This window comes from Cibotium barometz, chromosome 38 (assembly GCF_041138505.1).
Source record: "Cibotium barometz isolate CiBa-2024 chromosome 38, ASM4113850v1, whole genome shotgun sequence".
Lineage (NCBI taxonomy): Eukaryota > Viridiplantae > Streptophyta > Polypodiopsida > Cyatheales > Cibotiaceae > Cibotium > Cibotium barometz.
In genome coordinates this window covers 16,160,855-16,305,033 of record NC_141083.1, presented here as the reverse complement: position 1 = coordinate 16,305,033, position 144,179 = coordinate 16,160,855, and the positions used below count along the sequence as shown (strand labels likewise).

The following is a 144,179-nucleotide window of genomic DNA, read 5'->3' as shown; positions in this document are numbered from 1 at the left end:
AGACCATGCACAAGGGAGTAGGGGAACCTCTATGGGAGTTCTAGAGAAGTGGATATATACTATCAAACAAGTTCACAAAGACCCGGACAACTGGTGGATAGTAGTCTAGATGAACAACATTGGGTCAAAAAGATTGGCTCTAGTCTCACTTTATGCCTTGGGTTCAAGAATCTCTAAGCCAATCCTATGGGCCTCACTACTTCACTTCAATGACCCACTTATTCTACGAGGAGACTTCAACATGGTGGAGTCAATATTAGACCACTATAAGAGCTTGGGGTTAGTAATTAGAGGTCTAGAAAGAGAGAGAACATTGGCTTACATGCAAGGAGGTGCACTCCCTCAAATATATGGCATTCGACCGTGAATTTACTTGGGAGAATGGAAAGATAGGCACACATAAGAAAAGCTAGACTTGACAGGTGCTATGTATCCATAGGCCTTAGTCGTAACTTTTTGAACTCCAAGGTTAAGGTGACAAGGACAATAGCTTTAACTAACCACTTTCCCATTTGGTGTCTCTTGGAAAGATCCACCCAGAGAGTTAAGAGCTAGTGACCCTCAGTTATTCCATCTCCCCACAGTTCAAGAAGAGATAGGTGCAATCTGGAAGGGTTGCTTTAGTGTTGAAGTCTCACTTGCAAGAGCATGGGTGAAGGTAATTAAAAATACTCAAAATTCCTGAAGGGTGTGAAAAGAGAAGTAGGGAGGATAAGACTTGCTAGGAGGGAAAAAAAAGCTAAATTGTAGGAATTTGAGAGAAGGGTAAATAAAGGGAACTAGAGAAGTCTTAGGGAAGAAGAAAGCTGACCTAAAAAGAGAAGAAGAGATAAGTTGCCAACATCTTAAGCTCTTCCTTAGAGGGTGGTGGGCTGGGAGGATAGGCATACCCTCTAACAAAATGTTTAAGCTACTTTAAAAAAAGTTAAAAAAGACCATATCTCTCTTATTAGATAGGACAGGAAATAAGGCAACTTCTATTGCTGCAGACAACCTACATATCATGCATAAACACTTCTCTTGAATATTTAGCTCATCCTCCTCCCTCACTGGGGAGGAAAGAATGGCTACGTGCAAAGTGATTGATAGATGCAAAGCCAAGATGGTGCCTCCCAGACTAGCAGCAGCCCTTGAAGTGGAGTTTATGATGACTGAAGAACTGGGAAAGAGACTAGCTCGGCGGTTCCTCCAGAAACTGAGCCCGGAAAAACTTCCCTTGCCCCCAGAAGGCACGGGCGATTCCACCAGGAAAATCATCTAACGGGAAAATTAATCTAACGAGTCAAAGTCTTAACTATTCAAACTGATCTGACCGAACCCTAAGTCACATGGTCAGATCAAAGAAGAGACTTGCACTTGGTCCATAGAATCACTGCTTTTTTCCTCCTTTACGAGGCACAGCCCGCTGATTCCCTCCCACACTGAACAAGGGTCTTCCTAGGACTTAATCTAACTAACATAACTAATCGTAACTTATTTGTATCATAGGAATCCCCCGATCCAGCCTACGGCCCATGGGTTAGCCAACCGCCCAACCACTGTATTGGTGGGATTCCTTTATAAAAATTTGGTTATGTTTTGAGGAAAAGAGTTCCCAGGCCCCCTAGCCGGCGCTTCAAGCAAAATTTAAAGTAGGCAAACCACTTACACACCCAATATGAAATTGCCATTATAACATATTCGGGTATCTTTAAAACAATCTTTCAGTGAAAATCATAGTATTACTGATCATAATCCTCCAAAATATTGAGTCCATTGTATTACAAAATATATCATCTGGACTCTCCGTTGAAGACCAGTTGGTCAACCAAACAAGATCCAATATCAAAATTCAATTCACAAAAGTTGTTTCTTTCAATTCATCCGAATCTTCCTCGACGTACGCATGGGTATCCTAGCAACCGCGGAGCCCATGCATCACCTGGTCAGAACCCTCTAGGATCCTACTTAGGTGTCCTAGCACTTCACTCAAGGACCGCTTTGTCGGTCCTCGCCCATCGTACCGGAAGCGCACCATTTTAAGCATACGGAGGCTGGTCAAGTCCTTGGCAGGCTTTGTCATAGAGCGACGTCCTTCGACGACTCCCTGCTAGCTGTTGTAAATGAGCCTCTTCTTAGTTAAACACATGCCAAATGCTTCCTCTAGCATTCTGGCGTAAAACAGTCCTTTAAAGAAAATAGAGGTTCTATGCAAGTAAAATTCCTGGTTTGAGATTGGTTCCACAAAACCCTTTTTTGTTAATCCATATTTTCTTAATGAGAATCATTGATCTCTCATCATGAGGGTAATCTACCCATCATTTGATTGAATGTCCAACTAGATTCTTGGTGATTTCGGTCAAGGGAAAACTAGGTTAATTCAACGGTAGTCTATTCTTTGTATTAAGAACTGGAATTGGTCATGAGGTTTTTGTTTGATTCAGATCGAGAGATGGACAAGTAGTTTACTGGCCGTCCCTCTCACAGTTGTGGTCTAGCCAAAATTATCTAACTTTGATTCCAAGGATTTTCTTCAAATAAATATCTACTGAATTTCTAACCATAAGGAAAATTCCACTTTATGAATTTCATTCCTTCCTAACCATAATGGATTAAGAAATGGTTCTATATGAGAATATCTGATTTTTATAAAAATACTCTTCTTCCATTTAGTCTAATTTTGATAATTATCAATTTGGTGATTTATCCACATAAAATATATAAGGATATTCTTTCTACCAATTTAATTTATCATCCCTAATTCTCTAGGTGGAATTATGGTGAAAATTCCTCTTTTGTCACCAAAATTTAATTCAAATCTTTCTCTACTTAAATACCATAAAAATTCTTCTTTTAACTAAATACCAATATCCAATTTTTTTATAAGCTTGAAATTCCTCTTTTTCTCATTTAATGATTGAATTCCAATTGTCATGGTGGAAATTCCTCTTTTATCATTTAAAAATTTCTCATGCATAAAATAAATTTATCTAAAATTCCTCTTAAAATTAAATAAAAATATCCATTATTTCAATTATGCCAAGAATTCCACTTTTACCATTTAAATGATTAAATTCCAAATGTCATGGGAATTCCTCTTTTATCATTTAAAATTTCTATGCATAAAATAAATTTATCTAAAATTCCTCTTAAAATTAAATAAAAATATCTATTATTTTAATATACCAAAATCTCTCTTTTTCCATTTAATTACATGGATCTCCATTATCATGGGAATTTCTCTTTTTGCATAAAATAAAATTACCAAAAAATTATCTTTTCTTTAATTAAGTATTTATGTATAAACACTAAAATTTTGTTTCCCATGAATTTGATGAAAATCATTCTTTTAGCATAGGACGTCCAATCCTAGAATATGGTAGGAAGTCCTCTTTTAGCATTATGGGTAAAAATAAGATATGTATTATTTTCTAAAAATTTTACCATAGCTTCGCTACTATTACTGATAATTTTTAATTTTTTTTAAAAAGAATAAGACTTTGTAATACAATTATGATAGAAGAACTATCCTTAAACTTAAATCCAAATTATGGAATTAAATCATAAATTTAGCCATAATCATAATCTTAGTTATCATTAATCTACTAGATTAGGCTATTTCTACTATTCTTCTTTTCCCAAAATGATAGGAATATCTCTTTTACATTTAGAATCACTTAAAGTAGTTTTTTAACTACTTATAAATAATTGAAAAGAATTTACTATTACTTTGTTATCATAAAAGCATAAAAATGCCATTTGTGGTTTTGAATTAAGAATTTATCAATGACAATCATTATTTCTAAAGAATTAGCCCCATAGGAATGACTATTCTTTTGGGAGAGAGAGATATACATAAAAAGCATTCTAAATAAGCATAAAGATTAACTTTTTTGTGATTAATCATTAAAGTTCTTAGAGAAAGCTTGATTTGCATTAAAAACAACTAAGTAGAAACTTCTCAAGCTTGAGAGGGGTTGAGAAGTGCAATCATTTGAGAATATTAACAAGAACCATGAAATTCCTTTTTACCTCTAGGTTTGGCTTGCTTCTTTATCTATAAGTGAAGCCCCCAACCAATCAATTGGTTTAGTGAATTGAGAAGAAAGCTCCAAGAGTTGGTGAAAAGAGAGAGAAGCTCCAATCTCTCCTAAAGTAGAGGATTTTTAAGGGATAATAGAAAATATGATTATTTTAATGTAATACTAGCATGGTATAGCTCACAGATGAGAATACAAAAGAATGAGGGTCTATTTATAGGTGAGGGAGGCCACTAATTGAGTCCAACTAAGTTCTAGAATTTTCCAGCTTCAGTTTGGCTGAATTTGGACAAGATTTGGACCAGTTTAGCTCCCATTTTGATCCAATTTGATCCAGGAGAGAGGAGAGATAAAAATATCTCAATGTTTTTTAATTAAAAACCTTCCCACACATGTGAAGGAGGCGCCTACCTCAAAGGTCCCCCCTTCCTTACCAAGGTGTCAAAATTTCATCATTCCTCCAAAATATCTCATTTTTTTACTAATACCCCTTAATTTTTAACTAATAAAATTGGTACTCAGTCAACTCTTCATCTTATGTGAGCATTTACTCATTTTTGGATAATTTTTTTTATTCTTTGGATTTATCTCATCCCAACACTTGGATTAATCGTATTGGCCCATAGGAACCTTAATTGGACCATAATCCAGAAATTTTTGAAAATCTGGACCCTTAAGCTAAGGTCCCTCTTATATCATTTTTAATTGATTCCTAATGCACATTAGAGAATTTATTTTGAACTTTTGTTTCAGGGAAATATATTTTAGATATTAAGAGAATTTTTATATCTAAAAATATATCAATATTAAATTATCTCTCTCTAGAATTTTTTTTCTCTCTAGGTAAAAACAAGGAAAAATAATATTTTCTTGTATTCAAAAATAGGGAATGATTAAAGGGGATTGAGGTAAAAGCTTATTCATTATTCAGGTTGAGGAGGAATCTTACATCCTCTCCCACTTGAAAAACGCGAGATGTCCTCATCTCGCAAAGTGGGGGTAATCTTTTTCCAACTCTTCTTCTTTCTCCTAGGTGGTGTCTTCTAGAGGAAAGAACTTCCACTTGACTAAAAACTCTCTCAAGACTTTGCCCCTGAGAACCTTCTCCCGAATGTCAAGGATTTCTTCAGGTTGGAGTACCATCTGGCCTTGAGTTGGAGAAATCAATTGTTCATCACTCAAGCACGTGACTTGGGCTGGGTACATATTTCTTAAGCGAACTGACGTGGAATACATTATGTACCTTGAGATGGGGAGGCAAAAGAAGTTTATAAGCTAGATCGCCCACTTTCTTTATAACAGCATACGGTCCATAGTATCTGGGAGAGAGCTTCTTGTAATTCCCTAAAGATAAGGAACTTCTTTTTGGTCGTACTCGAATGAAGACCATATCTGATTCTTCAAACTCTCTCTCTGATCTCTTTTTATCTGCATGCTACTTTTGCCTATCTTGGGCTGCGTTAATATCTTTACGGATTGATTGTATTTGCTGGTCCATGTCATCAAGCATTTGTCTGGACATTTCGACTCTGATTCAATGGGTCGGACCAAGTCAATGGTGTAAGGCAATCTTATCCATACAAAGCTTTGAAAGGACTCATCCCAATGCTTCGATGTAAGAAGCATTGTAAGCAAATTCAACCAGATGCAAATGGCTTAACCACTTCTTGGGTTCCCTACCGTAGTATGACCGAAGGATATCTTCTATTACCTGATTCACTCTTTCAGTCTGGCCATCTGTTTTGGGGTGATAGGTTGTACTGAGATCCAAGAAAGTTCCTATTGCTTCAAAGAATGCAGTCCAGAATTTCGATGTGAATTTGGGATCTCTGTCACTTACTATCCTCCTGGGTAAGCCATGCAATCTAAAGATCTCTTTAAGGAAAACTCTGGCAACATCCACTGTAGTGTATGTTTCTTTCACTGGAATCAGATGGGCAACTTTGGTTAGTCTATCAACTACCACAAAAATGGAGTTGTAACCTGATTGCACTGAAGGTAATCCAGTGACGAAGTCCATACTGATACATTCCCACTTTATCTATGGAATGTCTAGAGACTGTAGTTTCCCTGGCATCTTGACTCTCTCTGCCTTGACTCTCTAACACATTAAACATTTTCGTACATGATCAAGTACATCCTTTTTGAGTCCTGGCCAAAAGAAGCTTTTCTTTACAGACATATAGGTTTTTATAAACACCCTGGATGTCCAGCTATCAGGCTATCATGGGATTCTCTCAGAATTCTTCCCTTTATTTCCTCGTCATTGGGAATGCGTAGCCGATTATTATAATACATGCATCCTTCATCTAATTTGTACCTAAGAACTCGACTCATTTCCTGAGGAGTCTTGCTTTCCTGCATCGGAAGGGTAGCAATAGGGGCAAAGAATTTGTCCTACATGATTCTCTCCCTTGCTTCACTGATTAATGGATTTGACACCATTGTAATTGCAAGCAAGGAGGCTTTTCTGCTGAGCGCATCTGCCACCACATTTTCTTTCCCCAACTGATACTTAAATTCAAAATCGAATTCGTGCAGGGTCTGCATCCATCTCCTTTGATGCATGTTGAGAGCCCTTTGGGTGAAGATCCACTTCAAACTTTGATGGTATGTCATCAAGGTGAACCTCTGTCCCAAAAGATAATGTCTCCACAACTTCAGAGCATAAACTACAAAGAGTAACTCCAAGTCATGGTGGACGGCATAATTTCTCTCATATGTTCTAAGTTTTCTAGATTCATAGACCATTGCATGACCTTCCTGCATAAGAGCACCGCCTAAGGCAAACCCACTGGCATCAGTAACTACCTCAAAAGGTTTGGTAAAATCTGGCAATTTAAGGACAGGGTTGGTTACTAAGGCTGTCTTCAGTTTATCAAAGGCACTCTGACACATTGCAGTCCACTGAAAAAGGGTACTCTTCTTGAGAAGGTTAGTTAAAGGGGATGCTATCTAAGCATACTTGGGTAGAAAGATCCTATACCATCCGGTTAATCCTAGGATCCTCTGACTTCCTTTACCGTCTTGGGCTCCGGCCAATCTACGACGGCTTGGATCTTTGCAGGGTTAGGAGAAATCCCATCTTTTGACACTATGAATCCCAAGTATTCCACCTGGTCTCAATAGAGAAAGAAGACTTGCTCTTTTTTGCAAAGAGTTAGCGTTTCCTTAGGATTTCTAAGACCTTGCGCACATGATCTTCATGATCTACAGCATTCTTTGAGTACACCAAGATATCATCAAAGAAGACAAGAACAAAATCATCCAAGTATTCTCTGAGAATATCCTACATAAGATGATTAAATATCGTAGGGGCATTAGAGTCAATCCAAAAACGACATGACTGTGAACTCATAATGCCCATAGCAAGTATTGAATGCTGTCTTCGGGATGTCCTATTCCTTGATTCTAATCTCGTAGTACTCGGATTTGAGATCTATCTTTGTGAACATTTGGGTCCCACTTAACCGATCCAACGATTCATCAATCCTAGGGATAGGATACTTATTTTTAATTGTTAATTGAGAAATCCTCTGTAGTCAATACAGAGTCTTAGCATTCCATCTTTCTTTTTTTGAAAGAGAACGGGCGCACCCCAAGGTGAGACACTGGGTCTGACGAATCCCTGCTCTAGCACTTGTCTTAACTGTTCCTTGAGTTCTATGGCTTCAAGAACTGGCATTTTGTATGCACATTGGGCTATTGGTGGCTGAGCTCTGCAGGTTAACTCAGTCTCATGATCTACTTCGCGAGACAGAGACATCTCAGTCAGCTGTTCAGGGAACACATCTACATACTCACTTAACCACTCTGGTTCTTTAGCCTTGCATTTTATGTCTACTAGACTTAATGACATAAACAACTTGCCTCTTTCTAAGCCCTTTTAACTATTTAGAAGCCTTGACTAATTGCAGCACTGGGGATCCAAAAATTCCAGTTCCTTGAACTTTATTCCCATGAAGGTCAAGGAAAGAGATGGTTCCCTTGTGACAGTGAATGTCAGCCTGATTCTTATGGAGCCAATCCATTCCAAGGGTTCCATCATAGATTCCCAAGGGTAAGACCCTAAACTGGCACTCTGTTACATTCCCATCTAGACTAAACTGAATAAGGTCTCTCTCAAGGTGTGTGAAAAGAATCTTTCCACTGGTCAATTCCACTTAGGTTTCCCTGATTTTTTATTTAGGACTAGTTTACGCAGACATCCTGGGGAAATAAAAGAATGAGTACTTCCTGAATCAATCAAAAGCTTGAATTGCTTACCCTGGTACTCTGCTGGAGTCTGGAGAACTGAAAATTGACGGTTATTCCCCTGATGCTCTATTGCGGCATATATCTATCCTTTTTCTTCCTCCACTTCCTCAACTATAGTGACGGCTCTAGCTATTGCAGTCTGAGGTGGAAATATCTCTCTTTGGTTTCCCCAATTATGGGAGGGAGTTCGGAGACTGCTTTGCATGGAGGCTACAGGAGGCTGAGCTGGTACTCTTCTTGGGTTACCCTGATTTTGGCGTAGGGGACCTTGATTGGATTGATACGAAGGAGTCTTTCTCTGAATTTTGGGACCCTTGCTTCCTTGTCCCACAAAAAGAGATGGGAAATCCTTGAGCTAGTGCCCAAATCCCTGACATCCGAAGCACCTGTTCTCACTTCGAAGCTCATCCCTCTGCATTCTTGAAAGAGCCGGAGTTCCTGAGAAAGAACTTCAAGGAATAGGTCTTCCTTCATTCCTGAAACTTCTCGACTCCAGATTCTCGTTGGGACCTTAGTGTCTCTTTGGAGATGGAATGTTGGAAGAACTTCCCGATGTCTGGAATCTTTTGAAGGATAAGGGATCTAGCTTTGGCGCGAGACTTTAACAATGAAATTTTTGGCGAAGTCCTTCGCCATTCTTACAGCTTTTACTATGGACACTGGCTTGGCATTCTTGACCAGGGTGTCTAAAGGTTCATTCATTCCCCGAATGAACCTAGCCATGAGTTACTCTTCATCTAGTGGTGGTGAGTACTTGAGGAGAAGAGCAAATGCCTGGTGATATTCTTCCATGGTTTTGCTCCCCTGGTTTAGCTCTAAGAATTCATTCATTTTGGTTTTTAAAAATCCGGGGGGGACAAAATCTCTTCTTTGAAGGGTCCTGCCTGAGTTCTGTGAAGAGCGTTGCGAACATCGAGATCAAGCTCTTTTTCATCAATGAAAGGTTCTGGCTAACGGCTACGGTTCCCTCGCCTCATGATTCTGCCAAAAATCATACATTTAAATTTTTATTTTGATTTCGTCCACGAGACCCTAAGACTTAAGAGGTTCAGGAAATAATTTCTTAAATAAGATAAACGATCTTATTGGAGATCTATGACATATGTCCGAGTAACAGATTTTGCTTCATCAATTCGTCATATAATAAACAATCACTTATACAACAGGGAATTTTTTTCCACAAAACATTTCTTTATTTATATAAAGGTTACAATATGTACATAGAGCATCTTGGCTCCAGAAGTCAAAATCTCCTCGCATAAGACGACGATACTGGGCTACAAACATGCCCCGATACAAATGTTCCCTTACTACCAAGGGAGCTACTATCTTCTCCTTTTAGGAATAAAGCGACTAAGAAGTCTGTAGATATGGTAGGAAAGTCAAAAATCTTGAGGCGTAGGGTGATCTTAAATAACACCATGTAGCACTTTTAGCCTCATCAGAATCATGGCCAATGAGATATTTTGCCTCAGCATCACGCGTTGGTCGCAAGAGGCATGGACAGACTACCCTGCAAACCACTTGTGTGGCTGTCTCTCTGCTGGGTCTGGGAAATATAAATCCTCGAAATGGCCTGCGAGTCTAGCTCGGCTCGTTCGAGTTGTAGCCGAAGAGATGAGATGTTCAAAGGCGAAAGCAGTCATATCTTGTGACTGGGTGAGATCAGGAATACCAGATAAGTGTGGAACTTCCATCTATAAAACTAAACTCTTTGATTAAAAATCTTCATTAATGAAGCTTAAGGAATGAAAATACGATATGTAAATGCTCTTTCTGAGTTTTTATTATAAATTTCTAATAAGAATTCATTTTTCCTGTTTATTTTAATGTTCCTAAAGATTTTTCAGACTTTGTCAATGGAAAAATGCTCGAATTTATCTCCTAGATATTGTGGTCCATTTTCGAATTATACATCGGATTGGCACGGTTGCGTTTGAACTTAAAACTACCTCCACATGTTAGAGTTCATCTAGTCTTTTATATCAATACATTGAAAGGGAAACTGGGAGGTGAGGATAACGCAGTTACTCCTCAAGAACTCATTGAAGTCGATTATTTATCCTATGTTCCACATGAACCTGATAAGGTTCTTGAATTCAGGGAAAGGAAACTTTCTAGTTGACTAATCCCTGAGGTTAAAATTAGGTGAAAAGATAGGGAAATAGAGGATTCGACTTGTTGGGAGTCGGTTGAGATTGTTCAGTGCAGTTCTCCTTCTTTTCATTGCAAGAGTGCAATGTTTTGAGAGAGGGAAAGTATGTTATATGTACATTATGTGTGCTATGTTATATACACATTATGTGTGCATATACAAGGAGGCTAACCCACATTATGTGTGCATATACTAGGAGGCTAACCCACATTAGGCTTGTGAGCATGGGAGCATGAGAACAAGCTCTAGTGGAGCATGGGTTAGGACTAACCTTAAGGGTTAAGGTTAGGGTCAGGCATCCAAGGGTCACACATGGGGAATGGAAAGTCAAGAGTCACTTGAGGGCTCTCCTATATAATAGGGGCATGGGGCACACTCAAGGGAGCTTGGGAGCTTGGAGGCTTGGAGGCTTATGCTATGGTCTCTTGTGTAGAGGTCCATATCTACTCATCTACCATTTCACACTATAGCTACATGCTATTGGATTGGAGTTATACCTCTTGATGGTATGGGACATCAAGGTAGAGGTATGATGTATTTCATTATTATTCATGTGTGCATCCCTTGGGCTCAGGGGTGGTTGGGTATCCCTGATTTATGCATGTTTATGCATAACAATTATCTAGAGAGATCTTAGGATTTTAACATAAAAGAAACCATGCTTCATGCAAAAAATCATCATAGAAAACTAACCAACTAAAACAGGTACACATTCGACAAGTGTGGGTCCCTAAGGCATTACTTTTAGCCCAACATTATTACAAGGGGATGAGATCCTTGTGGATTCCAAAACCAAAAATGTTGACACCTTGTATAACAAACTTCCTAAACTAAGCCATATCCTAAGTGTTGACAAGGTGGTTTATCCACATCCCCGCACAGCTACCACAACTGCATGCAGGCTATTGCTACTGACCATTCTTCCTTAGTAGAGCAAAGATTGCTTGAAACAACATCACCAGGTGAAAATGACTTATTCAACTTATCCAACTACTCTTGGCCCGATGTCTTTCACACCAAAAGGTAGCAACTTGTTCTTAACGTCATGGTCTTGTACAAGACAGCAGATCCTCCAAGAGTACTTCTATACAGTTAATAAAGTAGTGTGAAGCTCCTTTTATGTCGGCCATAAAATCTCCTTTACTCTGTCTATCCCAACTTATGCAAGCATGCCAACATCTTTGTGGTTGCCTCTTCTACGAGATGGTAGATAAGCAACCAGGTTTCTAACAAAATGACATGTGAAAGGTAAGCTCTCTTCACTTGGTTAGCCTTGAGCTAGTGAGTGTGGTGGGTTCGGGCTTTCAAGCATCCAGTAGGGCCGCCTAGAGAAGGACATAATGGTTTTCCAGTGAGGAAATCGATCTGATGAGACAAGATTTAGAACTGGCTGAATGTATCCAAGCCTGCTCACCCTCAAATAGTACATTAAATAGGTCCTTTGGTGAGAAGTTATGCTTCTTCATACACAAGCATGATGTAATAGAAGATTATCATTTTGCTTTGTAGCTCTCATTAGATAATATAATTTATCACCTTTTCCTTAGTTTTTAATGATTGGTCTTATGAGCCCATGTGTGTAATTTCTCAAACATATTGTGCATGTTTAATTTTTAAAGCTAGGGCCCATTGGCATAGTTTTCAATGTACATGTGTAGTTTAGAATTTATGCTTAGTTTTAAACAATTAATCTTATGAACCCATGTGTGTAATTTCTCAAAAATATCGTGTGTGTTTAATTTTTTAGGCTATGGCCCATTGGCGTAGTTTTCAATGTACATGTGTATATGTGTAGTTTAGAATTTACTTGCCATGTTTATTAGCCGCCTCAAGCACAATGAATCTCTTTTCACTGATAAGGCTTAGTTCAATGATAAGGCCCTACATTTTATCAAAATCCTCAAGGTGTCATCAATGCTAAGACCCACAATTGTTGAAGTGTGAGGATTACTTTTCCTATATTCAAGATTGTATTGTGTATGCTTAGGTTTTATGGATTGGTCTTATGAACCTATGTGTGCAATTTCTCAAAGATGTTGTGTGTGTGTGTGTGTGTGTGTGTGTGTGTGTTTAGGCTATGGCCCACTGGCATAGTTGTCAATGTACATGTGTACATGTGTGTAATTTCTCAAAGAATATTGTGTGTTTAATTTTTTTTAAGGCTTTGGCGCATTGGCATAGTTTTCAATTTACATGTGCAGTTTAGAATTTAATTGCTAATGTTGCCATGCAACCTTATTTAGCCGCCTGGAGCATAGTGAAATATGAATCTCTTTTCCTTGTACGTTTGTATCAGGGCTTGTGTCATCTGCAGTATACAGTCTTGTACGTGCACTCTTACTCAGCTACCTTTCTTCTACAGTCTAATCCTCTGAATTGCTCTCCTTCTTATCTTCTGCTTCACCTTGGTCGCTCTCTCACCTTGCTGCAGGCAAGCTCTCTCTCTCTCTCTCTCACACACACACAGCTCCACTGGACAACTCCATCACCTCCGCCTCTGCACGTTTTGCAGTACTGCGCCGAACTCTACAATGCAAGACACTCTCACTTTCCCAACCCTTGCAGATTCACCCCCTCGATTCGCCTTCCCAGACCCTAGTCACCATGATCGATTCCTGTACAGTCGCATTTCTAGCACCACCTCCACTCCCTTTGTGAGTGCTCCTTCCAGTCCAAGCAGAATAAAAGGCTTCTATTTCAGTGCGCCCACAAGCCCAACTTGGGCTCAAAGGGCACTGCAGATGCAGGATAATGAAGATGGTAGCCCCAAACATTGGGCTCACAAAGGACTGCATATAAACGATGGTGGTAGCCCCAATTCTGCTCAAGTAACACTGCAAATGAGGGATGATAGTAGCACTGACTGGGTTCCACAACCACACCCCATGAAGAATGATGCTACAAGGCATGAAGCTCAGAGAAGGCTAGACATAGAGGATCATGTCAATTTCTATGCATCTGCACCACCTTTTGCAGCTTGGGAGGAGATACCAGGGACTCCTCAAACAAGGGCCAACTGTGAAGCTGAAGAAGACTCAAGCTCCATTTTGCTCTCTGGTAGCTCAGAGTTTGAGTTTAGCGCGCGTTTCTCCGAGATGGAAGAACCTCCCATGTCTCCCACACCCATATCATCCTCATCATCTTCTTTTTTTAAGCATCATGCTTATGATAACCCTGGCCCTAATTATGAGCTCGATTATGCTAATCCTAGGCATCATGAGGCAGTTCATGGAGAGCAACAAACATGGCCCATCCTACCCCCTCCTCACCTCGACAACCCCATGATACCTGTGAGGCAGCTCATCAAAGATGAAGCAGTACAGGTCAAGCATAGCTGCAGATCATTAACCTCTCTCTCGGCACCTCAGTCGCCTTGCTCCCCACGCAAATTCGGCCTCCAACGGGTTCTACGTGGGATCTCTAACCCTGCAGGCACAGCATCTGATCCTTATCTTGCAGCTATGGAGAAGATGGCAAAGAGCAGTGATGATTTTGCTATGGAGGGGATGGCCAAGAATGCCAATAAGAATACTAGAGCCTCTCATGGACATCATAGCAGGACTCAGTCTTCTTCTCCAACATTGAGGATTTTCCACTGGGATGAGCGTTCTTCCAAGTCTAATTCAAGCTCAAATGATTCATTTATGGATGAGATTAAAGATAATCATCATAATCAGAAGGAGATTAAGGCAAGGAATGGTGCAAGTTCATCAAAGGGCTTGAAGAGGTGGAGTCTCAAGGGTTTTTTTCACAGGAAAAGCACCAATGATCTACCTGCAGAACCTAGCAGATCTAGCAACCCAACTAGCCTCAGAAGCTCGGGGCGCTCTAGCTGCAGCAGTTCTATGGAAGAAGCAAATGATGCTAATATGGATGATAGTGCAAAGGTAAGAGGAGTCAATATGGATGATAATGCAAAGTATAGAGGTGTCAACATGGATGATAATGCAAGGATTAGAGGTCTTAATGTAAATGATAATGCAAAGGTAAGAGGTGCTAATTCACCGGCTTCTAGATCTAATGTGCCAACATTAGCAACATTACCATCATCATCATCCTCATCATCCTCATCATCATCATCATCAGGGAACAGCAGCAGGGGGAAGCTCAGTGCCCACAAAGCAACTAAGGGCCCTTATGCTCTCCATTACACTATGCAGAGAGCCCACACAGAAGAGCTCAGAAAGCGGACCTTTCTTCCATACAAACAGGGCTTGCTTGGCTGCTTGGGCTTCTCCTCTAAAAGCTATAGGACTATCACAACCCTGTCTAAGCCATTGCAGTCTGTCTCTTAATTAATCAAATTCCTATCCTATGATTAATAACACCCTTATTAAGCCTATCATGAACTCAGCAGTTTCATACCTATAAATTGCCAGACCTTAATATATTGCAGCCCTTCTCTTCAATGGGTTCTTGGGAGCAGTCCATTCTTAAGAACTTTTAAGTATAGATTAAGCAGCTCTTAAGTAAAAAGAGCTACGGTGATTCGTGTAAACATTTGGCCGTGTACAAAAAGGAAGAAATATTGTCGTTAGTATGGTACCGTCGCAAAAGCAATTTTTTTTCATGCTTTGTTTTTTCAAGGCAAATTTTTTACATGCTTTTTTTTTTCCAAAAAGGTTTTGTTAAGCGATCACTCGGAAAATGGGAAATTTTTATTTTGTTGTGCTTGCTCACTTTGATAAGAGGAGAGGTTCGACACTTTCCCCCTCCCCTTGTGAGTGTGCCAGTTGAGCGGGTACATCATTCATGCACACACTTTTGCTTTACAACTGCATGGCACTTGGTGCATTAAGGTTACTAAGTTATGGGCCTTTATATATATATATACAAACACACACACATATGTATATGTATGTGTGTGTTTGTAATACACATACACATACATATACATATCTGTGTGTTCGTGTATATATATGCATATTTTTTAAATATATGTGTATATATATTTATGTACACCTTACTTACACACTCACACACATATGTGTATGTGTACACACACATGTATATATCAATATGTATGTATATAAACATGTATATATATATATATGTATGTATGTATGTATACACATACATATATACATGTTATATGTGTGTACATAAATATATATGTGTGTGTGTGTGTGTGTGTGTGTGTGTGTGTGTATACATATACACATATACATATACATATATATATATATATGTGTGTGTGTATACATATACATATATATATATATTTACAAATGTGTGTGTGTGTGTGAGTGTGTGTGTATACACACATACACATACATATACACACACACACACACACACATATATATATATGTATGTATGTATGTATATACACACACACACACACACATATATGCATATAAATATGGGTGTGGGTATGTGCATGTATATACATACATACATATGTATGTGTATGTGTATGTGTGTGTGTGCATGTATGCACATAGATACATATATATATTTGTATGTATGTGAGTGAGTGTGTATGTATGTGTACATATATGTGTATGTATGTGTGTATCGTATGTATACATACATACATACATACATATGTATGTATGTATGTATGTACATGTATACATACATACATGCACGTGTGTGTGGGGGGTGGGTGGGTTGGGGGGGAGACACACACACAGAGAGTTAGAGTTATAATCATGTACCTCACATTTACATGAAGCTTGGTAAAACTTAAGCTAGCCTTAGAAGGTTCTTCTTATTTCTTTTTACATGAAGCTTAGTGAAACTTAAGCTAGCATTGGAAGGTTCCTTTTATGTGAATTTTACTCTCCATAAAGTTTAAACATTCAATTACAATGATCATTTCTTATTTACAACACACTAGCCATCAGTAAAAAGTTTTGCAAATGACTAAAATACATTATGTAACTTCAAGGCAGAAAGTCAAAGTTGCTTTTGATCCAAGGAAAGTTTGAACAAATGCTAGCCACTTATGTAAGATAAAATGTATGGAATGAGGTCTTACAAAAAGTGTTGTATGCCAATGAGGTCTGTCTTAAGAGCTCTTTCATTTTGACACCACTTTCATTGCACAAAATGCATGCTAGTGAGCTCTAGCTCTTCCACTTTGACACAACCACTTACATTGCACCACTTTATCTTACTAAGTTGTGAAGGGTCTTCCCCATCTTAAGTTGTGGTAAAAGACAATGAGAGAAAAGTGCACATAGAGACTTAATGTTTTAATGGCTACTTTACATCAATGGAAATATATGAAGCCAAGTCAACACTTCCATATATGCAAGCGTATCTCCCAACACTTCTAGATAAAAACTTGCATATATGAAAGAACAACCCTATCTCCCAAACACTTCTACTTAGCTATAGGCCCAAAGAAATGAAGTTGAAAATGTGTCATCTAATTGTGCCGAGTGTGAACATCCTTCTCTAGTCTTACAAAACGGCATACAACTCTCACAAATGATATATGTAGGTCTCTTTTAGTGAATTTGACATTTTAAACAAAATAATGTGAGTGAAAATTATTCCAATAAATTGCAAGGCAAGCATGGCCATGGCTCCATTTACTCAATGACTAGGCCATTGTACTTTGGAAAGGATTGGAAAGGAAATACACAACTTGAGAGGTGTCCTTATCCATTGAAAAGGGTGATTAGGTCATTTTAGGGGGCATTATAGGATGGGAAAGTTTTTTTGGGTCATTGTAGCAGAGCAAAGGTGATTGGGTCATTGTAGCATGGAAAAGTTAATACGGTGTTGATCCACAACTTAAGGGGGGGCCCTTCCACATGTATAGTTTTCTAACTATAATCATTTTCATATATTTCCATTGATGTAAAGTAGCCATTAAAACATTAAGTCTCTATGTGCACTTTTCTCTCATTGTCTTATAGTTTTCTAACTACAATGGTTATTATGTATTCTTTTCACACACTAATAAGGGTCTTTTATTGTGCTTTTGGTGGAAAGTTAGAAAGAATCTTTGGTTAATTTGTGATGAAAAAATAGTATCTAAATCTTTACATAAATAAGGTAATAAAGTATACCTTGGTTGTGTGTTATAGTCAAGACAAAAAATAATGATACAGTCTTTGTTGTCTCGCCATGCTTAATTATGTTGGCATCCCTCATTTGTTGTTCAAGTTGTGTTTACTTCCTTTGTTATATTTGAGTAAAAAATAAGGTTAGATGTTCACTCACATCGAACTCGGTATAAATTTGTTGGTTCCTCTTATTATCATGAAGAGTTGTGTGTTCGTGCATGTGTGCATGCACTGCATGTGTTTGTAACACATTTAGACACCCCTTTCAAAGAAAAATTTATTGTGGATATGAAAGAAGATTATATAATAAATTCATTAAACATAGATATGATAAATGATAGACTGAATAAAAATAAATAATGATCATTTAGATTAAGGATAGATGGTATAAATGACTTTTACCAACCATATTGAGCATTGAGATGTACTCAAGGAACTATTACTAGACTCACCTTTCAATGTCTCATATTAAAAGGGAGGAGGGAGTTGTTACATGAGATGTACTTAAGGTACTATTACTGGACTCACCTTCTTTCAATGCATCATAAATTAATGAAGGGGAGGAGTTGTTGAAAGAAACCATTAAAAGAAAAAAAATTCGTGAGTTAGTACCATTAATTGGAAAGGCATAAAAAGAAAAAAAAATCATGAGTTAGTACTATGATTTGCTCAATTGGAAAGGCAAGTGTCTTTCACTCACATAACCTAGAATTCTTAAGAACTTTTAAGTATAGATTAAGCAGCTCTTAAGTAAAAAGAGCTACGGTGATTCGTGTAAACATTTGGCCGTGTACAAAAAGGAAGAAATATTGTCGTTAAAGTATGGTACCGTTGCAAAAGCAATTTTCTTACATGCTTTGTTTTTTCAAGACAAATTTTTTACATGCTTTTTTTCCCAAAAAGGTTTCCTGTGAGTGTGCCAGTTGATCGGGTGCTTCCAAAAATCCCATGTACATCATTCATGCACACACTTTTGCTTTACAACTGCATGGCACTTGGTGAATTGAGGTTACTAAGTTATGGGCCTTTATATATATATATATATATATAAACACACACACATATGAATATGTATGTGTGTTTTTGTAATACACATACACATACACATACATATACATATCTGTGTGTTGTGTGTTCGTGTATATATATGCATATTTTTTAAATATATGTGTATATATATTTATGTGTATCCATATATGAATATATGTATATGTGTGTGTGTGTGTATATATATATATATACACACATATATTTATGAGAGAAATATACAAAGAAGTACACTTTACTTACACACTCACACACATATGTGTATGTGTACATACACACACATGTATATATCAATATGTGTGTATATATATATGTATGTATATATATATATATGTATATACATACATATATACATGTTATATGTGTGTGTATATATATATGTGTATATATATATATATGTATATACATACATATATACATGTTATATGTGTGTGTACATAAATATATATCTATGTATGTGTATACATATACACATATTTGTATATGTGTATATGTATACACATATACACATATACACATATACATGTTATATGTGTATATATGTGTACATACATATATACATGTTATATGTGTGTGTACATAAATATATATCTATGTATGTGTATACATATACACATATTTGTATATGTATATAAACAAATATGTATGTGTATACATATACACATATTTGTATATGTATATAAACAAATATGTGTATACATATACACATATTTGTATATGTATAAACAAATGTGTGTGTGTGTGTACACACAGACACATACACATACATATACACACATATACATATATATGTGTGTGTGTGTGTGTGTGTGTGTGTGTGTGTGTGTGTGTGTGTGTGTGTGTGTGTGTGTGTGTGTGTGTATATATGTATGTGTGTATGTATGTATACACACACACACACATATACATACATATAAATATGGGTGTGGGTATGTGCATGTGTATATAGACATATATATGTATGTGTATGTGTGTGTGTGCATGTATATGCATAGATACATATATATATATTTGTATGTATGTGAGTGAGTGTGTATGTATGTGTACATATATGTGTATGTATGTGTGTATCGTGTGTATATATACATACATACAAATGTATGTATGTATGTATATACATGTGTATATACATACATGCACGTGTGTGTGGGGGGGTGGGTGGGTTGGGGGGGGGGGGAGAGACACACACACACACAGTTAGAGTTATAATCATGTACCTCACATATTTACATGAAGCTTGGTAAAACTTAAGCTAGCCTTAGAAGGTTCTTCTTATTTCTTTTTACATGAAGCTTAGTGAAACTTAAGCTAGCATTGAAAGGTTCCTTTTATGTGAATTTTACTCTCCACATAAAGTTTAAACATTCAATTACAACGATCATTTCTTATTTACAACATCAGTAAAAAGTTTTGCAAATGACTAAAATACATTGTGCAACTTCAAGGCAGAAAGTCAAAGTTGCTTTTGATCCAAGGAAAGTTTGAACAAATGCTAGCCACTTATGTAAGATAAAATGTATGGAATGAGGTCTTACAAAAAGTGTTGTGTGGTCTAAGTCTTAAGAGCTCTTTCATTTTGACACCACTTTCATTGCACAAAAAATGCATGCTAGTGAACTCTAGCTCTTCCACTTTGGCACAACCACTTACATTGCACCACTTTATCTTACTAAGTTGTGAAGGGTCTTCCCCATCTTAAGTTGTGGTAAAAGACAATGAGAGAAAAGTGCACATAGAGATTTAATGTTTTAATGGCTACTTTACATCAATGGAAATCTATGAAGCCAAGTCAACACTTCCATATATGCAAGCCTATCTCCCGACACTTCTAGATAAACACTTCCATATATGAAAGAACAACCCTATCTCCCAAACACTTCTACTTAGCTATAGGCCCAAGTCAACACTTCCATATATGCAAGCCTATCTCCCGACACTTCTAGATAAACACTTCCATATATGAAAGAACAACCCTATCTCCCAAACACTTCTACTTAGCTATAGGCCCAAAGAAATGAAGTTGAAAATGTGTCATCTAATTGTGCTGAGTGTGAACATCCTTCTCTAGTCTTACAAAATGTCATACAACTCTCACAATTGATATATGTAGGTCTCTTTTGGTGAATTTGACATTTTAAACAAAATAATGTGAGTGAAAATTATTCCAATAAATTTGAAAATTATTCTACTTAGCTATAGGCCCAAAGAAATGAAGTTGAAAATGTGTCATCTAATTGTGCTGAGTGTGGACATCCTTCTCTAGTCTTACAAAATGGCAAACATCTCTCACAATTGATATATGTAGGTCTCTTTTGGTGAATTTGACATTTTAAACAAAATAATGTGAGTGAAAATTATTCCAATAAATTGCAAGGCAAGCATGGCCATGGCTCCATCTACTCAATGACTAGGCCATTGTACTTTGGAAAGGATTGTGAAGGAAATACACAACTTGAGGTGGAAAGCAAAGGAGAGCCCCACTTAGCAAGAGGAGGAGAGCCCTTCACATAAAGGAGAAATTAGATTTTTTTAATGAGTCATTATTTTCTCATTGAATGAGTCAGGTGTCCTTATCCATTGAAAAAGGTGATTAGGTCATTTTAGGAGGCATTATAGGATGGGAAAGTTTTTTTGGGTCATTGTAGCATAGCAAAGGTGATTGGGTCATTGTAGCATGGAAAAGGTGATACGGTGTTGATCCACAACTTAGGGGGGGGGGGGGGGGGCCTTCCACATGTATAGTTTTCTAACTATAATCATTTTCATATATTTCCATTGATGTAAAGTAGCCATTAAAACATTAAGTCTCTATGTGCACTTTTCTCTCATTGTCTTATAGTTTTCTAACTACAATGGTTATTATGTATTCTTTTCACACACTGATAAGGGTCTTTTATTGGTGGAAAGTTAGAAAGAATCTTTGGTTAATTTGTGATGAAAAAATAGTATCTAAATCTTTACATAAATAAGGTAATAAAGTATACCTTGGTTGTGTGTTATAGTCAAGACAAAAAAATAATGATACAGTCTTTGTTGTCTCGCCATGCTTAATTATGTTGGCATCCCTCATTTGTTGTTCAAGTTGTGTTTACTTCCTTTGTTATATTTGAGTAAAAAATAAGGTTAGATGTTCACTCACATCGAACTAGGTATAAATTTGTTGGTTCCTTTTATTATCATGAAGAGTTGTGTGTTTGTGCATATGTGCATGCACTGCATGTGTTTGTAACACATTTAGACACCCCTTTCAGAGAAAAATTTATTGTGGATATGAAAGAAGATTATATAATAAATTCATTAAACATAGATATAATAAATGATAGACTGAATAAAAATTAACTTGAGGTAAATAATGATCATTTAGATTAAGGATAGATGGTATAAATGACTTTTACCAACCATATTGAACATTGAGATGTACTCAAGGAACTATTACTAGGCTCACCTTTCAATGTCTCATATTAAAAGGGAGGAGGGAGTTGTTACATGAGATGTACTTAAGGTACTATTACTGGACTCACCTTCTTTCAATACATCATAAATTATTGAAGGGGAGGAGTTGTTGAAAGAAACCATTAAAAGAAAAAAAATCGTGAGTTAGTACCATTAATTGGAAAGGGATAAAAAGAAAAAAAATCATGAGTTAGTACCATGATCTGCTCAATTGGAAAGGCAAGTGTCTACCACTCACATAACCTAGAATTCAAAGGAAACCATTTTTAGTAAAATAGAGCTTTAAGATTAACTTTATAGACATAGAAGAGTTGAGAGTTTAATCATGAATCAAAGTGTGACTTTTTAGTTCATCAAGTTGACTTGAGTTATCATAAGCAGTTAACAAGTGCAAAGAATCCCTTTTTCAAAATGGAGGTCACAATCAAATCTCAAATAGTTTTAGATGTGTGCAACAAAATGAGACTTTACTATGGCGGTCTATAGCATGTGTTCCAATTATGGGTCTAATGGCATGAAATTGATATCATTTGAAGAGTTTGTGTGAAGGTGTAGATGTGAATTAGACTAAGAGAGAATCATTTTAGAAACTCAAGCCTTTTTTCAAAATATAAGTTAGACAAAGAGAGAACTATGTCATAATTTTAAACACACTAAGGATGGATTAGTAGCAATGTGAGTCCTGATTATCTATAATAATGTTTTTGATTAACCATGATATTTGTAAATCATGTATTATAAGATATTTATAATATAGTTTAGAGATATTAAAAGACACTTCACATTTAGAGATATTAAAAGGCACTTCACGTTAACTTGTTATGTAACATAGTAAAAAACTAGTAGCTTATGAGGCACAATCAATATAGACTAGTTAAAGCATCAAAAGCAAAATTACATTTTCTAGTGTGAAACTATACGAAGTAGAGATTTTGACTGATATACAAGTGGATAAGATAAGTAATTAAGGGTTCAGAGTTTTGGTTATATACCCACTTGCACCCAATTTACATTAATCATACTCTACAGTGTGTTACAGTAGAAGCCTTCCGTGCAATGATAGAGGAGGTGGCTAAAGCCAACTTTTTACTGGTACACACATAAAACCTTTCAATATTGGCACATACACCAAAAAACTTTCAATATGCGTAATTAGTTTATATTGGAGTATTTCATTGTTTCTCATAGAGACTTATTGAATGGGTAGTTTTTTTTGTACAAAAGCATGTACTTTAGTTTTTTTCTATAAAAAAGCATGTACTTGACAACAATTCACCCAATGCTAAGTAACGAATGGTCGTGATGCAAGTCTTAGATAAAATAGGAGTTTCCAATAATTCAATGATCGATGTATGGAATAAGGTATGTAGACCCTTCCTTCTCTCTCTCTCTCTCTCTCTCTCTCTCTCTCTCTCTCTCTCTCTCTCTCTCTCTCTCATACAAAGAGAGAGAGAGAGAGAGAGAGAGATTAATGTTTATGAGGGTTTACGAGACAAAAAGTAATACATTGTATCATGGATATATTGAGTCATGGTAAATAGAAAGAAAAAGTAAAATCAAGCATCTAACCCTAGTGTATGTACATGTAAAGAGTAGATGATCGTGTGTAGAGTGAGATATGCCACCGTGATTAGCCAATGAGATGATACATGCCTCGACTAGAGCTGATCCGATGGTGGAGGGAATGTTAGGCCTCTATGATGGGAGCATGTCATATCAATGGAGAATCTCTTAGGTCTGCCTCTACATCAATGGGTGGTGGAGGGTGGCCACCGTTGGTTGGAATTAGGGTTAGGGTTGCAACAATGCACACACACAAGATAGAGAAGCTTGACAGCACACAAACTCACTAGATTAGAATGAACAAGTGTGTGCCAGATACAAAAGATAAGTACATGCCCCAAATTGAGTAGATAAGAGGGTGTACATACGCACGGGGGGGAAAACCTCCTAGTGAGGGAAAAAGTGCCCCGACGGTCGTAAGAATGTTCACACACATCACTACCATATAATGCTACAAATCCCCTCTGGAAGAGTGATGATGTGAACATGTAAAGGGTATGGCCGATCAATCCTGAAAAGGTAGTAAGCCCAAAGCTTTACGAAAAGCTTCGAACTTTTCACGAGGAAGAGCATTCGTGAATAAATCTGCCATGTTGTCATGTGTAGGCATCTCTGTTGCAGAGAGTCTTTCCCTGACATAGTGGTAATGCACCTCAATGTGCTTAGTGCAAGCTTGAAACACTGGGTTCCTCACAACTGCTAATGTGCTCTAGCTGTTAGAGTGAAAATCATATTGCTAGACAAGTGTCCAATACCCAAATCAACCATAAGACGTCTGAGCCACACACACTCAATTGTAGCTGTAAAAGTTACCCTGTACTCAACTTCATAGCTGGAAGTGGCCACTGTAGGCTACTTCTTGCTGAGCCATGATATACATGAATCACAAGGAGAAAGCAAAACCCACTAGTGGACACTCGTGTGTCATAACATCCAGCCCAATCTGAATCACTGAAAGCATGCAGCTGTGACTCACCCCCCTTTGGATAAAATAATCCAAAATACTAAGTGCCCTGTAAATAATGGAAAGCCCGCTTAACAGATTGCCAATGCTTTGTACCTGGGCTATGCATAAATCTGCTCAACTGTGAGACCGCATACTGTATATCTGGTCTCGTGTTGCACACATAAAGAAGGGATCCAATAGCCTGCTAATACAAACTAGCATCAAAAGAGTCTCCTACATCTTGAAGACTAAGTCGAGTACCTATCTCCATAGGTGTAGCCACAGGTTTACAGTCTTCAAGATTAAACCTCTTCAATAGCTTCTGTATATATTTATATTGCAGCATAACAATGCCATCATTACGCTGCACAAACTAAATCCCCAAATAGTAATGCAAGGTCCCCAAATCTGACATCTCAAATGATGACTGCAAATCAACCTTAAAAGCTGAAATTTGATCTATGGGTCCCGTGATAAGTAGCACATCATCAACATATATAACGATGACCAAAAATGTTTCCTTACTCCTCTTCACATAGAGGGTACTCTCTGTTGGACTGTTGCAAAAATCATTTGCAACCAAGTATGCATGAATCTTCTCATACCTTGTCATAGCCTGCTTAAGGCCATAAAGAGCCTTTTTCAACCTACATACTTTAGACTCTTCTCCTTTCATAGCAAAACCAAGAGGCTGCGATACATACACCTCCTCATGTAAATCACCATTCAAGAATACAGTCTTAATGTCCAACTGATGTACATTCAGCCCATGATGTGCTACCAAAGCAATGAGACACCTAATGGTAGTCATACAAGATGTGGGTGCAAAGGTCTCATTATAATCAATGCCCTTTTGTTGGGCATAACCCTTTGCAGCAATTCTGGCCTTGTAGAGATCAATGCTACCATCTGCGTTTTAACTTGTAAACCCACTTAGTACCAATGGCCTTCTTGCCATGAGGTAGATCTATCAAATACTAGGTGTCATTCTTGAGTATAGAGTTATACTCATCCTGCATACAGTGATCATCATCCTATGCTTCCTCAAAGAAAACAGGTTCCTCCTCATCATTACATAAAGTAGAAATGATAACATGATCCACATGAGAAGAATCTACATGATGAGAACCTACACAAGTTAGGTAAAGGAGCTGCCAACCTGCTATCCCTCAATGTCTGCACAAGCCATTTTGGCATACGCCTAGATTCTTCTATGGCTGCTCTCTCCTCATCCACTACATCCTCAATAATTGCCTCATCAAAAGATTAATGTGCAGGCTGATTTTGCACTTGCAAAGGCTGAATTTCTGCACTTAGTTGAGCATTCAATTGCTCTACATATGGCTGCCCCCCATTAAACAAAGATAGGAGCAAATCAAACATGTCTTGTGAGCATACATTTTGTTGTTTTTTGCATGAAAGCATGGGCTGAACTGAGTTTTCAAAAAAAAACAACATCTCTACACCAAAATCCGCTTTGAGGCTAGATGGTAGGGTTTATATCCCTTTTGCTTTCTGAACTGTATCCCACAAATATGCATTTAATTGCCTTATCATCAAGCTTACTGCATTGTTGCTCAGGCATAAGAGCATAAGAAAGACAACCAAAAACATGCAAAGGAGCCATAGAAGGCTTCCTACCATGCCAAGCTTAATAAGGAGTTTTAGACTACAAGGCCTTGGTAGGGCATTTGTTCAACACATAGTTTGCGCACATAGTTGCCTCTAACCAAAAACCATGAGGTAAATCTTGGGCTTTCACCATACATCATGCCATCTCCATGAGAAAAAGTTTTCCTCTCAGCCATACCATTTTGCTGAGGTGTGTATGGCATTGTACATTGATGCTTTATGCCTTTTTCAGCCATATATGCATGAAATTCCTTGGACATATACTCCCCCCCTTGATCTGAATGAAGGGTGCTAATAGCACATAAAAACCTCTAACTTCATCTTTAATGGATACACCCAGCTATATTTGGAGAGTAATCATCAAATAAAAGTGATGAAGTAGAGATATCCCCCAATAGATGGTGTCCTCATAGGACCACATACATCACTATGTATAAGCTGTAATTTCTTAACAGCTCTCACAAATCCATCCTTTAGAAATGATGCCCGATGCATTTTACCAAGAATACACCCCTCACATACATGTCTAGCAGGGGTCTCAAGAGTTGGCAACTCAGACACCATATCATGCCTTTGAAGGTGTAACAAACTGCCATAATTCAGATGGCCAAATCGTGCATGCCATAATTTTGCATCACTCATAGCATGAGTCGTAGAGACTGAGCAAGCATCATGCTGCAACTTCTCAAATGCATCCATCTTGTATAGGCCATGAAACAAGGTACCTGAGACAATGATAGAATAACCATCATGCAACTTCTCAAATGCATCCATCTTGTATAGGCCATGAAACAAGGTACCTACCTCATGGACTAAGCTTCCTTGCTTGAGTTCTAGCTTCTTCTTCTTCTTCTTCTTGAGTGTGTCATGCCTTGCCTTCTTACGCCGTTGTTGTGCAGCCTCCAAATTTTGAAGTGCTTGAAGTTGCCTCTCATCCAAGATCTCCAGTTGTACTAGTAGGCGTTGGGCATGTGTTTCTTCTTCATTATTCAAGCGTGCAAAAGATGTGCGAAGGCTTGTGATTTCCAATTCTATTGGCAAAATAGCCTCCATTCCATAAACTAACTAAAAAGGTGTGAAACCAAGAGAGAGTTTGTGAGTTGTCCTATAGGCCCCTAGGACCTCTGGCAAATGCATATCCCACTTTCTCTTCATAGTATCCACTAGCTTAGACAAAGATCCACAAAGCTTAGACAAAGATCCACTAGCTTAGACAAAGATCCACAAAGTAGTCCATTAGTTTTTTCTACTAAACCATTACATTGGGGATAATAGGGACTTGACATAGCATGCTTTATTTTTAATTTCTGCACCAAAGCTTCAATCAAGTCATTCCTGAAAGACCTCCCCCCATTCATAAGGATTTCTAATGGACACCCAAATCGGGCACATATGTATTCCCTGAGAAAGGATGCCACAGCCACTGCTTTATTATTGACCATGGTCTTTGCTTCTACCCACCTTGTTGCATAATCTGTGGCCACCAATATGTAATACTTTCCATGTGAGGAACGTGGAAGTGGGCCCACAAAATCTAATCCCCACCATTCAAATGGACCATATGCTGGGATAGGGTTTAAGGGTCCAGGAACCAATTGCTTATGCCCATATACCTGGCATACTTCACAGCTTTTGCACCACTAATAATAACCTGTGTTAAGGATCCTCCGAGTTGTGCTAGCTGAGGCAAAGTGACCTGAACATTCATGACATAATTCCATAATCCTTTTAGATTCTTCGAGGCTCACTATCCTCCTAAGAATCTTATCCTTACCTTGCTTGTAAAGAACATCCCCTACAATTGTGTAAGGATGAGCTTTCCTTGTAAGCCTTTGCTTCTGTTGAGGATTCAATCCAGGAGGGAAGTATCCTGTATCTAAATAGTGTTGAACATCTTGGAGCTCAGGCCAACCTGTATATCCATTAATGCAAGAATAGCTACTTTGAAAGAAGCCAAAGTTTTAGTAGCCAATTCATTAGCCTTTTAATTATCCTTCCTATTAACATGAATAAATTTACACAACTCAAAAGCTTCTTTTAACTCCATTGCCCTTTTATACGATTCTTAGAGATTAGGACTCCTTGCCTTATATTCTCCTTTCATTTGTCAGATGACCAATTGCGAATCCCCTTTCACCTCTACCTCTTTAAGTCCATGTTTAATGCAATCTTCTAATCCCCAAATTAATGCATTATATTCAGCCACATTATTTGATATAGCCTTTGGAAATTCCCTACCCTTGGCTCATACCTCTTTTCCTTCTGGAATCAAATAAAACTATCTCCCCAGCCCCACATTGCCTAGAAGGGCTAAAGGCTCCATCAAAATGCATAGTGAAAGTAGTTGGTGGTGTCTCCAAATCTTCATATACTTCTTCCTTTGTTCCTGTTCCTTCTTCCTCTTCCTTCCTTTGTAAGCAAATCTGTAAGAGAGGCCCTAGTGGTGTTTTCTGTAATAAAAGTGAAAGAGAATTCTTGAAGCTCGCAAACCCACTTTGCAAACTTCCCTCCTGCAGGATTGGGTTTGCGGACCAAGAATTGTAAAGAAGGTTGAGATGTGAGGAAGAAAAAAGGGCGAGGTAACAAGTATGACCTGAACTTCTTTACTGCAAAAACAAGAGACAAACCACCTTTCTACATTTCACCATACCTCTCCTTGGCATCAGTGAGTTGTTAGCTTGCATAATACACTATTTGCATACGCCCTTGCTCTCCCTTTTGCAAGAGTATGTGATGAGACACTTGGGTTCACAATAAAAGTCCTCCCCCCACCTAGGAGAGGCTGCACAATTGGACTTTGATGCATTCCTTGAGCAAACAAAAAGATTGAATTTGATCGTGCCCCTATTGGAAAGAAACATTCTTCTTTGTCAACAGATTTATAGGATACATCTTCTCAGAGAACATGTTAACAAAGCATTGGTAATACTTTGTTTTACCCAAAATCCTCCTTACCTCCCTTACATTGGTAGGTGGTGGGAGGGCCACAATTGCCTGCACCTTCTCAGGATTCATCTCTATGCCTTCTTCTGGGATAACATGTCCAAAGAGAACCACCTTCCTTTGTGCCAAGCAGCATTTTTCAAGATTAAGACACCCTTTTGTATCATCAATAATTTGCAAGGCCAACCTCAACTTTTCTAAGTGATCCATGCGGCTTGAATAAATGCAAAAATCATCCAAAAAGACCCTTATAAACTTTCCCAAGTAAGGTGCAAATACCTGACTCATGAAGCGTTGAAAAGTTGCTAGTGCATTGGTCAAGCCAAATGGCATCACCCTATAGGCATACACTCCCCAAAGGGGTGATAAATGAGGTTTTCCTTTGATCTTCTTCACAAATCTGGATTTGAAAGTATCCAGAGTATCCATCACACACTGAATACAACTCATGACCTGCAAATTGATCCAAAATCTCATCCTGAAAGGGTAGAGGATAATAATCCCTCTTTGTGCATGCATTCAGAGGGAAAGTCCACACACACACACACACATACGCCATTTTCCACCTTTTTTGGGAGTGACTACAACTGGGGAAATCCACTTTGAATTCTCTACTGGAAAAATAAATCTAGCTTCAAGCAAATTAGTTACCTTATTCTTAAGCACCTCCGCTTGCACTACTCCCAAACACCTTAGCCGCTGTACCACTGGCTTACTTTGGGGCTTGAGATCAATCTTGTGCTCTACTAGGGTAACTTGGCATACTTGTGAGTGAGTAGCTATTTGCAAAAAGGTTAGGAAATCCATCCAACATTTTTAAGTAATTCTTCCTTTCAGTACCTGCTATAGACTCATCAAGAAGAAGTTCATTCTGTTGGTGGACTACTGAGGTCCACATCTCTTTTCTTGAACATGGTTGAAGAAGCTTCCCCTTCCAAGGCTCCATTGTCTTCAGTATCCCCTCGATCCCTTCCCCAGGGAAAGACCAAATGCAACTCCCTCCACCTCCCCTTCTAAGATGGAATCCTTGGAGCTACCACTTGTCTCCTCTTCATTGGATGACTCTGACTTTGAACTTTCGAAAGTTGAAGGTTCACCTCTTACCACTTTCTTGCGGTGACTCTTGATGTTGTAGTGGACCTTCTTATTCTCACCTTGTAGAATAAGATCACGTGTCTCCCACTTTTGAATTTCCTTCACTTGGAAAAGCCATGGCCTACCCAATATCAATGGGTAAGCCCTAGCATCAGGCTTTGTAAGAATGACCTGGAAAGTTGTAGGCACAAAAACACCACATACATCCACTCCCAAATTCCTGACAATTCCTAAGGTTTTCACCCTAGTATTATCAGCAAGTTTGATGCGATAGGGAGAGTTAGTAGAAGACAACTTTAAATTGGCATCTTTCATTGTTTTTTCACTCATGACATTGATTGACGCACCTCCATCAATGTATGTATTAGAAATTTTTTGCTCCTCAATGATGACATCAATCACAGGCACATCATCTCCTACATCAATATCCACCTTTTGAGCCATAAGAGTCCCATTATCCCTCTTCTTCTTTTTCTTAGATTCCCTTGTGCTAGCCAGCTTACCCCATTCCTTTCTGAGCTTTGGAGAGAGTCCCAAATGTGATTTGTGCCGTTTTCTCCCTAAGATCTGTTAAGAGGTCATAACTAAGAGATCCTTGTCCAAGAGGAAAGTCAGATTGTCCAATTTTTCTTCTAGACGATTCTTCTTCTTATTTTTCTCCTCTTCTTCAGATTTATCTTCTTGTTCTTCTTCTTCTTGGCTCCTAGTTTTACGACCCCTTTTTGCCATTAATGGCATCAATGTTTCCTCTTCTTCTTCTGAGCATGCTTCCTCTAAAAGTGCTAAACTTTTATCCTCTCTTTTCCTCAATTTTGGATACTCAGTGTGATAGTGTCTCTTCTCTTGACATTTATAGCATGTGACACTACTTCTATCCCTAGGTTTATCCTCAACTCGTGGAACCCTAGGTGGCCTTGCGTTGACTAAGTGTAACTTCAAATTAGCAAATTCTGCCATAAGTTGTGCAATGTTATGATCCAAGGATGGAGCTTGTACATGAGATGTTGAGGCTATCTTTACTCGTGGTGGGGTCGGCACTCGGAGAAGATTGGAATGTGGACTCAGTATGAAGAGTGGCCTCCTTCTTCAAAGCAATACGAAGAGCCTCTTTAAAATTAGTGGGATCTTTGCTAAGAACTTTTCTATGCAAGCGGGGATCCAAAGCCATGATAAACTTGCTCGTCTTAAGGTGCTCCATTGCTAAAGAACTCTTTGAATCTCCCATAGAGGTGAAAAAGAAGAAGCAACAACATGTAAAGTAGCTTGTTGATATTTGATGATGAACAAGGCTTCTTACCTCACTAAAAAGGTAGAAACTGACTCTCCTTCCTTTTGGAAAATCTGATCCAATGGCAATAGTAAAGCATTTGGTGACCCCACTGTCCCAAATCACTCCTTCATTGCTTTGGTCAGCCTTTCCCAATCATACTTGGACTCCTTTGGCAAAGCGTCATGCCAAGCTAAGGCCACACCCTTCAAGAAATCTGGAAGTATTTCTGTTCTCTCCTTCATAGATCAACCCGTCAAGCGGTATGCTTGGTTAAAATCTTGGAGATAACTCCCCGGGGCTTCTCTTTCCGATCCTTGGAACACCACCTAGATAATAGAGGCGACAATGATGAGTATAACTCAACAATAGTATCATGTGCTGCGCACAATGGTGGAGGAGAGTTTTGAGAAGCGGGCAAGGATAAGGCTAGGAGGGCAAGAAGTTCGCAGGAGCAGGAAACAAGCGTTCAAGGTCACCATGGAAGATTGATGAGGCAAGGGCAACAAGCATGAGGAATAAGAAGGCCCCGCTCTGGGGTCCACCCATAGTAAAAGAGATGCTTGAAGTCCTAGTGTGTAGTAGAGCCTCAAAACTAGTGCCATGTAGCCAGCTTTAAAAAATGCATTGAATATGCTACAGCTAGATGCGGTGCAGGTGATGCCATAACAGATTCGTTTTTTTGTGTTATCAAACGAATTGAAGGATTAAAAAAAAAGAAACAATCTATAACCCTAAGGGTTGATTCACACACCAAATTTATAAACCTTCAAAAGCATGAAAGTTTTCACGTGAAATAGCGAGAAAATATTGGCTATGGTGGCAAAAGCCATGCATGTTGATCATTATTTTTTGTATTTTGTGGGTACCCTACCCTTGCACACGGCATAAAAAGGATTGTATTTGTTTCACCCATGTATATGAGGGCAACCGTGCCTGAGCCTGCATGCTCAAAACGAGATGTGTATTCACCCATGGTATGAGGGTAACCATGCCCGAGCTCACCGAGAAGCTCAAAATGGTTGTTGTGATGTGTGCATGAGCAATGCACATGTGAGGTGCATGCGTATGGGTTGGTTCCCACCCGAACTTCTACATTCAAATTGGACTCAAATGTGAGCGAGTCGGCTCAAAATGGACTTGGTGTCTAAGATGGTAGACACGCACACACATGATTGGTTGATGGACACTCCAATGTATCATTGAGGGGGAGTGTTGAGAGGTAGTGATTGCGTTTGTGCAATGCTACATTGATATGGGTGATGGATGATGGGTGAGTTGTGGAAAACCTCGATTAAGAGGGGGTGTTGAGAGATGTAATCGTGGTGTTGTGTGTATGTGGGAAAGCACCCTAAAGGTGTAAGATATTGTGGCAAGATAAGAATGCCACATGTAATATTGAATGGTGTGTGAGTGTTGGACCAAAAGAAGTGGAAAAGGGAGTGCCACATGGATGATGACATGTAAAGTGGGATAAGGCTAGAAAGCCTATATCATTGTATAGTTCATTTGTAATATGCAATAAAACTTGTGTTGAGTGTGCAATCTCTCTCTCTCTCTCTCTCTCTCTCTCTCTCTCTCTCATGGAGTCCTTAGTGTGGTTTAATCCAGCTTAATCTATGTCTATCACCATGATCAATCCCATTTTAGGATTGTTAACAGGAATCCCCAAATGGAAGCTTGATTTCATGGAAAATGTTGGATAGCCACTTACCAAAGAGTGTTTAGAACCACCATTGATTGATCTTGAATTGCTTGAATGCCTCTATTTTGAAGACTTTGTTCTTTGTTTTTGGAAGTTCACCATAACCCCACGAAATCACCAAGAAGCTCTTGTAAATGGACTCCAACATCTTCTCCACCTTTGTTCCAAGCTTAGAAGAATTTGGCTAAGCCTCTTATACTTAGTAATCATCAAAATGAGCCATGAGGCTGCTCGCAAATGCGGCACTACACAGGAGGGCAGCCTTACGGGTAGAAATCTCCAAAAGAAGGCTCACAATGGCCTAGTTAAGTGCTCCATCTCCCACAAATAGTATGGTAAACGGGTAATGGCCAATGGTTTCCCTTCCTAGGGTTTCATGAGGATGAGAAAGAGGAGAGATAATGTGCAAAAAATTCAAAAATCCTCACATAAAATGGTGCTCATCTTAATAGAGCTTGAGATAATTCTGTCCTCAAGCTCTATCAAAGCCCCACGAAATTGAATCAAAACGGTGCAATATTTAGGAGCAATGGTGATGGAAAGATTGAGGAAGAAGCACAAACTCATAATCATCATTATTAGACTGATTAATAGGTGATTAATTCAAAATTTTCCCAATTTTGGTCTACCCGCTCCAAAATTTGGTCCAAATTGAATAAATCTCCCCAAAATCACTTAAAAATCCATAAAAGCAAGCCTCAACCCCACTATTCCCACAAGATTAATCAAAAATTAATCAAGATTAAGCCCAAAAACCTGAAGAAACCCAAAAATTTCAGAAATCCATCAAGAAATACCAATCTCATACACCAAAAACCTTGAAAGTGGATCAAAATCAAGGCTCTGATACCAAATGGAATGGATCTAGAGTTAAAGATAAAAACCTTGAAAGTGGATCAAAATCAAGGCTCTGATACCAAATGGAATGGATCTAGAGTTAAAGATAAAATCAAACACATGAAAGATCAATTCTAGCATCCATTACACATGAAATTAGCATTTCCAAGCATCATAGCCAAAGATGAACAAGAGAGAGAATCCATATGTGTATGTAGCAAAGAGAAAGATACACAATGGCCTAAATGTGTTAACCTCTCACCAAGAGGATGGCTTGAAAGCTAGCCATGAGCCTTGACCATAGATGGCCATCTCCATAGTAGGAGCCAAAGGTACAATGGAATGTCCAAGATTACTAAAATGACAAAAGGTTCTATCCATGTGCCCAAGGCTCTATTTATAGTGTTTTACCCATGGGCCCATTTACATGTATGCTATAGGTTCATGACAAGCACCGTGACCCTTCACCATTCTTCGATGTAGAGGTAGATCCATGAGATTTTCCATTGACCATACATCGATGTAGAGGTAGATCCATGAGATTTTCCATTGACCATCCATTGATGTAGAGGTAGATCTATGAGATTTCCATTGACCATCCATTGATGTAGAGGTAGATCTATGAGATTTTCCATTGATATGACATGCTCCCATCATAGAGGCCTAGCATTCTCTCCACCATTAAATCAACTCTAATCAGCATTCTCTCCACCATTAAATCAGCTCTAATTGAGACACGTATCAGCATTAGCTGATCACAACGGCATATCTCACTCTACATAGGATCATCTACTCTTTACATGTACATACACTAGTGTTAGATGTTTTACTTTTACATTTTCTTTATGTTTCACGACTCGATATATCCATGCACCATCGGGTTAGCTCTATCCGAGGCATATATTGTCATTAAAGCCGATCGCGGTGGCATATCTCACTCTACATAGGACCATCTACTCTTTACATGTACATACACTAGTGTTATATGTTTTACTTTTACTTTTTCTTTATGTTTTCAATGATGATATATCCAAGCTACCACATATCACTTTTGGTCTCATAAACCCTCATATATGTTAATCTCTCTATCTTTCTCTCTCTCCTAACATATATAAGGGTTTATGAGGATCTATCATGTAGGATAGATGCTCTTGATATCTAGAGCACTGTGACTGTAGCATTATAAGGTAGTGATGTGTGTGAACACACTTAGGACCGTCGGGGCACTTTTTCCTCACTAGGAGGTTTTTTCCCTCGTGCATATGTACACCCTCTTATCTACTTATTTTGGGTCATGTACTTATCTTTTGTATCTGGCACATATTTGTTCGTTCTAATCTAGTGAGTTTGTGTGCTCTCAAGCTTCTTTATCTTGTGTGTGTGTATTGTTGTAACCCTAACCCTAATTCCAACAATTGGTATCAGAGCTAGCTTCCTTGACACTTGATCTTGTAGTCTGCCTCCCTCCTCAACGACCATGTTTTTTTAATCTCTGATTGTGATATCCTCTTAGGAGAAGAAAGTTTATATTGTAGTGTGGTGTATACGAAACTTTTGGGGTCCACGATGCGATTCGGGCGCGTTTTGGGCACTGCAAGGTTTTTGCAGACGTTCTAGAGAGGTGTCATTTTGGATTGGTTTTGCTCGTTTTGGGTGTTTGGGCTTTGCACAGTAGCAAAGATTTGGTGTGCAGCAGCATCTACAGTGTCTTCAACAACATCGACCATTATACTTTCGCCAATAACACTCTATTCTCTACTCTGTGTTATTTTTCATACACTTTGCAGGTGATTCAGACAGTTGGTAGCTATCCGGGGTTGCATTCAGTGAATACTGAGTACTTGCAGTGTGTTGAAATATTTTGCATTTGGTAGATAGTCATGGCTGGTAGTAGTGATGTATTCAACATGTTTTCCGCTGAGGAACAAACTTGATGGGACTAACTACCCATTGTGGTCCTATATGATGAGGCATGTACTAGTTGCTAAAGGCCTTTATAATGTGGTTAATGTGGTAGTGAAACTCGTCCTATTTCACAACTACCAGTGCAGCCAAGTGCTCTAGGTACATCTAAAGTAGAATTTGATACAGATGTGGCTCCTCTACATGCACCACTAGTACCTCCCACTGCTACTCAAACGAGATGGAATGGAAGAGATGCACATGCACATGCATTGCTTGCACTTTTTGTGAAGCATATTCGGTCATGTAAGACTTCAAAATAGGTATGGGATGCACTTGCTACATTATACGAGGTGCGCAATGAAGCACATGTTGCATATGTGTGCAAACAGTTGGAGTCTGAGCACATGAATGAGGGAGGTGGCCGTGTGGAGAAACGGCTAAATAAGAAGCTTCTTCGACGCTAGGAAGGCCCCTTTAGGATAAAGAAAAAGTTCAAAAATAACACCTATCTTCTAGAGGATGCAAGTGGCCAGGAGGTTCCTCGAGCACCATGGCCAGCAGACCCCCAAGAAAAGCATGGAGGATTTGCTGGGGGGGAGGGAAGATGTGACATGAAAAATTGATATCTTTCATTTTCAATTTTATACATATTTTGATGGTTTCTCAATGGTAATAATGTGGAAGCTTGTCCAAGAAGATTACGGCGCCCACAATGGAATAACCGCATGGTGATGCGGCAGCTACCCTGATAACAGCATTCTATCTTCAAATATAATGGTTTTACTTGATTTAGAGGGGGTGCACATAGTGTAAATGCCACAAGTATGCTTGATAAATACTTTGGTATGGTAGATAGGCTAGTGATGTGGAAAATAAAAGTGGACCTTCATGCTCACATGGATTTTAATTGTATTATTAATATAGTATTCACCATAAGGCTACAAGTTGGGGAGTGTGGAAGGCATGTGGAGGAGTGTGTGTAGGTGCATAATTGGGAAAGATTATTCTAGAATTCCTACATGGAAGAGGAGAATTCCGCCATGAGATAATAGCCACTTAGACTTGGCTATTATCTCATCACACTTTCAAAGTCAAAAAGTCTTCAATTTAATAATCAATAGAAGACTTAGCCTAAGAGGAGAATTGATGGTTATATCTACCCTTATGTCACTGAAGGGTTGAAGATTTTTATGTTGTAATTTGTAATGATGGAAGAGAGGGTGATTCTCCACCTATAAAAGGAGCCCTCCTCTCCCTTTCAAAAAAAAGAATGAAGCCTCCTTAATTGAGCATTTTGTGTCATTGCCATTCTCTTATCTTCAAACACTCTCTTTGCATTTGAATGTCTCATTTAGCATTAGCTCCTCGTGCTTAACTTAATTTTGGACCTCTTTAATGATTCATCATAAGTGTGATAAGGAGTTATTATCTTGGTGGGCCTGTGACTTCTCAAGGTAGCCCTTGCCTTATTGCCGCCCTCCTTTAGAGATACCAATGGTTTTAGCGGTAATAATGAGCATGTGGAAAGACTTTGGGGACCATAGATAAATCTTTACGATTGTCCATTGAGCAATGTTAACCCTTACCCTCTAGCTTGAACCATGAAGGAGATGAAAGGCAAGAGGCTATGTGAAAATTGAAGTTTCATGCAAAGAGAGGGAAGTGCAGTTTTTGTGGTCTAATACCCAAATTTCAACTGGTAATTACTCATCACTCGGGTATTGGTTTATAAAATTGATCATATGGCTAGGAAGCTCGTTATATGCTCTTTCCACTCATGTAACTAATTTCTTAATCCTTTACTTCATTGATGATCATAACTTCTCCCAAAGTTGCTAACTTTTCGGTGAATTTTGGTAGTTTTATAGTCTTGTAGTAAAATGCGCTTAACTTTTCGCTCGATTGCCCGTTTTCTAAAGTTTTTATATAGACATGAAGCTCTCTTTAAGCTCTACATACCTATATAATCTTCTTTGTACAGTCTATATGGATGTTAAACTGCAATTCTCTGTGTATCTCTGTTTTTATAGACTTTTGGCCATTATTTCTTCTTAATAATGATTAATTCCTCTTAATCTCTTATCAAAAAGAAAATCCCATGTATCTTATCCTCTTGTAAGTGATTTCTATATTCTTTTACTTTAAGATGTTCCATCTAAATCGCCCAATTCGAATAGATGAACCTTACCAACATTCCCTGTATGTTTCTGTTCACATAATCCTGAGTCGGAAGATTTTCTTCCAACAAAGAATTGCCCTCTTGTTTGGAGCTGCAAAACTGAAAAAATTCTTGCTTCTCCTGAGCCTTTTATCTTTCCTTCCATGAATTATGATCTCTCCTTTGATGTGTTTATCTTTATCTTAACCTAGGGAGAGAAAGGGAGGTGAGGAGGCTATGATGTTTCATACAAGTGTGTTTTGAGTCTAAGAAGTGACCGAAGTCAAAACTATCGAGATATCGAGCTTATCTAGTGAGGCGATGGACACTGATGACCCGCCTCTGGGGGATAGGCCCCACACTTACACCACTGGCATGGTTGGTGAGATCATGGGTAATATGCGAGCCACTAGGATGACAGGCTGTATGACAGCCATTCTAGAGACTGGCATAGTTATAGCGCCAGCTCATTTAGTTGGGTTTACACTATAGAGAACCCTAGTATGTATTTGGTTGAGTACCTTTTCATATTGTGTGTACTCTTATCTTTGTATATGATGTGTTGAGTGTTGTGTGAAGAAGAAGAAGATTTTCAACCTCTCACCTTGTGTGTTCTTTTTTAGGGTTTTGTGAGTGTGTGTGCTTGCAAGAGCTCAAGCTCTCTTCTCCCCTGCATCTTTTCATGGTATCAGAGCCTGGTTCATGCTAAGGGCTGAGCTGCAAGCAAGAGAAGCACAGGAAGCGGTACGAGGATAAGAGCTTCAACTACTCTTCCCTATTTGTGTTGGCGACTACACCCTTGTCTCGGGAGCTCTATGGGAGGCATCGGCAAACAATCTCTGATTGAGGAGCTTTCTTCACGGGAGTAAAGCTATAGGGCCGAAAATGCATTTCGGGCACGTTAGGACCTTCGTTTTTTGAAAAGCAAGCGATTTCGAGCACTGCGGGTAAGTCATCGATTCTATGCAAAACTCTGTTTTTAGAACTGCAGGAAGACAGATTGGTTGTGCAGACATTGTGTGTGCTGCAAGAAGGAGGTTAACAGTTGCCATTGGGTGTATGTATGCACATTGAGGTCACTGGTTGTGACATTTAAGTGTAGTACAGTACCGCTGCAGAAAATACAGCAATTTTTGTGCAGGACAAACCAGAGTGCTATTTTTGGTAAGTTTGTATCTGGCAAGATGTCAAATGATGGCATAAACCAAATTGTTGGTGAGAAGCTTAATAAGAACAGCTTCCATGCTTGGAGGTTCAGATTGACAAATTTCTTGATGGGAAAGGGTTACTAAGACTACATAGAAGGTGAGCATGAAGAGGCACCGTAGATACACTGGAGATCAATTCGACTGCTGTAGATGTGAAAGACTTCAAGGATTGGAACCAAGGAGCCAGGATAGTTATATATTGGCTCTCTATCAGTATACAGGACACCATGATTGGAAACATACAGGATGCCAAGTCCCCCAAGGAGGCGAGGGACACCTTGGTAAAACTCTATGAAACGAATACCAAGGCACGAAAGATACAGTTGAAGAATGAACTTCATACTGTGGAGAAAAAGAGTATGTTTGTGAATGACTATGCATTAAAGATCAAGGGTATTGTGGAATCCCTTGCATCTATTGGCGTTTCAGTAGATGATTATGATAAGATGGAAGTCTGTCTATGTGGTCTTGGGCCACAATACAAGGCATTCAAGACGTCTATTCAGACTCGGGAAAACATTCCCAATTTCACAGATTTGGTGTCTATGTTGATTATAGAAGAGAAGAGCCTAGGTGAAGACCAACAACCTTCACAAAACAAAAATAGTTCAGAGCAACAGGCCTTCTACACAAGTTCAGGAAGAGGACAAGGTAGAGGAGGCCGTGGATGCGGCCAAGGAGGTGGCCGAACAGGTAATCAGAATTATGGCCAGCACAGCAGCAGCAACAATAGTCCCAGAATTCACAAACAACAACACGTAGGTGGAAGAGGCCAATTCAGAGGTAAGGGGAGTCAAAGAGGTCGTGGAAATTGGCAAAAGGCAGTATAATGATACACGTGGATGCTTTTATTGCGGTAAGCCTGGACATGTGCAGGCAAATTGTTTTATAAGAAGCAAACTGACATGCAAAATGGGAAATTGCAGCAAAACAACTATGCATCCTCGAGCAGAAAACAATGAGGATAATGAAAGGTTTTTTGTTATGCAGCATGTCGTTAATGCCATGTCTGAAAATGTTGAAGCAGCACATAAAGATGATGTATGGTACGTTGATTCAGGTGCTTCGAACCACATGACAAGTCATGGGGAGTGGTTCAAGGAGATGAAAAACCTTGAAAGACCAAGTTTTGTGGAAACAGGGGATGACACTGCTCATCCAATTGCCCATGTTGGAGATGTGCCATTGTCTATGCAGGATGGCAAAGTGAAGTACCTTGTAGATGTACTTCATGTTTCGAACATAACAAAGAATCTAGTTTCAGTTGGCCAAATGATTGAGTAGGGTTTGTAGGTTTGGTTTAACCCTGATGGTTGTTATGTTGAAGACTTTAAGACACGTGCAGGTTGTTTGCAAAGGCAACAGAGTGGGCAGAATGTTTACATTGAATGTTAACATGCCTGAAGCGAGTGCTATGATGTTTGCAAATGGTTCAGGAATTGTTACAGACACAGACATTTGGCATAAAATAATTGGACATGTGAATGTGCAGAGAATGAAGTCTATGCAGACTAAAGGAATTGTGACAGGGCTGCCAAAGTTTAAAGTTGAAGGTATGTAGAAAATATGTGAAGCATGCCAATTTGGAAAGCAAACAAAGCATGTATTTCCACGTGACAAAAATGTGAGTATGTGCATGTGCCAGATGAGCTGAGAGAACTAAGCTAGATCCAAAAGAGCTTAAAAATGTGTTTATTGGGTATTCCCTTGAACAAAAGGGATACAGGTGTTATAACCCTGCTACACGTGAGTTGAGGGTAAGCAGGGATGTTGTTTTTGATTAGATGAGCAGCTAGTATGCTGCTGAAAAAGAAGCTATTGTTGGGGCTGATGTGAGTTGAAATGTGGTTGCACAGAATGCAAGTCAGCAACAATCACAGTCTTTGAGTGGATCAGGAGAGTCCTCATCTAATGGTCTAGTTGATAGACCATGGAGTGGCACGCTGCGTCATAATACCAGTCCTGCAAATGTGATTAGTACATCACCTAAAGGCAAAGAGAAAGTGGTTGAGCCCCTTAGTATGCCTGACATTTCTGCAGGGCATTCTCATGTTGATGGAGAGTCTAGTGGCTCAGAGATGAGCCTTGATGAGGATCTTGGGATACCAGCTATGAGAACACCTGATGTAAAGAAGGCTATGGAAGCCATGAATACAAAGCTGCGAAGATCTGGGAGAGTAAAGAATCCTGTGCAGAGGTTTACCTATGATGGTTATGTGGCACATCACTATGCATACATGGCAAAAGTTGTACAGGTTGTAGAGCCCACATCATGCATTGATGAGGCTATTGGAAATGTGTGTTGGGAGAAAGCTATGGATGAGGAGATGGATGCATTATATGGAAATGAGACTTGGGATTTAGTGCAATTGCCTAAAGGCAAGAAAGCCATTGGATGCAAGTGGGTGTACAAAGTAAAACATAACAGTGATGGAAGCATAAGTAGGTACAAGGCTAGACTGGTAGCCAAAGGATATGCGCAGACATATGGCATTGATTATGAGGAAACCTTCAGCCCAGTTGCCAAGATGGCAATAGTGAGAGTTGTGATAGCAGTGGTTGCGTCAAAGCAATGGTCTTTACATCAGATGGATGTAAAGAATGCATTCTTGCATGGGGATTTGCAAGAAGAGGTGTATATGTTGCAGCCACCTGGTTATGAGGATGTGAGTCACCCCGAGCATGTTTGCAGGTTGAAGAAAGCCTTGTATGGCTTAAAACAAGCACCAAGAGCATGGTTTGACAAGATTTCTGAATATCTTGTCACTATTAGCTTTCATGTAGCCAATGCAGATTTCCCGCTGTATGTGAGACACAGTGATAGAGGGGTTGTGCTTGTTGTCATCTATGTAGATGACATGATCATTATGGGGGACCATGATGCAGAGATCTTTGATGTAAAGATCTTGCTTAGAGAGAAGTGTGAGATGAAGGATCTGGGGGAGCTCAGATATTTCTTAGGCATTAAGGTGATTAGGTCACCATATGGTATTGGATTACTGCAGAGACAGTATGGCTTGGACATGTTGTCCAAGTATGGTATGACAGGCTGTAAGCCTATCTCAGTGCCATTGGATCAGAATGGCAAGTTGAGTGCACATTCAGGAGAGATTTTGGAGGATCCTACTATGTATAGGTGCTTAGTAGGAAGCTTGATCTACATGATGATCACCAGGCTAGATTTGAGGGTACACAAAGATATGTGTACATGGGTTGGTGAGTCAGTTTATGCAGGTTCCTCGGAAGCTGCATTTGGATGCATTGAGATGCATACTGAGGTATGTGAGGTCTACTTTGCATTGTGGACTATTTTATGAAACTGGGATAGAGATATGTGTACATGGGTACACAGATGCTGATTGGGCTGGTAGTATCTCAGATAGAAGATCTACTAGTGGCTTCATGTTTTCTTTGGGGAGTGCTGTTGTGACTTGGAGCAGCAAGAAGCAGCCTACAGTTGCTCTATCCAGTACAAAGGCCGAGTAGAGAGGTGCTGCTATGGCAGCAAGTGAGGTAGCTTGGTTGAGAAAGCTACTTGCAGATTTGGGTCTATCAGTGAATAGACAAGTTGTCATTTTTTGTGACAACATTAGCAGTATACAGTTGGCCAGGAACCTAGTTTTTCATGCTCGCACAAAGCATATAGAGGTCCACTACCATTTTGTCAGAGAGAAGGTTTTGGTAGGAGACGTTGACCTTGCTTATGTCAGCACACAGGATCAGGTCACTGACATCTTCACCAAAGCATTGGGTACAAAGAAGCTCCACAAATTTAGGACTTCGCTTGGTGTACATGAGATGGAGTTGAGCTCAAGGGGGAGTGTTGAGATATCGAGCTTATCTAGTGAGGCGGTGGACACTGATGACCCGCCTGGGGGATAGGCCCCACATTTACACCACTGGAATGGTTGGTGAGATCATGGGTGATATGCGGCCACTGGGATGACAAGCTATGTGATAGCCATTCTAGAGACTGGCATAGTTATAGCACCAGCTCATTTAGTTGGGTTCACACTATAGAGAACCCTAGTATATATTTGGTTGAGTACCTCTTTATATTGTGTGTACTCTTATCTTTGTATATGGTGTGTTGAGTGTTGTGTGAAGAAGAAGAAGATTTTCAGCCTCTTACCTTGTGTGTTCTCTTTTAGGGTTTTGTGAGTGTGTGTGTACTTTTGCAAGAGCTCAAGCTCTCTTCTCCCCTGCATCTTTTCAAAAACCCCAACTTTGTGTCACACTACCAGTATCAAGGAGGCTATGAGGTTGCCGGAGCTATATGAGCCGAAGTATAGGAGATGTAAGCCCAATGCAACCACTCATAAGCCATTAAATACTTCTTCTAATGTTGGGAAGAGTATGTCTTCTACCACATCCACTTACACTCACAAACTTCCATCATCTTTTGGAAGTGGGCATACCATGAATGAAGTTCATAATGATGCTAAGAAGAGTAGTGGGTTCATCTCAAGAATTCTCCTCAACCCTTCAAAAAGAAGACTCAAAGGATAGATGATCCTAAGATTGAGGAATTGAGGAGCAAAGGCCTTTGTTTCAAATGCAAAGAGAAGTGGTCACTCGGACATCTTTGCAAGTCAAAGAAAGTGGTGGCTACTATGATTATATGGATGAGGATGATGACTCCAAACCATCTCATGACATGGAAGAGTTTCAAGATTGCATGAAGAGACACATGGGGAGGATTTGGAGGATCATTCTTTTGTTAAAGAAGAGGATTAGTTTCCTTTTGACCCCGGTGGAGGGAATCATGCATGCATTGTGGGTGATGATATGCCCAAAAGTGCAAACTATGCAGAAAATGTCATGTATGTTCCATTTCACAAGAGCTTTTGGCAGGTTGCAAGAGCCCAAATACTTTGAGATTGATGGGTACCATCAATGGGAGAGTTGCACACATTTTGGTGGATTCTAGGAGTACTCATAGCTTCATCAACTCTAAATCCATCAACTCTCTCAAACTATCTCCAAAGGAGCTACCCATAACCTTTCAAGTGCAAAGTGGCAAATGGAGACAATGAGAAAGCTAGTTTGGTTTGCCCTTCAACAAGAGTGATTTTATCCTCTTCATACACTTGGGAAGGTGATTTGGTGGTCTTGGACAAGGGACCCATTGATGTGATTATGAGATGTGATTGGTTAGCTTCTCTTGGTGATTTCCACATGAACCTCCAACAAGGTATTATGAGCTTTTCACATGATGGACAGCAAGTGGTGTTGGCTGGAAATGCACCAAAAGGGCTTTCTTTAATCATTCCAAAGTGGCTTAAGAAGGAACTCAAGGCTCTTGGCACGATCTATGTGTTGCATGTCACTCAAGTGGGGATGGATGGTAATGGACAGCACATAGACAAAGAAACGGCAGCTCTTCTCAAGGATTATGATGACATTTTCCAAGTGCTAAAGAGTTTGCCAGCAAGAGGGAGATTGACCATGCCATTGTGCTTGAACCAAATGCAAGGATTGTGAACAAGTCTCCGTACCGTTTGTCTAAGGTGGAAAGGGAGGAAGTGGCAAAGCAAGTGCAAGAAATGCTCTCTATGGGTCTCATTCAACCCTCACAATCTCCGTTTGCATCTCCTGTTCTATTGGTGAAGAAGAAGGATGGGTCCTTTTGTATGTGCATAGATTACTGTGATTTGAATAAGGTCACCATCAAGAATAGATACCCCATACCTCGCATTGATGATCTTCTTGATGAGCTTAAAGGGGCCAAGTTATTCACCAAGATTGACTTGAGATCGGGATATCATCAAATAAGGATGAAGGAGGGTGATGAAGAGAAGACGACATTTAGGACTCAAAGGAGACTATTTCATTTTATGGTCATGCCTTTTGGTCTTACAAATGCCCCGGCCACTTTCCAAGCACTCATGAATCAGGTGTTGGCTCCTTTCTTGTTTAAATTTGTGCTTATGTTCTTCGATGACATATTGATCTATAGCAAGAGCAAAGAGGAACATTTGGCACATGTTAAGCAAGTATTTGAAGTCATGAGGGAGCATAGATTGTTTACAAAGGAGACTAAATTCACTTTCATGGTGAATGAGGTTAAATACCTTGGACATTTGGTGGGGGAGAATGGAATTAGAGTGGACCCAAAGATTCACTCTATACACTTCCATAATTGATGTCATAGTGCAAGCCCACATTCTAGACAATGCAGCCGCTACTACATTGTTCTTTCCCCCAGATCTCAAAGTCATATCCTTGGAGAGTAGCGAACCGCCTCTTTTGTTTAGGAGAAAGATTGGGTTGGGAGAGGAAAAATTTCAGCACCCTATGATCACTTCTCACCTTGAAATGAGCACCATAAAGATAGTGATGCCATTTCTTGATTGCATGAAGTATAGCCAACATCTCTTTCTCATAAACATGCAATTCCATCTCCTTCTCGGAAAGCTTCCTACTCTCAAATGCAATGACACCATGCTCTTGATATAAAACTTCTCCAAGACCTATTCCACTTGCATCCGCTCTCACATAGAATGTCTTTGTAAAGTCCGAACAAACAGGAATAGGAGCTGATGTAAGCAAGGCTTTGAGCTCATTAAAACTCTTGCTGGCAATGACATCCCAAAAGAAAGCTTCCCTCTTGAGTAGATTGGTAAGAGGTGCCGCAATAGATGCATAATGCTCCATAAATCTTCTATAGAAAGAAGATAGCCTAAAAAATCCTTTCGATTGAGTTGCATTGCTAGGAGTTGGCCATTCTTTGACACACCATAGGAGTATCTTGTCAATGATGAGAATGCTACCCATATTTACAGAAAATTACAGCAAGGAGAGGGTGAAGAATTTTCTCATTATAAGCTTTGGAATCGTCTCTTATGGCACAAGGATAAGGTGTATTTGGTTCCTGCCTCATCTTACATTCCCAATGTGCTTCACGAGATGCATTCTTCACCACTTTCGGGTCATCTTGGTGTACTCAAGACATTTGACAAAGTGAGCAAAAGCTTCTATTGGAAAGGCATGTGGAGAGATGTAAAGAAGTTTGTTTTGGAATGTGTGTGATGCCAAAGGAATAAGGATAGTCACCAATTGCCAAGTGGTTTACTCCATCCTTTGCCTATTCCGGATGGGAAATGGACTCACATTTCTATGGACTTCATCAAACGAGTCTACCAAAGACGAAGCATGGATGGGATCAAGTCTTTGTGGTGGTGGATAGACTCACCAAATCAGCCCATTTCATTGCTTCCAAGACTATATATAGAGCCTCTCACATTGCCAAGCAACTTATGGAGCATGTATTCAAGATACATGGGTTGTCACTCAATATAGTTTGTGATTGAGATACCAAGTTTATGGGCACTTTTTGGAGGACATTGTACGAGAACTTGGGTACTCAAATCACTCCATCTATAGCCTATCACCCTCAAACAGATGGGCAAACAGAGTGCACAAACAAATGGCTTGAAGTGTACTTAAGGCACTATTGTCATGACATGCAAGCATCATGGGATGAATGGCTCTATCTTGCTGAATTTTGCCATAATTCCAATAAGCATTTGAGTATTGGGATGTCACCTTTTGAAGCTCTTTATGGTTATCAAGTGCATGTGCCATCCATTACCTTTCATGAGGATAAAATGGTTAATCCTTTAGCCAAGGATGAGTTGGAAAGGATGAGACAGCTTCGTCCAATGATGCAAGGACAACATGAAGAAGGCTCAAGAAGTCATGAAGGCAAATGCGGATGAGCATAGATGTGAAGTGGAGTTCAAGGAAGGTATGTGTTACTCAAGCTTCCTAAGAGCCATCACAATATCCTCAAAGGGTCTTCCAGTAAGCATTCCAGTAAGCATTTGAGTATTGGGATGTCACCTTTTGAAGCTCTTTATGGTTATCAAGTGCATGTGCCATCCATTACCTTTCATGAGGATAAAATGGTTAATCCTTTAGCCAAGGATGAGACAGCTTCGTCAATTATGCAAGGACAACATGAAGTAGGCTCAAGAAGTCATGAAGGCAAATGCGGATGAGCATAGATGTGAGTGGAGTTCAAGGAAGGTGATTATGTGTTACTCAAGCTTCCTAAGAGCCGTCACAATATCCTCAAAGGGTCTTCCAACCCAAAGTTGGCTCATCGGTATTATGGACCATATTTGATAGTTAAGAGAGTAGGTGAATTGGCTTACAAGCTTGACTTACCTCCTTCCACAAGAATCTATAATGTGTTCCATGTATCTAACTTCAAGAGGTTTGTGGGTTATCTTCCTCAAGAGCTTGAAGAACTACCACCAATGGATGAAGAAGGAGAGATAATATATGAGCCAGAGAGGATTGTAGACAAGAGGACAAGACATTGAGGAACATTAATATTGAAGAATTTGAAGAATCCCTTGTTAAATGGAAGCATTTGCCCATGGATGAGGCTACTTGTGGTAATCAATGGAGTATGTACAACAACATGGTTTTCTTGATGGAAGTATTCCTTGACCAAGTGGCATGTTTAGCATGTGGAGAATGGGCATTACATGACTACATATGCTGTAATCTTTGGACAAATTTGCTGTAATGTTTGGACAGCTTTGGTTGGATCCATTGTTGGGGCCATCATTCTACTCCAACACACTTGGAATATCATCATGATATAAGGCAAATATGTGGGACTCATTTGGTTGAGGTTATGCATCAATTACAACCCATTTTTATGGAGATTTCATGAAGTATTCTCAAGGATCTTCACCGACAACAAGATTGCCATAATAGTCTCACATGATTGCATTAGAGAAAGAGTTTGTGGAATTCATTACATTTGTATTTCTTCTTCCAAATGTACTTTAAGAGCATTTTTGGGGGAACTTCTTTACTTCTCAAAGATTCCAATTGCGGCCACACTTGAAGTGTAAATATCTTGTATGATTTTGAGGACAAAATCTTTGGGGAAGGGATGGTTTGTCATGAACGGTAAAACACTATAAATAGGGCCTTGGGCACATGGATAGGAACTTTTGTCATTTTACTAATCTTGGACGTTCCATTGTACCTTTGGTTCCTACGATGGAGATGGCCATCTATGGTCAAGGCTCATGGCTAGCTTTCAAGCCATCCTCTTGGTGAGAGGTTAACACACTTAGGACATTGTGTATCTTTCTCTTTGCTACATACACATATGGATTCTCTCTCTTGTTCATCTTTGGCTATGATGCTTGGAAATGCTAATTTCATGTGTAATGGATGCTAGAATTCATCTTTCATGTGTTTGATTTCATCTTTAACTCTAGATCCATTCCATTGCTCTAGATATATCGAGACCATCTAATTTACATGATAGATCCAAATAAACCCTCATATATGTTAAGAGATTAACATTTGTGAGGGTTTATGATACCAAAAGTGATACACGGTACCATGGATATATCGAGTCATGCAAAACAGAAAGAAAAAGTAAAAATAAAAAATCTAACACCATTGTGTATGTAACATGTAAAGAGTAGTAATCTTGTGTAAATTGAGATATGCCACCATGATGAACTAATGACAATACATGCTATTATGGCTCACCCTAACCCTCCTTGAAACATATCCAAAAAGAGATTACCTGGTGAACCGCAACTGTCATGAGGATCTTTCCAATGGTGGCCGAGCTCGTAACAATTGAGGTCTCCAAGCTCTACAACTCCTTGAGAAGCAATTCCACTACGTCTCCTATGAGCGTTGTGACACCGCCGCATTGCACTATGGGTCCTCATCCCTCCTCTCACCTCACTTCACTCACACACACTCACTAGCATACATTAGGGAGAGAGATTAGCAAGAGCAAGACTCAATTGCACAATGGAAGAGTATGTTATATTATGAGAGAAATTCACTTATATACATGGCCATAAATGTTCACACTCACTTAAACTATGGCCGGTCATGCACTTTAGGCTCATAAGAGGCCTAATGCTATTATAATGACTACTCTCATAATATATCCACGAAGTACATCACTTAGGAATTCATCCTAATTTGTTACCACACGCTCTTGAAGTGGGAATCACCATAAATATTCTATCACACCATTACGGGAACCCATCCAAGTTGTAGATTTGGACACTATTGCTTCATATCTTGAATGTATGACCCTTTGGTGTATCTACCATGACTCCTTGATGTAAGATAATGGCAGTAGATCTTGTTAATCCTAGAATTAGTTTAACATCCCCCCTTCCTGATGACGATCGCGTCCTCGTGATCGCGTTGAAGACCTTTGGGTGGGGAGAATGAACAAGCTTTGTTGACGATGTTGAATGATGTTCAATGGTCTTCGTTCCTCCAGAAGAAATAAGAAAAGCTAGTTAATGAATGAAGAGGTTAGTGGTGTATTGGGAGTTCCTAATGGGGTGGGGGGTTTTGCGAATGATTGCATTTTTCTATTTGTGTGAGCCCTTTTTTTTCCTTTTTTTTTGCTCACTTTGTTTTTGGGGATCATTGGCAAGGTTACATGTGATTTTTGTTAGTGGGGACACTAACAAAAGAGATGTTAATAATGGGAGAGAAGTTAATAATGGGAGAGAAGAGAGGAAAGGATCTGAAGGAACATAGACTTAATCATCAGAACGAGATGGTGATTCTCAGTTCCTCATTTAATTCGTTGAAGCGACATTCATCATTTGAAGCAATTGGCTTGTGATGATGTCCCTTTGTGTGGCAGGATTCTTATCAAATGTTGTTGAGTAGGATCTGATCCTGTCTTCTTCTATCCATGTGCTTTTTATGTTTTTATGCATATTTAAGTGCTCTTATGAAGCAGATTGTCATATAGACTCTTATTGAACTGCTCTATGTTGAAGTAGCCACTTGTTGGTGAGGATTGAAAGAATTACGTCGACTTGCAAAAAGAGGCTAATATAGAGACCTTCACTAGGGATTGAAAATCATTGAGTTGTGAAGATTATGGCATCATTTTTGGAGAGGTTTGTAATTTGAAGTAAAATTGTAGGCGATGGGTTGTACCGTTGACCAGGCTTTCGCCCACCATGGCCCCTAATCCATAGATGTACTTGGAAGTTGTCTATGGTGAGGCTTTGGTGCAAATGTTCTCTAGTGCATGAGTATGGACATGTACTCATGGAGTAGCTGCTACATTAATTCAGCCAAAAGAATAGTAAGCAATAAGCTTAACAAATATATAGTGGCTATTGCGTGATATGGCTTAATCCATGATGGGGCTTAAATTGTGAAAGTGCAGTTTCGACATGTTGGTTAATCCAATGGCTTACATTGAGGTATCATTTTATTAATATTTATCTATTTTATAAATTTATTTCTTTACTATTATAGATGTCTCAAAGAAGAAAGAATAAAAGTAATATACACACTATGCAGGTTTTTAATCAAAGAGATGAGGAGGAAAAATGGATTCCTAAACAATCCAATAAATTTAATTAGGTCTTAATGCAACCAAACACTCAAGGCTCTTTCAAAGTAAAGCTAAGAGACAAAAGCGATTTATTGAAACATTGGAAAGGTAAAATATTCGAGTTTAGAAAATGAATGGATGGTGCAACTATGATAATAGAAGTCCTTATTTATCTCATGTATTTGCATAAACAAATCTGCTTACATCCAGATAACCAAATTCCGCTTACATCCAGATAACCAAATTCCAAGGCACAAACCAAACAATGAGTATAAGGTGTTTTTTTATTCAATCTAGTTGTTTTTTATTTTTTGAGTTATGAAGCACATGATGTTTTTTAGCTTTGTATCCTTCCACTTTGGAAGAGTGGCAGACTATGGAGTGTTTAAGTGGAAAAATTATTATTCTCCATGATGAGATTGGTACATTGATGCTCGGAAACAAGAAAGCGAGTTGTTTAGCTGCCAAAAAAATATACTTTTATGCATCATTGTAGGTTCTGCCTAACGAGAGAGGCTAATTTTGGCTCTTTGTAGAATATACCACTCCCTTCCTTGTCTAATCTTGAATGGCTATGTCCTAGCTTAGACCAAATTCAAGCTTGCACACTAAAGCTCTTAAATGATGTGCACGGTACAATGAAACCATCCACAGGCTCAAAAGATGTTCACTTAAGCTGGTTTTTTCCTTTATATTGCTTTGTCTATTTTTTGCATCTTGTGAAGAACTGAAGAAAACTAAAATCAATTATAATTGGAAAAGTTAAGATGATGCCTGCATGGCACATTTCTTTGGTGATCAATGGACTACAAAGAGAACTTGTCTCACAATGATACAATTGAGTGCAGAGTCACAAAGTCGGATGTCACCTTTAGGTGAGAGTTGCAATGAATATAACTGGAATGAATTTGACTGTGCTAAAAATATGGTTTTACTAATGTTGTTTGTTTTGATGAATAGGTACTTCATTGCTCGTCGAGACAAACTTTATGTATGAATTTTAGATATAGAAGATGGAAACTCTTAAGTGGTGATTGGCTAAGCTTAGATCAAGATTTACGGGATCCGACACACTCTACTACGATGGCTGTGGCTATTCTTTGGGAGGGCCATGATACAATTTCATCCAACATGGAGAGTAATTGGCCTCTAGCCTTTCTTATATAAGAGATATGGTTGATGTTAAATGATCCTCCTACAAACTTCTATTTCAAGCTAGATGGTAGAAAGGTTAGGAGTAGACATGAAAAGTGAAAGATCCCTGTCCCCACCATGCAACGAATTCAGGGGTGCTAGCAGCGGAAGTAGCACTTCTTGAGCAGGGTAGGGTCTCTCACTCGGGGCCCCACCCACGGATATCCGGACAAGAGACAAATCCATCGGTTCTACCAAACCCGGAAAAACTTCCCTTGCGCCCGGAAAGCACAGGCGATTCCTCCAGGATAATTTTACTCTAACGTAGTCAAAAGCCTTAACTAACTGAACTGATCTGACCGAACCGGTAAGTCCCATAGTCAGATCAAGGAAAAGATTGCACTTGGATCATAGAGACAAACACTTTTTTCCTCATTAAGAGGCACAGTCATTGATTCTTTTCCATAGAATAATTTTTATCTAGGATTTACTTCATCTATCGTACCATAACAGAATTGGGTCTCATTTTAGGGATCCATCAGTCCAGCCTAACCCCATCCAGTCTCGTGGGTTAGCCAACTGCCTGTTGAGATTCAAGCTCGATGTCAGTGTGAGCCAGCTATGCTATGTGCTGGCATGTTAGGTACGAACATGTGTGAGACATAAATGACCGCGTCCAGCAGGTCATAGTGTGTGGACATTAGCTAGGGTTAGATGTGTGTGGACACAACTCATAGAGTGTTGTGTGTATTATGGATTAAGGCTTTATGCATTGTGTGAGAAGGGAGATGGCTTCCCTCTATGGTTAGGGTTTGTAATATACATTAGGGTTTGCTCCTGTGTGTGTGTCTCCTCTCCCTCTACCTATTTTTCAACATGGTATCAGAGCCAAGTGCTGTCTATTAGGGTTTATGAGTGAGTGAGAGAAGAGAGAGAAGAAGCCTTGATATCCCAAGCTCATCTACATCTTCATCTATGGCAGTACATCATGAAATGAGAGGGACTGTTGAGATTCAAGCTCGATGCCAGTGTGAGCCAGCTATGCTATGTGCTGGCATGTTAGGTAGGAACATATGTGAGACATAAATGACTGCGTCCAGCTGGTCATAGTGTGTGGACATTAGCTAGGGTTAGATGTGTGTGGACACAACTCATAGAGTGTTGTGTGTATTATGGATTAAGGCTTTATGCATTGTGTAAGATCAGCAAGATCAACCAACAGATCCATATACAAGAGCCATGGACTCATCCGTTGAAGACCAGCAATGTCAATCAACCAGATCCATGCCCAAATTCAGAAAACAACTCTTACTCCTTGTTCCAATATCTTCCCCGATGCACGTGTGGGTATCTTCGGTGACCCAGAGCCCGAGCACTGTATGGTCAGCACCCTCTAGGATCCTTCACAGGTCACCTAGCGCGTCACTCATAGACCGCTTCCTTGGTCCCTCATCCACCGTATCGAAAGCTCACCATTTAAATCAAACCAAGGCTAGTCAAGACCTCGGCTGACCTTGCTACCCGAGACGTCCTCCATTGACTCTCCGTCAGCTGTTGCAACTTTATCATATTAGGTCCCCATGACCTCATTCACAAGACGGTCAAAATGCTTCCCCAGCATTCTTGACATAAAACAGTCATTTAAAAACAGGTCATAAATACAGTTTCTATAACAAACTCTCGTCTTTCCGCATTGTTCCACATCAATCCACATTATTTAAATCACATCCATTTCATATGTATTCCCATTCTCATCCAATCACATCATTATTTAAATCACATCCATTTCATATGTATTCCCATTCTCATCCAATCACATCATTTTCATCTCATCACATCTTTCCTCATTTATCCTCATCAGATCTCATCCACTCGCATCTACCCATCTCTGCATCTCATCACATCACATTCACTCACATCTCATCCATTCATAACTACCCCGATCCACATCACATCCATTTCACCTCACATCACATTCATTCACATCTATCCTGATCCACATCACATCACATCACATCCATTTCACCTCACATCACATTCATTCACATCTATCCTGATTCACATCACATCCATTTCACTTCACATCTATCCCGATTCACATCACATCCATTTCACTTCACATCTCATCCATTTCACTTCACATCACATCCATTTCACTTCACATCTCATCCATTTCACTTCACATCTCATCCATTCACATCCCAATTCACATCACATTCACTTATATCCATCACATTCATTCTCATCTGTAAGATTCCTCCCCATCTCTCAAGATGTCCAGCATCTTTCCCCTGTAATCAAATCCCTCTTCAGAAATATAAAAGATCTTGTTTCTACCATTTTGTCCTAGAGAGAGAAAATATTCTAGAAAGAGAATATTCAAATTTTGAATATTTTTTGATAAAAACATTCCTCATCTTATTAAAATAAGTTCCCCTGAAACAGAAGTTCAAAAAGAATTTCAGAAGGTGCATTAGAAATTGAGTATAATCTGTTCAAGAGCCATTATCCTGGGGGTGAAGATTTTTTTGAAATTTTAAATTAAGATTCCTATGGACCAATAAGATTCATCCAAATGTGTGGAGGAGATAAATGGAAGAAATAAAGAAAATCCCTCCCAAAAATGAGTAAATACTCACATAAGATGAAGAGTTGACTAAGGACAAGGCTAATAGTTAAAAGGGGGAGATATTTAGATGTAATGATGCATTTTGACACCTCTGCATGGGGATTTTCCCCTCATAAATGAGGCGCCTACTTCACATGTGCAATTGACTTTTAAATCTTCAAAAATTGAGATATTTCATCTCTCCTCTCTCCTAATTCAAGTCTAGTTCCAAAAAGTTAGCTCAACTGACCTAAAAATGGTCAAAAATTGACCAAATTGAGTTGGAAAATTCTAGAATCAGTTTGTTTGGTTAGGAGCTCAATTTTTCCTATAAATAGAAGCCTTTCCCTTTGTTGTAAAACTCAATAGTGTTTTATGCACTGTTACTTTGCTCCTCCCAAGCCAAGAACTGTGAATTTATTAATAATTCACTAGTTTTTGACATTTCCCTCTTCCAAAGATTGGTGGCCACTCTTGTTACAAACAAGAGTTGAACCCTCAAACCATCAAGCCAAAGGAAAGCTCCAAGAAACTATGTAAGTAGAGATTCTTGTAATTTTCTTTATTGATTTTATGTTTTTCTAATGTTTATGATTGTTTGAAGTGATAAATGGAAGCTATGCCTTGATTGAAAGGCTTTTCCCCTCTCTCTTCTTAGAATCAACTCTTCTTTATCCTAGTTAAAGTGATAATTATTGAAATTAAACTTTTTATAATGTTTTCTCTTTTATAAGTGAATTTTGATTAGTCTAGATTACTTTAAATCAATTAAGAGTTAATTTTTAAGACAAATTAAGTAGGAAAATTTTAAAGATGGTCAGCTATACAAAGGAGGTTCTGGCAAATTTTTTTAGAAATAAGTATTATCTTTTATTATGCTAAAAGAGTAATTCCTATCAATTCTACACTCTAAAAGTGTCATTTTCATGCATAGATGATGCATATTGATTATTATTTTTATGCATAAAGGAATAATTTTCTTTTATTATGAAAGTGTTACTTTCATCAAAATAGATTTTATGCATAAAGGAATGATTTTCTTTTATTATGAAAGGGTTACTTTCATCAAAATAGATTTTTATGCAAAAAGGAATAATTTTCTTTTATTATGAAAGTGTTACTTTCATCAAAATAGATTTTATGCATAAAAGAATGTTTTTCTTTTATTATGAAAGTGTTACTTTCATCAAAATAGATTTTTTTGCATAAAAGAATATTTTTCTTTTATTATGAGTGTAACTTTCATCAAAATAGATTTTATGCATAAAGGAATAATTTTCTTTTATTATGAAAGTGTTACTTTCATCAAAATAGATTTTTATGCATAAAGGAATAATTTTCTTTTATATGAAAGTGTTACTTTCATCAAAATAGATTTTTATGCATAAAGGAATATTTTTGTTAACCTATGAGGACGGACATTGAGACGTACTATGTTTTACGTCATTAATTTAAATGTTCTGAGTCATGGGCCGGGCTTGTCGGCACCATATGTTAAGGATAAAGGGATTGGGTGATCGCCGATGCGAGGCGCACCTTGAATATCAGCAGGGTAAGGGTTAGGATCGGCCGGCCATGTATGGACGCCCATGTGTGAACGACCAAGTCACCTATAAGAGTCAAATGTAACCCTAAAACTCTTATTCTCATGTGTTGAATACAAGAGTGCTCTTGCCTTATCCTCTTGGTTTCCTTCTCCTGCGCGTGTGTGTGTGTGTGTCTGAGAGAGAGAGAGAGAGAGCGATCGAGCACTGTGTAGCGGCACGGCGGCGGCGGCGAGGCGGTAGAGCGGCGACGGCGGCTCCTCCTTCACGGCTGCGACGCGGGAATCCTTCACGGCTGCGACACGGGAATCCTTCACGGCGGTGGTTAGAGCGGTGAGTGACACACCCTTGCATTCTGTTTGAGCTTGCTTTCTTGGTTGTATGATTGCAGCCATTCGTGGCTCGCATACGGTGTTCGGCAAGTCCCCAGCTACGACCTATGCGGCAAAAGCGCACATTTTTGGCGCCGCTGCCGGGGAGATGCCCTGCACCAAGCTCCAGTTTGCAGCTCGGGCTGCTGCGTGAAGTGAAATTTACACTATAGGAAAGGCGAGTGTGTGTTTGTTGTTGAGGTGTTTCTGTGTTTTGAAATCAGTTTCTGCAATTTGTCTTCTGCAATTCTGTTTCTTTTGTTATTTTTTCGCACCGCGTGCGTTCTGTTCTCTGGTTTTCTGCGTGTGAGGGGGGGTTTTTGAATTCCCAGGCCTGCGCTATGTGCGAACTGCGCCGCGGCAAAGTCTGAACCCTAGAAAGAAACCCTAGAAAACTTATCCCAAACAAAAAAAAAAGAAAAAAGAAAAAATTAATTTTGGAAAAAAAATAAAAATAAAAATAAAAATAAAAAATTAAATTTTTTTAAAAGAAAAAAACCAAACGTGTGGAGAGGAAAGATTTTTTATTTGGAGAAAAAAATTTTAAAAAGAAAAACCCCTAATTGACCCCGACCCCGACCCCGGCCTCGGTCTTTTGATATATATATATAGGAGAGTGAGCCTCCATAGCTTTCTTTCAAGTGAGAGCTTATGGGAAGTTGTGCCCTATATGTAGCCCACCCCCCAAGGAGTGAAGTAAGCATGTGGGATAAAGCCTTTACCCTTTCCTCCACAAGCCAATAGGCTTGCACCCCTTCCCCCACAAAGAAACAGACTGTTTTAAGGACCACAGGAGCTCTGGATAGGCGAACACAGTGCTGTAAAGCACGCTAGGACCCTTTAAACGATACACTCGTTTCGAGCTATCACACGTCCTAGTTCAGGTTCAACCATAAGTAAGGGGGTTAGAAACAGGTTAAAAATAATACAAAAATAAGTAAAAACGGGGTGCGAAACACCTAAGAAACCACTTGTGTGGGCTTCAAAGGTAGTCACCAACTCCCGTAGGGTACCCACGTCACATGCATCTACGCTCTGGTCGGGTACTAGAGCCTGAGCCATTAGAAAGCGTTTCAGTTTACCCAGGCTCACACCATCCCTCCACGTTGGCATCTTGGCCTTCGGCTAGAACCCAAGGGAGTGCAACCCAAGATCCACGAATAGTGGATAGTGACTCGTCCTCTGACTCAGAAGCCATGGAAGGGCACCCTACCAAGAACCTTGAGGAGACAAGCCAAAACATGCCAGTTTGGGCCCCACAACCCGGATCTAGCATGTTTAGTCGTCTAATAGAGACCTTTAGTAGAGCTACACGCTCTGAACATGCGACAAGCGAAGTAAATGAAGAGGGAGGGGTCGTGGATTCGCCATTCACATCTCATGTAGACCCTACCCTCCCAAAGAGTGTCCATGTGGATATTCTACCCACTTCGTTTAATGAGGGCCCTACTGAGCTACCACCTTCCGATACTCTTCCTAAAGTAGAGGTCCCTAGAAGCCAATCCATAAGAAGTGACATTGCGTCCACTTCAAGAGAACCGTTTGGCACACCAAGTCTGGATGGGATATTTCTCAATGAAAATTGGGAATATGATCTACACACAGAGACTCTAACTGACCTATACACGGGTTACACATACCATTTAGGTTGGTTAGAAGTCCTACGATCTACATCTAGCGCCACTAATCTAGAGGAGCAACAACAAATGATATGTGAGATTATTCATAGAATTATCCAAATTGAGAGGCAAAATAGGGGAGTGAACTTAGGTTCCACTAGCCCTATGAGATTTTTGGATACAGGCAAGGCCAAACAACCAACCCTATCACAATTGGAGACTCCCTCGGTGAGTCCCATAGACCCTTCATATGTTGTTTTGCCTGGAGTCTCAATGCAGGTTGAGCCCACGAGCAGTAACTTTAGCTTTCCAACCTTGGCTCAACTTTCCATTAAGGAATCCACAATGCCTACCCCAATGATGAGCATAACGAAAAGTGCACCTGTTATCACTGTAGTTAGTATGACGCCGCTCCCTAGTGGAACAGTACATACAACAGTGCGTGCCAGTGCCTATCGACCATATGTACCTATCGCTACTCATGCTCATGTAGCTCCTACGCCTCTTAGTATGCCAATGGCGTATGCTCCATGACCGCCTTATCACAACCCTTATCCAAGAGGAGCTAGGCCTAGTCACATATCATATCCTACGTCATTTGCCAACATACCTAGACCAACGCCAACTCCTATCAGCCAGGCTATCCCAGAAGTGCCTCCACCAGCTATGCTTGCTCACCTAGGTGATCTCGCAGCATTTGCTCAGACGATCGGACGATCTATTGCGGAAAACATGCGGAGCATGCCTGAGAGAGAACCTAGAAGCAAGGTAGTACAAGTGGCTAAGCTCACTCAAAACTTCAGTGGTAACGAGGATGTTAGGAAGCACTTTGAACACGTGTGTGATTCCTTGGAAGAGCACAATGAGCTGCATAAGTGTAAAGCCTTAGGCTTAACCTTGAGTGGGAAGGCCGGAGATTGGTATTGAACCTTAAGGGTTGAAGAGCGCACTCACTACCCCACTCTCAAGAGATTGTTCTTGAAAGAATATATACGTGAGGGTATGCTTTGGGGAGTAGCATCTCAACTCCAAAAAGCTGAACGCGAGGAAGGGGAGTCAGTGAGAGACTTTATAAGTCGATTGAAGCATCTAAATTCTCGCTGCACTCCCGATGAGCGCTTCAATAATAACCAACTGCTCGATAGATTCATCCGAGGATTGCGCCACGAGGACATATACAATGGCCTAGTCATTAGAGGTCTTACAACGTGGGAAGCAGTCACTGCCAATGCAATCCAGTTAGAAGACAACTTGATGATTGCAGGTAAAAAGGTGTCTTCGGAGACAAAATCCGTTAGTTCACAAGTATCTGGGCACGAGCCAATACGGTAAAACCTATTGCCAAGGAGCCCAAGATATCCGAAATGTCTGTGACCGACCTTACTAAGGCTCTCCAAGAATACTTTAGGGGTAATCGAGCTCCTCAAAATAGCCATATGTACCCAAGAAGAGAGCAACAATGGTGTTCGGTTTGCTTAGGACCACATAGCACGAGTGAATGTCCCACATTCAGAGTCAAATTCAATGGGAATTGCAATGCATGTGGTAAGTATGGCCATCAATCTAAAGATTGCCTAGTACTTAAGCGAATGTTGGCAAATCAGGCACCACTGGCCTGGTCAAACACACCTCAAGTACCCGCGCTAATGCCTGCACAACTTGTCGAGCAATCGTCACACAGCACATAGTTCCAAGGAATCCGAATGTAGTCCAGTCTGTGCCGTTACCACCGCCAGTGCTAGGACCACAACCTCCACATCCAAGGATTACCCCTGTAAACCAGATGGGTTGTGAGTCACATAGTGCGTGTGGGGATTATGAAGAGGAGATAGACCCCACTGCTCCATACGGGATTGATACGTTTGAAATGACTCCCCATTACTACATGGAGGATCATTTCGGGCAAGTCAATCCTGTATATCAAGCGGCTGCTCTCGCCACAAGAGGGCAAAACCTTAATACCTTGGCGAGGAGACCACCTCTTCAATGCTACGAGTGTGGTGGACCGCATCGTGTAGCGGAGTGCCCTAATAGGCTACAGAAGATCGCTACTCAGATGCAACCAAATCAAGGGAGCACATCGGGAATGCCGGTACTTACATGTAATTGTTGTGGCATAGATCATTTGATTTCTCAATGTCCACATAATCCTAATGCACCCAAGATTACACCATTGAATTTGGTTGAGGTCACCAACCAGGCACGAGGAACCATACCTGTTGTACCCGCGCGAATGTAGTTGCACGATCAATGCTTCAAAATCAAAACTACATTCTCGAAGAGAGGGATACTGCATCAATTGCTCAAGCAAAGAAAAAGAAAACGCGACGGAAGAGATCGCTTAATGCCATGAGCTCCAAGCCTAGTTCAAAGACTAACATAGGGACAGGAGACGACCCCGTGTATATGAATGATCTTGAAGATGATTCCGATTCAATAGAAACCATGGGGACCAAAGCCACTACCTTAAGGGAGGAACCCACTCGGGAGCTCAACGAAGGAGAATCAAGCGAGTACATAAATAAGGAGAAACAAAAGGAAACTTCGTCGGCCCCACAACCAAGTCAGTTAATGCCCTCTCGGCCACCCAAACTGACTGAGACTCCCCAAGACAAGCCACGTGGGCCAAAAACCCTCAAGAAAAAGATTGGAACTTACCCAAACCCAGTTGAGGAGATTGAATAAGTGCAACACTTAAGGGGTTTGGTGGAAGAAACACAAAGAGAACTGGAGCCAAACCTGAGGAAAATCAAAATTCCAGACACAGTGTTTCCTACGCAAGTTCAGCCGCCTCACAGGAACCATAAACCGTTAGCTATACCTAATATCATTCGGGAAGAAAGTGAGGATAGGACATCGGGAAGTGGGCAAACACCTTTTTTGCTTGAAAGAATGTTTAGTGAGGGAATGCCTGACCCCATCGAAGAGGAAGTGATTCCATCTTCACCAGTCCCTAGTCAAGGGGCGATGTCTCGAAAAGTACCGTTGAATGTGTCTAAGCTAATGGATTTCATGTCCTCTGAAATCAGAACCACGAGCATATCCAAATTATACGGACATCCTGAGCTATTCTTAGCTCTTCGGGCATTTCTCAATGGAGAACTAAAGGCGGGGCTACCACAATTTGCAAATATGGATAGACTCGACACGCTTCAAGATGAAGGGGAACATTGGGATCTACAACCCAACCTAGATGAAGACTCGGTTGTTGAAATACCTGTGAACAAGTTGGGACAGTACTTTGAAGGTGACGAATCTAATGCCACCCTCCCCATTACTACCAAGGGATTAACTCTAAAGGGAATCCTTGATGGTGGTGCTGGAGTGAGCATTGTGACTAAAAACTATTGGGAATCTATGGGGAGACCTCACCTCGAAGTCACAAACATAGTGGTTAAGATGGCAAACGGAACTATTGCTAAACCTATTGGAATGTTAAGGGACCTTAAGATCAAGGTTCTGGGGTACAAGATAAGACATACCTTCATTGTAATGGATTTCTCCAAGCATCCTATGTCATATCAAATGATCTTAGGATGTCCTTTCATGAGGGAAGCACAAATGGTGCATGACTGGTCGAAAAACCATGTCTACCTACAATTCCAGGACTCTGTCATTCGAGTTGATCTTGAGAATGGTCGCACGTATCCTTTAGGAAGTAAAGTTATCATCGATAATCGATCGGATACTACTATTCACTCTGCCCCATTAAGGTATTGCTATACATGCAAAAAAGAGACTGATGATGGGAAAGATTCTCCTTATATGGATGTCCTACTGGGTATGACTGAGTCGGATAACGTGGATTGGGTACACCTAGCGGCAACCATAGACACAGGGGGAAATAGAGGCACAAGTTCGGTAACACCTGAGGGGCAAGATATGCCACCGTTAGTGCCAATAAACATGATAGGTGTTATGCACTTAACTCCTGATGGCGAGAAAGCGGCAACCTCCACTGACACTGAAAGTGGCGAAGACTCTGACCAATGCAACTCTGAGTATGAATATCAAGAAGAAACTGACTCTAAGCCTGATGGAGGGGATGAATCAAATATTCACCCAAATGTGGAAACAAGGTGCTCAAGGCCTAGGACAGTGACCTCCTACAGTTCATCCGAAAGTGAGGGGGACGCAAGTGAAGATCGACCAAGTGAGTTCGAATCTGACAAAAACAAAAATCAAAAACTTGGTAAGAAGAAAACGAGACATAAGCGCCAACGCTATCGAGCTAATGTATGCACTGCAATAAACAAGGAGAGATCCACCGCAGAATGGCTTAGTTATGTAGGAGCTATTGAAGCTTATCGAAAGTTAGCGGATAATTGGGGACAATACCTCCAAAGTGTCATGTGGTGTATTACGCAACCTCATGACGTCGCCCAATTAGAAATCGAAGAGAAGCCGAAACTAAGTCGTACTACAAGAAGGCGGCAAAACCAAGAGTTAGCTCAGCAACAAAAAGAGGCGGAATTGAAAGAAAAAAGCCTAGCACAACAAGAACCAGTAGACTTACACCCCGCACCCGAGCATTTCAAATCATTCACCACAGGGGAACGTAAAGTGGTCTACACAAAAGCCCAACGAACGCCTACCAATGGGAGTAGCGGTGTCTACGATGGCCCTGCGGCGGTAGTTAAGGAGATAGACTTAGCAGATCTGGGTGAGGAGTCTAAACCAGTTTTTATTGCTCAAGACCTCACCAAGGTGGAAGAAGCTGCACTTACGAAGCTTCTTAAGGAATTCAAGGACATATTTGCCTGGACATATCATGATATGAAGGGTGTTCCACCCTCTGTGGTGCAACAAACGATTCCAATGATTAGCACTGCTAAACCAGTCCAGCAACGTCCCTACCCAATGAATCCTAAGTACGCAAAGATTGTACAAGAGGAAATTGAAAAGCTTGTAAAATGTGGATTCATATACCCTATTGAGCACTCAGAATGGGTTTCTCCGATAGTCATCGTACCAAAGAAGAATGGGAAACTCAGAGTGTGCGTTGATCTCAAAAAGGTTAATGCAGCCACTAGAAGGGATCATTACCCCTTGCCATATTCTGAACATGTGCTTGAAAGAGTGGCAAGCAAGTAGGTATATAGCTTTTTAGATGGGTACTCGGGTTACAATCGGATCACAATTGCAGTCGAGGACTAAGCTAAAACAGCATTTATCACGAAGTTTGGAGTGTTTGCCTTTCACGTCATGGCTTTTGGCTTGACCAATGCACCTGCAACATTCCAACGATTGATAAACACAGCCTTTAAGGAATATCTAAGGGAATTCTGTGAAGCTTTCTTAGATGATCTTTGTGTTCATTCCTCTTGGGACGAGCACTTGATGTGTTTACGAAAAATATTTGAAAGGTGTAGATTATATCGCATCTCATTGAATCCTTTCAAATGCCAATTCTGGGTTAAACACAGAGTTATCTTAGGGCATATAGTGTCCAAAAATGGGATTTCCACTGATGAGAGTAAAATCAAGGTCATTCTAGAATTACCCCCACCCACCAACTATAAGGGAGTCCAACGCTTTATGGGCCACGTTGGTTATTATCGAAGATTTATTCTATTCTTCACCGAGATAGCTCGACCATTGTATAAGCTTCTCATCGAGTTTATTTGGACCGAAGAATGTGACCGTGCCTATGAGCTATTAAAGAAGGCCTTGGCGAGTGCTCCAATCTTGAGAATGCCTAACTGGGCATATTGATGCATCAAACTTTGCTATTGGGTGTGTGTTAACTCAACCTGGAGAACACAAGCTAGACTACCCCATTAGCTTTGCCAGTCGCCAGTTGAACGATGCTGAGATGAACTACACCACTACGGAGCGAGAAGGGTTGGCAATGATATATGCAGTAAGGAAATTTCGTTATTACCTCCTTGCCACCAAGTTTGTTTTCTATGTGGATCATCAAGCATTGTTGTATCTGGTAAACAAACCATGCTCCACAGGAAGAATCACACGATGGCTATTGATTCTTCTTGAGTTTGATTTCACTGTTGTTGTGAGACCTGGCAAAAAACATGTTATGGCTGATCATTTGTCTCGCATACCTAATGGTGAGGCTCCTACGGGAGTTGATGATGACTTACCTGACACTTCCCTGTTCATGGTGGAGACAATGCCTAAATGGAGTGAGAAGATTGTTAACTTTTTGGTTAATGGCTTTCCACCCAAGGAGCTTCGTAAAGATCCAAAGAATGTAAACCCTATTGCCTGATAGCCGGGACTCTTTATAAAAGAGGAAAGGATGACGTTCTTAGGCATTGTGCCCGAGAGGATGAGTATCTATACATTTTGCAAGAGGCACATATGGGTGTAGCCGGTGGTCACTTCTCAGGAGACTTAACTACGCGAAAGATCTTACAATCGGGGTATTGGTGGCCCACTATGTTCCAAGATGCATCACTCTTTGTGAAGGGTTGCGATGAATGCCAACGATACAAGAAACCCCAGCGGAAAGATCAGATGCCCCTACATCCGATAAAAGTAAACCAACCATTTGAAAAGTGGGGTTTAGACTTTGTAGGTCCAATTAGCCCAGCGGCCCAAAACACACAATCTCGCTATATTATTGTGGCCACTGGCTATATGACCAAATGGGCTGAAGCGAAGGCGATACGTAAGGCAGATGCAAGGACAACAGCCAAGTTCCTCTCTGAAAATATAATCACACGCTTCGGTTGTCCTTTTGAACTTGTGAGCGACAATGGTACGCATTTTATAAATGAAGTGATTAAGGAGCTCACAACAAATTTCATGATATCTCATCATAAATCTACTCCTTACTATCCGCAAGCGAATGGCCAAGCCGAGAGTACCAACAAGACCTTAATCTCTGTTTTAACAAAGACAGTTGAAGCTCATCGCACGGATTGGGATCTAAAGCTTACAAACAGCTTTATGGGCCTATCGTACTACGTACAAAGTGGCTATTAATTGCACACCATTCAAAATGGTATATGGCCAAGAAGCGGTCATGCCGTGGGAATTTGTCATTCCTAGTCTTCGTGTTGCTACTCAAGAGGGTTGGGATGGTAATCCCTTAGTAGAGCGTTTGTATATCCTTGAGCGGCTAAACGAAGAAAGACAATTGGCTGTGTACAATGCCCTTGTGGAGAAGGATAGAAGGAAAAAATGGTTTGATCGCCACCTGAAGGACAAGGACATCAAGGTTGGGGATAAAGTCCTGATGTATGGAGTGCGTAACGAAAAGAAGAAGCTCAAATATGCTGGTAAGGGACCGTATAGAGTATGTGAAATTACCCCGCAAGGTACCATCCGAGTGGAGACGCTTGACGGAGTTGAAACCATTGGATTCCTTAATGGGAGTAAATTCAAAAGGTACTATGACCCCCTGAGCCAAGAGGAGTTACATGCAATCCATCAAAAGAAGGCAGCTAAAGAACAAGCTGAGCTTAAAAAGATACAAGCAAGAATTGAAGCCAAAGAACGTCAACAGCATGCTAGGCACCAACGAGAAGCCAACTTGGGGATTACACAAGCATTTTTCGAGGAGGCAGACGAGGATTCACTGGAATCTGACCCACCTCTAAGATACCCAATTGAGTTACAGAGTCCTTACGGGGAGGTGCTCTATAATGCATTATTGGATACAGGAGCTCAACACAATTTGTTATCATATGGCGTGTGGTGTCAACTTGGAAAACCACCTTTATCCAAGAGTGCTATCCAAGAGTGCTATCCAAGTTCAAGGAATCAACAAGAAGAAAACCCCTGTCTCAGGAATTCTGCACACTCCGATTGCCTATGACAAGGGGACCGTAATTCAAAGTTTTTTGGTTATGCCTGCGGGTACCATGGAAGGGACTGTAAACTTAGGGCACAAATGGATGATGGCCACCAAGTGCAATATCGATTGGGCAACCAGACGAGTCACAACGCAAGAACCAACACTAGGTCTAGCCGCTCAAAATCCCACACCTAAGTCATCTACTCAAATGTTAGATAATGAAAAATCACAAAGTCCAGTGGCAAAACCATCTTTGATTGTTTGCCACCCCTCTAACGCTTCAAAACGCCAAGAGTGGAAACATGCAGGGTGGTCTCTAAAGCTCTGCTTACTATGCCAAAAAATACATACAAATGGGTTCCTAAAGCTTCGTTAACAGCTACTTCCCCAACTCAATCTCGTTCAGACAAGAAGCCTCGTAGGAAGAAAGCAGCTACCCACCCGAGAAAGGGCAATGTAACATCACGATGGATCCCTAAAAAATTATTAGTAGCCCAAGGGTACTACGAGGGGAATGACCAGATTTGGATCCCTAAACATAAGCTGAATCCCTCTACATCACCTGTAAAACCTTGCAAACCAATTGTTGCCACCCCAACGACAATTCAAGACCGTGGTAAGGGAAAGGTAATAGAGTGCTCCGCACCACTTCTTCCAGAGTTAGTTTGGATTCCCAAACGATATCGATCATTACCACCTAGCTCAAGAAGGGGGGAGCCACATGAAGCTTCTAGCTCCTCATGCCAGGCACACGCTGATATAGAAGTTTCTACATGCTCTACACCTACTCTTGTCAACACCCAACAAGAGACCAATGAGTCTATGTCTCCCTTTGTAAAAGTATCATCAGAAACCATTTCCTCCATTCATCAATGGGAGCGTACACTAACATCTCTGCAATTGGATGTGGCCACAAGGGTCATAAAAAGCTATCTGCCCACATCACAACCTATGACCCGCTGGACAAATTGGTTCCAAGAGGCTGCAACATCATTGCAGAAAATATGATCTACCCAAGGAAAGGGGGAGCATGTACTCACGCTCGACATTCTATTGCTTCCTCCCTAACCTTCTCCCCTGACCATGTAATTGCCAAATTCAAGGGGATGTATATATATAGCTTCATACATAGAAAAGAAAAGAGAAAAACAAAAAATAGTAAAAAGAGCAAGAGCACAAAAAGAGGAGAAATATCCGTATATAATCAGGAACTAGATTGACTTGTCATAAACCTACTGATGCTATATCTGTGTTTGCAGATATGGAAAATGCAAGACCATCGCACACTTCATCCACCTTTGGTGAGAGGTATCATCTGTACCTTTCTCAGATATTCCACTTGTGCTATCTTGTAATTGAAACTGAATGGGATCATATAGATGTACTAGCCAAAGAGAAAAATGTTGAGGAATTAGAATAGCTAATTCGCCTATTGACCATGACTGACCCCTACTCCGTAGGACATATCCCCATTAGCCCAATGCTTTCCTTTTCCACAAGATGACTATCCTCGCATGGTTACATTCTTGATGAGTTTATGTGGATGGGAAAATGAAAATGAAATATCTGACAATGATGAATGGACGGATGAAACTTATGGCACTACTGAGGTTGAATTTATTTATTTGGATGATGCGGATAGAGGCTTAGCCTTAGGGCTAGAGCCAGGACTCTACAACATCCTCTTACCGTATCCTTAGTAGTAGTGTGGTTGACTGGTAGGTTAGTGTTTTTAAGTTTTTTCTAGTTTGGATTCCTTAAACGAATCTTTAATTTTTCACACCGATGTGCCTCTCGAGGTATAGTGCTTGTTAGTTGGTTGTACAGGTGGAAAAGTTTGAGGTGGGTTCGCTTTCAAGTCTTGAGATAGCCGCAATGCTCATACATAAATATCTCATCAAATTGCAGGCATTTTTCTCATCGAATCAAGGAGATCTCCAAAATACAGGTGTAATTCTTCCATAGCCACTCTCTTTCATTTTTACTGTTCAATTAATTGCATGAACTATAATGCATGACCACATGGAAATTGTCAATGTACTACTTAGTTTTTGAAGTTGCTTGACGTGCTAGTGTAAAACATTAATGAGCTTAACCTTATTGGATATATTCTTGAGAATGCATGCGGTCTTTAGTTAACCTTGGAATACGATTGTCTTAGGTCTAGGGTCAAACCATCTTAATGTTTGACACCTGGCCGTGTGTGTGTTAACCTCTAGGACATAGCTTTTACCCCTTTGTTGAAAGGATGCAAGACAAATTATAGTTCAGGAGCGAAGATCAAAAGAAATATTTTTTTTTAAAAAAGCCTACAATAAATGGCAATACAAGTCTATGATGTGCTTTAATGTTGGCCTATCGCCTTATTGATACTTGGTAGGCGAGGAGTATTCTACTCCAGACCGATGCCTTGGTTGGTAGGGGGTAGCCTTGCCTAAGGTGAACTAATAGATTCCTGGATAATGCCTTGTGTTAGACATGGTACCAGGATCGATGTTAGTTTTGCCTTAGGAAGGTTGCCATTATGTGTAAAAATTGTCACGTGCATAAAAAAATAAAGGCAACAGGCTCCTGTAACTCTGATGTTTCTTGTGTTCCTAGGCTCGCGGTATTAACTTGTTCTTAGAGGAGACACAGTGTGGTCATCTGTTTATTTATTAAGCTTGGTTATTTTCCTTGACTTAGGCCAGTTATAAACCTTGATTAACCTTTGACACCTTGCTAACTCTTGATTTACTTTCAATAATTTTAAACTCCTGTTAATTTGCTACACTAGCTCATTCATGTGACCCTTAAACTAAGTTCTCATAGCAACATCCATTGTGGTCTAACATGCTTGAATTTATACACTTTATATCTTTTGAATCCCAGCATACTTTCACTCTACTTCCCTGTTTTGCAGACGGTCTACCACAACAACCCTATCGAGCTTACCATACCATAGCTTCCGAGGACGGAATCTACATCAGGAAGGGGGGCATGTTAACCTATGACGGACATTGAGACGTACTATGTTTTACGTCATTAATTTAAATATTCTGAGTCATGGGCTGGGCTTGTCGGCACCATATGTTAAGGATAAAGGTATTGGGTGATTGCCAATGAGAGGCGCACCTTGAATATCAGTAGGATAAGGGTTAGGATCGGTCGGCCATGTATGGACGCCCATGTGTGAACAGCCAAGTCACCTATAAGAGTCAAATGTAACCCTAAAACTCTTATTCTCATGTGTTGAATACAAGAGTGCTCTTGCCTTATCCTCTTGGTTTCCTTCTCTTGCGTGTGTGTGAGAGAGAGAGAGAGAGTGAGAGAGCGATCGAGCACTATGTAGCGGCACGGCAGCGGCGAGGCGGTAGAGCGGTGACGGCGGCTCCTCCTTCACGGACGTGGGAATCCTTCACGGCGGCGGTTAGAGCGGTGAGTGACACACCCTTGCATTCTGTTTGAGCTTGCTTTCTTGGTTGTATGCTTGCAGCCATTCGTGGCTCACATATGGTGTTCGGTAAGTCCCCAGCTACGACCTGTGCGGCAAAAGCGCACAATTTTTAAAAGTGTTACTTTTATCATAATTGATTTTCATGCATAAAAGTATGCACAAAAGATTATTTCTTTACATAAAAGTGTTACTTTTATCATAGATGATTTTTATGCATAAATGGGTGCATAAAAGATATTTTTTATATTAAAAGTGTGATTTTCATCATAAATGAATTTATGCATAAATAGGATGCATAAGAAAAATTCTTTTATTCTAAAAGTGTAATTCCTACTAAATTAGATAAAAATTTATTTTAATCCAATAGTGTTATTCTCATCAATTTTGATTTTATGCATAGAAAGATGCATAAAGAAATCTATTTTTAGTTCAAAAGAGTTATTTTCATCAATTTTGATTTTATGCATAGAAAGATGCATAAAGAAATCTATTTTTAGTTCAAAAGAGTTATTTTCATCAATTTTGATTTTATGCATAAGCAAAAGCATAAAAGATTGAATTTTAATTCAAAAGTGTCATTTTCATTTAAAATAAATTTATGCGTAAGAAGATGCATAAAAGATTGATTTTTATTTCGAAAGTGTTATTCTCCTTAAAATGGAATTTATGCATAAATAGATGCGTAAAGAAATCTTATATCAAAAATAAGAATTCTCTTGTATTCTATAAATAGATACGAGGATGTGAAACGAATCAGATAGATGAAAATGAACGAGGAATAGATGGAGATGTATGTATGTGAAAGAATGGACGTAGTTATATCTATGTGAAAGAAATGATGTAGATGTATGTATGTGAAGGATGTATGTGAAAGGAAATATGTATGTGGATGTGGATGTGGATGTATGAATGAGGATGTGAAAATGGATGTATGCATGTAGATGTGGATGTATGGATGTGAATGTGGATATGGATGTGGATGTATGAAAGTAGCTATGTATGGATGTGAATGTGGATGTATGGATGTGGATGTGTATGTATGAATGTGAATGTGAATGTGGATGTGGATGTGGATGTGGATGTGGATGTGGATGTATGGATGTATGGATGTGGATGTGGATGTGGATGTATGGATGTGGATATGGATGTGTATGTATGAATGCGGAAAGGGGATTGGATGTATGATGTGGATGTATGAACATGGATGTGTATGTAGAATAATGAATGTGAATGTGTATGTGAAATAATGTGTCGTCGATAGGAGTGAATGGATGAGAATGAGTACACATATAAATGATATGTGGAATAAGTATGGACTGAGGAGGGATAATGTGGAAAGATGAGAGTTCGATATAGAAACTGTATTTTGTGACCTGTTTGTAAATGACTGTTTTATGTCAAGAATGCTGGGGAAGCATTTTGACCATCTTGTGATTAAGGTCGTGGAGACCTAACTGATAAAGTTGCAACTGCTGAGACGGAGAGTCAATGGAGGACGTCTCGCGTGTAGCAAGGTCGGCCGAGGTCTTGACCAGCCTCTGTTCGATTTAAATGGTGAGCTTCCGGTACGGTGGATGAGGGACCAAGGAAGCGGCCTATGAGTGAAGCGCTAGGTGACCTGCGAAGGATCCTAGAGGGTGCTGACCATACGGTGCTCGGGCTCTCGGTCGCCGAAGATACCCACACGTGTGTCGTGGAAGATATTGGAACAAGGAGTAAGAGTTGTTTTCTGAAACCGGGCATGGATCTGGTTGATTGACCTTGCTGGTTCTCAAAATGGATGAGTCCATGGCTCTCTTATATGGATCTGTTGATTAATCTTGCTGATCTTCAACAAGGATTCCATCTTGATTTTTATATGTGGAAATATTGCCGGGTACTATGAGTTAGGAACTATTGAAAAGGCCCCTGAGTGAACAGGTGGTGAGCGTTCTAGTTACCAATGATGCCATAAGTACTCCGATGAATGAATGGTTGGAAATATGGATTCAACCAGAGATTTCGAGGGATTTCGAGGATTGTCATCAGTGACATAATGGTTTCATTAAAGGATTGTTTTAAAGTTAGTTGATTGTGAGAAAAAGGCAATTTCATATTGGGTGTGTAAGTGGTGTGACTAGTTTTATGTTTGCATGAACTTCCGACTAGGGGGCTTGGGAACTCTTTTCCCTGGTACCCGGGACAAAACCTAACCAAATTCCTAATTGGATCCCATCACTACAGTGGTTGGGTGGTTGGCTAACCCATGGGACTGGATGGGGTTAGGCTGGACTGATGGATCCGTAAATCAAGACTCAATTTCTGTTATTACGATAGATAAAGTAAATCCCGGATAGTAATTGTTCTATGGATAGGAATCAATGGCTATGCCTCTTGATGGGAAAAAAAGCGTTGATCCCAATGATCCAAGTGCAAGTTTCTTCCTTGATCTGACCGAGTATCTTTATAGGTGCAGTCGGATCAGCTTGATCAGTAATGGTCTTGACTACGTACCACCCATCGGAGTACCTCCATCAATTTAGGGTTAACTGTGGAAGGAAGCAAGGGTGGAGCAAAAATGTTCCACACACTCTCTCTCCCATACCAATGCAACAAATAGCGGCCAATTGTGAGAGATGCTCCATGTCCGCTAGATCATCAGCGATGGACACTGAATGATGGTGCATTGGGCTTCTCAAGTCTAGATCATCCCCCCACATGTCTACATTATCGATGCATGCTCAAACTTAAGTAACACAAGAATGCATTAGAACTCTAATACCTTATGCATGTTCAAACTTAGAACTCTTATACCTTATGCATTATGTGTATACCTTATGCATGCTCAAACTTAAATAACACAAGAATGCATCAGCACTCTTATACTACTCATGTGATATTAGAACTTTATTGAGACCTTCTAGAATACTACTTAGACAAGCAGGGTGGACAGTGCCCCTTTCGGATGATAGCTTCTAAGGACTTTCCACTCGCTTCCCACTATTAAAGCCAAAGGCAACTTCTCTTTTACTAGAGAAGGATAGTGAAAAGATCAAGGGATCCACCTCCACTATAACCACCTACTCACGGATAACCACTACTACTTCCGTTTATAATAGGGAGCGCATTTGTTAAGCCCAAAACGGGGTTAACAGTTAATGTTCAATGAGGTCCATAGAGGGGCCTTAAAGGTGAAGTTGAAATTATTACGGTGGCCAGAGTTGTAGGAGTAGTTGGTACTCTTGCACCATAAAGTCTAGTAAGAAACCCCTTCCCAACCATAAGGTTTCTCTAACCTTTGCTCATGGCTTTACCTTTGAGAATTGCAAAGCATTGTAGCCTAAAATCTGATACTCGGGGGATTCACCTAAAAATTTCAAATGAAGAGATTTTTTAATTTAAAATTTCAAGGTAAATGTATATAAATATATTTACAAAAGGCATTTTTTAAATCGATTTTGAAAAAAAAACTCGTAAGTCCATAAAGCAAAAGAGAGTCATTTTTTTCACAAAAAATTCATAGGTAAGGGGTTTTTTTAATACCCCTTGAACGTATGTGATACATAGGGTTTCTTTAATACCCCTTGAACGTATGTGATACATAGGGTTTCTTAGTAGTGCGCCCCCCAACATCTGATGATGTTTGGACAAGAACAAATTGCATAGTCTTAGTTTGTTGAAAGTGTAGTCATAGCAACATATCCTAATAAGGGAAGCTTAGTAAAAATATTGACTATTAGAGAGCTGCAACATGGTGCCACTACCAATGAAGATAAGCTCAAAACATATGTATCATAATACCATGGCTTGAGGCAAATAGATAGCCTAGACACTAGTCAAGGGGGGTGATATCCTTGTTAGGATAAGTTGGAAGCCTAATCGACATGCCTAGTAAAAATATTTGCCCATGCCATTAGAGAGCTAACAATGGCACCACTGCTAGTGAAGACAAGCTCAGAACATCTTTGTCATTATACCATGGTGTGAGGCAAAACAGAGACATTCTTCAGTCTTAGCTTAAATAGATACAAGCAGTAAAATGGCAAGAGCTCAACTCATCCACTCAGTACTCAACTATCCTCTTATTCCTTATCCTCTAATCCATGTATATCCGAATAATTCCCCCTTTGTTGCTTACATCCATCCGGGTACTACTTGTTTTCAAGAAACCGTTACAAGTTTGGTACAAAACAAGCAGGCGCAACCCATCATGGTTTGTTGCACAACGGGTCAGTTCAGCTCGCGACATGGGTGGCGGCCAAATGCAGGATGGTTATTCGCCAACACCTGGCGATCACAGTGGATGGTACGCCTACACCTGGCGATCACAGTGGATGCTACGCCAACAGGCGAAGCCCACATTTATTGTTTTGGAAAAATTTTGCATCTAGATATTCCTTACTCTAGATCCTACAGTCCAGATGCTTATACGGCCTGTCCCATATGCCTTCTACTTTTGCTTCTATTGCAATGCCCCCCCGAAACAAATTGGATTGGGTGGCCCTAGGCATACCTTGGCTCATAAACCCTTTTCCTACTGCTCACCCATGCATAGCCCAATCTGGTTCTTTTGTCTACCCGTCGGAACTGCATGTCTATGGAACGCACCTCCAGTTACCTTGCCCTGGTCCTTTTCATTGTGTCTATAGCCATGCCTGTTGCAAAGGCGTGGGGATCTATTTGCTCTCGGGTGATGGCATCATCTTCAAAAACTATTTGCTCTTGGGTGATGGCATCATCTTCAAAAACTATTTGCTCTAGCTCTCTTGGCCTTTTTCTCCTAGCTCGACTCCATTTCCAACCATAGGATTGTATGCCTATTGGTTCTGACCTTGGCACTCCCCTTTCTCTTTTTTCTAGGAGAGACTTTGGTGGAGAGAGGGGCACTAGCATTATTTCTCTTTAAGTGAGTTGTTGCCTTCTCACCCAGATCCATGGGTCATAAGAGCCCATTAATTCCCCACATGGCTCTAGATATGGGGGAGGGGCTTCTTCCTTGGTCGAGCTACTATGTTGTTTCTTGGGAGCTGCTCTGGCCCTATCGTGCTACCTTAGGCACTTCCAACTGGTGAGTAGTGGTTAATTGGGACGTTTATGAATATGCAAGCGGTGAGCCGCGTTCAATGCATCATAGCTGCCCACATCTTGGACACATCCACTGCACTACCTACAGCACTATAAATGGACATAATTGGCACAAGGTAAGGCATCTAATGCTTGTGAGCATATATTCCATGTACTCTTAGTATTCCCTCTATCCAAAATCTTTCTAGATCGCCATCTAAGCTCTACAATAGAGCACACGATAGCACCATCATATTGTACCTATCTCTTGTTTGGTATAATCAGAATTTTAAATTTCTCTCCATTCTCTCTATTACATTGTCTAGTGTACTTTCTCTTACTATATTTTCTTCCACTGTGCTATATTCTTACATGGTATTAGAGCTATAGGTGCTCTTAGTAACAATAGTGCACATTGTCTAGTCTTTCTTTACATAGAAGTAGCTTGTAGTGATGTCTACTTCAGGGTCCAATGCTGCTACTTGCTACTATTCTAGTGTTGCACATCCGTCCACCTGCCTTCGCTGAAGGCAAGTTAGATGGGATAAACTACACTCTTTGGAAGCTCAAAATCAATGCCATCCTTGATTATGGAAACCATTGACCCTAGTGATAACAAAAGAACGATTCCACCAGATGCTGCTCTTCTTTGGGCATGGAAGCGATGCAATATGCAGATGCACTTTGCACCATTGTTACTAACGCACAAGTGATTCTGTTCTTACTCTAATTCAACGTAGAAACAAGGTATTCGTGGCTTGGACCATACTGAGAAATCAGTATGAGACCCGGAATCAGACCAAGATTCAAAACCTAGAGAATTAGCTTGCTGCTGAAAAGTTTGCTAAAGGAGAGGCTGTAGAAGCATTTATCTCTTGGATCAAAAACCTGTGAGACCAAATGGCTATTGTGGGAATCATGAAGACCAGCAAAGAGTTGGCTCAGAGATGCATCCGAATTCTACCACTGATGGGTTGGTTATGGCACTAAACACCGAGGTTAGAGTACCACCTCTTTCTTTTGAAGAATTTAGTGTTATGCTATTTGAGGAGGAGATGCGATTCAAGACCCATGATGGTGGTCAAAAGTCAAAGGTGAGACTAATTCTAAAGACAAGAAGAAGAAGTTTTCTAGTACATGCTACTACTGAAGAAGGGTCGTGCCATCAAAGACTACAGAAAGAAGTAGGCTCATGAGAAGAACGGCACCATGAAGACTTCATGGAATGGAAAGGAGTTAGCCAACAATGCCCAAACTGAGTTGGAAATCTGGGGTTACTAATCTTTGTGGTAAGATGTCTACTACTGCATTAGTGGGAACTCTGGGGTCACTAATGTTTGTGGTAAGATGTCTACTACTGCATTGGTATCTTCTTACTTTATGCTATTAGTCGAAAATTATAGTAGGAAGATGTGTGTTTATTTTCTCTGTGAGATAAGGCTGAAGCTTTTGAGAAGTTTAAACAATGGCATAAATTTTTAGAGAATGAGATAGTGAAAGATCCCTACCCCCTCCGCGCAACGAATTCAAGGGTGCTAGCAGCGGAAGTAGCACTTCTTGCGTAGGGCAGAGCCTCTCACTTGGGGCCTCGCCCACGGATATCTGGACAAGAGACTAATCCCTTGGCTTATTCCAAAACTGAACCCGAAAGAACTTCCCTCGCCCAGAAAGTACAGGCGATTCCTCCAGGATATTTTTATTCTAACGTAGTCAAGAGCCTTAACTAACCAACCTGATCCGACCGAACCAGTGAGTCACATGGTCAGATCAAGGAAGAGACTTGCACTTGGATCATAGAGACCAATGCTTTTTTCCTCGTCAAGAGACACAACCCTTGATTCTTTTCCATAGAACAAGGACTATCTGGGATTTACTTCATCTATTGTAACATAACAGAATTGAGTCTCATTTTAGGGATCCATCAGTCCAGCCCATGTGTTAGCCAACCGCTCAACCACTGTAGTGATAGGATCCATTTAGGAATTTGGTTATGTTTTGTCTCGAGTACTAGGGAAAAGAGTTCCCAGGCCCCCTAGCCGGCGCTTCATGCAAACTTCAAGATAGTCACACCACTTACACACCCAATATGAAATTGCCTATTTCATAGATTCAGCTGTCTTTAAAACAATCTTTTAATGAAACCATAGTATCATTGATCCTAATCCTCCAAAATATCCGGTTGAATTGGCAACCAGAACGCTCACCACTTGTCCACTCAGGGGCCTTTTCAATAGTTCCTAGCTCATAGTACCCGGAAATATATTCACTTATAAAAATCCAGATGGACTCTCCGTTGAAGATCAGCTAGATCAACCAACATATCCATATAAAAGAGCCATGGACTCATCCGTTGAGGACCAGCAAGATCAATCAACCAGATCCATGCCCGGGTTCAGAAAATAACTCTAACACCTTGTTCCATTTTCTTCCTCGACGCACGCGTGCGTATCTTCAGCGACCCAGAGCCGAGCACCATATGGTCAACACCCTCTAGGATCCTTTGCAAGTCACCTAGAGCTTCACTCATAGGCCGCTTCCTTGGTCCCTCATCCAACGTACCGGAAGCTCACCTTTAAATCAAACCGAGGCTGGTCAAGACCTCCACCTTGCTACGCGAGATGTCCTCCGTTGACTCTCTGTCAGCTGTTGCAAATTTATCACTTAGATCTCCACGACCTCATTCACAAGATGGTCAAATTCTTCCCTAGCATTCTTGACATAAAACAGTCATTTAAAAACAGTTCATAAATACAGTTTCTAACAAACTCTCAGCTTTCCACATTGTTCCACATCATTTCTCATTATTCCACATTCTTCTACATCAATTCACATTGCTTAATCCACATCCAATCATATGTATTCCCATCTTCCTTCATTTATTCTCATCTAGTCACATCATATTACATCATATTACATCTCATCACATCTAGTCACATCATATTACATCTCATCACATCTAGTCACATCATATTACATTTATTCTCATCTAGTCACATCATATTACATCTCATCACATCTATTCTCATCTTCCTTCATTTATTCTCATCTAGTCACATCATATTACATCTCATCACATCTATCCTCATCACATCTCATCCATTCACATCTACCCATATCCTTATCACATCCATTCACATTGCATCTCATCCATTCACATCTATCCCGATTCACATCACATCACATCTCATCCATTCACATCTATCTCTATTCACATCACATCACATCTCATTCATTCACATCTATCCCGATTCACATCACATCTCATCCATTCACATATATCTCGATTTACATCTCATTCATTCACATCTATCTCGATTCACATCACATCCATTTCACATCACATCACATCATATCTCATTCATTCACATCTATCAATATCCATATCACATCACATCACATCCATTCACATTGCATCTCATCCATTCACATCACATCACATCCATTCACATCACATCACATTCACATTGCATCTCATCCATTCACATCACATCACATCCATTCACATCACATCACATTCACATTGCATCTCATCCATTCACATCACATCACATCCATTCACATCACATCTCATCCTTCACATCTATCCCGATTCACATCACATCATAGCACATCCATTTCACATCACATCACATCCATTCACATCACATCTCACCCATTCACATCTATTTACATCACATCACATTCACATCCATTCACATCTATTTACATCACATCACATGTCATCCATTCACATCTCATCGCATCCATTCACATCCATCTCATTTATTACATCCACATCACATCACACACATCCATCCACATTACATCACGTCCACATCTCATTCTCATCTATTTACATCACATCACTTCCTTTCACATATAATCACATCTCAATCTCATCTCATCACATTCACATCCACATCCATTTACATCTCATCTCATCACATTCACATTCACATCCACATCCATTTACATCACATCACTTCCTTTCGCATATCATCACATCTCAATCTCATCTCATCACATTCACATCCACATCCATTTACATCACATCCCATCCACATCTCTTCACATCCATATCTACATCCATTTACATCACATCACATCCCATCCACATCTCATCACATCCACATCCATTTACATCACATTCACATCTTCTCACATCCACTCATATCCTATAACATTGCATTCACATCTTCTCACATCCACTCATATCCTATAACATTGCATTCACATCTTATCACATCCTATTCTCATCTTATTCACATCGTATTCAAATTTATTCATATTTAGTAACATTTTCTACTTTCGATACCGATGGGACTGTTTCTAAATTTCTGCCAATTGCTAGGCCTAGTTAAAGGTACTTTTACTCAACGGCTATTTTCATATTCTTTCTCAAATTTCTCAAGTAAAATATATTCAATATTCTTCTTTTGAGTAAAAGATTCATGGGATTTACAAAAATCAATTCTACCCAAATTTTCCAATAATGCTCAAAATTTCACTTTTGATAAAAAAATACTCATAATTTGAATTATGCTAAAAAATTCTCTTTTTTCATTTAATTTCTTGGATCTCAAATATCATAGGAATTTCTCTTTTTGCATTTAATTGATTGAATTCCAAATGTCAAGGGAATTCCTCTTTTATCATAAAATCAATTTATCTAAAATTACTCTTTAAATTTAAATAAAAATATCCATTAATTCAAATATGCCAAGAAGTCCACTTTTACCATTTAAATGATTGAATTCCAAATGTCATGGAAATTCCTCTTTTATCATTTAAATTTTCTCATACATTAAAATAAATTTATCTAAAATTTCTCTTTAAATAAAAATATTCATTATCTTAATATACCAAAATTTCTCTTTTTCCATTTAATTACATGGATCTCCATTATCATGGGAATTCCTCTTTTTGCATAAAAATAAAATTACCAAAATTTCTCTTTTCTTTAATTAATTATTTATGCATAAATACTAAAAATTAGTTTTCCAAGAATGTGATGAAAATCATTCTTTTAGCATAGGATGTCCAATCCTAGAATATAGTAGGAAATCCTCTTTTCACATTATGCATAAAAATGAGTTATGTATTAATTTCTAAAAATTTTGCCATAGCTTCGCTGCTATTACTGATAATTTTTAATATTTCTAGAAAGAATAAGACTTTGTAATACAGTTATGATAGAAGAACTACCTTTGAACTTAAATCCAATTTCTGGAATTAAATCATAAATTTACCATAATTTTATTAACATAAAAGCATAAAAAGCCATTTTTTACCCTCTAGCTTAACAAGCTTAGAGATTGATTTTGAATTAAGAATTTATCAATGAGAAGCATTCATTTGCTTAAGAATTAGTCATAGGAATGACTATTCTTTTGGGGAGAGAGAGATATACATAAAAAGCATCCTACTTAAGCATAAAGATTAACTTTTTTATGATTAATCATTAAAACTCTTAGAGAAAGCTTAATTTAAAAACAACTTGAGAGGGGTTGAGAAGTGAAATCATTGAGAATATTAATGAAAACCATGAAATTACTTCTTACCTCTAGATTTGGCTTACTTCTTTATCTTAGAAGGAAGCCCCTAACCAATCAATTGGTTTAGTATGTTGAGAAGAAAGCTCCAAGGATTGTTGACGAGAGAGAAGGTCCAAGTTCTCCAAAAGTAGAGGATTTTTAAGGGATAATAGAAAATATCATTATTTTAATGTAATACTGGCATGGTATAGTTCACAGATAATACAAAAGAATAAGAGTCTATTTATAGGTGAGGGAGGCCACTAACTAAGTCCAACTAAGTTCTAGAATTTTTCAACTTCAGTTTGACTGAATTTGGACAAGATTTGGATCAATTTGGCTCCCTTTTTTATTTGAATCAATTTGGCTTCCTTTTTTATTTGGTTTGATCCAGGAGAGAGGAGAGATAAAAATATCACAATTTTTTTGAATCAAAAACTCATCCACATGTGTGAAATAGATGCCTACCTCAAAGGTCTCCCCCTCCTTATTTACTAATGTGTCAAAAATTCATCATTTCTCCAAAATATCTCATTTTTTAGTAATATCTCTTAATTTTTAAGTATTAAACCTTGTACTTAGTCAACTCTTCATCTTATGTGAGCATTTACTCATTTTTGGGTATTTTCTTTTATTCTTTGGATTTATCTCGTCCCAACACTTGGATTAATCCTATTTGCCCCCAACCACAGGAACCTTAATTGGACCATAATCCAAAAATTTTCAAAAATCTAGACCCTTAGGCTAAGGTCCCTTATATCATTTTTAATTGATTCCTAATGCACATTGGAAAGTTCATTTTGAACTTCTGTTTCAGGAGAAACTATTTTAGACACTAGGAGGATTTTTATATCCAAAGATATCTCAATTTTGGATTACCTCTCTCTAGGCATTTTCTCTCTCTCTCTAGGCCAAAACAGGGTAAAACAAGATCTTTCTCCTATTTCAGAAACTATTAAGTAATATGTGGAAACCTAACTCATAATTGAAACTTTTGTTGCGCTAGATTCACTATATATAACTCATGATACCGGTGCAAGAATCATATAGAAATGGGTGAAAAATCAATTCAACCACTAGAGAAATGCAACCCCCCAACCACCCCTCCCTATTTCTATTACTCTATTCTAAGCACCTATGGAGTCAATCCTCCCGCCTGCAAGCTACATAGTGACTGTGACTAGTTGAGTGTCTAGTTAAGGGTAAGCACCTATGTAGACAATCCTCTTGTGCCCACAGGCTACGCAAGGACTGGGACTAGTTGAGTGTCTATTTGAGGGTAAGCATAGGTTGACTTATTGAGTGGAGAGAATGGTTATCAGTGTTAGGCTTATTTCATGTCTTCTTCTTCAATCCCCCCTTTTGCTATATAACCAATCAAATGTAAGCACGATCAGCGTCTGGGATGGAGTCGTAGATAGTGATGTCGATAACTATGATAGTGGGTAACACGGCGATCGTAGGCGGGGTAGAGAAGTAATGGATCCCCATATCATCCCGCCAAATCTCGAAAGTGTGGAAATGCCCCCAAATGTGCTTAATAATGCCCCACCGTGTGTGGAAAAAGCACCAATATGCTCAAATGGCCAAAAATGTGCGTGTAAATGCCCAAAAAATAAACCAAATAGCCAAAAGTGTGCGTGTGAATGCCCAAAACACACTAAACAAAGGCCAAGATGTGTGTGTGAACGCCCAAAAAATAAACCAAATGGCCAAAAGTGTGCGCGTGAACAAGGGCTAAAATGCACGTAAGAATGATCGGAAAGCTTTAAAAAAAATCCAAATCCAAAGAAGAAACCCGAAAATACTTTGGCACAAGAGCATGACAAAAGCTACGTGGGAACAAGCTACAAAATGGGCAAGATGGGCTAGTGTGAAAAACCCCAAAGAAATGAAGGGACAAGATGTGAAGTAGGTGGAGGGTGGAGATGTGAGTGAGAATAGGGTTAAAGCTTCTCATCAAAAACATTTGTTATTTCTTTAGTTTCAGCTATGGCACATTTACCACAACGTCCCACAATTCAAGAACAGATTGACTCTCTTCGCACGTTCTTATATAAAGAACATGAACTTCGAGAGAAATTCTAGAAGAAATTTCTGAGACGACTAAGCAGGAACAATAAGAGAGAAATAATAAAAGATAACCAGTTCAAGAAAATAAACAACTGTAACTTCATTAATAACAAAAAGTGTAAGAAGTCAATCTTGTTTTTGGGTTCAGCACTTGAGAGTTTGAAATAAACTAGGAAATAACATTATCCTTTCAAATGAGTGACAAGAGTTTAAAAATATTTGTACAGCTGTTTACTAGGCCACAAATTTTAAGGGTGACCCCATTATTATTCTATTTGAAGGCTAAATATTACAAATGGGGTTACGGTTGCCATGCCTCAAATTTGAAGGGTGACCCCATTATTTTATTTGATTTGCAACTCTCTCTTTTTTGGCTTTTATCTAAGAGTGGCATATCAAAAGGACTTTTTAAAGTTAAGAATTTCTTTTGAAGGATAAAATTTCCTCATGTGAAGGATAAAAATGCTTCAAGAAGGGCTCCAAAGGCTCCAATTTTTAAGAGCACGAGGGTAGAGAGATGTCACTCTATTTATTAGGTGGTTCAATTTAAAAAGGAAAAAATTAAAATGTATATGCATGGTTGTAATAAGTTCTTAAAGCATCCATAAGAAAGTATGTCCATTTATGTGCACGCACTTAAATAAGTAGATGTAATAGATAAATGAAACTATTATCTAGTACCTATGGTTCTAAAGAAATATAGTTAACAATGGTTATCTCTATAGTTTGAATTGGAGAGTTACATATTATAAGTAGTTATAAGTACTTATTCATATGCACGCACTTAAATAAGTAGATGTAATAGAGAAATGAAACTATTATCTAGTACCTATGGTAGTTATAAGTACTTATTCATATGCACGCACTTAAATAAGTAGATGTAATAGAGAAATGAAACTATTATCTAGTACCTATGGCTCTAAAGAAATATAGTTAACAATGGTTATCTCTATAGTTTGAATTGGAGAGTTACATATTATAAGTAGTTCTAAGTACTTATTCATATGCACGCACTTAAATAAATAGATGTAATAGAGAAATGAAACTATTATCTAGTACATATTATAAGTAGTTTTATAAGTAGAAAACAGTTCTCATGTATATATTAAAAGTAATTATAAGTAACATTCCTCATGTATATATTAAAAGTAATTATAAGTAACATTCCTCATGTGTATATGTGAGTAGAAAGGTGATGTCAAAAATTGAGTAAAATTAAGATGTAAAAATATGGAGTCTTAACCTTACCCTGATACCACTATTAGCTTGAATGAAAGAAAAGCTACAAACACTCACTCACTCACAATGTCCATAAATAAAAGAGAACACAAGGGAGAGAGAGTGTGTAGAAGGCTAGTTCAACAAGAGCAAGAGCTCAAGGTACAATGAAGTATTAAATAAACAACAACCCTAAACTGGGGGATGAGGCTGGTTATGTAGTAGCTAACCCTAAGGTGACCGTTCACACCTGGATGGCCATGGGAAAACCTCAGAGGGACAAAAGTACCCATGGCATAAGTGCATAACCTCACAGGTAGTACTACCAAATATCTAACATCTACTAAGCTCTCTTTTGGCCTTCCTCATCTTCCTGTGATACCTTAATCTCTGATCCTTCATCCTAGACCTAGTTGGTCATGACGTCAACAAAGCCTACTATGGTAGTGGGGGAAAGGTGTGTGCCTTTTTTTTCCATTGGGACACTAGGGAGCTATAAGCCCCTTACTATCACAAAGCGTTTAATAAGCCCCTTACAGTCACGAAGTTTGCAAGGAGCTTTATAGTCAAGGGTTGGTGCCCTTAAAAGTAATGTGTTAGACACTTGAGATTCTAAAGCATGCTTGCTTTTGTTTTGATGGTAACATTAGGGTGAGTGTGATAAGGGGCTTCATACTAGCTCACAAGAATACTATATATGAGCACAAAAGTAATGTTGTTAGACTAATCTTTTTATTTATTGCAACTCTTTAAGCATAATATCCTGTAACATTTCTCTATTGCATTTGCTTATTTAAGTGCGTACGGACTTGCGTGTGCACATAATTCTTACGGATGCTTTAGGAACTTATCAAATTTTGTCATTTTGAAATGGAACCACCTAACATAATGGAGTGACCTTAAAATTTGAAGCCTTCTTGGGGAGCCCTTCCTGAAGCATTTTATCTTTCACATATAAGGGGATGATCCTTTAAAAGAAATTCTTGATTTTTAAAAGTTCATTTGGTATTCTATGCTTAGATATAAAATGAAAAAAGCAAAATAAAAAAGTGGTAAACATGCAACCCTTCAAATGAAATAATGGGTCACCCTTCAAATATGCCTGTGTGACAGTAACAGTAACCCTAACCCTAACGCCCCCTCATCCTCTTCTTCTTCGTGTATCTAAGAGGACCTTGCTTCACAAAAACTCATGCTACCGCTTTTTTTTTTTTTTTTTTGTGTCACCCTTAAGGATCGTCGTTGCCGGTGGTTAGTGCGTACACATGTATCAAAATCCAAACAAATATGCTTACCCATGCATACTTAAAGCATGCGGATACAGGGGTACCCTTAACGAAGGCAAGCATGCCCATCATCACATCATCCACAGTGGGCTTGACTCTGATGTGATCATTGGCAGCGCCCTCATTGACATGTATGGCAAATGTGGCAGCTTGGAAGAAGCCATCAATGTGTTTGACAGATTGCCCTCCAGAACCATTGTGTCATGGGGGACCATGATGGCAGGGTATGCTCACCATGGTCGTGGCCTCTCTGCACTTGATCTCTTTGAGAAAATGCAGCTACAAGGTATGCAAGCTGACAAAATTATATACACATGTATGTTGAAAGCATGTGGTGGCATCAAAGGCATGATACAGGGCGAGTTTATACATGGTGAAATCATCAGACATGGGCTTGAATCTGATGTGGTGATTGGGAGTGCCCTTGTTGACATGTATGCAAAATGTGGGAGTGTAGAGGCATCGCGTGACGTCTTTGACAGGATGCCAACTCGGAATATTGTATCATGGGGTGCCATGATTTCCAGCTATGTCCAGCATGGGGATGGCTCCTCTGCGCTTGAACTTTATGAGAGGATGCAGTATGAAGGTATAAAGCCAAACAAGTTCATCATGCCAAGCATCTTGAAAGGGTGTGGTATAGTAGGAGATTTCACATTAGGAAAGCAAATACATGAGCAGATTGGCCGGCTTGACCTTGAATCAGATGCCATCGTTGGGAATGCACTCGTTGACATGTATGCCAAATGTGGGAGGCTAGATGAGGCATACAAAGTGTTTGTCAGGTTACCGCACAAAAATGTGGTCACCTGGGGTGCCCTGATTGCAGGATATGTTCAACATGGGCGCAGCGATAGAGCCGTAGAGCTTTTTGAGGAAATGCAACGGAAGCGCATCGAGCCTAATACAGTGACTCTTTCATGCATTCTAAAAGCATGTGGGAGCTTAGGACTCCTGTGTCAAGGCAAGCTTTTACACGATCAAATCATAAGAAATGGAGCTGGATTAGATGATGTCATTGCGTGCACCCTTGTTGACATGTATGCGAAATGTGGGGGCTTGAAGGATGGACGCAAATTGCTTGATGGATTGCCTCGAAATATTGCAGCATGGGGAGCGATGATTTCGGGATATGTTGAGCATGGGGAACCACATGATGCTGTGGAGCTATTCCAAAAATTGCTACAGCAAGATGTAGAACCGAACAAGGTTGTATGCTTGTGTGTTTTAAAAGCCTGTGGCAGCATCAGGGCCTTTGATCAGGGCATGCTAGTGCATAGTCAGATGATGGGTTTTGGACTTGAAATAGATGCTGTTATTGGAAGCTCCCTAGTTGATATGTATGCCAAGTGTGGGAGCCTGGAGGATGCTCATAAGATTTTTGGAGAACTGCTACATCAAGATGTTGTGTCGTGGGGCGCTATGATTATTGGTCATGTTCAGCAAGGGGATGACCTTTATGCTCTTAAACTCTTTGAGGACATGCAACAAGCTGGAACAAGGCCAAATAAAATTATATTTCCTTGTATTCTCAAAGCATGTGGAAATATTGGAGCTTTAGTGCAGGGCAAGCTAATACACGATCTCATCAGTAAAGGCGAGTGTGAATCCGATGCGGCCATAGAAAACAGCCTTATTGAGATGTATAGCAGATGCGGCAGTTTGGGGGATGCACAAAGAGTTTTTGACAAGCTGCCAGTCCAAGATGGGTTGTCGTGGGGTGTTTTGATTGCCCGTTTCGCAGAGCAGGGTGAACACAGGTGGGTTGGACAATGCCTGGAGAAAATGCGAAGGAAAGGCTTGAAGCTGCATGGTATGGTTTCTGTCAATGTTTCAGCGTGCAGTCATGTAGACCAAGTGGACCAAGATCCTTCCTATTTAAATTTGAAGAGTGGTGATCTTACACCAAACACGGAGCACTTCAACTGCATGGTGGACCTTCTAGGCCGTGCAGGGCGTTTAGTGGAGGCAGAACATCTACTACAAACTATGCCATTGCTGCCTGATGCTATTGGATGGACGTCTTTATTAACGGCATGCAGAACTTATGGCAATATGGAATTAGGAAGTCATTGTTTTGATCAAGTTGTCCACTTAGATTCAAATGTGACTCCTGGGCTTGTCCAAACTTGAAAGACGAGGATCATGTCTGTTGCTCTATGTTGACTATGTCTGTTTGGATGCAGGAGACAGTGCCAAGGCTTATTGCTTGGAGTGCATGTATTGTAAGACAATTTATGGAGGCCATCCAATGATGCAAGAGCCTTACATCACAGTGAGAAAAAACTTGACAGTGGTGAGTCCTCTTGACCGTCACATGTACGTGTGATTTATGTTGTGGTATTTTGGAAGGCTTTGAGAGGAGCTCTATTTTATATTACTCACTGTGCTTTTTTTTTTTCATGAGATTGGAGTTACCACGTTTAGTACGTAATGCGGTTTAATTGCTTTTTGATAGCCTTGAAATGGCAGGCCACAAGAGGATCTATGAAGCGGATGGAGGGACCAATAGTTGATGCATGAGCTGGGCTGGATGTAACCTCATTTGACCAGGTATTGTTAGAGTTGCCCTAATCTTTTGTGCTTTGCAAATTTTTATCTTTCAACAACGTCTGACCATGTTAATCTTGTAAACTACTGCTGACTTTTTTTGCTCCATATTGTCTTGTGCTCTGCTCCTCTACCTAGTGTCTCTTGTGTGAAGGATGGTCCTACCCCACCCACCATTCACTATGCGACCATTGAAAAGAAATACGAATTATGCAGAAACTAAGAATTACCAAGCTTATAGACAAAGAAGAATTCAATTACGAAGCTTTAACAATGAAGAATCAGCAAATGACAATTGCATATACATAATGTAAATTGTAAAAGAGACCGTATGTAGGCAAAGCTTAACTGATGTATTAATCCAATGAACAAAATGAGCGTCGGAACAATATCGGGTTGAGAAGGTACTTCAAAATTGTTGCATGTGCAGAAGCCTTGCTGCACTGATCTACAGCCCTAAGCGTGATTAGGAACAAGATGCTAAATTAACATGATTAAGGTAGAGGAGAGAGAGAGTTGGTGTCAGGGTTTTCTTGTATTTATATGGTACAAAAAGGTGACTGAAGGACTGTACATCTTCAAAGGCGGTTGGTCTACCCCCAAGGGTGACATTTGGCCTTCAGGCTTCTACATGCTTTCTTCTAACTTCTACTTCTTCCTACTTCTTCCAAAAGGTGGATTATGCTGAAAATGAATTGTCACGATTGTGACTTAGTTCATTATACACAGTCTCCTTATGATTACAGATACTGAAGTGACATGATTACAGAGGACCCCTACACTTGGATGGTCACGACTATTCGCTCTAGAGACATGCCTCTTCATCAAGAGCCACACTCCTTCGACGACTGGTCACACCCCTTCGCTCTAGGGTTGCAACTCTTCACCCAATGGTTGCAGCTATTCGTCCAAAGGATGTGTCTCTTCGCCTAGAGTCATGACTATTGGTCATGGGATGTGTCTTTTCATTCGTGTCTCTTGGACTCCTATATAAGGAGCCTGTTGTATCACAATTTCAATCAATCAATCATTCAATCAATCAAACATCTGTGTTAAAGTCTACTTTCAATTTCAGTCTTAATACACAGATAGTGGATGAAATACTAAGTAATAACAGTAATCCTCACAGTGGTATCAGAGCAAAATTTTTTCCCGGGCCTACGGTTGTGAGCCTCTCACCCTCTCCGCTCTACTCCCCTACCCGGCGTTGTATGGAAGCAGAAGAAAGATGGAACCTACATCTACGAGTATGAGGTAACCTAAACCTTCTTTCTCAATTCACATATAGACAACAGATGCACAGATGTGTGTGTGGCGTACCCGGTGAGTATGCAGCGATTTCCTGCTGGTAGCCCTTCGTGAGCCTCTTCATCGGGTTGTGCCCTTTCGTGCATGGGTTCGCACCCCTTCACACGAACGATGGCACCAAGAGATGGCACCTCTTCGCATGGCACCCCTTTGCTGCTAAATTTGGAGCCCCCCCCTCTCTTCGCCTTGTTTGCTGCCAGCGTGCCTCTTGATTACTAAGAGTGGTTGCCGGTTGTGAGCCTCCTTAATACTGCCGGTGGCACACTGTTCGAAGAGGCGCACCCTCCAGTCGGCGATGTGATCCAGCCTTCGTAGCGGCGCACCCTTCCAGTCGGCGAAGCGTCAACTTTTCAACAAAAAAAACGAAATGTTAACAAAAAGCCTTATGATTTAAGGCTTATACACTCAAGCCTTTTTTTTTAAACACGTGGCTTCCACCAGCCACGTGAGCAGTCGGGCGCCAGCACCCAACGGCCGTCAGCGCAAGGAAACCCAGCCGCCACTGACCAGCGCACACTAAAAAAAAAAACAAAGAAGAGACGGCCAGCCAGCGACCTGCGCATTAAAGAAAAAAAGAAAAAAAAGACAGAACCCGACGGCCAACCTTCAGTGCATTAAAAAAAAAAAAAAAAAGAGGAAGCGAAAAAAAAACCCATACACTTACGGGTTCCTACGAAATGGCGCCTGCCTTGGTCTTCTGCGCGCCAACTTGCTGCCGCCTCCCTTCCTCGAAAGCAGCCTTCTTCATTGCTAGGCTCCTGGGGTCTATGATGGTGTTTTCCGCGGCTTGCGGACTACGACAAGCTGCATTCCAGTGGTTTGAAGCCATGTTCCATCAACAACCAAAAGCTTGTATCGATGAGCTTCAACATGTTTCTCAACAAAAATTCTCACCCTAAGCATGGTTCTTCAGAGACAACCAGACACAAAGTATCTTCGTGCGAGCAACGCAAGCCTCAGCATGGATATTCTTGGAAATGTTACAATTCTAAGCAACCAACTTCTTATTGGAATCATCAGCAACAGAAGCAGCAACATGAAGCTTCCAAAGGATCACATCTTGGAAAGAAATCAGCCATATCAAGATGGGCTTACTTAGTGGCACGTGTGTCCGACCCTAGTCGAGTACTCGGTCGTGAACGCCGTGACGTTGGACAGGTTTCCCCTCGCGAGCAATGCCCTACATTCAAGTCCTTGCAAGCTCTTGGTGGCAGTGTTGAAGACTTACTCATTCTCACGTTGTGCAAGAGGATCCTTGAGAGGTCTAAGAGACGCAAACAATCTCAACCTCTCCCTTCTACATTGGAAGCCTTAATACTTGCTGAGAAAGCTGAAGATTCAGAAGATTCTTGTACATGTGTGACAAATACAATGTCCACAACTCCTTTTCTTGCCGTGACCCAGGCAGAAGCAATAGCCTCGTCACCGCTCGTGCAAAATGGAGTCTTTGTCTCTGACCAGCTACCTGACGCCATGGTGAATGATGATTCTTCTTCAAAAATGAAGACTCCAGTCCTTACCTTCAGTGGTGCAAATGAATCTTTGGACATAACTTGTCCCGAGAACAACTTTCTAAGCAAAGAAAAGCATATGGAAGATATTTCTTCTTCATCTACGACAACACTTGAAGACTTTTGTGTTCCAGAAAAATCAATGGAATCCCTTTCAGACATCCAACAGGTGGTTGTCGCCTCTCAGCCGGAAAGCGTGGTGACACAATCAGATAATTTACCAATAGTTTCACTTGAAGCAGATAAAGATTCAGTCTTTTCTTGGACAAAGCTCGAAGTTACCAATGATGTTAACAAAAGTTCTACTCAAGTTACAGATATGATTCTCATGCTTTTGGTAAAGATGAGACAAGTTGCAGATACAGTTAATATTCAGTTTGGTATATGCAAGATTGTTATGGTCAACAATAATGCCATGACATGGGATCTAGCAGCTAGAGCTTTGGATGCAGAAGCAATACAAGCATTTCCTTCTTCCAGAGTCACAACAACTACCCCTGGATTTTATTTTAAATGGGAGGGAATGTCACGATTGTGACTTAGTTCATTATACACAGTCTCCTTATGATTACAGATACTGAAGTGACATGATTACAGAGGACCCCTACACTTGGATGGTCACGACTATTCGCTCTAGAGACATGCCTCTTCATCAAGAGCCACACTCCTTCGACGATTGGTCACACCCCTTCGCTCTAGGGTTGCAACTCTTCACCCAGTGGTTGCAGCTATTCGTCCAAAGGATGTGTCTCTTCGCCTAGAGTCATGACTATTGGTCATGGGATGTGTCTTTTCATTCGTGTCTCTTGGACTCCTATATAAGGAGCCTGTTGTATCACAATTTCAATCAATCAATCATTCAATCAATCAAACATCTGTGTTAAAGTCTACTTTCAGTTTCAGTCTTAATACACAGATAGTGGATGAAATACTAAGTAATAACAGTAATCCTCACATGAATGATGCAAATGCTAAATTATGCTTATGTGAGGTGGTTGGTCGGCGTGCTAAGATGCTGTCGACCAGTTCTTGGACAAGATATTCATTAAAATGCTGTATTAAATGTTGCGCTTACTTCAATGCGTGCCCACACTTTTGGCCTTCACATTGGCACCTGGCCGCTTGCTGCCTTGATGCCCTGCTGGCTGCTGTCCACTGCTGTAAGACAGCCTTGTTGGTTGCCAATTGGTCATCCATGCTCTTCTTACCTCCTTGGGACTATGCTTAGTGACTGAGCTTGAATGCTCTGATACCAATGTTGCATGTGCGGAAGCCTTACTGTACTGATCCACAGTTCTAAGCCTGATTAAGAGCAAGATGCTAAATAAACATGATTAAGACAAAGGAGAGAGAAGGAGGGAGAGAGAGTTGCCGTCAGGGTTTTCTTGTACATGCACTTGACAAAAATAGAGCGAATTGTGCTTGTCTAACTCCCTCAATAATCAAAGAGATTACAATTGTTTATATAGCTAAAGCTAAAGTGCCGAATTCTTAAAATTACTATATAATTGTTGCTGATTGTAGCTGCAATATTTCACAAACCACTTGATGATAGTGTAATATGACTACTATGTGGAAGCGTGCTTAATGATGATTATAACGCAAAGCAATAAAGACTAATGCAAAGCGATAAAGATTAATGCTAATCACATGCTCATGACATAGAGAAGTAGAGAGAAGGAGAAGAGAGAGACTCTTTACCTTACCTACTCCTACTATCTATTACTCATTGAATGAGTAATTACAATAATTGTCATAGATCCAATGTAGATCTAGACTAAGGCCTAGCAACATGCATGATTAGTTCCGGTAGGTGACCCAACGCTGTGTCAAGGTTAAGGGAAAGTAGGCATGGGGACAGTAGTGGAGGGCTAGGTCAAGAAGGGGGCGCCTACAAGCAAACAGTCCAGCGCCCGAAACTTTGGCCACCACGTGTATTAAAATAGTCATGCCCTCTGTGTACAGCTTATAATAAACTTGTTCGGTCACTTATAAGTGAGTGTGAACCTGCATCAATAATTATTAGCATAAAGCTGTAAATTGAGTTTTCAAGAGCCCTTACCACTTGTAAAACACATTTAGACCACCTGTTAGACCAAAACAAGTGTGTACACGCACATCCACAGGGTGCCTAGGCATCTCGGCCCTCGGGCCCCATGGACAACACAAGCAGTGATGTCAGGCATTGTCTAGGCAAACAAAACAAATAATCCAAACATAAAAATTAAGGTCATGCATGAGCGCTGCTCTCTAATTGAATTTGTTTGCGCTCTCTGAGCTTCCCCCCGGTTTTGCCTATGTCCTGCGCCCTCCCCCTTCACTTTTGTGTGCGCCGCCTTTCCCCCTCTCTGCGCCGCCTTGCCCAACTTCCCCCTCTTTTCTCTGCACCTGCTCTTGCTGAAACCGGCCTTCAGAAATCTGACGGGTGGTGAAACAAACACTCGCACACAAAACACTTCATCACCCATGGGGACCTGAAAAAGGAAACAAACACGGGGAGCTAGAGCGCTCTTGCACATAGTACACGGACACCGATTGGCCCCAAAACGCAGTGGCGTCCCTTTCGGTATTTCTTTACTTGATCAAATTTGAGTACAAAGTACAACTTGTAGAATCCTCTACCAATAGGATCCCCCAGGGCTTCCAAATAAGAATTCTCGTTATTACAGCAAAGCATTCCATAGAGAAGGCACACCTGCACAACACCTCCTTGCTTGAAAAGGTCTTCTCCATCGCTACCATGGAACCCTCAAACCCTTTCCCAGAAAGCAGTAGGGCTGTACCAAACCACGTCCTTCCCTATAGTCACAGCTTGCATGTAACCTCGAGAAAACTACAACCTGTTCACATGAATCCAAATACATGTTTTCCACATAAAACCAAAGACCTGTATCCGATAAACCAAAGACTTGTATCCCATAAACCCAAGGCCTGTTTCCTTGATACCAAAGTCCTGTTTCCTCTCGAAACCCAATGTCCTGCTTCCATGACAGATAAACCATCCAAGCACGGTTGCCAAAACCCAGAGAGAGAAAGATAGAGGACGTGTCAAGCAATCCCTGAATACACATAAGTCCAAGACGAAGAGCAACAACACATCTCTTCCAAGAACATCATCCTGTGCATCTTAGCTTGATCCTCTGTATCCCAATCTCTTCAACAGAGCTTGCAATCCATGATGAGAGAGAGAACAATATCCACGCACCAGGGCCTACAATCCACTGAGAGAGAGAGAGAGAGAGAGAGAGAGAGAGAGAGAGAGAAAGAGAAACTGATCTCTAGTCTCCACCCCTGCTCCCATCATCGGCCGTGCGCTCCTCTACTCGTGAAGAGAAGATGAAAGAGAAGATTACACTCTGAATTTGGTGCCACGTGCAGTTCCTCTTACTCGCCAAGAGAGAGAGAAAAACCTCTTGGCTGTGCGTTTCCTGCAGCCCATCTGCTCGCGAAGAGAGAGAGAGAGAGCGCTTCAGCTGTGCGCTTCTGTGGCCGCGTGCAAACTGCCCACCTTGCGCTCTCTGCTGACCAGCCCGCCTGGCGCTTGCAGCCCTACGCAGCCCGCCTGGTGCTCGCAGACCGCTTGGCTGTTTCCATACACGCAGCAGCCTGGCGCCCGCACGTGGCCTGCTCCATGGTGATGCGCCCTTGTAAACCAGACGCCACACGATGACCACGATTCGGAATCTGCCACCCTTCCCTTTATAAAGAGGCGTCACCACTTGCTTTTCTCCAAAAACTAAAAGCAAGAAACAATAGCACAAACGCATGCTTAAAAATAATAATATTATTTTAAGCCTTCAAAGGTTTAAAAACCTTATAACCTTGAAAATCCTTTTTGTCCCCTTTCACACTTGGGCTGGCCACACATATGGGTTTCCTTTTCATATCCAAACTGATGCCTGTTCACATTGTCCATCCCGTGCCTGTGCCCACCTGCTTGTTGTCTAGAGAAAAACACAGGGTCGTAACATACCCCCCTCTTGAAAAAAAGCAAGCGTCCTCGATTGCACTCAATAACAGAGTAAGCATCCAATGAAGAAAGAGTCCCCATATGACAAAAGCAATGCCCCTCCAGTGCATCTGGGTGATGAAACAATCATCCTGGACAATAAGGCCACACTGTCACATCGAAGTGACAAAAAACTCTTGCTTGTTCCTTCAGAACTTGCAGCAAAAGTCTAAAACCAAGTGGAAACACGTAACCTGTGTTAGCCAAAAACAAAACCATGCATCATTCTACATATGACAAACATATGCATGACACATATGCATTCGCAAACAATATGCTCTACCCACTCCAAAATAACAGTCTCAGGGTTGCTCGCAAGCCTTACACCCATGGGCATCCTTGGAGGACCCACGACTGAAGGTACAATATGAGCATATTAAAGCACTCAATGCATCTAAACTAAACATCCACTAAGTACTTCCCACATATGTCCCTCTTGATGCTTTACCCACTCTGCACATGGCCATCCCGCAAGAGCCACACTCGGTGATACACCATGAACATAGTAAAGTACCTGATGTATCATACCAACATACATGCATCTCATCCTGACACATCCAGAGTATTACCCATGTATTCCCAAGGGTATCAGGATCCAATGGCAGCAGAATACAATAATACTTCAGGAAGTGTATGAATACATGCACAAATAGAGTTCGATCCATATATCCATGAACCAAACCAACTCTAGGACTGCTCGCAAGACTTATGCCCTCCATAGAGTCTCGAAGTGTTAGCTTAGGTTGCCGCAGACTTTGAGCTCAACCAAACCATGCCATTCCAAAGGAGACCAGCTCCACAAATAGCATCATCTCAATATCCAATTGACCAACACCCTGGTCAAGAATAGCCAGAACCATATGACAAAGATCAACATCCCAATCTTCCTCAGTCATACCTTAGTTCCAAGGCAAAAACCATCCATAGTTGCAGTTATTATTCATGGTGCGGCCGATTGTGAACCATACCCAACTTTACCATCTCACGTGACTAGTACACAAAGTAGATGTACTGTCAGCCTCAGTACCTTCGGGTGAATACAAAGATGTCACCAAGCGACCTCTAGATGAAAACTGAGCCTGTCTATAACAAGGGAGTGGAGGTGCTACCCCCCTCTTGAGCATCAGGCAATGCTCCAGACCCATGCTATGTTGAACCTGAATGAGCCGTAGCAAGAGTCGGCTCCAACTCAAAGGCATCAAGATAAAGCTGCAATACTTGAGGTGAATCTGCTAAGTCACCCTTCTCCATCCGCTTCGCATCCATCAGTGAATAGTTCTTTAAACTTCACTGAATAGCGACAGGAAACTTTACCTCATACCTTTCTTTCCTTATGTGCCAGTATCTGCTCAGGAATAAGAACCTCATCAAGTTCCTCCACTTTAGGCTGAGCCTCATCTGATACATCCTCAAGCATCCAAAACCTGCTTGCACTCCATCCAAGTGGTAAGCACAAGTTCTTGATGAAGCATAGTAGACCACCACTGCTAAACATAGAAAGAAGCTGCCTTCCGAACCCATGAAGCCTCCATGAAGATACCACTAGTGACAAAGTGTCGAAAGCCATAACCTTCAACCCATCTCTTGCACCATAACACTTCAACTGCTTCTTGTTCCTTGCCAACTACTTCTTGTCCTTGGTGTCTTTACTCCTGAGCTTGATCCTTAGCTTTTGCTCTTCACTTCATATAGGCAAAGACACATAATCCTGCACTGTCTTCTGTACTTTCTTTTCACTTTCCTCATGTAGAAGCTTTTGATGTGACAACCACGGGCTCGCCTCCTTGAGAAAGTAGACGATGTCCCGGGGATGGAACCATGAAACCGGCCTTCAGAAATCTGACGGGCGGTGAAACAAACACTCGCACACAAAACACTTCATCACCCATGGGGACCTGAAAAAGGAAACAAACAGGGGGAGCTAGAGCGCTCCTGCAAATAGTACACGGACACCGATTGGCCCCAAAACGTAGTGGCGCCCCTTTTGGTATTTCTTTACTTGATCAAATTTGAGTACAAAGTACAACTTGTAGAATCCTCTACCAATAGGATCCCTTGTAGTTTCACCCAGGACTTCCAACAAATAAGAACTCTCCCTATCACAGCAAAGCATTCCATAGAGAAGGCACACCTGCACAACCCCTCCCTGCTTGAAAAGGTCTTCTCCATCGCTATCATGGAACCCTCAAACCCTTTCCCAGAAAGCAGTAGGGCTGCACCAAACCATATGTCCTTCCCTATAGTCACAGCTTGCATGTAACCTCGAGAAAACTACAACCTGTTCACATGAATCCAAAGACATGTTTTCCACATGAAACCAAAGACCTGTATCCGATAAACCAAAGACCTGTATCCCATAAAACAAAGGCTTGTTTCCTCAATACCAAAATCCTGTTTCCTCTTGAAAACCAATGTCCTGTTTCCATGACAGATAAACCATCCAAGCACGGTTGCCAAAACCCAGAGAGAAAGATAGAGGACGTGTCAAGCAATCCCTGAATATACATAAGTCCAAGACGAAGAGCAACAACACATCTCTTCCAAGAACATCATCCTGTGCATCTTAGCTTGATCCTCTGTATCCCAATCTCTTCAACAGAGCCTGCAATCCATGATGAGAGAGAGAACAATATCCACGCACCAGGGCCTGCAATCCACTGAGAGAGAGAGAGAGAGAGAGAGAGAGAGAGAGAGAGAGAGAGAAACTGATCTCTAGTCTGGTCTTTGCGAGCGTCTTGTGTGCTGTCTTTGCCAGCGACCTACGTGCCTTGTATATACGCACGCATGTGTGTGCATGCATGCGCTGCGCTGATAGGATGTCGCCTGTTCCTGCTGTGGTCGGTGTGGAGGGATTCGGCCGTCACCTGTTACTGCTGCAGATTGGGAAGTTGCCTGGAATTGCTGAGTGCCTGTGCTTGCTGGTTGTTCTCTGTACGTGCTGTTCGTCGTTCTTTTCCTGCTGTTGTCGCTTATTCCTGCTAGTTGTCATCTTCCTCTTCTGCAGCTGATCACTTCCTGTCTGCTGCCTCTGTTTCTGCATAGCCTCTAGGCTTGTGTTCATGTGTGTGCAGGTGCTGAATTAGGGTTTGCAGGTGCTGAATTAGGGTTTTCAGGTGCTGAATTAGGGTTTGAGAGAACGAGTTTTCTTTGCTTTTGTACATGGATTTGGATGACCCGGCTGCTGCTGTTGGTGGCATGGCTGCCAATAGCCTTAACATGGATCTTATTGAGGAGATGATCGAGAAGGATGTGGGTTATGCTTCAGATGCCTTGGAGCAACAAAAATGTCAAAGGCTTGATGTTGATGCAAGCTACACTCCGGTGAATGTTGGAGAGAATGCAGAGGAAAGTTCTCAGGTACCTTCTCCGGAGTTTGCACGTTTGCTGCAGATCACTGGTGAGCTTCTGCAAGAATATGTGAAGGCAAATAGCGTGCAAATGGCTGCAATAGATAATGGTGGTGTGGCTGATGTATGCATGGAGACTCCTTTGTTGCTACAACAGCTAGCAGATTTTCATGATCGTGCTGCTATCTTCTTCTTTACCGGGCGTATTCCGTTGTTGCCTCGTCTTAGAGCATGGTTGGGCCGCTTGGTGTCGCTTGAGGCACTTGAGGAGATTTATGATGGTCCGAGAGGCTTTTATGAAATACTTTTTCGCACTTCGGAAGCCCGTAGGGCAGTCTTGGAGCAGGTGCCACTCTTTTTGGATGGGCAGTTGGTTCATGTGGTTCCGTGGAAGCCTATGGCAGAGTACCAAGATATGTTGCGCCAGACTTGCCCAGTTTGGGTTGAAGTGAAACAATTCCCACCAATGTTTTGGCGTGTTTTACCAGGTCTCATGCGAGGTATCGGTGATGTCTTGGTGGTGCCTCGAATGACATCTAGAAACCGAAATTGTCTATGCATGTTGTGGGATACTGGGAGACCTAAGCAGACACATTTGCATGTCAATATGGCTGGGCTGCAACCTTTAATGTATGAATTGAGGTGGGATACATTTGTTGGCCACTGTTTCAAATGTGGTGAGATGGGCCACTTTGTCTCCGAATGTCCTAAGAAAGAACAAGTTGTTTTGCTACCAAGGATATCGTTGATGGGCAGTTGCCCGTGGAAGATCAGCATGATGCTCCTTTACATGATGCCCAGCACATGGATGTACATGTGGATGTTCAGAATGAGGTTGAGCAGCCATGGGTGGAAGTACGTGGTAAAAAGACACGATTTGTTGCCCCGCGGGGGGATTTCTCAGATGCTGTTTGGCGGGGGCCTTTGCGTACTCATCAGGGGCCCTTACATACATATGCTTGTCGCCCTTTGGGTTCAGGGGCCTAGCAACAGACCAGGATTGAGAGGTCGGGAGGCCAACTTTCTCAGGGTACAGGGGCTCTTGGGGTGGATAGAGTAGAACGCTATCCTATTAGAAGTCGCCTAACAAAAGAAGCACAACAACAATTGCCTCGTGTTTGGTTCGAAGGGTGAGGTCATCTCGCCATGGGATGGTCATTACCCTTCGGCACGTGCTCGGGAACTCCAAGGGCAGTCTGAGATCACAAATACCATGTCTAAAAATGCAATGCTTCAAAAGGTTCGTGATTTGGCAGATTGTCCTGGGCCTAGTACACGGCCTTGTTGATTCCTTTTTTGGGAAGGCTTATGAAAATTGTACAATGGAATGTAAAGGGTGTTTCTTCGCGCCAAAAGCAGTTCAGGCTTTGGCGTACAACTTTTTGTCATGGTTGGGATGTTTTGTGTGCAGTTGAACATAAGCAGCATAAGTTGGCTGGCAAAGCCTATGTATATAAGGGGTTTCATGTTTTCTACAGCGGACATCCTGCTTTGTAGTCAGGTGTTATGTTTGCTGTTCATTCGCAGTTTCAGCCTTCTCTTGTGATTCAAGATGTTCATGGAAGATTTCTAGTGATACAGATTGTTTGGGATGATACACCTTTATGGTTGTTAGGGGTGTATGCTCCAAATAATGCTCGTGCACGCCGTTTGCTGTGGAATGACTTGTGTGCTCTTTCAATCTCTCATCCTGGCTTTGTGATGGGAGACTTTAATATGTGTGTCTCCAGGGAGCAAGCCACGTCACCTCATTCTGTAATGGATGGCCCGGAGAGAATGGCGTGGGAAGCTTTTGCAGCAAGGTCACTAAAACAAGACATGTGGTCTTGGTTGCATCCAGATGAAAGGGGTTACACTTATGCCTCACAACAGTTTCGGGGCACTTATGCTAGATTGGATAGGATGTATATTTTACATCAAGATCTCTTTTTGCCAGAGGTTCTTACTATGATGGTTGATCAGCAACAGGTTTTCTTGGATCATTGGCCGCTTGTGTTTGAAATGGTCTATCATCCTGTGGATGCATATAAAGGCTTGTTGGGACGCTTGCCTTTGCGCTTAAATCACACTTTTTTGGAGCATGAAGTTTTTGATGTTTATATGCGTCAGTTGATACGACATTTCTCCACAAGAGTGTCCATGGTTGATTATCATGCTTGGCCAGTGTTCCTTACCAACACTCGGAAATTAGCGCGGCATTATGGTCTTGCTAATGCCTCTATACAAAAACAGCATGTGGCTCTTCTTGAGTCACTTTTAAAGGGCTTGCAAGCGTTCATGTTTACTGACTCTATGGATGCTGAAGTTGTGGATGCCATAGAATGGCTGAAAAAGGAACTATCTAGGGTGCAGGAAGCACAATATGTTCGCTTTAAACTACTTGCACGTCTTGATGCTTTGCGGGATGCTAACTGTCAATCTCATCGCTTCTATGATAAGTTGCATCAAAAACAGATGCGTGAGAATATTGTTAGGCTGATGGATGCCCAAGGCAACCTTGTTACTCAACCTTCTGAGGTTATTCAGCATTGCATCAGGTTTTATGGATTTGCTTGCCCCTCGAGAGGATGTCTCGCCGGCTGTCCTGGCTGCAAGGGAGTCTTTGTTTGCTGAAGTACGATATCAAGTTGACCCTGATGTGGCGGTTCAGCTTGATGCTCCTGTTACTCAAGGGGAAGTGGAAGCTGTTCTCTCCAAACTTCCCATGGGAAAGAGCCCTGGTTGGGATGGTTTGACAAATGAGTTTTTCTGAAAATATGCTGATCAGCTTGCAGAGCCTTTGACGCTTATTTGTCAAAGGGTTTGGGATGAGGGATATATGCCTGCCGATTGGAAGTTGGGCATACTTCGTTTGTTGCCCAAAGTCCCTTCGCCTACTTCTTTGGCTCAATGGTGCCCGATCTCACTTATGGGTATTATGTATAAAATCTTTACAAAGATTTTTGCCAATCGCTTGCAGAAGGTGCTTCCTACTCTTATTCATCCATATCAATATGGATTTGTGCATGGCAGGAATATTTTGCATAATATTCTTAATGTTCAAATTGGAGTGGATTATGCCAAGGCAAAGAAGCAAGAGATTGTGATGGTGCAGCCGGATCTTGAAAAAGCTTTTGATCATGTCAGCTAGTCTTTCCTTTCTCAGTTAATGACAGCCATGGGCTTTGGTCCCAAAATGGCTAATTTGGTGCATTTACTTGGCTCTGGCTCTATCACGCGGATTATGCTCAATGGAGGACTTTCGGATGGTATTTCTCTCACCCGTTCTCTCCGGCAGGGCTGTCCTCTTAGCCCTCTTTTCTTTGCCATTGCCACTCATCCTGTGTTATCTCGCCTAGATGCTATGGCATCGCATGGTGAAGTGGTTGGTTTGCATCTCCCTCATGGCAAGCAATTGGTTGCTCAAGCCCTTGCGGATGACACTTTTATGTTTCTCAGGGCCGAAAAAGCCAATATAGATCGAGCAATGGAAGCTTGGAATAATTTTGCATTGGCTTCGGGGCTGAAAATAAATTCAACAAAATCAGCCCTCATTGTATGCACGGAATTTGATCTTGAGGCATTAGGGTGGCAAGGCCGTGTGGTGCATACAGGAGACATTGTTCGTCATCTTGGGTATCCGGTGGGTGTGGATGTGGACCCCCAAGCGCTTCTTGCTTGGATTCTGCTCGGATCTCGGATAAATTTGTGTATTGGAAAGCTCAAGGGTGGCCTATGCACGTGAGGGTTAAGGTAGCTCAGGTTATTATGCTTAGCATGATTTCCTATTCTTTGCCTTTGCTACCTTGGACGCACAAATCTCTTCTCCGTTTGGTTGCTCCCATTCGGTTTATGCTGTGGAAGAGGCAAGGAAATATTATGGGCCAAACATGGATAGCTTGGAATCACATTACGACGCCCAAAAGAATGGGTGGGACTGCTTTACTGGATGTCCGCTTGCATATGGTGGCGCGTAGGTGGGCCCTTTTTAAGGATATGTGTTCGCAGGAGCAGCCTTGGGTATTCATGGCTCGTGACTTGATTGAGTTGGAGGGATTGTCACATGGACGGACACGTGTGCAGGCTTCATGGTGGGACGTTGTGAATGCGGCTCATCCTGTCCGTATTCGCTCATCTCACATTTTATCGCATATTCTCCTTTCTTGGCATGAAGTTCTACTATTGGCTCGGTGGGATCCTGGTCATGAAAGACTACTTTTGAACTCTTTGCAGTTCGAAACATTTGTGGAGTCGCGTGTCATTGTTTGGCCAGACAGAGATGCTTCACGCATACGACTCAACCGCATGGTCAGGTTAGGCTTGGTTAGAATCCGAGATGCTGTGATACCTGGTCGTGGGACAGGCTATATTCGTTTCATCGTATTCGGCAGTACTTTAGGGTTCCTTGGACATTTCAGCCACTATGGGTTGACATCATGCATGCAGTTGAGCCTTTTACTCCATTGCCTCGGCCATCTGCAGATTAGCCTTGGCTTGATTGGGCACTATGTAAATCTGGTGACTTGATATCACTTTCAGCTAACCAGGTCTATCATAAGCTCGTATCAAAGAAAGATTGGGTTTCAGCCAAGGCCAATAAGGTGTGGGGATTGCACAAGTCTAAATCATGGTGGCAGAAAACTCTTATGTGTGGTTGGCAGTCTAAACTCCCTTACCAAGGTAAGGTTTTCATTTGGAGGATGTTGGTGGGAGGGTTACCTACACGGGATCAGCTCAGCCGTTGTAAAATTACATTGGCCTCTTGCTTCTTCTGCACGACATGCACTGAAACAATTATGCATGTGTTCATGAGTTGTCCAGTGGCCCGCCAGATTTGGTCTTTTGTCTCTCGCGTTTGGGAGGCAGTAGAGAGGTCTACTGTTTCGGCTCATCAGTGGATATTTGGGATTTGTTCTCAAGTCATTACTTCGGACAGTCACCTTGTGATATTCCATTTCCTTAGATGGACAGGACTTTGGCATATTTGGACTACACGGAATGGGTTCATCTTTGATTCCTTATCTGGAATACATGGGCACATTCTACATATCCGCGGTTTGCTGCTTTGGCAGTTTTCTTCTCTTTTCTCAGCTCAGCTACTGGATGCAGATGTTATTTCGTTATGGTCTACGGCGGCTCGGTCGGCTCATCTTTGATGCTTTTATCTGGGATGCTTATTTGGCTAGGAGGCTTTCTTATTAGTGTACAGGTTTGCATGGTCATGATCCTTTAGAGGATCTTTTGTGGGGGTTTTTTTGGGGCCATAGGTTCTGTGTGAGCCATGTGGCTGATGTACATTTTTACATATAATATAAAACACCATTTCACGAAAAAAAAAAAACTGATCTCTAGTCTCCACCCTTGCTTCCATCATTGGCCGTGCACTCCTCTACTCGTGAACAGAAGATGAAAGAGAAGATTACACTCTGAATTTGGCGCCACCTGCAGTTCCTCTTACTCGCCAAGAGAGAGAGAGAAAAACCTCTCGGCTGTGCGTTTCCTGCAGCCCATCTGCTCGCGAAGAGAGAGAGAGAGAGCGGTTCAGCTGTGCGCTTCTGTGGCCGCCTGCAAATTGCCCACCTTGCGCTCTCTGCTGACCAGCTCGCCTGGCGCTTGCAGCCCTACGCAGTCCGCCTGGCGCTCGCAGACCGCTTGGCTGTTTATATACACGCAGTAGCCTGGTGCCCGCACGTGGCCTGCTCCCTGGTGATGCGCCCTCGTAAACCACACGCCACACATGATGACCACGATTCGTAATCTGCCACCCTTCCCTTTATAAAGAGGCGTCACCACTTGCTTTTCTCCAAAAACTAAAAGCAAGAAACAATAGCAAAAACGCATGCTTAAAAATAATAATATTATTTTAAGCCTTCAAAGGTTTAAAAACCTTATAACCTTTAAAATCCTTTTTGCCCCCTTTCGCACTTGGGCTAGCCACACATATGGGTTTCCTTTTCATATCCAAACTGATGCCTGTTCACATTGTCCATCCCGTGCCCATGCCCACCTGCTTGTTGTCTAGAGAAAAACACAGGGTCGTAACACCTGCCCCACCCCCTCCCCTTTCCGCTTTCTGTTCCTCGTCCCCCCCCCACGTCTTATTTGCGCCGCCCCCCTTCCCTCTTTTCTGCCTCTTTGCACTCCCCCCCCCCCCTTCCCTCCTCCTTCCCGGAACCCCGCCTTCCCTCCTCCGCAGTTTTTTCTCCCCGTTTCTCCTTTATCTCCCTCTTCCCGTAGGTAGATATTTAAGGTTATTCGAGGCGTTTCCATCTCGGCAAGTCTCGGCACTTTCTGGTCTTCACCCTTAGGAGGAATCCATGGCAGTCACTCCGTCAACCCCGACTGAGGCCGCTGTTGCTTGCTTATCTTTTTTTGAAGCGGACCTTCAGATCCTCGCTACGACTGTCATAGCACCATGGTTTGCAAAATTGTTGATAGCCGCCCTGCGCGCGGACAACTCAGAGATCTTTTACAGTCGAGCCTCATTGGTGAGCGTGCAAAGATCAAAGACATTCACCCTCTTGGGCGTGGCTACTACCAGGTGGAGTTCGACTCGCCAGCGACGTTAGACTGAGTCATGCAGTTGAGTCCCCTTGCATTGCGTACTGCGCAAGCCTTCTTTGTGCGGGGTAGCATGGCTTCGACCCTGCATCCGACTCTCTGGCTGGCGTGTCGGGCTTCCCAGTGACAGTTTGCTTCCTAGGCTTAGGAAGGAATAGCTTTCTCTTCTCCGGGTGATTGGTGGTGCCATCGGGAGAATGATGGAATCCCCCCTCCATTGCTGCCTTGGCCCTCGCACGGGTAGCTAGGATTCCATCCCTTCGCATCTGTGTTGCCTCGCCGGATTCAGTGTCTCATGTTAGATTTATTCCATGCCTTTGGGGCGACCCCATTATTCAGCGAGTGGAGTATTCAGGCCTTCTAGGCCAATGCTTCATTTGCAGGCAGATGGGACATCTAGCTGGAGCTTGCTCTCGGCGTCGGTCTAGGAGACTGCCTCCTGTGGTTCCCCCCCCCCCCCCCCCCCCCCCTTTCCCCGGGGCCCCCCTTTCCCGTTTAGATCCTCACCAGGGGATAGAGAGAGGGATAGGTTCTCAGGCAGCAGACCACCAGGTCCCGAATGCGGATGACCTAGCTGCAGCTACTGGAGAGTGGTGGATGGTTGGCCTGCGCCAGAGTTGTCAGCCGACCACCAGAGTTGAGCGCCGCTGCCGTGCATGCCAGGCTGGCAGAGTATAGGAGGATTCGGTTCTTTCAGAGAACCGTTTTGAGCATTTATCACAAAACCCACCCATTGGCGACGAGACCCCTCCAGCACGGAGTGGGCCCCTCTGGTTTGGCGGCCGATTCCCTATTGAGATTCCTCTCCTGGCTCTCAATGCCTAGTGGGGCCGGTAGACCCCACTGAGCCCCTAGCGAGCCTCTCCCAGCAGCGTCCCTCTTCGGCCTCTTCGCCCCCCCTCCCCCCTTCCCTGCCTCCTTCCCCGCATCCTCCCCCTCCTCCTCCCCCTCCTCCATCCTCGTCTCTGACTCTTCCCGTAGTAGTTCCGTCTGCCCCGTCGTCCTCTTCAGAGCCCGCCCTCCCCCCCTCCCTCCGCCTCTCCAGAGCACTCCCATCGACCCCCAACAGCCCTCGACAGGGAGTGGAGACAGCCAGCGAGTTCCGTTCGCCGCTTGATTCACCGTTTCTTTGAGCCCGCTGAGATGACCATTGCCGCTTCCCCGGTTGTTTGTGGATTATAATTTCTTCCAATGTCTTCTGGCGGAAGGGATGTATATGTTTGAGGAGACAGTAGCCCCTATTTGGATATGTGTGGTTTTCCACCACTCTAGACCCTCTACACCAGAGAATGGCGCGACGATTGTCTCTTTCCCTTTGAGTGCAAACCCAGGGACGAAGTGGGACTCAGAGTCGGTGGCTGCCACCATCCAGGGACAAGCAGTTAAGCTCTCCCATCATCTTCTCGATCTTCGCATCACTGGCGTACTCACCCATCTATGGCCATTGACTAGGATGGAGCTTGGAGGCTAAGGCCACAGAGACTAGGACAAGGAGATGGTGGCCTCCAGCTTGGAGGTGTTGCTTTTTATGTTCATGCATATTTTAGTACCTCTCCCCCCTTCTTACAAGTACCTCCATTGTGATCGATGGAGTTCAAATTATGCATTCTCTCGCACTCGGACATAGTGGCGTCACATGGATGATGGAGGACAAGATCCGCACCCACTTGGTGCGCCTTAGTTCGAGGACGGATTGTGATTATTCCCTGTCTAAATCCTTGCCCAAGACTCTTTGAGTGGAGGGCAGTTCCGCTAGTTCTGCCTCATACAGGGATTGATATGCGGATAGTCTCATGGAACATTCAAGGTTTAGGGGGGCCTCAATGCTTTAGGGGGGCCTCAATGCTTTAAAAAATGAGGCATCCTCAGAGGAGAGCTTTAGAGAGCTACAGTGGGGGGACCTATCGACATTATTTTCCTCCAGGAGCATCACCTTTCTGAGGGGCGCACCTGACGATCTGGGAAGATTTTACCAGGCAAGAGCCACACTTTCTGGTCTCCATCCTCTGGCCCTTTAGGGACGTAGGGAGGAGTTTGTATTTCTATCAGTGAGCAGCTTTGCCGACAGTGACAGGCTTAGGAGTCATAGTTCCTGGGTGAGCACAGTGGGTTACCATTTTGATTGGAGAGGATAGCGTTGGCTTCCTCAATGTCTATGCCCCAATCGCCGCTGCAGGTAGAGCCCTCTTCTGGAGCATAGTCCGGAAGGTCCTTCCCCAGGCTGACTTTTGGTGCATTGTGGTGACTTCAACATGATAGAGGTAGCAGAGGACAAATTTGGAGGAGGCACGGCCACAATCTCAGGAGTAGAGTACTCTGCTTGGGAGGAGATGATATTGGCACTTAGGGGAGAGTACCCTTGACATCTTCCAGAGTTTGGGCGCAACCCTAGGAGCCTTAGCTTCTCGCGATCGGATAGGAGCAGCACCGGCCCCAATCTCTCTAGACTTGACAAGTTTTATGTTGATAAGTGGGCTTGCGGCTGTGGGGGAATGACCGGTATCTTGGCAGGCACTACTTTTTCAGATCACACCCCGGTTATTCTGTCCTTAGAGGACCCTTGGAGGCATGACACGCATGCGAGCTTTAGGATTCCGGACAGCCTCATTTAGGATCCTGAGATTTGAGCAGATATGGGTGGGACTAGACTTTATCTCAGGCTTTGCTGCGTGCACATTGGGGAGATCAACGATTTCTTACAGGAGGCAGCCCAGAGCAGATTGGAGAGATTTTGGGAGTATGAGAGGAGTGTGAGGAGGGGTCTGGCTTCTTTACAGTGGCTTGAGGAGAGTTCCTAGGTAGTGCGTGGATTGAGAGTCAGCTTGCTGCCACTCGCACAGAGGTTAGATCCATAGAGGAGAGGAGGTTGGAGTACAGGTACAATGCCAGAGCTTCATTTTGGACCCAAGCCGGCGACAGAGTCACAGGGGATTTCTTTGAGACAGCTGGTCCCCACAGGAGGAGAGACGACATTTGCAAGTTGCGTGGCCAGGATGGAGCTATTGTTTCTGATCCCCCCTATGTGAGAGCCATCGCCAATGATTTTTTCTGATATCTTCTCACTAGTGCCCTATTATCCCCACAGGTGATGGACGCGTGCGAGAGGGTCTGGCGGCACATGAGAGAGGTGGTTTCCCCCTCTCTTTGGTCCTTCTTATTGACTCCATTTACTGTGGAGGTGTCACCATTTGGCCGCCCATTTGGCCCATCTCCATTTTTGGTATCACTTCTATGGGATTGCCACTTCATAGAGTGGCCAGATTTGTGCCATGTTCACATGAGACCAGGCCGGTGTCTCATGTGAAAGGGCCAGTTACTTTGTGTCACATGGACGGGAGTGAGTCTCGTGCCACCCGTGTGTGACCAGGATCGTGTCATATGGACAGGAGCCTGTATCGTGCCACTAGTGTATGGCCAAGACGGTATCTTGTCCATGGGACTGTCACTCCATGGAAGGACCCATGTTTGTATCGTGTCTTGCCTATGGGAATGTTACTCCATAGGAAGGCTAGGGTTTTCACATTCTGTCTTGTACAAGTTTCATGAAAGGGAGATTTCATCCATTACATGTGCACGTGCATCCATCTTTGTATGCTGGACTTGTTTTTGCGTGATTTGTTTTTGTGTGACTGCCTGTTATGTCATGCCAGTGTACTGGACGGGGGCACTCCCCAATGTACCATGGGTGTGCCTGTCTGCTCTGACGTGTTGGTGGTAAGTATTCTTTTTAATCCATTTTCTAAGGTTATATTTATAACTAATACTAACCTTTGTATTTATAAGGCTATGTGTTCACATTCATTAAAATTATTAGCCATGGGCAATAATAAGTGTGGGAGCCCAAAATTCATTTGAAGAAAGTTGTGTACTTGCCATGAAGATCACACACAAAAGTAGGCTGGACGGGGGCCACGTAGAGGAAGACGTGAATGAAAGTTTGAGAGAGCCTTTGCCAACCCAACTCTCTCTCTCACCCGGCGTACATAAGCAAAATGGGACTCTCTCTCTCTCTCTCTCTCTCTCACACCTGGCGTGCTGAAGGGAACCCGATTCGTTTTCTCTCTCGAGGTGGACTGCAACATATCGGACGCTCTCTCTTATCCAGTGGACAAAAGCAATCCCGACTCTCTCTCTTAACAGGTGGACTGAAGCACTCGACTCTTTTCACTCACACAGTGGGTTGTAGTGAAAGCTATCGAATCTCTCTCCATCTCACACTCGGCGGACTGTACTCACACAGTGGAGAGGGAAACTGTTGGTCAAGACATCCTCTCTTTTTGACAAGTTAGGAGCAGTTGCATTGGTATCAGAGTCCGGTCGTCTCTCTTTCTCAAGAGGGGACACTGTGTTTTGAAATCAGAAGCAATCACATAGACACTTGACTCAATGGACAGCCAAGGCAATCCTTTGGAAGTGCCAAATTCAAGGGCTCAATCAAGTGCCTCATGAGATTCTGATGCATTGTAGGGAAGGCACAAGCCCCTTGAGTGATGGGAGAGAGAAGAATTAGGGTTAGGTTAATTCATGTGTGGGAGACATACACAGAGAAGCAAGGGGGAGAGAGAGAGAGTTGTGGGGATAAGTCAACTCATGAGGCATGAGTGTGTGACTCCCCTATCACACATGTATATTGCACTAGTACACATAGTGCACTTAGTACATTAAAAGTACTAAGTGTACTATGTACTATAACTTATGGGCTTGTACACACTATAAGGGTGGGCATAACGCCTTTACCCCAACAACCTCCCACTTAAAGGCAAAGTGCCCTTAAGTAAAGGAAAGGAAAAAATCAGCATGTACATGATAATATACAAGGCCATATCAAGGCTGAAAATGGCCTCATCCAATGCCCATCAAGTGTCTGCAATGAGCAAACCGCTCCGGAGGCAAACTCTTCGTCAACAGATCAGCGGGGTTGTCATCCGTATGAATCTTAACAAGCTGAATTTGCTTGTTCTCTATCACCTCTCTGATGAAGTGATACTTCACATCCACATGCTTCGTCTTTGCATGAAAAACAGGGTTCTTTGCCAACTGGATGGCACTCTGACTGTCACAATGCAACAATGGAATATCCCCTGTATAGCCCAAATCAACCACTAACCGAGATAGCCATAATGCCTCCTCGCAAGCCTCTGTGGCTGCAATATACTCGGCCTCTGTAGTAGATAAGGCTGTGCACTTCTGCATCCTGGATATCCATGACACAGCACCTCCTGTGAATGTAAACACATAACCGGTAGTAGACTTCCGGTTATCTGGATGACCGGCATAATCCGAATCCGTGTAACCATGCACTAATGCATCCTGTTTGCCAAAGCAAATGCACAGATCCTGTGTGCCCTTTAGGTATCTCATGACACCTTTCACTGCTTCCCAATGCTTCTTGCCAGGGTTGGCCATGTATCTAGAAACCACTCCCACTGCAAATGCAATGTCCGGCCTAGTAGCAACCATGGCATACATGAGACTTCCACATGCTGAAGCATACGGAATCTTGGCCATATCAGCCCTGTCTCTATCTGACTGTGGGCTGTCCATAGCACTGAGTTTCACATATGGAGGCAAAGGAGTACTAGTCTTCTTCCCCCCGTCCATATTGAACCTCTGCAAAACTTTGCCAATGTATTCCTTCTGAGACAAATACAACACATGCTGATTTCTGTCCCGAAGTATCCGCATACCCAAGATGTGATTTGCATCACTCAAATCCTTCATATCAAAGGTTTCATGCAGCCTCTTCTTCAAGGCATCCATCTCTTTACGAGATTTCCCGGCAATCAACATATCATCAACATACAAAATGAGAATCAATAGACTGCCATCCAAAGCTTTCTTGGTGTACAAGCAGTGATCTATGTCACTTCTCCTGAATTTTTGAGATTTCATGAATGTATCAAATTTATGATACCATTCTCTTGGTGCCTGTTTGAGCCCATAAAGACTCTTTTTCAGCTTGCATACAAGCTTCTCCTTTCCACTCACTGCATAACCCTCTGGCTGCTGCATATATATCTCCTCATGGAGATCACCGTGAAGAAAAGCAGTCTTCACATCCATCTGAATCAAGTCCAGATCATCATGCGCAACCAAAGCCAACACAGCTCTAAGTGTGGTCATTTTGACCACTGGAGAGAAGATCTCCTCAAAGTCCACACCATATTCCTGCTTGAAGCCCTTAGCCACTAACCTGGCTTTGTATCTTGGCTTTGCATCTGGTGCAACTTTGAGCCTGTATACCCACTTGCATGGCAAAACCTTCTTGCCTGCAGGCAAATGCACCAACTTCCATGTTTCATTTTTATGCAGAGAATCCATCTCTGACTTCATGGCACGCTCCCAAAGAGCCTTGTCTGCCCTCTGTAAAGCCTCCTTGTAACATGAGGGCTCCCCACAGTCAGTGAGCATCAAGTAGTCAACCCCTGGAACAAACCTGTCAGGGGCTCTGGAGGGTCTAGTGGACCTCTGTACCCAATGACCATCATTTGCAGGTTGCTGTCCAGCCTGCATATCACCCATTGGTGGCTCCTGTTCCATGCCATAAGGCTGAAATATCATGCCCGGTATCTCCTCCAACTGTGGTATATCCATAGGGATATCTTCTGCCATCTCTGGCTGTCCATTTGGACCATTTTCAGCACCATTTAAGGGCTGGTTTTCCTGCTGTAATGGCTGATTTACAGCCCTTTGTTGTTGTCCATGATGTCCATCATCATCAAAGATGACTCTGCCAGGCTCCTGTTGCCTTGCAGGCTCCTTATACATGCATGTTTCATCAAAAATGACATCATTGCTGCGTATGATCTTTCTATTCATGGGATCCCAAAGTCTATACCCCATTTCACCTCTGTCACCATATCCTAGGAATATGCATTTGTGAGACTTAGGATCAAGTTTGGTGCGCATTTCCCTGCGTATGTGCACGTACGCAACGCAACCAAACACTCTCAAGTGCTTGTATGACGGAGGCTTCCCTGTCCATACTTCTTCTGGCACTTTCCCACCAAGCCTCGTGTTAGGTGACCTGTTTATAAGGTGAACGGCTGTCATAACAACTTCAGCTCAAAAACCATGAGGTAACGCAGCATGTGACAACATAGAACGGACCTTCTCCTGTATGGTCCTGTTCATTCTCTCTGCTGTCCCGTTTTGTGGAGGATCATAAGGAGTAGAGAGCTCCCTCTTGATGCCTTTAGCATCACAAAAGTCCTGAAACTGTTTGGACATATACTCTCCACCATTGTCGGAACGCAAAGCCTTCAGTGTTTTGCCAGTTTGATTCTCAACAAGAGCAACAAACTTCTCAAACACTGAGAATGTATCACTCTTTAAACGAAGAGGATAAACCCACACCTTGCGTGTGGCATCATCTATAAATGACACAAAATATTTAGCCCCTCCCAAAGAAAGCTGAGGCATCTCACATACATCTGTATGCACAAGCTCTAACTGAGCATCTTTCTGTCCAAGAGCTTTCTTGTGGGGGCACTGTAGTTGCCTACCATATATACAATGCTCACAAAACTGAAAACTTGAAAACTTTAGAGAAGGCAAGTAACCCAAACGAGACAATTGCTCCATTCCTTTGACACTCATGTGTCCCAACCGGCTATGCCACATAGAGATTTCCGGTAGCTCGGTTGCATTTACATTAGCATGGTGACAAACACCTGCATGCATAAAGTAAAGAGTGTCCACCTTAGAGCCTCTGGCAACAACCAGTGAGCCCTTACTAATTTTCCACTTTCCACTACCAAATGTGGTAACATAATCAGCATCATCAAGCTGTCCAGTAGAAAGCAGATTCTTTTTGATCTCAGGCATATGCCTGACATCATGGAGCATAAGCTGTGAGCCATCTGAAAACACAAGCCTCACATCGCCTCTGCCAAATATCTTGCATGTATGGTTATCACCCAAATAAACCACTCCTTCATTGCCAGCAGTATACCTGACAAACAAGTCTCTGCAACCTGTGACATGAAAGGAGGCACCTGAATCAATGATCCATGAGTGCATACCATGACCACCTGTAAGAAGTGAATGGGCATCAAGTGAAGAAGTAAATAGGACCTCATTCTCACTGCCACCTGCATGTGACACATTGATTTCTTCAATCTTGACTCCACTTTTGCCCTTTGGCTTTACATCTTTGGCTTCATCTTTCTCTTTGTCTTTGCCTTTTCCCTTTTCTTTTTGATCATTTTTCCATTTGTAGCATTGCTTTTTAATGTGTCCCTTCTTGCCACAATAATGGCATTCCAAATCCTTTTTGGAGCGAGACTGGCTCCTTCCCCTTTCTTGGCTTTTCCCCCTTTGCTGGGATCTCCCACGTGCATTCATTGCATTGGACTTTCCAACAGAGTTGTTTTTCCTGTTCATCTCTTCTTGAAGAAGAGCACCCTCAACATCTGCATATGACAGCATAGCATTCGAATTGCTAGTGGCTGTCCTAAATGTATCCCAACTCTCTGGCAAAGTGCATAAGAGAAAAGTGGCTTTGAACTCATCGTCCATTGCCAACTTTTGATTTATAACTTGGTTGACAATACCATTAAACTCATTGAGATGGGCTGTCATAGATGCCCCTTCCTTCATCTGAAGACCTATGAGTTTCTTCAACCAATACACTTTGCTTGAGGCACTTTGTTGGGCATACAAGTCCTGCAATCTCTGCCACATTCCCCAAGCTGTCTTCTCTTCACGAATGCTGAAAAGTAATGAGTCTGACACAGACAACATGATAGTAGATCTTGCCAGCTCATCCATATCTTCCCACTCTTTAGCAGTAAGAGAAGCGGGCATTACACCCCTTCTTTGATAGGCTTGTGCTGCTTTTTCTGAAGCAACACATTGTAGCACTGGATTTGCCGAATATCATAATTATGTGAGCCTTCAAGCTTCTTGATGTGAAGCAATGAAGAGCTCTCACCTGTGGTTGCCATAGCAATATGCAACCTGTCAATGCCTGACTCCCTGCAAAATGTGCAAACACTGCACCAAAAGCACACAAAGTGCTCACAGTTATTCTCCCAAGCTTTATCTCCCACTGCGGAAGCACGAATGCAACTTTTCTCCTACTTTATGTGATGAAATCACCAAAATCTGGTTGCTGCAGATTTTGGACAGCACCTTAAATGTGCTCTGTTGCCCTTCCAAAGTATTGTACAGCAGTACCAAGTGCTCACCAATGATGTACCAAACCTGTACCGGCAAGTACAGCAGCTGAAATTGAACCTTTTGGTCACTCAAAACAGTGTACAGCCATGCCAAAACTTGCACAAAGCTGTGCCAAATCTGTACCAACAGGTACAATAGCAATAAATGCTCTCTTGGCTGTCCAAATGAGTGAAAATCAGACTTTTACAGTCCCGTACACTGCATACAACAGTCCCGAACAGAAATTGGGCAAAAGCCCCTTGACTGCAAGCTGATTTTTGAGGATTCAAGGCATAAATGTCTTGCCTGCTGCTTTGCCAAGCTCAACAAGCATACAAACTTGAAAAGCCCCTTGATTTGAGATCAATTTCTGATCATACATGGTACATTGACGCACATGAAGGCATCCAGAGTGTTCACGATGCTTCCCCCTGGCCACATATACATCAAATACATGAAAGCCCCTTGATTTACAGGCACATTGAGTGCTTGTAAGGCATCAACACATTATCCACAGCATCAAATGCGATTGCCTGCATGCAAATCAACCAAATCGGCACAAAAGCCCCCTGATTTGCACTGCAATTTGCTGCAATTTTGCCCAAATGTGCGATTTTTCACATCATACAGCATGTATGAGTGCTTAATTGCACAATTACATCAAAAGCCCCAAATTTCAACATCCAATTTCCTGCAAATTGATCCTGATTGTGACCAATTTCCTGCAAATTGATCCTGATTGTGACCAATGTCACCCAATTTTGCCAATTTTGCCAATTTTGCTCAAAATTGAGCAATTCGACACCTGTATCTGCTCAATTGTTGATTGTACTTGCTCAATTGCAAATCCCAAAAAAAAAATTGAGAAAAATACCTTGTAATTTTTTGATTTTTTCTCTGATTGTACTCACCAGAACAGGGAGCTTCCATCGCCCAAGTGGCGGATGCAAAATTGATCAAAATCCAAGCTTCTGTGAGGTTGAATTGGGCTAAACCGGATCTTTTACGAGCTTGATCTGTGTTGATCTGCAGGGTAAATGAATGGAGGAGATATATCCAGAGGAGCTGCGCACCCCTCCTGTGCCCTTAGTGGCCTTGGTAGGCGTTTCCGGGCTCCATTCCACCATCTCCTCTTACCTACGCATGGAGGTTCTGCCCATCAACACCCTGGCCCTCCCCGACTTCTCCAAAGTGGCCGCCATCGGAGGCAAGGAGCGCAAACCGGTTGACGCCAGATTACCTCCACCTGTTGGTATCCTCAAGATCGACTGGCTACGGAAGCATCGGACCAGAGTGCCTGTTGCCCTTGTTGTCCTGCTCAGCTGAGATGAAGACTATGGTGATATACAGGTTCCGCCCAACGTGTGCTTCGCCGATGATTAACACGCCTTCGCCTATATTTCGCCTAGCGCCAGCCGACGCCCAGCGCTACACGCTTGTAGTCGACAGCTCTCTTCGCTTGTGTTTCCGCCGCCTCCTTCAGTGGCTTGCGCTACACGTACTCGCTCACCAATGGCCAGCGTTTTTGCACGCCTTCGCTTGATTAGCTGCGCCTGACTCCTTGCTAGCTGAGAGCAGTTGTGTGGGGTTACGCCTTGTGGCCACCAACACTTTGCTGCGAGCCGGTGCCTGCTATCAAGGAGAAGAGGGAAGAGGGAGGGATCACTAAGCTCTGATACCAGTTGATGGGAGAAACAAGAATTAGGGTTTAGAGTTCATTCATGTGTGGGAGACATACACAGAGAAGCAAGGGGGAGAGAGAGAGAGTTGTGGGGATAAGTCAACTCATGAGGCATGAGTGTGTGACTCCCCTATCACACATGTATATTGCACTAGTACACATAGTGCACTTAGTACATTAAAAGTACTAAGTGTACTATGTACTATAACTTATGGGCTTGTACACACTATAAGGGTGGGCATAACGCCTTTACCCCAACATTGAGAGGGTTTATGACAGTGCTTTGATGGGACAGCGTCGGCATGCAACCTGAAAAACTTTGCCCATTGAGCTATCTCATGGTGAGATATTGCATCATCCAGGGAGGTCACATGCATCTGGACCACAGGCTCATAGTGCACACGCTACCGTGCCTCGTGAAACATCTTTGGTTGCTCATGAAGCCCATGTAGAGAGGGCTGTCCTGTTGGATAAGGGGAAGAGGAAGAGGGAAGAGCACGAGTCACATGCCAAAAAGCTCAAGGAGTTTAAGGCAGGTGATAAGTCTGTCAAGTTTGATGCCTTTCATCGGGAATATGATGCATCTAAGGTGCTAGCATTTGTGGCACAATTTGACATTACTTCACCGAGAAGTCTAAAGTCCGCCATGCGAGCATGTTCTTGAAGGGGACAACCGCACATTGGTGGATCACTGAAAAGACCACCAAAGATCCCATTTGCACTTGGAAAGAGTTCAAGGACAAGTTTTATGCCCAGTTTTTGCCTCCAAATGCGGAGCAAACTCTCACACAGAAGTGGGATAGAGCAGAAAGACAATGAGTGTGCAACAATATGTGAACAAGTTTTGAAAGTTCTTGCTTGAGGTTACTCCTTTTATGCATCTCTCCGAAGATGAGAAGAAAAGGAAGTTTCGCTTGGGGTTGCAACCAGTCTATTGTTAAAGTAGAAAATACCTCATCTAAGGACAATGGGCCAAAGAATAACAAATTTGGCTTGACTGCTGAGCAAAGGGAGCAATATGCGAAAGAGGGGAAATGCTTTTCATGTGGTAGCAAAGAGCACACGTTTAGGCAATGCCCAAACCGCAAGCAAAAGCACGAGGACAAGCAACCTAAGGTTAATGTGCATGCCATTCCTGATGTGCAAGGTACCACTAAGCATGATGACAAAGAGATCATGAGCACTTCTTGATTGCTCCTTTGAATGGATGTGATGTATTGCTTGGTAAGCCATGGCATCATTGGCTTGAGTCCCGCAAAGAGTACAAAACAAACAGGATCACTTTTATGCATAGAGGCTGCATGCATGTCATTGATGCTAGCAAAGAGGGGGATTCCATCCCAGTTGTATCACACATCCAGATTAATAAGGCAATGAAAAAGAGTCTTTCCGTGTACTTGGTTTTTGTTCGTGATAAGATTGAACAAAGTAATGTAAATGTGGATGTATTGACTCAAGATAGGTTGAATTTTCTCAATACATATAGAGATTGTTTTACTGATTCATTGCAGGAGAGCTACCTCTCCTGAGAGGCCCGAGGATCATCGCATAGAACTTGTGCTAGGTAGTTTCCCTCCTAACAAACCCGCATATCGTGTGAGTGCCACACAACAGGAGGAAATCATGAAGCAGGGTAATGAGCTTTTGGAGAAGGGTTTGGTCCAGCCAAGCTCCTCACCTTTTTGCTCTCCCGTGCTTCTTGTGCAAAAGAAAGATGGATCATTCTGTATGTGCATGGATTACCAAGCTCTAAACAAGCTCGTTGGGTCTTTAGGGTCCCAGTTAGGGACAGATTTTGGTGATGTTCACCTTTTCCAAGAAGGCAGCCTAGGGCTGTAGCAAAGTACCCTTTTTGTACTATAGCAATATACTGAATTTCCAGCACATCTCTCTCTCTCTATATCTGCGTTTTTGCATCAGCATGTTGCCAGTAGTGTTTAGGGCTGAAAGAAGACTCCCAGAGCTTTCGCGCGTTACACATTCGGAATTGGCCAGAGTTATATAATGTGCATGAGGGCTGTAGCTTTCTTTTGCTCCAAAAAAAAAGTGCATGTGAAAGAGGGAAGGATTCGCCTAGAGGTGGAGAGCTAGGACCTAGATGTCTGATACCATGTGAAAGAATGCATAGGCGGAAGTGATCATCGTATAGACAAAGTAGAGAGAGTCAAAGAGAGGGAGAGAGTAGGCAATGATCAAGTGCTATCATTATGGCATGAGATTTACAAGGGGTTGTACAGCAGCCAGCACTTGGGCTTCAGACGCTATGTGCTAGGAATGGAGTGGTTACAACAAGTGGGAGAGCGGAGGCCTTGAAGCTGGCCGACTGCCATGATCTCTGGCCGACAGCAGCCCACGACCTGTAAAATTAGCCACGACTCATAAAAAGGAGATAAAATACATGTTTGCCCAACATAAGGTCTAGATCCCGTCCCACACACAGAGATGCATAGAATTCTAACACAGACAAAGTGTCAAAGTCAGTGGGAGGGATGTCACGTGCACGCCCGTGCCATGGCTAATCTTCAGCATGAACATCATAAATCCCTGTTTAGGACAGCATCATCATCAGCATCAACATCAGGATCATCATCATCATCAGCAGCAACAGCATCACCATCACCATCAGCAACATCATCATCATGGAGGGTCTGGGAACCAGTCGGCAGCCATCAAAGGCAACCAGCCTGCAGTCTCGGTAGCCATCAAGGGGACCTAGGCAACAGGCAGCCATTCACCAGAGTGTAGGCCAAACTGATGGGCAATCAATAAAGGCAGCGCAGCATTAAAACAGCATTTTAATGTTTATTTTTGTCCATGAGCTGGCCGACAGCAGAGATAGAGGCCAACCAGCTCCTCTAAGCATATATATAAGCAAGAAGTCATCATTGCATTCCATATCAAGTACATTCAGTCATTCATCATTTTGCAGAAGCATAGACATCAATAGATGCATGTAGAAGGGGCAAAGGTCACCCATTGGGGTAGACCAAGGGCCTATACCATGTACAATCATTCAGTAACCTTTTTGTACCATATAAATAAAACAAAACCCTGACACCAACTATCTCTCTTCTTCTCTCTCCTCTATCTTAATCATGTTTATTTCAGCATCTTGTTCTTAATCAAGCTTAAGGTTGTGGATCATTACAGAAAGGCTTCCGCGCATGCAACAACCCACTTAAGGGCCCCCACTGCTGCCAGTGTATTTACTTATATTGTTGCAACTGAATGAACTACAAAGATGGGCTGAATCTGCCCTAAACAGTGAGTGACCTGAATTAGGGTGGTTCTCACAGAGAACTCACCTCCTTCCTTGACTTAATGGCTGCCCGGGACTGTGGTAAAGTACCACTGATGTAGGCGACTTCTGGAGAGCCTTGCGTTTTCTTCTACAAGCCTTCTATAATGCATTTTTCCTTGGCTGAACTAGGTGCCGTTTTTCTCCCTTGCTTGCCCTTATGGCTTGGAGAAGCTTGCTCGCTACTTGGGACACTCAATGCCTCTGGACTGATCCTTGCCACCTTTATATAGGTTCTATGCTGGCCAACTAGGGCATGTAGGACTGGCCTAGTAGAAGCCAAGGTTGGCCTTGCTCTAGCCTCGGAAAGGTGTGCCAAAAGTGGTGACCTTTTCATGCGTCGCTTTTTTATTTTTGGTGGACGCTAGACATTCTGGAAGCTTACATCATTCGGAGATGGACAAACCTAGAGTAAAAAAGTGTGGGCTGTCCGCACAAAGTATCCACGGCCCCTTTTTTGGTACCATAAAATGGATTCACACACACAGACTTAAGGACTCTAGACTGCCGACATGGCACCTTAGTACAGCCGTGTGCATATGACAAGGAATACTAATGCCCAAAGAACGTAGACCTTGCCAATACTTCCACAATAATGCCCCAGTAGCCCTATGGTAGAACTTAAACCACAGGAAAAACACTTGTTATGCCTTATAGACACTAGGTTAACAAACTTCAGGCCTTGCAGAGAATAGATTAATAAAATTATAGCACCAAAGCACAATTTGGGATTCAAATCTGAATTAAAATCATGCAAGAGCTGAAAATAGATGGAGGAACATACCTCTCAACAACAACAACAACATTGAGTGTCAAATACTGAGCTCCAATGTAACATCACCATACAATGTAGCATGCCTTGTCAATAGGGCATCCTTAAGTGCAACAATGCACCTTGCAGCACAATGGCATTGTTACAACAAGCTAGTACATCAGAGGCACAAGGTCTCGTTACAACAAGCTATCCATTTAAAGACAACCTTACATAACTTTACAACAAATCTCAACCAAAAAAAATGGATGTTGCTAAGATCGAGTGCTAATTAAGGTTTCTCCTTGAGCTTCAACAAAGACCATTAATGAGATTGAAAAAGATCGTCCTGACACTCTAAGTCATAACGCATTGTGACCATCAAACTAGACTGTTTTGCGTCCTTCTATGGATGAAGCACTCACTTTTACGTTTAAAGCAATCAATTTTTGACCCCAATACCAAACCATCGAAATACTTTGGACATGGCCATGCCCTAAATTTCCTACAGTATTCGCTCATAGGTACTCAATGGCTACCACGAAATTCAGTAATTTCTAAACACTACTTTTTACTTCTTGAAAATAGTATTTCCCAACAAACACTACAAAGTTCATAAATTTGCCGGAATTATCTAGATTATGGTCCCAAATATAGGAAGAATGCTTCAGGAGATTCCGAACAGCCACACACTCTAGGATCAACTGTTAGTTGCTAGAGCTGAAGATCAGCAAGATGTAGACGCTTTGATGAAGGAGCTTGAAGAGCTCCGGCCTTTACAAAGGGACCTGGATGTACAAAGAGTTATTGAGTCCAAGTATCAAGCTAAGGTAGAACAGATGGGGGTTGAGAAACCTCGAGAGTTGGCTGTTGCATATTTCAAAAGCCGTGGCGATGATGTCTCCGATGATGAGGGCAAGTGGGTTTTCACACGGCAACCCCGCAGGCAATCCTGTGAAGGGACTTCTGACGATATTGTGAGAGGGCATGCAGCCCGAGGGGATGATGTACGTTGGCATGCAGCTCGAGCGGATGAAGAAGGGTTTTTAGCCCACATGGAAGATGAGGAAGACCTAAATGCATTGTCAGTGACATCTCTTGTTAGAAGTCATCTCCTGTCTATATTTATACACCAGGGCCTCTGTTGTGGGTGTGCCTGCCCTGTATAAGGTGTTTTATCATTTTTCCTCACTCCCCGTATTTTTCCCTATTTTTTCCATTTTTTCCATGGTGTGGATGGATGCCAGATGGTTGGCAGGAATGCAAGAAGTGCTAGGTCAATAGGCATGAGCCGGGGGGCAAGAAGGTTGATAACAAGCTGTCCAGACAGCATATTTATGAATGTATGAAATGTTTCTTATGTGGCAATAAGGATCGTATGAAGTCTCAGTGTCCTCAGAATGTTAAAAAGTCTAATGTGAAGGATGTAAATGTCATACCCGATGTACAAGGGAATACTGCACATGAACCTAAGAGTAGAATTTTATGCAAGGCTTGGGGTAAATTGACGCCTTGTTTCTCTTTGATAGTGCCTCTACTGATAATTTCATATCTATCTCGATGGCTATTGCTCATGGGTTAAAGCCCGAGGAGTTGGGTATGGATTTTCATGCAGATGTCACCTTTGAGGGCAAAGAGGTTAAAGTCACTCCCATCATAAGGAAGCTTCGTATACAGATTAAGGGCTATTTGGACCATGAAGACTTTTTGGTAGCATTATTTAATGGATGTGATGTAATACTCGGGATGCCCTGGCATTACTGTTTGGATCCCAAGATTTTGCATAAGGAGAAGAAAGTGAATTTTACTCATAGAGGTAGGGAAATTTGCATAGATGTAGGTACCACTGGGAGTACTATACTAGTTGTAAGCCATATTTCCATTTCTAAAGCAATAAAGAAATCAGCTTATTCTTACTTGGTTTTTGTATGCGATAATGTTGAACATGATTCTGTGACTCCCATTGATCAGGACAAGATTAACTTCTTAAGTGACTATACTGATTGCTTTGTTGACACCCTACCTGAACAGTTACCTCCAGATAGGCCAGAGGATCATTGTATTGACATAATCCCGAGTAGCTTCCCTCCTAATCGGCCTCCATACAGAGTAAGTGTCGGCCCAACAAGAAGAAATTATGACTCAGGTGAATGACCTTCTTAGAAAGCGTTGATCCGACCGAGTTCTTCGCCTTATGGTTCTCGAGTATTACTTGTTTAGAAAAAAGATGGTTCGTATACGACGTGTGTAGATTACAGAGTTCTGAACAAAATAACTGTCAAAAATAGGTTCCCGATTCCTAGAATTGATGACATTCTTGACAAGCTTGAGGAAGCTACGTGTTTCAGTCGTATTGATCTCAAGAGTGGCTATCATCATATTAGAGTGATGCCTCAAGATGTTTATAAAACTGCTTTCAGAACACCTTTCGGAGTATATGAATATTTGGTAGTACAATTTGGTCTTACAAATGCTCCCACCACTTTCAATAGAATGATGGATAGGATTTTTAGACCTCACCGCAAGTTCACGGGAACTTTCTTTGATGATATTATTATCTTTTCAAAGAGTGAGGCAGAGCATAAGGAGCACCTAACCATTGTGTTTGCAGAGCTTATGAAACACAAGCTTTTGATCAATGGAAAGAAGAGTGAATTCTTCTTGTTAGAGATCCATTATTTAGGACATATTGTTTCGAAAGAGGGTGTACGCATGGATCCTACCAAGATCCACGCTATTAAGGACTGGCCAGAGCTTCAAAATGTATATCAATTTAGGAGTTTCACTAGCCTATGTTCTTACTATTGTTAATTTATTCAATACTTTACTTTTTTGGCTTCTCCGTTACATGATTTAACAAAGAAGAAAGTTGTATTCAGTTGATTTGATTCAGAGAGAATAACTTTCCAAAAGTTAAAGGATGCCATTATCTGAGGGCTTGTTCTTATCATTCTAGATTTGCATAGACCCATTGTGGTTGAGTGTGATGCATGTGGAAATTTTTTGGGGGTTGCTTTGAATCAAGAAGGTCGACCCATTGTGGTTGAGTGTGATGCATGTGGAAATTTTTTGGGGGTTGCTTTGAATCAAGAAGGTCATGCAATGGCTTTTGAAAGCCGCCACCTACAACATGCAAAATTGTACTTGCAGGTTTATGAGAAAGAGTTATTAACTGTTATTCATGCCCTACAGACATGGAAACATTATCTTTTGGGGGTTGAATTTATGGTTAAAACAGATCATCAGAGTTTACGACACTTTCTCACAAAACCTAAACTCTTATAGAAGCATTTAAGGTGGGCAAATTTCTTATCCATGTTTCATTTTCAAATTTTGCATATCCCAAGAAAGAAGAATTTGGTAGCGGAAGCTTTGTCACGAAGGCCTCAAGTGCATGCAATGACTATCGCCTACGATTGAGACTTGTCAGCGATGCGAGATATGTATTCTTCGGACATAGATTTTCAGCTTATTTGGGCTGAATTGATTGGGGGTATTGCTGTCCCATCTTATTCGGTAAGAGATGAGTTTCTAATGGTGCAAAACTGCATTTGCGTGGTAAATTTTTTTCGTCAAAAAGTTATGGAAGAGTGTCATGCTCCTCCGTATGCATGTCATTGTGGCATTCTGGCTAATACACAGGCTTTGGAACTATATTTCTTTTGGCCAGCTTTACGCAAAGATATCAAAATTTATGTACATGAGTGCCTGGTGTGTCAGAAAGTCAAATTTGGCAGACACAAAACACTTGGTTTGCTTCAACCTTTACCCATTCTACATGAACCATGGGAAAGCATTGCCATGGATTTTATTATGGATCTACCGAAATCTGCACATGGTAATGATGCTATTTGGATTGTCATTGATCGCTTTAGCAAACAGGCACACTTTATTCCTATGAGGAAAACAATTAAGCCAGAACACACGGCAAAATTATTCTTGGCTCAGATTTTTAGACATCATGGCATGCCCAAATCTATTGTGGGGAATAGAGATCCTCGAACCACCAGTTTATTTTGGCGAGCATTGTTAACATGAGCACAAAGCTGAATTGTTCATCAGCTTATCATTAACGGATGGTTAGAGTGAAATCGCAAATTCAGCCGTACTTGATTTACTCAAATGTTATATATCCGAGCAGAAAACAGATTGGGAGAAATACTTATCCCTAGTTGAGTTTGCGTACAACAACACTGTGTATTCTTCAATTTGGAAGGCTTCGTTTGAGATAGTTTATGGCAAGGTGGTGTTACCATCTATCCTATGAACTAAAGATGAAATCTTTGCAGCAGATGAGTATGTCAGAGATTTGCATATTGCGTTTGTATAGATACGAACAACCATAGAAAGATCTCAAACTAAGCATAAAAAGGCAGTTGACAAGCACAAGAGATAGGTAATTTTCAAGGAAGATGATTGGGTGTTACTGAAGTTCGAGAAAGCACGACTTCGGAAGCGGCCAGGTAAAGAAGGCCGATATCCTAAGCTTTTGAACAGGTATCATGGGCCATTCTAGATTTTACAGAAGATAAATGAAGTGGCTTATAGATTGGTACTACCCGATCATTGAAAAATACATAATGCATTTCATGTGGCCTTATGTGGGACCACCTCCTATGGAACCAATTTTGGAAGATATGAACTCGAGGAGGTATTGCAACTTGAGCATATAGTTTTTCACAAGGAACGTAAGCATGTGGGAGGAAAGCTTGTACGCAGGTATCTTGTGAAATTTAAAAACTATTCCACTATGGATGCAAAATGGATGGACGAGGATTATTTTCAAGATTATCTAAAGCTTTTGACGGCCTATCTGGAAGCTTTTCAATTGCGGTCAACTACTTAGAAGCCGAGGGGGATGTCACAAAATTCTTAATTACTTATGTTTTCTACTGTACATGTGTGGCATATGGAGCTTGACATGACAGTACATGTATGGCATATGGAGCCTGACATGGTGTGTTTTCATAGGACTAGCTATCTTAGTGTTCACCTGTATCTATGTTTTGGGAAGATTCGAGAAGGATTTTGGATCCTTGAGCACTTAACTTGATTGATACAACTGAGTAGATGGGTGTTTCTTTCAGTTTAGTTGCACTCATGTGTGTGCATGATCTTAATATTTTTTTTCCTGGGAAAAAGATCCTTCTATTAGTTACTAAAAAAACCAGCCAAGAATGGCTAAAAACAACCACGAAGGGCTAGATACAAACTCGCCTCATGTAAAAGGCAGGAATCAAGTAATCAAAGGAGAGGAAAGAGACGCTTCTCCTCTGTCTGGCCGCTCTATGACGAGAAGGCTATATCATATAGGGGGAAGGGGGGGGAGGGGGGAAACAACCACATAGGTGGTCTGTAATGCCAAGTGGGATCACCACCTCTATCAGTGAGAAAAGGACCAAGCCGCCAGAGCCTTAAGAAAGCTTCCCGCCGCTTCCGCATGCGTTCAGATCCACCCTGCAACTTTTCCCATTGGCCGCGAAGAGTGGACTCAGCTGGCGGAGTGTGTGTACCCTCAGTGGCTTCGTTGCATCTAGCTCGCCATATGTGCCAGGTTCCCTGGCATGATCCTGGACGCCAGTGATTTGTACGTGGGGCTGTGATGACTGGTAATGCCGAAATGTGGTGGTGAGAGACCTGAAGGGCTAGCCCTTCCCCATCCTCCTCGTAAGCCTTGACCACCTCAACCTCTGTGGCCCAACCAACAATGCCCCATGTAATGATCCGGGTTGAGGCCCTGTCCATAGTGAAGATGCGGAGAATCCACCACCAAACCTGCTGAGCCTTCGGGCAATCCCAAAGACAATGTTGCTGAGACTCCTAGGGGTGGCCACAGCTCGGGCAAGTTGTTGGCCAACCTCCAACTGCCAACGAAGTACTGACTCTGCCAAGCTCCCATGTGCCATTAGCCAAAGAAAGAGAGTGATCTTTCTAGGCCAAAAACTATCGCGCTGTATATGCATAGAAGAGGGCATGCATAGTCTCCTCCCAATTAGCGGGGTCATGCCAAGTCCACTCACTCGGGTCCCTGAAACCGATCCCGTCAAGTGGGAATAGACTCCGTTGGACACCCACACGCGTAATAGCACAACTTAATATCATAATTTGAAATGGACAACTTAATGACAACTTGAAATTTAAATGAAATGAAATGAGATAGATGGACACCAGCACTGGGGCCGGAACGGGCCGACATATATAATATATTATTGGGAGTATTTAACAAATACAATGCTCCATGGGTTCCAAGAATCAGATGATGTCCATGTACAAATGAATACAGTACCAAACAAGAAGCTCGAAGTCGACGTTCGAAGTAGAGCGACCACTTGAGTGGTCCAGTCTCTACGGTCCTGTGCCTTCACTGGACTCCGCGAGAGCGCCCCACTGGTGTTCCATAACCACGCACAAAGAGGCGCTCCCGTACTAACGTCTGGCTCTCTCGATCTCAGCACCTTTGGACCGTGGTTCTTCAAGAGCTTGGACTACCCGGCACCGAACGGGTGTTGCCGTAGAGAGAACTCCTTATCAGATTTATCACAAAGTTCTTTACTTAAATCTGAAATTCACTTACTTGTAGATTGCAGATGGAAGACCAATACTCATGGTGTCTGTGTGCAGTTACTTGAGAGGGACACCAAAGTGCAGTAGCATGTCAAGAGGAGTAGCTGCCTGGGGAAAAGTATAGCCTCCTGAAGAAAGGAGATGCCGCCGATGTAAAGGAGGCACAACCGCCTACAAAGAAACAGCAGCCACCTTCTTGTGGGAAAGGAAGAGGAGTAGTAGCCGCCACTCTGAAGAGATGCCGCGTGCAAAGGAGATGAAGCGCACAGTTGACAGCCGCCTGTTGGAGCTGGAGCGCAGCTTGCTGGTGGTGGATACACAGTCGCCTGCTGTGGTAGGCAGCGCAGCCTGTTTGGCTGCCTGTCACAGGAGGCGCACACACACACAGTCGCCTGGCTGCTGAGAGGAGGGGAGGCGCCTAGTCGACTGCAGTAGACAGGCGTAGCCTGCTAGACAGAGGGTCGTGCGTAGTCTGTTGGAGATGGCAGTCGCCTGTTTGGAAAACAAGCGCAAGAGATGATCGTCGGCTAGATGGTGGAAACGATCGCCGGTTACCCCTCCACGAAGGGTGGTCGCCTTTTTTTATGGGTGTTGGAGGGGAGTAAACAATTAGAGCTGGTTGGCTCCCCATGTTTGCATGTGGGCGGCCAACTCCAAGGTGGTGTGGGTAGGTGACCATGCACCTAGCCCCACACACACACAAGTTAAGTGTGGCTACCGACCTTGGCCCCTAAGTGGGTGCCCAAATTGGGTGCCCACTTTTAAGTGAATGTGAACATATAACCTTATAAAATGAAAGGTTAGAGAATAAAGTATTAAACCAACATGTGCGATATACTTACCACCTATTCACATGCAACAAATCTCGTCAGAAGACAGAGCAAACTTCAGGACTCATTGGCAGGCATCCCCGCTCAGTAAGTAACACGTCAAGCAGGCAAACACAAAAATACAAGTCATGCGAAAACAGTTTCAAACATGCAAAACATGAGTGCATGTGCAAATAGTATCATGGACATATCTCCCGTTCATGGAACAAGTACAAAATATCTGTCGGGCACAAAAATGGCACGACGTAAAACATAAATCCTGGTCTTTCTATGGAGTGACAATCCCATAGGTAAGACACAGTTCTAGGCACGAGCCTCCCTATGGAGTGACAGTCCCATAGGCAAGACACGGCACGAATACTGGCTCTTCCATGGCATGACAATCCCATGGATAGAACACAGTCCAGGTCATACACGGGTGGCACCAGTCTGGCTCCCGTCCATATGACACCTTCGTGCTAACACACGGGTGGCACCAGTCTGGCTACCGTCCATGTCAAGCAAGAATACTGGCCTCTTCACATGAGACACCGGCCTGGCCTCAAGTGAAAGAGACACAAAAACTGGAGATGGACCAAATGGTCGGCCAATTGGTGACAGTCCCACTGAAGGCGCGTGAGAGGTCGGTACTCCCATATCCATAGCCGCCAGAATCTCTCCCTAGCCACCTTGGCCGGTGGTGGGTCTATATGCCACTCCCGTGCCTGAAATCCAATCACCCTCACCCTCTGTAAGGTGCAGCCATAGAAATCCCCTAAGGGGAGCTCGGATCTCTCTAATCTTCCATGGGATCCAATAGAAAAGGTGAGCAGACCACTGCCCTCATCGGCTCCATGGACTGCCACATGCATCGTAAACATGCCTAGCCACACTAGGGGAGTCAGGTTTGGGATAGGAGTGAGCCACTCCTGAGGAATAGCTGAGTTGATGTCGATGCTAAGTCTGTCTCTATCTCGGATTCCTGTCAGGTCTCTCTCCTGCACCTCCGGGGTGTAACTGTTTGTGTGCGATCCAATCTCCAAGAGACCTGGCAGGTCCTATGCTCAACGCTCCCCATGATACATGAGGTCAGGCCCCCAACATGTGGGCACTAGGTAAACGGATCAGGGGGTTCCAGACCAATGGTTGCCGAAGCCGCTCCTGTGAGAGTAAATTGGCGGTTAGGCATCAAGGGGCAAGCTACAAGGGGCTGCGTTTTCTTCTAGAGGGTGTGTTTTCTGTTGTATAGCCCGTTCTTCATGAAGCGTTTTTTCTCTTCTGGTGCTCTTGCCTTGCGTTTTCTTCGCGGAGTCCAAGTGCAATCTAGGGGAGATTGCATTGGTGATTGTGGTGAAGCTTGTGGATCCAAGCTCCCATGGAGACGATGATGAGAAGAAAGACCTAATCCTACACTAATTAACATGTGATTAAGCTAAGCTAAGGTGGGTGATACCTAATGACAATCATGATGAATGAACTAAGCTAATTAAGCTTTAGACTCAAGCACAAGTAGGTTACAAGATTAAGACTTGTACTCATAAAGAGGCTTGAGAGCTTGCTTATATTCATTGCTTGAAATGGTCTCCTTTTATATGAGGAGAGTACAACAAAGCTATGATAACTCGTGGGATAATTATACTAGGTGACTTGGCACTCTAGCATCAAGTAGGTTACAAGATTAAGAATTGTACTCATAAAGAGGCTTGAGAGCTTGCTTGTACTCATAAAGAGGCTTGAGACCTAATGATAATCATGATGAATGAACTAAGCTAATTAAGCTTTAGACTCAAGCACAAGTAGGTTACAAGATTAAGACTTGTACTCATAAAGAGGCTTGAGAGCTTGCTTATATTCATTACTTGAAATGGTCTCCTTTTATATGAGGAGAGTACAACAAAGCTATGATAACTCATGTGGGATAATTATACTAGGTGACTTGGCACTCTAGCATCACTCATTTCAACACCCCCCCTCGATGCTAGATTGGGTACAATTTTTAGGCTCACTCTTCCTCTCTCCCTCCTTGTGCTAGGTTAATTTTGTCCTTTTGCTACTTTGGCATTATAGCTACTTTGGCTATGAATTTCAGCTTGAGTGCATCATATGGTCTCAGAGGCTGATTACATCACAATTTTATAGAGACAAGAGGGATGAAAAATACACTGGTTCTTTCGCTAGAAGAGCGTGTCGTTTGGTGGAGCATCTTTGACCTTGATGTAGTTTGCCTGCTTCTTTTTGTGATAGCAATCGTCTTCTAGGTGACCAATTTTTGCACAGTAGTCACAAACAAGCTTTGGTTTATCTTTATTGCGACATTCATTCTTGCTATGACCAAGTTTTCCATAGTGATAGCATCTTGGAAGTTGAGATGTTGATTGATTTGTCCTTTGAAATCTCCCACCCTTTGCATACAGTGCTTGCTCACTTGAATGTGATTTGAGTGGTTCTTTATCCTTGAATTTTGATTCATGTTCAAGTAGAGATGATTCTATATCTTAAATTTTAGTGTTGGGTACATTTTTAAGTGTAGCAACAAGTGCTTCATAAGGTTCTTTGTCAACACTTTTAACAATACAGCAATAGATTCATCTTCTTCAATGACTTTCTTTAATGCACTAAGTTGCTGCTTGATACCTTTAAATTTGTTAATGTGTTGTGCCATGGTCTCGGTGTCCTTCTTGTCGAGCTTGTAAAACTTCATGAGAAGGTTGATCTTTGAGCTCTTTGAGTCGGTGTCGAAAATCTTGTTGAGTTCTTACCATGTCAACTTGGCATCTTTGATGCCAGCAATATGACTAATCACATCGTCACCAAGGTTTTGAGTGATAAGGCCCAATGCTTTGTTGTTTTGGAGTGGATCAACCTCCACTTGTTCATCCTCAATTGGAAGCTAAAGTCTCTTACGCATAAGCAAGTACATGGTCTTGCTTTGCCATGTGTAAAACCCATCACCATAAAATCTTGAGACGACTTCTACATGCTCCATGATGAGAAGGGGGTCTTACCTTAAGCCTTGATTTTAGTGCTTAGGCAGTGTCTAATCCTTTCACAAGTGATTAAGGTGTAAATTATATGCTAGAGATAAACTCAATGCGGTGAAAAAATCACTTAAGTTGAGCAATGCCAGTGGTTGAGATGAATTTTGATGCAACAGAGAGTTTTTCACAATGGAATAACACTCTAATTTTTTAATTTTGACTTTGATTTAAGCTCAATTTCTGCTAAATGATTACTAATGACAATGATTAAGTGTTAATCATTGTGATTAACAGAGCTAAAAAATGGAGGATGAAATTGAGCAAATTGGTAGCGTTTTTGGTGAGTCTTTTTGCCTGGCTTTCTTGCCTTTGATTAGAACTCAAAGGGAGCTTAATGTTACTCAAAAAACGGCAAAAAATGATGCTTAGGCTTGATGGTTTTTTCAGCGTGTCGTTGTCACCATTGCATGAATAGGGCTCAAATTTCGTTTGTGGGTAGCTTAGGGCATTGCTAACCCACATCCAAGAGGGCTTGGGTTGATTGCAAGCAATAATGCGGAATGAGCAGAAGCTATCATGCGGCCTGCAGCGCAGAAATCGGGTTGTGGAGGAGGATTCTATCTAATTTCTTTGGTGAGGCTCTTAGCAATGAGCTAAGGAGTCTCTCAAAAGGAATTTGAAGATGGTTGACGGAGCAAGCAATGTGAAGCTTGACAATTTTGAGCTATAAAGTGAGGTGAGTAGATAGGATGAAATTAGTGAAGAATAAAGATGAGTAATGATTGAGATTAAGCTAAAGAGAGATTGGAGAAGACTAGAGCTAAGCTAATAGGGAGCTTAAACCAAGCTTTGATACCATGTTAAAGCTTGTGGATCCAAGCTCCCATGGAGACGGTGATGAGAAGAAAGACCTAATCCTACACTAATTAACATGTGATTAAGCTAAGCTAAGTTGGGTGATACCTAATGACAATCATGACGAATGAATTAAGCTAATTAAGCTTTAGACTCAAGCACAATTAGGTTACAAGATTAAGACTTGTGCTCATAAAGAGGCTTGAGAGCTTGCTTGTATTCATTGCTTGAAATGGTCCCCTTTTATATGAGGAGAGTACAACAAAGCTATGATAGCTCATGTGGAATAATTATACTAGGGGACTCGGCACTCTAGCATCACTCATTTCATGTTTGCATGCTTGGAACTGTCTTCGCGTGACTTGTATTCTTGTGTTTGCATGTTTGACGTGCCACTTACTAAGTGCGGACGCCTGCTCTAGTGAGCCGTGAAGTTTGCTCTACCTTCTGAGACGAATTTTGTTTCATGTGAACAGGTGGTAAGTGTATTGCATTTGTTTATTTTATAGCATTATTTGTAACCTTTGTTTTTATAAGGTTGCAGGTTCACACTCATTAATGAGTGGGCAGCTTCCCCAATATCTCATGATGCCCTTGGTAGGGTGGGCACCCACGCATGGGCCATGGTGGGGAGGGAAGCCCTCCCTTAATCAGGTGTGTGGGGGTGGGTGCATGGCCACCTACCCACCCCCCCTTGGGAACTTTGGAACTGTGGCCGCCTCCATGCAAATAAGGTGGGCCGGCCAGCTGTTCGACGTGTGCCCCTTCCATCGCTCAGGCGTGATCCTCCTCTTGTATATAGGCGGCTGTGCATGGCAATCTTCTTTTATCTGGCCGGCAGGCGACCTCTCCATCGTTTTACCCACAGACGGCTGCGCGCAGGTCACTCCATCGTTTATCCACAAACGGCTGCGCGTAGGGCACTCCTTCGTTTACCCTAGGCGGCTGCGCACACGTCTCTCTTTCGCTTGCCCACAGGCGGCTGCGCACAGGTTCCCATCTCTTTTGCCTTGCATACAGGCTTCACAACAACAGGCGAATATTACTTCCCATACTATTGGGCAGCTGCTGGCTCTCCATCCCCTATCTCTCAAGAAGCTGGCAGCAATAGTAATAATAAAGACTTCTCCTTTCATACGTGGGTGCCTAGTACTACTGAAGACCATATTCATTATTTTACAAGGTAAGTGGATTGAGATTCAAGCAAAGGTCTTTGGTGTAAATCTTACAAGGGATATCCTCTGTTGCTAACACCTGTAAGATTCCTCTCCCCAGTCCTCATGATGTCCAGTATCTTCCCCTGTAATTCATTCCCCTCTTCAGAAATATAAAAGATCTTGTTTCTACCTGTTTTGGCCTAGAGAGAGAAAATATTCTAGAGAGATAATATTCAAATTTTAAATATTTTTGGATAGAAAAATACCTCATCTTATTAAAATAAGTTTCCCTGAAATAGAAGTGTAAAAAGATTTTCAGAAGGTGCATTAGAAATTAAGTATAATCTGTTCAAGAGGCATTATCTTGGGGGTGAAGATTTTTTTGAAATTTTAAATTAAGGTTCCTATGGACCAATAAGATTCATCCAAATGTAAGGAGGAGATAAATGAAGAAATAAAAGGAAAATCTCCCAAAAATGAGTAAATACTCACATAAGATGAAGAGTTGACCAAGGACAAGGTTAATAGTTAAAAAGAGAGATATTTAAGTGAAATGATGTATTTTTGACACCTCTACATGGGAAAATTTTCCTCATGAAGAGGACGTCTATTTCACATGTTTGAATGAGTTTTAACCTCCCAAATAATGAGATATTTTCATCTCTCCTCTCTCCTGTTTCAACTAGATCCAAAAAGTGACCAAAACTGACTTAAAATGGTCAAAAATTGACCAAACTGATCTCGAAAATTCTAGAATCAGTTGGCTTGGTTAGAGGCTCACTTTTTTCTATAAATAGAAGCCCTCCCCTTTGTTGAAATATAATAGTGTTTTATGCACTGTTACTCTGCTCCTCCCAAGCCAAAAACTGTGAATTTATTAATAATTCACTAGTTTTTGACATTTCCCTCTTCCAAAGATTGGTGGCCACTCTTGTTACAAACAAGAGTTGAATCCTCAAACTATCAAGCCAAAGGAAAGCTCCAAGAAATTATGTAAGTAGAGATTCTTATATTTTTCTTTATTGATTTTATGTTTTTCTAATGTTTATGATTGTTTGAAGTGATAAATGGATGTTATGCCTTGATCGAAAGGCTTTTCTTCTCTCTCTTCTTAGAATCAACCCTTCTTTATCCTAGTTAAGTGAAAATTATTGAAATTAAACTTTTTATAATGTTTTCTCTCTTATAAGTGAATTTTGATTAGTATAGATTACTTTAAATCAATTAGAGTTAATTTTTAAGATAAAAATTAAGTAGAAAAAATTAAAAAATGGTTAACCATACAAAGGAGGTTATGGTGAAATTTTTAAAAATAAGAATTATCTTTTATTATGCTAAAAGAGTAATTCCTATCAATTCTATACTCTAAAAGTGTCATTTTCATGCATAGAAGATGCATATTGATTATTATTATTTTTATGCATAAAAGAATAAATTTCTTTTATTATGAAAGTGTTACTTTCATCAAAATAGATTTTTATGTATAAAGGAATAATTTTCTTTTATTATGAAAGTGTTATTTTCATCAAAATAGATTTTTAGGTATAAAAGATTATGTTTTTAATTATAAAAGTGTTACTTTTATCATATTTGAATTTCATGCAGAGAGGTATGCATAAAAGATTATTATTGAAAAAGTGTTATTTTTATCATATTTGATTTTCATGCATAGAAGTATGCATAAAAGATTATTATTTTATTGTAAAAGTATTACTTTTATCATATTTGATTTTCATGCATAGAGGTATGTATAAAAGATTATTATTTTATTGTAAAAGTGTTACTTTTATCATATTTGATTTTCATGCATATAGGTATGTATAAAAGAATATTATTTTATTGTAAAAGTGTTACTTTTATCATATTTGATTTTCATACATAGAGGTATGCATAAAAGATTATTATTTTATTGTAAAAGTGTTACTTTTGTCATATTTGATTTTCATGCATAGAGGTATGCATAAAAGATTATTACTTTATTGTAAAAGTGTTACTTTTATCATATTTGATTTTCATGCATAGAGGTATGTATAAAATATTATTATGTTATTGTAAAAGTGTTATTTTTATCATATTTGATTTTCATGCATAGAGGTATGCATAAAAGATTATTATTTTAATGTAAAAGTATTATTTTTATCAAATTTAATTTTCATGCATAGAGGTATGCATAAAAGATTATTATTTTATTATAAAAGTGTTACTTTTATCATATTTGATTTTCATGCATAGAAGTATGCATAAAAGATTATTTTTTTTATAAAAGTGTTACTTTCATCATAAATGATTTTATGCATAAATTAGATGCATAAAAGAAATTCTTTTATATTAAAAGAGTGATTTGTATCATAAATGACTGTATGTATATTCATATGCATAAAAGATATATTTTTTATATTAAAAGAGTGATTTTCATCATAAATGATTTTATGCATAAATAGAATGCATAAGAAAAATTCTTTTATTCTAAAAGTGTAATTCTTACTAAATTGGATTTATACATGTAAAGATGCATAAAGAAATCTGTTTTTAGTTCAAAAGAGGTATTTTCGTCAATTTTGATTTTATGCATAGGAAGATGCATTAAAGATTTGATTTTCTATTCAAAAGTGTCATTCTCATTTAAAATGAATTTATGTATAGGAAGATGCATAAAAGATTGATTTTTATTTCGAAAGTGTTAGTCTTCTTAAAATGTAATTTATGCATAAATAAATACGTAAAGAAATCTTATATCGAAAATAAGAATTCTCTTGTATTCTATAAATAGATATGAGGATGTGAAACGAATCAATTAGATGAAAATGAACGAGGAATAGATGTAGTTATATGTATGTGAAAGAAATGATGTAGATGTGGAATGTGAATATGGATGTATGGATGAGAATGTGAATGTGAATGTGGATGTATGTAAATGTGAATGTGGATGTGAATGTGGATATGGATGTAGATATAGAATGTGGATGTGATTGTATGTAAATGTGAATAAGGATGTGGAATGTGGATATAGATGTAAGGATGTGAATGTGAATGTGGATGTATGTGAATGCGAATGTGGATGTGTGAATGGAGATATGGATGTAGATATGGAATGTGAATGTGGATGTATGTGAATATGAATGTGGATGTGTGAATGGGGATATGGATGTAGATATGGAATGTAAATGTAGATGTATGTAAATATGAATGTGGATGTGAATGGGGATATGGATATAGATATGGAATGTGGATGTGGATGTATGTGAATGTGAATGAGGATGTGGAATGTGGATATGGATGTATGGATGTGAATGTGAATGTGGATGTATGAATGTAGATGTGGATGTGGATGTATGAATGTGGATTTGGATGTGGATGTATGAATGTGGATGTGAAAATGGATGTATAAATGTAGATGTGAATGTGGATGTACGAATATGGATGTGTGTGTGGAATAATGAATGCAAATATGAATGTGAATGGATATGAAGTCGATATGAGCAAATAGATGAGATGAGATGTCATGTGAATCATCAGAATGTGAATGAATAATATAAGATCTGAACGAATGAGATATAATGAGAAATGGATGTGATGAGACGTAATGTAAATTAAGAAAGATAGGAATGGATGTTATGTGAAGTGAATGAATCCGATGTGATGGGATGGAAAATGATGTATCTGGTCAAGAATGGATACATATATGATTTGGAATTGGATTAAGTAATATGGATTGATATGAAATAATGTGGAATGACGAGAGTTCAATATGGAAACTATATTTGTAAACTGTTTGCAAATGATTGTTTTATGTCAAAGATGTTGGAAAGCATTTTGACTGTCTTAAGTATGTGGTCGTAGAGACCTACTTGGTAAAGTTGCAACAGTTGACGGAGAGTCAATGGAGGACGTCTCGCGTAGCAAGGTCGGTCGAGGTCTTGACCAGCCTCGGTTTGATTTAAATGGTGAGCTTCCGGTACGGTGGATGAGGGACCAAGGAAGCGGCCTATGAGTGAAGCGCTAGGTGACCTGCGAAGGATCCTAGAGGGTGCTGACCATACGGTACTCGGGCTCTGGGTCGCCGAAGATACCCACATGTGCGTTGTGGAAGATATTGGAATAAGGAGTAAGAGTTGTTTTCTGAAACCGGGCATGGATCTGGTTGATTGATCTTGCTGGTCGTTAACGGATGAGTCCATGGCTCTTTTATATAGATCTGTTGGTTGATCTTGCTGATCTTCCACGGAGATTCCATTTTGTTATGTGAATATATTGTCGATTATTATGAGCTAGGAACTATCAAAAAGGCTCCTGAGTGAACAAGTGGTGAGCGTTCTGGTTGCCAATGATGCCATAAGTACACCGATAAAACACCGATAAATGAATGATTAGAAATATGGATTCAACCAGAGATTTTGAGGATAGTGATCAATGACATAATGGTTTCATTAAAGGATTGTTTTAAAGTTAGCTGATGTTGAGAAAAAGGTAATTTCATATTGGGTGGGTAAGTGGTGCGACTAGTTTTATGTTTGCATGAACTTTCAGCTAGGAGACTTGGGAACTCTTTTCCTTGGTACCTGGGACAAAACCTAACCAAATTCCTAATTGGATCCCATCACTACAGTGGTTGGGCGGTTGGCTAACCCATGGGACTGGATGGGATTAGGCTGGACTGATGGATCCGTAAATCGAGACTTAATTTCTGTTTAGTTCGATAGATGAAGTAAATCCCGAACAAAAATTATTCTATGGAAAAAGGATCAACGGCTGTGCCTCTCGATGAGGAAAAAAGCGTTGGTCTCTATGATCCAAGTGCAAACGGTCAGATCAGTTCAGTTAAGTAAGGCTTTTGACTACGTTAGGGAAAAGCTATCCTGGTGGAATCGCCCGTGCGCTTTCCGGGCAAGAGAAGTTTTTTCAAGTTCGGTTTGGAAGAATCGAGGAATTAGTCACCTGTCTGGATATCCGTAGGCGAGGTCTCGAGTGTGGGACCTTGTCCCACGCAAGATGTGCTACTTCCGCTGCTAGCACCCCGAATCCGTTGCGCGGTGGGGACAAGGATCTTACAGTTGGTATCAGAGCTATTTGATTAATGAGGATCAACCGAGAAGCCAAATATGTCAAAAATTTATCAAGAAGGACAAAATGGTTGTAATTGTGATAAAAAATTCATACAATTTGATATTCAAACTGAAATTCGTAATTTGGTAATTTGGTCTGCAGGTGGAAGTACCGCAATTGTATGGAATCCCTGACTTGCTTGAGGCCTAGACATGATAGTATTTACCTTATAATTCCAAGGACCGTGACTACCCGTATATATCGAGGGTATAACTGCAGCTCTTTACTGGCTGTATATACGAGTAAATCTAAGACTTGAAATTATAAGCATTAATGCTATCCAGTTGATGAATTCGAATGTGGTTGATATGATTTTTAAATTCTGGTTGAGAACTGATGAGTTGATTTGGATTCTGATTGAAAAATGATGATCCCTGAAAATTGGTTGAAATGTAATAAGCTGAGCGAAACCGCAATGAGGATGAATGGGACGAGTCCCTGTGATAATATTCGTAGCTAGAATGAAGTTAATGACTTCAGCCAATCACTATCAGATTAGTGGATTATGCTGCCAGATTACTACTGTTAACTTTTGTTCAGTGGATCAAGTTAAGGGATGATAAAAATCTGAAAAATTGAAATCCCCATGGAGGACTGTTCAGATGGAAAAATTTAGTCTAATGGACCATTACTGTGTTAAAGATATGAATGAGATATTCTGAATGAATTATTAAATGATAATGCATTCTATATGAGTATCTTTATCCCTTGATTCTGTGGAGAGCCGACCTATTTAGACAACCCCGGAATCAGTTGAATCAAAATTCGGATTGAATCATAAATAAAGAGACTTAACAAGAATTTTCGTATTGATAGGAACATGGATCGAGGTCGTCGTGGTAGAAATGTTAACCCCTAACTCGATGAAGAAGAGCTTGACCCGGATGTTCGTAAAACTCTTCATAGTTTGCAGCCTGGACCTTTCAAAGGTGGAGGAGAAAACTTGGACGAGACTGTGGAGAAGTGGATCGAATCAATGGAAGAATACTTCGATGTCACCGGGTACAATGAGAAGAGCAAAATGGCTCTTGCAAGACTGAAGATAGTGGAGACAGCTAGAGTGGCATGGAGAAACCACTGCGAGACAAACCGTCTCGATCAAAATACCCAAACCTGGACCGATCTCAAGGCTTACCTCAGAAAGAGGTTTTGTCTCCCAGGCTTTCTTGAAACTAAGATGAATGAGTTCTTGGAACTAAAGTAGGAAACCCGAAAAATTGAAAAGTACCATCAGGCTTTTGCACTTCTCCGTAAATATTCCCCTCAATTGGATGAAGAGCAGCTGATGGCCAGGTTCATTCAGGGAATGAACGAGCCATTAGATACTTTAGTCAAGAATGCCAAACCTATTTCCATGGCCGAAGCAGTTCGGATGGCGAAGGATTTCGCCAAAGCCTTTGATGTTAAAGTCTCGCCAAAGCCAGCACTATAACCTTTCAAAAGGTTTTTATTCCCAGAAGGTGATTCCAACCTTCCTCCGCCTAAGAGATATCAGGGTCAAACCCAGGATATGGAAAGTTCCAGAATGGAAGAAATGTCCTTTTTTCAAAACTCAATTCCCTGGCTTTCAACTTCAGAAGTTCCACCCTTGAACAAGAGAGTGAAATGCTATAACTGTCAAGGATTTGGACATCGCAGTATGGATTGCCCAACTCCTTTTGGATCAAGGTTTTCAGGGCAGGGAAATCAGGGATCAAAATTCCAGACTCCAGCCCCTTCCGTCCAGAGTAATCACGGTTCTATCCGCCAAAATCAGGGAAGTCCCAGAGGTAGACTCTCTATCCAACATGCACTTTCAACCTAAAGTAATGCAAGACCTCCACCTGAGAATAGGGGAAGTCAAAGAGAGTTGTTCCCAAATCGGCCGTCCACTTCCAAAGCAGTAACGCTGGAAATGATTGAAGAAGAAGAAGAAGATGAAAAAGATCATACTCCACCCGCGAGATGAGGACATCTCGCGTTTTTTAAGTGGGTAGAATGTAAGATTCCTCCCCCCAACCCTCATGATGTCCAGTATCTTCCCCTGTAATTCATTCCCCTCTTCAGAAATATAAAAGATCTTGTTTCTACCTGTTTTGACCTAGAGAGAGAAAATATTCTAGAGAGATAATATTCAGATTTTAAATATTTTTGGATAGAAAAATACCTCATCTTATTAAAATAAGTTCTCCTGAAACAGAAGTTCAAAAAGATTTTCAGAAGGTGCATTAGAAATTAAGTATAATCTGTTCAAGAGGCATTCTCCTGGGGGTGAAGATTTTTTCGAAATTTTAAATTAAGGTTCTTATGGACCAATAAGATTCATCCATAGGGAGGAGATAAATGAAGAAATAAAAGAAAAATCTCTCAAAAATGAGTAAATACTCACATAAGATGAAGAGTTGACTAAGGACAAGGTTAATAGTTAAAAAAAGAGAGATATTTAGGTGAAATGATGTATTTTTGACACCTCTGCATGGGAGAATTTTCCTCATGAAGAGGACACCTATTTCACATGTTTGAAAGAGTTTTAACCTCCCAAATAATGAGATATTTTCATCTCTCCTCTCTCCTGTTTCAACTAGATCCAAAAAGTGACCAAAACTGACAAAAAATGGTCAAAAATTGACCAAACTGATCTGAAAAATTCTAGAATCAGTTGGCTTGGTTAGAGGCTCACTTTTTTCTATAAATAGAAGCCCTCCCCTTTGTTGAAACATAATAGTGTTTTATGTACTGTTACTCTGCTCCTCCCAAGCCAAGAACTCTGAATTTATTAATAATTCACTAGTTTTTGACATTTTCCTCTTCCAAAGATTGATGGCCACTCTTGTTACAAACAAGAGTTGAACCCTCAAACCATTAAGCCAAAGGAAAGCTCCAAGAAATTGTAAGTAGAGATTCTTGTATTTTTTTTTATTGATTTTATGTTTTTCTAATGTTTATGATTGTTTGAAGTGATAAATGGATGTTATGCCTTGATCGAAAGGCTTTTCCCATCTCTCTTCTTAGAATCAACCCTTCTTTATCCTAGTTAAGTAAAAATTGTTGGAATTAAACTTTTTATAATGTTTTCTCTCTTATAAGTGAATTTTGATTAGTATAGATTACTTTAAATCAATTAGAGTTAATTTTTAAGATAAAAATTAAGTAAAAAAAATTAAAAAATGGTCAGCCATACAAAGGAGATTATAGCAAAATTTTTAGAAATAAGAATTATCTTTTATTATGCTAAAAGAGTAATTCTTATCAATTCTATACTCTAAAAGTATCATTTTCATGCATAGAAGATGCATATTGATTATTATTATTCTTATGCATAAAGGAATAATTTTCTTTTATTATGAAAGTGTTACTTTCATCAAAATAGATTTTTATGTATAAAAGAATAATTTTCTTTTATTATGAAAGTGTTATTTTCATCAAAATAGATTTTTAGACATAAAAGATTATGTTTTTCATTATAAAAGTGTTACTTTTATCATATTTGAATTTCATGCATAGAGGTATGCATAAAAGATTATTATTGAAAAAATGTTATTTTTTTCATATTTGATTTTCATGCATAGAAGTATGCATAAAAGATTATTATTTTATTGTAAAAGTGTTACTTTTATTATATTTGACTTTTATGCATAGAGATATGCATAAAAGATTATTATTTTATTGTAAAAGTGTTACTTTTATCATATTTGATTTTCATGCATAGAGGTATGCATAAAAGATTATTATTTTATTGTAAAAGTGTTACTTTTATCATATTTGATTTTCATGCATAGAGGTATGCATAAAAGATTATTATTTTATTGTAAAAGTGTTACTTTTATCATATTTGATTTTCATGCATAGAGGTATGCATAAAAGATTATTATTTTATTATAAAAGTGTTATTTTTATCATATTTGATTTTCATGCATAGAGATATGCATAAAAGATTATTATTTTATTGTAAAAGTGTTATTTTTATCATATTTGATTTTCATGCATAGAGGTATGCATAAAAGATTATTATTTTATTATAAGTGTTACTTTAATCATATTTGATTTTCATGCATAGAAGTATGCATAAAAGATTATTTTTTTATAAAAGTGTTACTTTCATCATAAATGATTTTATGCATAAAAGAAATTCTTTTATATTAAAAGAGTGATTTTCATCATAAATGATTGTATGCATAATCATATGCATAAAAGATATTTTTTTAAATTGAAAGAGCGATTTTCATCATAAGAAAAATTCTTTTATTCTAAAAGTGTAATTCCACTAAATTAGATTTATGCATGTAAAGATGCATAAAGAAATCTATTTTTAGTTCAAAAGAGTTATTTTCGTCAATTTTGATTTTATGCATAGAAAGATGCATTAAAGATTTGATTTTCTATTCAAAAGTGTTATTCTCATTTAAAATGAATTTATGCATAGGAAGATGCATAAAAGATTGATTTTTATTTCGAAAGTGTTAGTCTCCTTAAAATGTAATTTATGCATAAATAAATGCGTAAAGAAATCATATATCGAAAATAAGAATTCTCTTGTATTCTATAAATAGATATGAGGATGTGAAACGAATCAATTAGATGAAAATGAATGAGGAATAGATGTAGTTATATGTATGTGAAAGAAATGATATAGATGTGGAATGTGGATATGAATGTATGGATGAGAATGTGAATGTGGATGTGTGAATGTGGATATGGATGTAGATATGGAATATGGATGTGGATGTATGTAAATGTGAATAAGGATATGGAATGTGGATATGGATGTCTGGATGTGAATGTGAATGTGGATGTGTGAATGGGGATATGGATGTAGATATGGAATGTGAATGTGGATGTATGTGAATATGAATGTGGATGTGTGAATGGGGATATGGATGTAGATATGGAATGTGGATGTGGATGTATGTGAATGTGAATGTGGATGTATGTGAATGTGAATGAGGATGTGGAATGTGGATATGGATGTATGGATGTGAATGTGAATGTGGATTTATGAATGTGGATTTGGATGTGGATGTATAAATGTGGATGTGAAAATGGATGTATAAATGTAGATGTGAATGTGGATGTACGAATGTGGATGTGTGTGTGGAATAATGAATGCAAATATGAATGTGAATGGATATGAAGTCGATATGAGCAAATGGATGGATGAGATGTCATGTGAATCATCAGAATGTGAATGAATAATATAAGATCTGAACGAATGAGATATAATGAGAAATGGATGTGATGAGACGTAATGTAAATTAAGAAAGATAGGAATGGATGTTATGTTATCCGATGTGATGGGATGAAAAATGATGTACTGGTCAAGAATGGATACACATATGATTTGGAATTGGATTAAGTAATATGGATTGATATGGAATAATGTGGAATGACGAGAGTTCAATATGGAAACTGTATTTGTAAACTATTTGCAAATGATTGTTTTATGTCAAAGATGCTGGGGAAGCATTTTGACTATCTTGAGTATGTGGTCGTAGAGATCTATCTGATAAAGTTACAACAGTTGACGAAGAGTCAATGGAGGACGTCTCGCGTAGCAAGGTCGGTCGAGGTCTTGACCAGCCTCGGTTTGATTTAAATGGTGAGCTTCTGGTGTAACCATTCCATTCTTAGGGCATACCATTTGAAGCCCATCTTTTGGTTGCTATACAACCCCTTGTAAATCTCATGCTATAATAATAGAACTTGATCATTGCCTACTCTCTCACTGTCTCTGACTCTCTCTACTTTGTCTATATGATAATCGATTCTGCACATAAAGTCTGATGGGCATGTGAGCTTTCATGGAGACGTGTCCATGTATTGAGACCAGGTTCAATGTATAGTTTTCTGTCTCTTGGGTCTTCTACTTACATTGCCAAAATGACACTGATGGTATTCATGAACCCGTTTCTGGTACTCATAATTTTATCTTACTCTTGGAAAGTATAATTCTCAGAAAATCAACGAATTTTCTGTTTACAGAAATTACCTAGACACTTCTAAAGTTTCTCATCCATCCATTGAGATGTGAAGTGGTGGAGGATAGAAACTCCACCAGTTTATCCAGAATAACTTGAAAACAACTTATCAGTCTCTCAAAGATTCTCTAATTAATTGCAACTTGGTTGTTGGGAGAACTAACATTTGGACGAATCAATTTTTCCTTCTTTTGTAGCACAAACCCTATCTCTCCCATGTGTGACATCTATATTGTGCCAAGATGAGTTGCTCTTCGGATACAGGGCCAGCTCCCATAGACAAAGCAGACTATCAAACATGATGTGCTTACTCGTATAAAAAATAAGTCACAATAGTAGTGCACATCACTTACATTCTCACTTGCTTGATTCCATTATAGATACTAGTCTGAGATTGGATGACTTTAAAAGAGTGTATTGTATATACCCCTTCTACAACTTAAATGATAAAGAACATGGCATTTTTGTGTAGCATGCTTCCCTACAACATTGGAAGTGGTTTTTCAGAATGATGACCCGATTATTGCAGAGACGATAAAGCATCACCAGGTGTGGTCAGTGGTGTATCCACCCAATTCAAATCATCATGTTCTTTCCACTTCGTAGCAAGATTGGAGTTCTTACCATGTTTAAGCAGGTTATGGAACTTCATTTATTTAGGTCATTGAAAAGGTGAATATGATGTTGCGACGCAGTGATCTACCCACAAGAGAAGATGCATAATGCCCATCATGCAGTAGCATGGATGACAACCAACCTTTTCATAGGGACACAATCAAGAGAAGATGCATAATGCCCATCATGGAGTAGCATGGATGACAACCAACCTCTTCATAGGGACACAATCAACCTATGCCAAGATAATTGCAAAGCATAGTATAGAATAGAGAGTCTTAGGAATCAAAGATTTAATTATGCTTGGATTGGTGGGACAAGAAGATTCCACAGCAAATGGAGATAATTATTTAGAGGATGACCATAATAGCCTCACTTAAATGTTTAAGGAGGGAGACAATTTTGGTATTATGGAAGATTTCAAGAGGTGGGCTTTTCCTTTATTTTGAAATGCAAAAGACCAAAGCATAGAGTAATGGCTGCTTTCATGTTCAAATGAGGCCCTATATCTATGAGAAACATACCATAATCACATCCTTGCAGCATTCCCCTAGTTGATGGTGAAGAAACTCTCTTTCTATTTTTGAGAATTTCAATACATGCGTTTTTTATGCCCTTTTCTAACGTCTCCTCCTATCATGCCCTTTTAATGTTAAAGAAAAGAAATGTGATCAAAAAATTATCCTTCAAATGAACAATGGAAAATATTTAAACATAATCTAAATACAATCCAGCTACAATATTGATTTTGCCCTTCTTTAAAATTGAGCATACACAGTTATAATATATAATGATGTGGCAAACCATAACATGTACTAGTAGATCATGGCATATAAAATTAGAATGAACATGAGAAACATATATTAATTTCAAATCATGTACACTGAATTTAAGTATAGTAAGTTTATATTGAGCATAAGAGTTTTAAGTACACGATGAAGAGCAAAGATGAGTTTATGTACTTAGATAATCTATAATTAGCTTTAAAGGGTTAAAATAGAAAAAAAAATCGAATAATTCTCATATTCAAGTTTATGCCATCATCTTGGTGGGATCCATGTTTTAGCATTCAATGCACTAGCTTTGGAAATTACTTCGGGATTGGATAGTCGGAAACTTCCATTAGAAATTAGAGTTACATTGGAATTTTAAAAAATTACATTGAAATTAAATTGTTTTAATCTCTTCAAATGAAGGGTTGGTTTAGAAAATGAGTATAATCAAAGCCTTTACTAAGGTTGTCATGCCCTTTCTAGGGGGCTTTATACCAATATTAGTCAAACCTTGAAAAGAAAGACATAGTTTTGGAATAAAAGAAGTTTGCCTTACCAATTGTAGGATCACTCTTCAAATTGAGGGCTACTATGAAAATAATGTAATAAAGAATTTATGCGATGTATAATCATTATCAGCTATCTATTGACATTGGTTTATCTAAGTTAGAAAGCTTCTTGTTTTGGAAACCATTTGGCTTTGGCAACCAATATTCTTGTTGAATAGATGGAGTTTTTTCTTCCTCAATGCTTTCACACACTCCAAAAACTCTCTTAGATAACATTTATGGCTTTCCAAAATTATCACTCTCCTAAAGGACACTATGTCTAGCCCATATAATGGGGAGGAGGAAACAACGACATAGGTGGTTTATAGTGCCAAGTGGGCTCACCCACCACTGCATGCTTGTCAAATATAACAGAATTGAGTCTACTAAATGATGTCACTTGATTTTAGAGTGTCAATCCCCAAGTTATTTCGGAAAGCACCCATGCTCCTTTGGGAGTATCTAGGGTAAATAAG

General features: G+C 40.8%; 2 protein-coding genes across 5 annotated transcripts; both read left to right on the top strand.

Annotated features, from left to right (window-relative positions):
* Positions 1 to 12,730: 12,730 nt before the first annotated feature.
* Positions 12,731 to 14,968, top strand: LOC147616395 (uncharacterized). The gene has a single exon (XM_086777465.1). The coding sequence runs from the start codon at positions 12,963 to 12,965 to the stop codon at positions 14,724 to 14,726; it is 1,764 nt and encodes a 587-aa protein (XP_086633591.1). The 5' UTR covers positions 12,731 to 12,962; the 3' UTR covers positions 14,727 to 14,968.
* Positions 14,969 to 83,934: 68,966 nt separating this feature from the next.
* Positions 83,935 to 142,994, top strand: LOC147616394 (pentatricopeptide repeat-containing protein At4g39530-like). 4 transcript variants are annotated; one of them, XM_086777463.1, is made up of 4 exons: positions 83,935 to 86,486; positions 86,663 to 86,743; positions 142,240 to 142,316; positions 142,463 to 142,994. In XM_086777463.1, the coding sequence occupies exon 1, from the start codon at positions 84,170 to 84,172 to the stop codon at positions 86,321 to 86,323; it is 2,154 nt and encodes a 717-aa protein (XP_086633589.1). In that variant the 5' UTR covers positions 83,935 to 84,169; the 3' UTR covers positions 86,324 to 86,486; positions 86,663 to 86,743; positions 142,240 to 142,316; positions 142,463 to 142,994. The 4 variants fall into 4 exon arrangements, with proteins under 4 accessions (XP_086633589.1, XP_086633586.1, XP_086633590.1 ...); XM_086777460.1 differs by having other exon boundaries at positions 142,428 to 142,994; XM_086777462.1 differs by having other exon boundaries at positions 83,954 to 86,486; positions 86,649 to 86,743; positions 142,428 to 142,994.
* Positions 142,995 to 144,179: the final 1,185 nt, after the last annotated feature.

Excerpts from the sequence above, each read along its gene's own strand:
- LOC147616395 (XM_086777465.1), top strand. The coding sequence starts at position 12,963 with ATGCAAGACACTCTCACTTTCCCAACCCTTGCAGATTCACCCCCTCGA.
- LOC147616394 (XM_086777463.1), top strand. The coding sequence starts at position 84,170 with ATGTATCAAAATCCAAACAAATATGCTTACCCATGCATACTTAAAGCA.